Below are 133,690 nucleotides of genomic sequence, written 5' to 3'. Positions count from 1 at the left end.
GCCACAGGAAATCTCGGAGTGGATCCTGTTTCCCTTGAGTTGTTTTTGTAGGAGGGCGTTCTTTCTTAATGACTGGAGTCTGGGTCTGTTCAGGGGAAGAGTGGGATTCTTTCCCCTTCTTAAACAGTTTTTCAAGCAGCTCATGCAGAAGTTTATCAGTTTTCTCATTTTGCCCAGCTATTGTCTTAGTCATTTTCTCCACTGTCTCAGCAATGGTGTTAGTTTGCTCAGACATTTTCTCCACAGCTGCTACATGAAGGGGACGGGAGAGGCTGTCTTTGTACTGTCGCACCTCGTTAGCCACTTCATTTACAGTTGGTGTGTCAGTATCAGATCCTACCCAGACCATTGCTGACAATGTGTGGGAATAATTTGATGGTGCACTCTGCACAAACTTTCTCAACAAAGATCATTTGCATGGCATTTCATCAGGGTCTATAATCGCTTGCCAGTTGCTACAAATCACCTCTTGCACAGCCAGTTCTCTCAGGTACTTAATACCTTTTTCCATGCTGGTCCATTTGGTTGGACGGCATTCGATGTCATCCTTTAAGGGATTACCTGCCCTTTACAGCTGACAGCAGTCGCCTCCAGAGACTGAGGATATCTGCCTTTCTCTTTATCAATCCCTCCATCTTTGGACAGGTTTCCCAACTGCTTAGCTTCTCTGCCATCTAAATCTATGGTATCAGCTCCATTGTCCCAGCATCGGAGCAAACAGGAGACAAGTGTCTCACCTTCATGAGGACTAAGGTCCTTTATGGACTTCGCAAATCCGTCATGGGAAAGGATTTAATAATGATCTCTGCATCTGAGTCCTCATCCTGTGTTAATGCTGGCTGAGAAGGACCCTCTTCTGGATCTGATTTAGCAGGACGTTTTCCTGTATCTGCCTGGGAAGGACCCTCTCCTGGATCTTCCTCAGAGGAACCCTCTCCTACGCTGTCTGGCTTGGGCTGGTCTTTGTCGTCAGACGCAGGGGAACGAGGTAACTTCTTCTGCTTCCTGGTCACCAGGGCAACTTGTGCCGGTTCTGCTGGAGTTTGGGTGGCAGCAGCGCTCACTGTCGGGAGCAGCCGGAGCCGTGACCGTGCTCCTCGTCGGGGCTGGAGCGGCCGGTGCCGCTGCGGGCGGGGAGGGGCTGGCGAGACAGCCCGGGGGAGGGCGGGGGGCAGGCGGCGGGGTGACTTTGACCGCGGGCTGTGGAGTGACCGGTGCCGCCATGGACCGGGCCGGGGCCGGTGCCGGCGTTGGGGCCGGTGCCGTGGCTTTTGCCGGGGCCTTTTGTGGGGGCAGCCGCTGGCGCCGGTGTCAGTACGGCCGGAGCCGCGGCTTTGGCCGGTACGGGCGGTGGCGTGGCTTTCGCCGGAGCCGGCCGGGGAGGCAGCCGATGTGGGCCGGGCCGGGCCGGGGTCTGTGGCGGGGCAGCCGGTGCCGCTGGGGCTGCTGTCGAGGCCGCTGGCGTTGTTTGTGTCTGTGTTGTGGCTTGGGCAGTCATCTGAGTTGTTTTGAGTTACTGCTGTAGCTATCAGTGGGGGGGGTGTCTGAATTCCTACTGCAGCTTTCGGTGGTAAGGTTGTCTGAGTTTCTGCTGCGGCTTTTAGCGGTGGGATTGTCTGAATTTCTGCTATCTTTGACTCTGGCCGTGGGGTTTGAGTAGCAACATCAGAGGTCGCATGAGACTCACTCCTGCACCGATACTTAACAATAAACCACCCCTGACACACATTCAGGAAACCCAACACCAGAATCACGTACGAATGAAAGTAACATTCACTCTCAACACAGCCCAAAGGTTTCTCATCCCCTAATTCTGTTGCCATCACTTTGGCATAATTATCAAAGGGCAAAGTAAACTTTCCCCAGGTGAAACCAAGAGTGTAATTAGTAAAAGATTCTGTCACAAGATGCCCAAGATATGCAGGTAGAACCGTTATCCAAGCAATTATTTTATAAATCTGAGGGCAAATCCACACCAACATAGCACGCTTAGACCATCACATCCAAACACAGGATAAATAAACCATGCAATATATTCGACCGGTTAATGCCCATTGCATCAATTAACTTCATACTAAACTCTCTAAGGACACAATACAAGATTTCATGTAAGAACGACATGATGTGAACTGTCTGTTCTCCCTGAACAAGTTGGAATTCTAACTATTCAGGCAATCTATCAGAGCTCCATTCCTGCCCCACACTGGGCACCAACAAATCTGTTGTGGTTTCGGCCAAATCGGCCAATGGCCAGCGACAGACGCTCCCCCCCCAGCCTCTCATGCACCAAGCGGAGGAGGAGAGACAAAGAGAGGTTTACGAGTTTAGAAGAAACTAAACTGCTTTAGTGAAATATTAATAATAAAATAAAAAAGAAAATAATGAGATAGATACAGTATATACAAAACCGTATTAAACTCCCAGGATGTCACCGGCAGGCACTGGGGAAGTCCCAGGCTGGGCTCAGCGATGGGTGGGAACCGGGTTCCAGAGTTGGAGTCAGGAACACACTGATCAGGATCATAGGCAGATGAACAGGGAGGGTCCTCCCTGGACATCGGCCATTGAAGGAAGAGGATTGACCCTTTGACCCCTCAGCTTTTATACTAAGCATGGGGCAGATGGGATGGAATACCCCTGTTGGTCAATTTTGGGTCACCTGTCCTGTCCGCTCCTCCCTGCAGATGGGACCCCTCTACGCTTTTCCATTTCTGACCCTCCAATGGGGCAAATAATGAAATTAGCTGACCTTGGATGTTATAGCAATAAGTATAATCAAGAGCTTCTCTGCATGCCATCCCTTGTCACAAACTGTCTTATTACTCTGAACGAACCACTTTAGATACAATATGCTGTTAATTTCAGAGGGTTAGAAGAGGCCTAGCTAAGAAGTAAAATTACTGAACAGAAAGTTGGCTCTGTTTTACCTCAAACCAGGACACATGGGTAGTTGCTATAGATTAGTTAAATTCACACCAAGAATTGCTTCACTAACTTGTTCTTGTCAATACACATTAAGATAAACTGAGCTTGCTTACCTTAACTCTTTCTGCTCTTCACTATTTAAGTAATGTCTTGTAAATTTAAGTTTTTCAGTGCAACTTAATTGCAAGCTTTTCCATCTGTGTCTTTTCCCTCTTTCTTCCGATATGTGCCTCTCTGACGCCCGAAGACTGCGACTAGTGAATGCCTGGTTAACTTCTTGCTGCCCAGAGCAGGTGGGACTGCTGCGGTATTTCATTTCACACTAGGAAAGCTGTGAAGGGCCGTAAGCCTTGGGGCCAGCAGTAGCAGTAAGTCATGGAGCCAGCAAGAGGACAGAGGCCGCAAGGCCAGGTTTCAAATTAACTGCATAATAAGAGCATTGTACAGGGAGATGGCGGGGGTGGGGTAGGGGGCAGGTATCCTGCAAAGGCCAGACTACTGCTGACTGGAGGCAGCCCTAATAGCAGAAGACATGGTGGAGGGTGAAACAATAAAGAATATACGTGTTTGAGCAAGCAAATTTGTGCAGTTTGGGTAAAGCTGTTTTTCAGACTTTGTGAAGCGTCTTCTCTTGAGTTGCTCTGTGATGGTAGAGCCCTCCCAGAGAACTTTCTACATCTACAATTCCATGTGGCATCTTCTTGTCCTGGGTTGAGAGACACAGGACTAACTTATCTTCTAACGCTTGGGAAAACTGCACTTTCTGAAGACTTCAGTGTCTGAGTTCATGAAAATATTTACTTTATAGCCATAAAGGCTATGTGGGATTAAAGGTCTTGGTGTTTTCAAAGTTTGCCAGGTGCAGGGACGAGGAGGAGTGAGGCCCAGGCACTTGACCCATGCTGGCCAGCAGGATTATTTCATACCATGAATGCCACATTCAATATAAATTAGAAAGTTTGCTGTGTAGTTGCGCTCTCTCCCTTGATGCTGGCGGTCCAGAGAAATTCTTGCCCTGGTGTCAGACCCCTGAGCCTTCCCTTCCTCCCGAAGCCATGGCGCTCAGTGTCCAACATTTGCTGCCCACTGCTGGGAGTGCACAGTTTCCTGCTGATAGAATTGCCTGAGTATAATTCTTGTATATCTTATATTAGTATCAGGCCAAGTGCAAGGTCCTGCATCTGGGTCATGGCAATCCCAGGCACAAATACGGGTTGGGCGGAGAATGGCTTGAGAGCAGCCCTGAGGAGAAGGACTTGGGGGTGCTGGTGGACAAGAAGCTCAACATGAGCAGGCAATGCGCACTTGCAGCCCAGAAGGCCAACCGCATCCTGGTCTGCATCAAAAGAAGCGTGGCCAGCAAGTTGAGGGAGGTGATTCTGCCCCTCTACTGTGCTCTGGTGAGACCCCACCTGGAATACTGCATCCAGCTCTGGAGTCCTCAAACAAGAAGGACATGGACCTGTTGGAACGGGTCCAGTGGAGGGCCACGAAGATGATCAGAGGGCTGGAGCACCTCTGCTATGAGGACAGACTGAGAGAGTTGGGGTTGTTCAGCCTGGAGAAGAGAAGGCTTCGAGGAGACCTTATAGCAGCCTTCCAGTACCTGAAGGAGGCCTACAGGAAAGATGGGGAGTGACTGTTGATCAGGGAGTGTAATGATAGGACGAGGGGTAACAGTTTAAAACTGAAAGAGGTAGATTTAGATGGGATACCAGGAAGAAATTCTTCACTATGAGGGTGGTGAGGCTCTGGAAAAGGTTGCCCAGGGAAGCTGTGGATGCCCCATCCCTGGAAGTGTTCAAGGCCAGGCTGGATGGGGCTTTGGGCAGCTTGGTCTAGTGGGAGGTGTCCCTGCCCACGGCAGGGGGGTTGGAACTAGATGATCTTTAAGATCGCTTCCAACCTGAACCATTCTGTGATTCTGTGTGATTCTGTGATTAATACTGGTTCTTTAGTATTATTGTTAATTATTTGGTCTTATCCTATTAAATCTTATTTATATTTCAACACGTGTGTTTCCTTATTTTCCCTGATTCCCTTTTCTGGGTGGGGAGGTGTAATCGGGTGATAGAATGATTGTCTAAATGACAACAAATTGTTATGGGTTTTCTCAAACCATAACACTTCTTCAAACAGACTTACAGGTCTCTGCATTACTAATGCCCTTCGCTATGAACAGCAGAGCTGACATGGTTAAGTGCTTGCACACGGTATGCACATTAATATGACTGCCTGTGTGGAAATCACACAGCATGACAATATCAACATGGTGCAAGAGGAGGTCTATGTTGGTGGTTTAAAAAGCAGTTCCACTTGTGCGAGGTCAGAAGATCTCCATATATATTTTATGACTCCTCAAAACAACGTAAAGAGAAATTATCCATTTGATAATTGGATAACCAGTGCTTGTCATTTAGCATAGGATATTCATGACCATGACACTGTAAGAACTTGCTACCTTTCCTTTTACCCCTTCTTTTTTTGAAAAAACTTTAATCTCAAAGTCCACCTAGGCAGGCCGGTAGGAATCTCCCTCACTGCAGATTTAAGAAAAATCAGCTTAGACAAACATCTCCCAGCTTTGGTCTTGCCTCACTGCAAGATGGGCCAGACAATTTGTTGAGGTTTCTTCCAATCTGACATTCCTTGGAAAGTATCAGTTGCTCTAAGGTATCAGAGAGAGAAGATATGAAAGCACAGGGCAAGATGCTGGACCTTCCACTTCCTCATTCTCTCTTCGATACAAAGGTTTTACAAAAGTATTTAGTTGTGGGATGATCTCCTTTTCCTGTACAGCACAATGGCTGTGATGGGGTATAGTGTCTACTATAAAAATTATCATGGCAACGCAAAATGCTGAAGGAGAGCTAAAGGTACCTTGTGGCAGGTGGGATTACGTGTGTGCGTTTATAATCTATTGCATATATATTCAGGGGATCCTCTCAGTTCTATGTAATATACTCTGTAAGATGCCCCACTGTATGTTATCTTCAGGGTGGAGTTTGAGTGACTTCAGTCATACATACTTCTATTATGATTGGTGTAAAATTCTCTCGCTTCACAATTAAAGGTATAGTTTACGAGAAATTCAGGGCACAGACTCAAGAAGGAGTGGTCGCACCTTGGAGGCGGGTAGCCTTCGGGATGGAGGTGTGTTTTGGTATTATAATGACATTATAATGAGCAAAGTTCACACAAAGGACGGCATTTCATCAAAATATGACAAAATGTTGGCTCTGAGTATTGAGCGGGCAGCTAATTGGCAGTTTATCTGTTTCATGGTATCATCCCATTCCCGTATCTGCTCCCGTATCATAAGGTAGAGCCGTGGAATAATTGCATGCCGCCCCATACCTCATGTAGCTTCAGAAGCATCCTTATCAGGGAACCACAGGTCTTGTATTCTTCATGCCAGCTGCAGCTGTTTTCTACCTCAGAAGCCTCTTGATTTTATACTTTTCCTTAATGTGTGAACAATGCAGTACTTTTGTATTTTTAGCCAATTTAGTAATTATTCCACATAATCCACCCCGTGACTACAGTCACTCAAGCTCCACGATACTCAATACTGATAGGGAAGATCACATATTCTTTTGTGGTGAGGGATATCAAGCGCAAATACATCTTGTGGAGTGATCAAATGAGTTAAACTTTTCATCATAATCCAAAGTCTAACATACAAAACAATTGTCAAAGAGAAGCACAATACAGTGAGTATTAGTAAAACAACAACAGGATGGAGCATCTTGTTATAAAGTCCTGTAGCTGTTGGTGACCATCCAAAAAGAGTGTCTTTCATGTCCTCCGTCTCTCTTTACTCTTTCCAGTACTTGGTGTATTTCTTCAACATCATGATGGACGGTAATCAAAGTTCTCTGTCCATTTTCTTGGGCCTCTTTCAACAGTCGCTTCAATTCATCGTGTTGTAGCAGCTTCTTCACCAGTGAGAGATTCATTCCGATAGGGGTAGGCAACAAATCTCGAATCAACGTATAATTAGATTGTAGCAATTGAAAAGACGTAACAGGAGCTGAATAATTGAAGTCACATTCGATAATGTTAGTAAAGTTACAAACACAAATATTTGAGTGATTACTTATATCAACTGCTATATCATCTACGAATACAAGACTACAGGGAGATCTCATGCAAATGCACTCTTTCCCAAAATATACAAGCACAGTTTCTGGGGTTTCATCGGGATGTATCCGGGAAAGTGACAAACATTCTGGTTGGTGTCAAGACAAATATCTTGTGCTTTGAGGGTATTACTCTCACAAATGAATCGTTGTTGGTCTTGTGAAACGCATATGTCAACATCAACAGTTTGCCATTTATCCTCATTTTGTTGTGCCCAGACTCTATGCTCTATTGGATAGAGTATAGCTCCATGGTGATTCAACCCCAGCGCAATGATTGGGTATATGGTGTATACTGAAGCATTGTGTATTGTTAAGACAAAATCTGTGGCCTTGCTCTCAATGGGATCATAGGTGAAATTAACCAGATACCACCAGGTTTGAAATTTTTTCTAAAATTCAATTGTGTTATCCCATATTACTTTTTCGGTGGGCGAGGTGCCTTTTTCACCTTCACTTATGATTGCGGCTATCATAGACTGCATCCACAATTGGGCTTGGATACAACTAAGAGCCAAGGAAACATTGTTTTGGGTTGTACCAAGTGCATCTGTGATCAGCTGATGATCTTTTTCACCCGTTTCTTCCCACTGAGGCAATATATTTGATAAAAGCCATCGGTGGTTTCCCAATGCTGATAGAGAGGACTGTAGAGGATGTCTTAATTTATCTAGATCGCTAGTGGTTGTGAGTAGTTTGTTGGCAAGTATCTCGGCATCTATACTATTTAAGACTCCCAGGCCTGTTCCTAAGATACCAGTCACGTCTCTCTTCAGCCATTGTGAGGTGGTAAGAGTTCGTCTGTCCATGTACAGTTCATCTAAGGTTCCTGTAAGACAAAAGAAAAGGAAATATGCTCAGTCTTATTTGACTGACAGGGTTAGAAAGAGGGCGAGATCCACCAGGTATAGTTGTTAAAAACACTCTTGGTTCCCAAGCCTCCTGCTTCTTCCTCACTCAGCATAATTCTGTCTCCTCCTTCAGAAGAAACTGGCCACACATACTCAAGAGCGGATTCTTCTGGCCACCTCGAATATTTTTCCTGTATTTTCGCTAACTCTGTTGGTGTCCACCGAATAGTACGCACAGTGTTGCGGACTTCATCATCATCCTCATCAACTGTGGTTTCAGTTTTAATCAGAGGTCATAAAGGAAAGACTCGGGATTTCACAGTAAAAGTCCTTCCCTCCTCATCTTCTTCCTCATCCTCACTATTAGACCAAAAATCTCCAGTCTGGGTTCCAGAATTTGGATAACACATTAACTTACGAATTTGTTGGACCTGGGTTGAGGGCTGCTATCTAAGAGCCCAGTTACCCTTTCCAATAACATTTTAAGTTGGAGATTTTCATTCCTGACTCGAGCATTACGATTTCCTAAATGTTCATTCTCACTCACAAGCTTATCAACTTGAGTTCTTAATTTTTCTCCTGTCTCCTTCTGAAAAGCTAGTGATGACTTCAACACCTCATTTTCCGATTTCAGAGTTGCATATTCTACAGCTGAAATCAGATTAGGAGCAGGGGTTTCTCTAGCTTCTTGTTGTGCACTAAGCAGGCACCTAACACCGCACAGATCACACCCTTGCCTTTCGCCGCTCTGAGCTCTACTGAAGCCCGACACTCTTCAATACGTTCCCCCACTTTCTCTTCATCCTTCCAAAATTTTTGGGCCCACTCCTTCCCAGCCTGGGAAGGGGCACAATCATATTTTTTGCAGCAGTTTATCCATGGCAATCCTGCCGACTATGCCAAAATTCTGTTGCGTGAAAGGGACAAAGCGGTTTTGGCAGAAGATAAACCCCCTTGCGTTCTAACACTCCTCACCGAGGTGGGAGGCTAGGTGTGGCTAGGTTTAAATTCTGAGTGATGCCCAATTCAGCACTATCAGTCCAATCACGTTTAATATGTATTAAACTATTACGATTTGGATACACTAATAGTGGACTGCACCTTCAGTCTAGTCGTGCTCCTGAACTGACACGGCCACTCTCGAGTCTTTGGTCGTGTTCAGTGAGAAACTGAAACGACTAGCTACTTAAACAGTGCAGTTTATTTAAACAACAGATATATAGGTTCTTAGGATTGCTGGTGATAAATACACTGTCTGCAAAGCCCGTGCAAATGAAACTATACAAAACGTGCAACACAGTTATAAACGATACAGCCTGGCTATAAATGTAGGAGAGAGATTCTCTAGAGAAATTTCTAAATTTCCCGAGGAAGCACTCGGTATAATCGAAGTCTTACCCAAAGACGTCTCTATTGGGCGGAAGAAAGGCTCAGCCCGTTGACTGATCCTGGAAGTCAGTGATGGAATTCTTCACAATGGTGTCTTCCCAGGGTATCCCCCCTCTCTTGGGCTATTTTTATACTATTTGTTATCTTCAAGGTGGAGTTTGAGTGACTTCAGTCATACATACTTCTATTATGATTGGTGTAAAATTCTCTCGCTTCACAATTAAAGGTATAGTTTACGAGAAATTCAGGGCACAGACTCAAGAAGGAGTGGTCGCACCTTGGAGGCGGGTAGCCTTCGGGATGGAGGTGTGTTTTGGTATTATAATGACATTATAATGAGCAAAGTTCGCACAACGGACAGGATTTCATCAAAATTTGACAAAATGTTGGCTCTGAGTATTGAGCGGGCAGCTAATTGGCAGTTTATCTGTTTCATGGTATCATCCCATTCCCATATCTGCTGTACATCATAAGGTAAAGCCGCGGAATAATTGCATCCCGTCCCGTACCTCATGTAGCTCCAGAAGCATCCTTATCAGGGAACCACAGGTCTTCTTCATGCCAGCTGCAGCTGTTTTCTACCTCAGAAGCCTCTTGATTTTATACTTTTCCTTAATGTGTGAACAATGCTGTACTTTTGTATTTTTAGCCAATGTAGTAATTATTCCACAACATGATATAGGAGAGAAGGACTGGATACACAAACTCACAGTGAGATTAATACAATTACCAGAAAAAGCACCAGCCATGACCAAGCATCTTTTGTCAAGATTTCTGTAAGCCTCACAACTTAAGTTAAAGAGAAAACAGAATGTGCGTATTTATTTTTGGGTTTTGCACAGAGGTTCCTCCAACATAAAAGATAGCATGAAAGAAATAGTAACAATAAAACAAAAGTTAATGAAATGCAAATCTATTCTTAAACAATATTGGAAGTGACCTGTGAAGGCAATAATTTACTGGAGGGTTTCTGTCTGAATTTATTTTTCTGCCTTAAGATCATATCTGTCTTTATACATTTCTTTTCTGAAAAGACTTTATGACCAGGATTTTAATAGCACATCCATATCTTAAGCAACCAAGAAGGGAAATATTTTTGTTAAATTACATTGTGTATGTTAAAGTCTCGTCTCCTTTACAATACCTAGTAAATAACCACGACAAAAAATGGATGAAAAATTTTTCACCAAAAAAGGCCCAAAGGTTCTTGGTCCTTCCATGAAACTGTGAGCAAAAACAAAGATAGAAACGCACAACCAGTTTCTACGTTCGTTCTTTCCTTACTTGTCATGAAAGCAAAAATACGGGAAGTGGGGTTACTAATTTTAAGAATTTCCTGACAGGGTTAAATTCTAATCTTATTCTATGAGCATGTCTTGTTTCCTACTACTGCATATTGCAGAACAATTTTCACTATATAACACTGCGTAAATAAAATTTTCTATCTTTCTTTGAAAAGCAAGTGCAAAATATAATCAGTGTTATTAGGAGAAAAAATGTAAGGTAGCATAAACCTTGGTCCTGCTACACAGAGCTGTATGAGTTGATCTTTGAGCTCACAAGGCTTCTTGATAGAATAAAGCGTGTTTCAGCATGACTTAAAGGATATTCCCATATCAATCCCTTTTTCTGTAACCAACAGACCTTTGTCAAAGCTTGGTCATAAATGGATTTTTAAGGTAATCACTGTATTTAAAAAGTTCTGCTCATGATGTCTCCTAAAGGACCCTCTTGTAGTCTCATAGTTTCATCAAAGTTACATTATTTTGGACACGCACATAATCATTATCAATGCCCTGCACCGCTGACCCCTGCAGTGACAAAACTATTTTTGGCTGACAACACTGAGAAGCCCATGGAATGACTTCTGTCCCCCACATTGGGCACTGACCCCATTTTGTGCCCAGCCTCCTCTGTCCCACTGATACCACCACAGCTGTGCACCTAGTACTTCCCCGGCTTGGAGCAAGGAATCATAGGCTACAAAGCAAGGGTGTGTTGCATAGCCTGAGTCTGGGGGGAGTGCTACTCTCCCACAAGAACCCTTGTTTGATTTTGCTGTTCTTCAGCTCCATGGCACACAGGTTTTCTCAGGGGTGGATGCTCTGCTGGTCATGGCCAGTGGTGGTCAGTGCTGGGGGACAGGGATGGCCGTTTTCCTTTGGAAAACATGCTCCTGCCAGTAATTCAGCTCGGTCGCCCCCCCCACCAAGTTGGTGAGCAGGAGCGGCGGTGAGGTACTGGACAGTGCCAGGGTGTCTGTGTCAGTCGGAGACAGGCAGACACGTCCCCTTACCATCTGGGGACGTGAGGCCACCTTTCTTGCCAAGGGGATATATATTATATATATACATATATATGTCAGGCAGCCTCATGGTGAGCTGCCCAGCGCTAGGAGACTACGTGTGGCCTTGCCCCTTCCTCCCTGCAGGTACCATCAATCTCCAAGGCAGCCCCGGGCTCCCTTCCTGTGCCAGGACCACCGGGCAGGTACCACCACCCCCGCCATGGTGAGGCGTGGGTGCCATCACAAGCCACCGAGGCTGATGACAGGTACCAGGGCTGCCACCACGGTGAGCAATGGCACAGGTACCACCACAGTACCTGCCATGGTGACAGGCGATGGCACAGGTACCGCCACCGTACCCGCCGTGACAGGGGGCCGTAGCGCGGGGGACCCGGCGGCCGCCATGGCGGGCGGCGGCTCCGGGCGTAGCAGCGGGAGTGCGTCAGCGGCGAGGGGCGGGGAGGCCGCCGGGCAGATATTAAGCGCCGGGCGGCACCGGGCGAAGGCAGAGGTGAGCCGGGAAGCGCCGTCAGCGGTCGGTGGACGCGGCCGTCATTCATCCATCTATCTCTGCGCCGCCGCCGCCCTCGTTCATCCCTGCGCCGTCGCGGGAGGCTGCCCGCCCGGCTGAGGTGAAGTACGGCGGGGCGTGAGGGGTAACCTGCCGGGGCGTCCCGCTTCTCCGCGCAGCCCAGCCAGGCCTGCCGGGGAGGATGGGGGAGAGGGAGGGCTCGGCGGGCACCCGCGGAGACCGGGGGAAGGGAGGCCGGCCCGGCCCGCCGCGCCCGTGGGCGCGCTGCCCAGCGGGAGGCAGGTGGGCGGGACAGAGCGGCCGCGGCCCCCCGCCCGCAGGCCCCGGGACGGGTGCACCCCGGTGCCGCCATCCCCGCCGCCACCCGGCGCCGCGCTCCCTGCCTGGGGGCTGCGCCCGGTCCCCGCCGCCCACCGCGGCCGTGGCAGCGCCGAGCCGCACCGAGCCCAGCGCCGCGGGGGGCCGCGGGAGGGCGGAGGCGGCTCTGTCGGGCGGAGGGGCCGGCCCAGCCCCCCCTTCGGCCGGGTCCGCCGCCCCTGGCCTCGCCCGGCCTCCGCGGGCTATGGGCCGGGGCTTGGACGTGCCAAGTTTGGTGTGAGTTTTGGCCCAGGTGACCCCGTGTTAGCTGGGGCCAGACATCTTTTGTGGGGGCATCTGTTGTAGCGTTGCAGTTTGTGCGTTATAGCCACACATGTATGTATATTAGATCTATTATGCATGTGCATACCTTTATATATCTATATGAAAAATAACAATTGCAATGCTACAGTGAATCCCTCCCACAAAAGATGGCTCTGTGCAAATACATGTGGACATGCACAGTCACACACACGCTCTTAGTGTTTTCCTGTATGTGATGTCTGAAGTCTTTTTACATTTTTTTTTTTTTGAGGTAGGGTTGATTCTTCTCCCTTAAAACAAGGGATATTTAAGAGACATTCTTGTCTCTTAAAACATCTTGCCAAAGATACCCATTGACGTAGGATTGCTATCCTGCTTATGGAGTATTAAATACAACCTGAGAAGGTGGGTTACGCTGGGAGCTAGAGCACAAGGTTTTACTAGCAGTAATGGAGAACAAAATGTACTAACTAATGATTTTATATACATATTAGTATCCTATTTAAAAGAAACCATTGAAGAGTGATCTTTAAGCTCTTCTGAGCTGTGGAGTTTTCAGTATTAATAATAAGAAATTTGGTAAAGTAGCCTGTGATGTGGAAACACTATCTGGCTGATACTTGGGGTTTTTTTTGTGTATGTGTGTGAAGGAGAGATGTGGGAGCTTGTTTTTCTTTCTAACTAAGTGCAGATACTCGTTTTGTGTGTTGGGCTGTAGCATTGGTCGTAGTCTGGTATATAAACCACCACTTCTTAAGGGGAGTAAATATTCTGGCAGAGTGATCAGTATAATAAAATCAGCGCTGCCTCACTGGAGAGCCTATAGAAGTTTGCTGCAGATCAGCGTGATCATGGTCTCATTTCTCCTTCAAACACTTCTTGTGGGAACTGAGTGTGTCTTCACTCTGTTTACTTAACCACATGGGCACCTTTATTGTTTAATTGATCTCTGCTTGATTTAGATACTGAAGAACTTCTCGCTTTTTGTCTTAATGGTGGCTAATAAGAAAACTTTTTAGCACCTGTTTCATAGAGGGGAAAACATCAGTTCAGAGAGAGGTTTATACTATAAATGTTTAAATTACAGTTTGTTAACCACAATGATCATCTCAATTTCAACACTGTTTTATGAATGAAAAGCTTCTGAAGACTCTGATATAGTGGAGCAGTGTTTAAGTTGCTTCCCTATTCCCCTTCCTCCAGTCTTATCTTATTTAACATCTGCTCTGTATGGAAGCAAATGTTTTACAGTGGCTTTCTTTACTGTTGTGGAAGATAAGTAATTAAGATGGGATTCTACTGTACTTTTCCAATATACTCTCTCAAGCAATGTGCAATCAAGACACCCAGTACCAAGACTTTCTGAAGTGTTTCATAATGACCTCCTTTACAAAGAGTCATTACTCTGAGAAATGGCTTGGAAGGTACTCTTTATTTCTTCTGTGTGCGTATTAAGGCAAATAATGTCTCTTCACTTTAATAATTAAAAACAGTGGGTTTTTTTGGTGTGGTTTTTTTTAATGCCTATTAGTACTGTAAAGATAACACAACTCAGAATGAACTTAAAATTCTCCTTATCCAAATATCCTATCTGTGCAGGTTGGTTTAGATAGTTGTAATTGTGTACCTATACAGTGCAGAATCTTTGCCAGTGAAAGATGGAGGAAGTTCACTTCAGTGTAAAGGCTGACACTTATTAATGCTTTTGTTTTCATTTTTAAATGTGAAAAATGTAAATGATTGCTGTGAAAATCACTGAAAGAAGAACATGGAATTTGGTGATATTAGAGCAAGTCATCAGAGTAGAAGAGCCCTTTACTTGCTTACATTCTTAGATATAATAAAGTTTAGTGTCAATATCTATCTCGTAGCAACCAATGAATATCAAGTAGTAGTAAGCATTTAAAGGTGTTACCAATTATGTTTCTAAACTTCAAATACAAATAGTAATATTAGAGTGGAAGTAATGTATGTGCTTATTTTCACACAGATATTCCTTAAATATTTTTCCATTCACGTTATGACCACCTCATTTCATCACAGATAAATACCCTCCTCCAGACTCACAGGGCTGTAACCTAGTCATCAAATTCTATCAGCTATTTATTCTAGCTGATGTATAGCTATTCTATATATTCCAGGAAGCCATAGTCTTCCTTTGATCTGTGAAAATACAAAGTTTGGGGCAGCTGTAGTAGAAGTGCATGCTTTTCTTTGGAAGAGCTTTTATCAATGAATGTCTCTTGGGTGATCATTTCGTAAACTGTTTAAAAATGAAAAAAACTTTTTCAAACAATAGAAATGTTTTTCTTCAAAAAACCAATCAAGAAAAATTCAGCCCTCCTCTGAAACTTTTGCTTCCAGCTGTTACAGCATGGATTAAACAATCCTGAGTGGAAAAGCCTGCTTTAATGAGTTTCCGCTACTGCATTGTTTTAAATATGACAGAAACGGCATATTCAGTGTCTTGATAGCTCTTGTCTGGCATTCTTGCAGTTTTGTCTGCTGTTGCTGACTTTTTCTTTTTTTTTTTTTTTAACAATGGGATGTGATAGCATGTATTTATTTAATCATTATAAATTTAGTTGCTGTTCTTCAGTGAGCCTGAGATTTCAAAGAAGCTTTTAAATATCTCCCTAAAATATAGAAAAGAATCCTGTCCCAAAAGAGCGATGAGCTGTCAAATCTTCCCTAAAATCTCACTGAAATCAATGAGACTTATCAGGACTAACGTATCTCTTAGTTTCCAGAGTTAACTGGAAAACCTACTAGTGTTTTAAATAATACATCTATATATACTAAATGATTCCTTGAGTTGAAAATCTAGGAAGATGCATTTGTCTGATTGTGTACTGAACTGTGTGTTGTACAGCTATTCAAAGTAGCATTTTAGATTTTTGATTTGTTTTCCAATCTGAGTTGTTCCTCTCTTGGTCCTGTACTTTGTTTTGTAGTAAAATAACATCTTATGATTTTATTACTGTAGAACAGGGAACCTGTGTGTTCATAGTGCCAGTGACTCCCTTCTGCTTACGGTTAGAAATTGGTTTTGGGACAGGATGAATTGAACTCACTGTTACCCTTTTATCCTAGGCTTCATCAAAACATGTAAAGTAAGGGTAATTAAATAGGTTTCTTTAATTCTCTGGATCACTGAAGAGGGAGAATAATTGGTAAAGGTGCGGTCTGTGTCAAATCAGTAGCCCCTGAGGCAGTGCTTGAAGAAGAATACATCCTGTTCAGAAGTTTGAACACAGCTGTAGTTATGGGCCTGCGGCTGCACTGGTTCTTCCCAGGCACTGGGTATCAATGACCTTGGAATGGTATGGAATGCTGCATTAACCCTAACGGACTTGATACTTCTAATGCACCAGGTGTAAAAATGTGAGATGCGTTTAGGCTAGCAAATGTATTGCTAGAAGACCAATCTCTTCTCTATCCCTTTTGCAGGTGGCAAATCCTGCAAATAGGCTTTCTAGCTTGAATAGCGTTTCTCACAACTGTTGTAGAAGTAGCCAGCAATAATCGTAACTCTGGGGAATTTGCGTGATTTATGAGTTGATAATGATAAAATAGTTGGGGATGTTAACAATAATGATGTAAATGTTATTACAGTGCAGCACAGACAAAAGCATTTTAAAATGTTGGAGTATTTTATTTCTTTTAATACTACAGCATTGAGAGTTTATGTTGTCAACCTTTACTCTGAAGCTGCAGAAAGGAGTTTTCTGAAGAAGCGGGAGGTAACAAACCTTATTCTTGCAACTGTGGCTTAAAGACAAACACTACTTCATGCTCAAGATCATGAGTTAGCAGTGCTAATACTGTTCCGGGTTTTCATACAGTATGGTACGGTGATATATTCAGAGGTATGATTAACTTGCTTATCTCTGTTCTAAACCCACCCCTAACAAGCCACTAATGTCTGTATTTCTAGAGAAGATCAGTTATTGAAGCTTTTAAGGCATTTTTTTCCAAAAATTCAAGTACATCCATAGCAGGATAGCCTAGGTGCTAGGAGGTGTAGCTTAGAAGTTTGAATCTTACAAACATGTATTACAGTGAGAAGCTGGGGAAGTGCGGTATAGTCACAGAAGCGTCTAAGTTCCTGGAAGGATGTCAGGATGGTTGATGATGGAGATAAAGACAGGGTGACACCCAGGAGAAGGTTGTGTGTGCATTCCTTTCTGCTATGAGAGACATTCTTTCTAACTTTCTCAGACATCGAACTTTAGTCCTGTGGTAACATGCTTACTGATAGCTAGTGAATACATGTTAACAAATGAGCTTTTTATAATGCAGCTGTGATAGGCTGAACTAAAACAGCAGTGGCTATATCCATGCAGTTGTGGGAAACAAAAATGAACCATTTGCAATTATGAGACTGCTGGAAACAAAGGCAAATGCAGAGCTGCTCAGGAATGTGCTCTACCTGCTAAAGGGTTTGCTAAATAGTGGTTCTGATGGCAGTAGGTACGGACAGTGGGGAGAAGCGATTAATTTTGGGGAAGATGGTATGCCCTAAGCTGCTGCTAATTTGTATGGTCCTGTTGGAAAGCCTAGAGAAGAGGGATGTCAGTCAATTGATGTCTGAACAGATTCTTGAGAGCTCTGAGCAATTAAATACTCTTTTGATGTTTTAGTCTTCCTTTGTTTTGGGAACAGGACTTCTATGTAAACAAGAAATACCAGACCTTGCTGCTTATTTTTTTTTTCTCCTAGCTGGAGTAGCCTACAAGATGTGTGACTCTTTCCTAACTTATTAGTCACATTGATGCTAGGTTTGAATTTGCATTTCTTGAATATTTATTTTTCAGAGAATCGAGTTTCCTTCTAGCTTTATAGTTTTAGTTCATGTGTGCCTTTTTTCCATCCTTCTAAAGATGGGGTGAGGAAGACAAACATTCATTGCTGAGTCCAGCTGTGAGCTGGAGAGGGGTAGTGTGTCTGTGTGGCCTTTGTAGAGCTAAGGAAGTATTGCTGCTGTTTTACATGGACATATGGAAATGCCTACACCTACCACTGTATTTATGAGAATGGTGTCTGTCACCTGGGATGGTAACTTGAAATGTCTCTTGACAAAACGACTGGGCTCAGACTGACAGTAATGACTTCGTCATCGTGTCTGTGGCCCAAGTGTGCTGTCGGAAAGCCCTGATTACTTCCTTTGAACATTGTTCTTGATGTCTGTGGTATTCTTGTCGTCTGACTTTTACTTTACCTTTCCCTTGAGAAAGGCAAGGTATAGTTCTTTCTAGTTGTCTGTGTCCCTAGCTCTTCTGGTATTCTTTGATCAAGCCTGTTTTGGTAAGTCCACAAACTACATTGCCTGTGAAGTTCATTATTTTGTTGTACATTGTAGAACACTGAGCACAAATAGGGTAAAATTCAGAATTCACTTATATTAAACATCATATTTTTAACCATCTATCAACTTATGAAGGTAATTGTAATAACAGCTGGGAGATAGCTGCCTGTTCCCTCTCTGGAAAAAACGTAATTCTTAGTCTACAGTAAGGTTTAAATTCTTACTGCTCCAAATATGTTGTACTGTAGTGCTGAATTCTGGATTCTGATCCTCAAGCTATTGTAAATGGGCTGTAGGCCATATAGTCAGACTCTGAAACTTCTCAGTTCTGTGTGCTTACTGGTCTGCAAGAAAGTTTTAGGGTTGACTGGCAGTGATTTGTTGTTTATTTGCTTTCCCTGCTTCCCTTCTGTGATTTACCCCTACTCCTGGGAAGACCCCGTGTTGGTTTCTAATCCCCTTTCTGCATTTTCATTTGAATCACCCACAAAACCAAGACAATTGCAGGTTTCTTTGTTATAAGTGTCCTTATAGGTCTCCTGCTGCAAATGACTTCAAAATGAAACCACGAAAACACCTACAGATAATTTAGAAAAGATAAAAAGAGCTTGAATAATATTTAACTCTTGAATTTTCTGCAGCTTCTCTGCTGAAAGCCATGACATCCACAGGCTTCATGTGGCATAGTTGTAGCTCAGACAACTGTTTTAGTAACTCCTTGGGTATGAAAGCTGTAATTGCAAAGCTAAATGACCTGCTGCTCACCATTAGTAACCATAGTCACCATCACATTTGAATTTGCATGTGGAATATTCTCGAAGCAGCCATAAAGAGAGCTGCTGCCATTTGGCTGATGAGCAGTAGCTCATTAGACTGTGCTAACATGTGTCTGCAATTGGCTGACCTGATCTGTGCAGCTTTGAAGTCCGCCCCAGTTGTGGGGATAAGGGAGAGGACAGCACAACCAAGTGTTTTAAAAATAGATGCAAATACGTACGTAGGGTTACTGCAACGTCAGTCTCGCTGCAGTGTTAGGTTAGTCCACCAGCTGTCGGACCAGATTCAGTGGGTTTTTTTCTAAGTGTGGTCAAGACAAGAGCTTGCTTTATTGTTCGTATCTCTGGAATCACTAGATGTGTTTGAGGTGGCCCTTCCAAACGAGAGGGATAATGTTAAGAGGAAGGTACGAAGGTTTGAAAACTGAACACATTGCCAAGAAAAATGTGTGCCAAGTGGGAGTAGGGGATGGTCTTTTGATAGCAAGTGGCATTCAAAGCTGCAGAAAATCAGAGAGGAGGCATATCTTATTGCCTTGTTGAAGAGGTGCCTGGAGAAACAGGAAGCAAACTAAGGGATGCAGAGTTGTGGAAGATGAGCAGGGACAAGAGCAGCATGGCTTGATGGATCCCAGGTGGGTGGCCAGCCACCTGAGGAGGGAGGCTGAGTGTAGGCTACAAGTGCTGGGCTATAGGAAGGCCTTGAAGATCTTTAAGAGCAGATGCTGTGGGGTACAAGATGCAGGAGCAAAATTGGAGGGAGCTGAGGGTTGAGCTGGAGACTGCAAAACAGCAGCTCTGAGCTGCTGAGGCAGGGAAGGGAGAGAGAGGAGTGACCAGAGAGGAAAGGTGGGTCATTAGGGGTACCTGCGTGGGGTTTGGTGTTATTTTTTAAGATGCTAAGCAGGTTATCTATCGGAGATATGGGAAGGTGGGAGATTAGAGAGAAGAGGGAGTGCTGAGCACAGGAGAGATCAGATATGTGTGAGAGAGAGGCTGATCCAGGAAGTAATAATCCCATTTAAGACTATTTTTCTGTCTTTTAGATGTTTGTTATTTTCAAACACAACTGGAATGGATTTTGTTTTGTGTACGGATATACTCACCTCGAATCTGAGAACCTGAAAGGGAAGGCATGAAAGTTTTCCTTAAGAAAAACTCATATTTTAGATTTATTAATTGTGGCTATTTTCAGTTGTCTCGAACACTGAACTTAATGTAGTAAATCTCTGGCATGGTTTCCTTGTAGTAAACACGTGTACACATTAATTTCACAAAACTCTCTACTGAAGAAAGTGCTCTTCAAGACACCAGGAGATGATCTCATTAAAATGTGAGACTGTAGAAAAATACAACTAGCAGGTTAGTAGTTTGTAGACCTAAGAACTTACTCTTCGATTAAATAGGCTACCTAATCAAATACCTAATTTTAATCACTTGAGCAAAATGCCAGTGGTGTTACATAGGTGCTTAATCAGGCATATGCTTAAGAACCTTACCTACATAAGGTGGGTTTGAAAGTGAAGTTGCATAATATATTCTCCCTAATACTGCTCTGTCAACTCAGTTTTGATGACTGGGTAAGTTTGCTGTCCTGCTTTCATTAAAGCCATATCGTTATGTAGTTGTTAGCAGAGTTTATGATTTCTGCAAATCTAACCACCAGTTGATTAAAAATACTCTTATTGTTGCTTATACCTTAACTAAGAGTATCTAGTTTTATGTTAGTACATATTGGTTGCAGTTTAGTCTTTTAGAACTACCAAATAGTAATATTTTTTTTATGATGTGTTAGAACATCCTGCATAATTTAATTGTAGAATGAACATTCAGATACTTTTTTTAAGGTTGTATTTTGATTTAATGAAATTAATATATTTTTCAAACTTTAATTATTTTTTTAATTGAAAAGAAATCATATGGAAATACTTCTTTTTTAATGTGGAGAACCCTTTCTTTTTCCGTCTTTGTTCACGTTTCATTCGAGAAGACACTGCTTGAACCCAGTCACGTAGATATTTTGGCCATAATTCTTGCTGATCTCCACTGCAATTGTGTTTTATAACAGGACTGGGGAGTTGGAGCCTTTATATAGATTTCATAATTCTGTATTACATAAGAAAATTAAGTTGTGGCAGCTAATTAATAAACGGAAAGGATTGATTATTTTTGTTTGTTTATTTGCATTCAAATCAACAGCTTTGATTTGTCTCTGGTAGGAAAAACAGAGCTGCATAAGCTGCTTCAAGCAGATTACATTTAATGTGGTTGGCATATTAATCCAGAGCTCTTGGTGGATGTTGACAGCAATTTCTAGATCACTGTCCTGTGTTTCCTTAAGAACTTTCTATTTGGGATTTTATAGGGTGTATGTTATTTGGGGTCTTGTGTTCCTTTAAAAAAAAAAAATGTTTTTTCCTTTGAGGAAAAAATAAAAGCCTAAACCAGAGCAAATTTATCTGTGTTGGCAAGAGCTTATATTTAAGATTGATGTGTTTATGTCCTCTAAAAATGTGAACAAAAGACACACTGCAGGAAATAATATTTATATGACTTAATACTATGGTGCAGATAGTGGTTTGAAGACTACTTAGGAACATGCAAAACCAACCTTTTTTTAATTGAAAACCTACTTTTAAATATGTTGTTACTTTAGTGGGGAGGGTTTGAGTTGTCTGTTCAATGTGGCAGATCAAATAGTGTATTGTTGTTGCTTCTTCAAGCCTATATGGTTTCCAAGAAATCCTAATATATATTCTAGTGTTTAAAACATATCTTCTGTTTTCTAAAAGGTCTTCCTCTTCCCGCAGTTGACATATACTACATTACAAATTAAAATGAAGAAAGTTTTAAGAGATGGGGAAACTTATAAAGCATAAAAGCTTGTTAATTATGGGACAGGTTTTCTCAATATGCTTCAAGCTAAAAGACTCATAATAAACCAGATAAGTATTCTCTATACATATTTAAATGATTAATTATCTTAGCATGTAAATTTACTTAGCAGTTTAAAATTTACTTACTTTTATATTAGAAAAGGAAAAAAAATTTTTTATTTATTTAAATGTTTCATACTGTATTTGGATAGAAACAAGAAAAAACAACACTTAAAAACAACCCCTCCCAATTTGAAGTATGTGATACTGAATAAAGAAGAAACAAAAGCAATGAAAATGTTTTGTGTATGTTACAGCTGGTATTCTAAGCAAAGAAACATCTATGTAATTTTTCTGTTAATAGAATTAGTGTTAGTAGAACTTAAAAATTTTAGAAGTGGCAGATGTGATGTGGTTTTTTTCTTTTTGTAGTTGAAGCTAGAAGACTAAAAATACTACTTTTTAAAAAAAAAATTATTTTCCTCCCTACTTTTATGTAGATTCACAGCTTTCACCAAACCAGCAATTAGACATTGCAAGGTGGGAAACTAACATGGCAATACAGATTGAGATTCTCTGATTGAGAAGGTGATTGCTGGTTGGTGCATCATCAGGTCTGGTTGTGGATCGTGGCTTGGAACCTCTGCAGTCCTGGCTTGTTTTCCTCTGGAACATCAGCATCTAGTGTATATATGGAGATATATATTTAGTTTGTTATTTATGTCTCTTCTCATGATGCTGCCCCAGGTGTAGCTTATTGCTAGGCTGGGGGATCATGGTAGGATTATATTTTTTAATATAGAATTTAGTTCAAGGTGTGTGATGATTCAAAAGAAATGCATGGCAGTCCTTGAAGAGTTCTGTGATCCAGTGCTTCAGCACTTCTTTAAATAGATTAAAGTTTAGGTCAGGCACTACTGCGCTTTACTTTTTGCCTGGATAGGCCAGTACTTCATTACAGGACTGGACCTCATGTGTGTCCTGTGGGCTGGGGCTCAATTAGTTGTCCTGGTTTAGCAGAAAAGTTCTGGAGGTCATGGCTTGAGCACTCCAGTGTCTGTTCTCAAAAATTCAAATTTTAATGGGACATTAAATTATAATTATTTATCGTTAAACACAGATTTAAATCTGAAGATTGTTTACCTACTGTGTAGCTGTTGATTTAGTTTTGCACATTATTTGTTATACCAGGCATGTTTATCTGTCCAAGTTAGTTTATGTTGAAAAGTCCTTGGTGGTTTGTTTGTGATCTTTTTTTTTTAAAGGAAAATGAGCTGTGCAGTTAAGTTGTGCTGTGTAAGTAACTGTCTACTTCCACTACTTGTCAAATTTTGATACAATTTGTGTTTAAGTATCTCACGATCTGGGTGAAGTATCTCTCATGCTGGTCTCTCTGAGGTAATGATTATTTACATTTTGTAGATGAGGAGTTCAGGGAGATCAAGTAATGTGTCTATGCGAGAGCTGGAAATTCATCCCGATTCCTTTAATCCTTGTCAGGCAGCCTAAGCACTTAGACTTCAGTTCCCCTGAGATAAAGGCACCCAAAACCAGTTTAAAGCTGTATTTAAGCCCTCTGACATGCTGTAAGAAACAACATATCTTTTGGCTTATCTTTCTGCTGTTCAGGGGCACTCTGTTGAGGGCCTGCAAGGGAACAAACAGATCTCTCGATTGCTGCAGAAATCCATGTGTGAGCTGGAGGCTGCATGTACTGTTCATCTCTCCTTTATGCAATTCTAAGATGAAATAGGGGTTGCAGCTATTGTTTATAATTAAATCAATTTGCAACATTGCCCGCTTATTCTACATTCGAATTTTTTTTTTAAACCTTAGTGCTTTAGTAATAAAGATTTTGTGAACTGCGTCAGTTGCACAGGAATGTGTTTGCTCATCCTGTTAAATGTGGTTTTTGTTGGTGTTCCTTGAATTGATCTCTACTACCCTCTGGTGCTGCAGCTGTTCCTGAAAAAGGACGTGCCGTTTCTCGCGTAGTGACTTGCATAATGTTGACAAGGGGGAAAGTGATACAATTCCACATTAAAGCAAATGTTGATAATGTGAGTTTATTACAAACAATCCTTAATACTATTATGTGAAATGATACCATTATGAAGAGTGTAAGCTTTATTTTCTTTCACTAGAATCACGAAAAGCATAATTTGCCTCACTTAAAAAATAAACTAAATTTTATTCCCCTCACCCCCCTCAAATACACACTTCAAATATGCCTTTTGTACAAATGGTAGTGATGAGTTTGGTTGCTTAAGGCTACATCGCATGTGCCTGGTCGGCCTGACTGTTTGCTAACCAGCTGGAGTGGTATCCTGTGAGCAGAACACGGTCCCGCGATATGTGGGGATGGTGACGAGGATTTGACCTGACAGTTTTACAGTTGTGCAGAGCATGGAGGCTTAGATGACAAAAAGGGGCATGAGGGACTGTGTGGCAGAGACCTGTGCTGTTCCTGCTGCCTCTGCAAAGAAAAATGTGTAACGCTCTTTTCAAGGAAAACTGAAAAGCTATTTTATATTTACCTTCTTTCCCTCTTTTGCATTACTTGAGACTGGCTAGATGTGGAGCCATCTGAATTTTTACTTCATGACAGACACTGAAAAACCAGTTGTGTTTTTGCGAGGGAAATTTATTATTTTATTAATATTGGAAACCATTTGGTCTGTCTTTGAAAGGTTATTTTGCCTTTCAAAATGAAGATGCTTGCATTTTGGGCTGTTGAACTACTTGCTTATGTACATTGGCATGGGACACTCTCCTTTCATCACTTTTAATGCTTTTAATGCAATTTGATAACTTTCTGTTTATAGTTACTGATTTCTTCGGGATTCTTGGGAACTTAATGTTGTGAAATATTCCTGATCTCATCAACTGAGACAAATTACATCACACAAGTGTTTGAGAGCTTGTTACCTTACATGTCTACTCTGACGCACGGTACAAATGATAGATGGTAATTTAGCAAGGATGCTGAGTAGGTTTTCTTTGGTTCAATCTTGAAGATTGCTCTGTATTGTTGTCTTTTTTTTTTCTGCATAACCCATTCTCTGTAAATGATACAAGATGAAAAGTCAAAAGTGACTAATATAAGTGAGTTGGGAGTGGATAAAATCAAAGTATGCTCTATGAAAGTGTTAACTAACCTAAACAGTTAAAAAGGAGGCCTTTGAATGATTTTGAGGGTAATTCAATGAATTTATTAATTAGCAGAAAAGAGGTTTTTTTATCTTTTTTTGTTTATAAGCAAAGATATGGTTGTTGCTTTTGTTTACATAGTGGTGTAGTGGTTGGAACTCGGATAATCTGCTGAATTTCTTATTGCATGTTTTGTGTTTTGGTCCTGCACTATTTCATTCTAAAAAAATGCCAGGAATTATTACCTAGAGGCTTTCAGTGGCTTGCTTGTCTCTTTGTCACATAATAATGAAAGCTCAGCTCAAGTTGTCTGTTGTTCTCAGAGTTATCCAAGCACCCTAGGTATTTCTTTAATAGTGGGGGGAGGGGGTTTCCCCTTTCTGCCAGCATCTAGAAAATTAAATTTTGTGTTTTTCATGTGTCTGTATTCCCTTAAAGCAGAATTTACCTGGCCTGTTGCGCTAACCGGGTCCTAAATCCTCATCCTGTTGTAGAAGCAGCGGCATGTAATCTCATACTTCACCTCTCTTCCTGTTCCTCTTGTGACATACTTGTGTCAAGCTAGTGTGTCTACGTGTACTGCAATATCGCAGTGTGTTTCAGAACCGTAATATGGGTGGGTAAAAGATATCTGCTAGAGGTGAGGAGACCAGCAGAGGATGAATTTGTTCCCTGGGCAGCAGCTCCTCTGGCTGTCTTGCCTGTGGCTCTTGAAGTCTCTTTGCCTGTGAACAGGAGGAGCAAGTGGAGTTGGCTGGTGTCAGGCATCTCTTGCCTGCTTTTGCTGTGTTAGCAAGGGCAGCACCTGGAAGGTGGGAAGAAACAGGTGGGGAATTGAGAGATACAGCTAAGCATCTGAAAGGGGCAACAAGCAATAGCAGGAGGAATGTGAGAGGCTGGGTGAAAAGGCAGGAGAAAATACAAATAACACATAAGGAGAAGGAATGAGCTGAATTTGGAAGGAGATTGCTGTGGAGAATGTGTGTGTATATCTAAATGATAGCATTCATGGAAAACCTTAGTGTTTTTATCAGCAAAAGCATTAAAGCTAGCAGTTGTAAATGCCAATGAAGTCATGTCAAAGTTTGTTTTTCAACTTTAACAGGAAAAAAAAATCTTTTTTTGTAGAAGGAGCAGTCTCATTTATTCAAGGAACTTCATAGTTGTATATTATTGCTGTTAAGAAGCTTTTAAAATGCTGTCTTTTTAATCAGTATGAGATAAGTTAAAATAAAAACTTCTTTTGCATTTGGTTTACCTGTGTCAGTAGAACACTGAATAGTGGATTACCAGGAGAAGAGTGGAGATAAAGGGGAAAAAAAATCATCGGGGATTAGAAATTAAAATAAAATAAAAAAAAAAAAAACAACTCCGTAGTGGAGACTAGGAATTGTAAATGCCCTATGAAAAGCTTTGTGTTTTTGAGAGTTGGGTGATGAGTTCCTGAGAGCTGAGTGAGGCAGATCAAGAGATCCCTGTGTTCCTCCAGCACAGGTTTTTGTGAAATTGTGGTGGCTCATCCTTACAACAGTTTGGGCTGTAGCTTGAAAGAAGCTGAGGGGGGTGTTTCTGTGTATAATTTTTATAGACCTGGAAGAGCCTTAGGTGAAGACCACTCAGTGGATTCCAGGAGATCCTCTTACCTTAATTTGATGCTGCTTTGACAAGGAAAATTTGAACCTAAGAGCTTTCAAGGACCTTTAGTTTTGGTCTTTGGTGCTTTAGTTTTTGTCTTGTCACCGTAAAGTGTCTCTTCGGTCTGTTGTGTGCTCTTTGTTTTTAATGAGTGTGTCTCATCTCTTGATCACAGCTGAAATGCTTTTGGAAACAACCAGCTGGTAGGCATGGTAACTGGTCAGTTGCTGAGAGAAGTTCTGAGCAATGCTTTAGTTTCTTCAGAGATGGATTTAAATGCAAAGTCCCTAAATTAAATGAACTTCTTTTTCTTGTTGTTATCTTTTGGGCTGTTTACTTTTTATTTGACCAGCTACTTACTGCTTAATATGAGGCCTCAAAATGTCAGCAGTGGGGGAGGTAACTGAGCCTGCTACCTCAAGGCAGCATGCGGTCTATTGTACCTGTGTGTGTATGTTGGAAATCGGACATGTTTGGGTCTAGGGGGATCTATGGGCTAAACCCATCCTTTTCTGCTTATAAGGCCAGATTGGGTTTACGCGTTGTTTTACAGGCTGGGTGTTATAGGCACCATCCTAATTAAATGCCCGGAGCATTTCTCCTTTCTCTCTTGGATATAGAGGGCTCTAGAGAGCAGCAGAGGGGGGTGCTCGACAATCTTAATTATTTTTAGGAATGTAGTTTAGTAGGAATAAGTTCATAAACTGTGTATTGTATCTCTCAAACTACCTACAGTAATAATGTTCCTTATTTCTCAAAAGGATGACTTTCCCTGTGGATAAGTTGAACAGCTACAGTCATGAGGACTTGCAGAGCTCAGGAGAGGAATACTTGACTGACCTTCGGTATAGGAATCCAAACAATGTTGAATTCTTCACTCTGCCAGACCACAGGAAAGTAAGAACCAGCAAATACTTTAGTCCTGGTTTTCCTGATATACTTGTAGATTTAAAATATCCAGTCCATAACTATTGAATTACATAATTATTTTAGCAAAGCTTTTCCATTTTCCGAGTTCCTATTTGTGTGTTAAGTTCTACTTTTTTTCCTTCTGTAATTGAGTTTAAATCTGGGCATCAGTGACTATTTGCTGCTTCTAGGGAATGGATCTATATGCATTAAGTAATTTCAAAAAAAAATTAAAATCTCAACTGATGAGTGAAACGCTTTCTTAAAAAGCACTAACTTTTACCCTTCTTATGTTGATTCTGAGGGGAAATCAAGCAGACAACTTTGGAATTTTTAAAATGTGTGCAATTTAAGGGGAAAAAAAAAACCCTTTTGAATCCAGCCCTCCCATCTTAGCACATTAGGGCTCGTGTTAACAAACAGCAGTTTAACTGTCCCAGTTTGCTTCTGTGCTTGACTGCTGCCTTGTTCTTCTGTTGGCTTTGACAGCTTTCATAGCTGGGGTGGCTGAAGTGAACATACTTCTGGCTCTTCGTACACCTTATTTCAGTTGTGCACATAAACACAAACTGCTGACAGCAGAGAGCTGTAACAGTATAAATTACTGTAGCTAAATTTGCCAGCGCCTGGGAGTCAGAGCTCTCTCTAATGTAGTCTGTCTTTAGGAAGAAATGTCTAAAGTAAGGGCTAGCTTCTGATGTTTATTCTGTATAGTTAACTGTTAAGCAGTTGTTTTTCAGCATTCATCTTGCTTACCCTGGTAGACATTCTCTGTATATTTTACTAGTATTGTTTTAGCAAGAGCCTATTGGAGCATTGTACACTCTTGTTTCAGATTCCTATTAGGCTGTCAACTGTGGGCTTCGTTCCTCTTTATGGTGAAGAACAGACACACAAAGTTCTTGCTTTGTTTGCACCAAGGGACTTGTTCACAGGTTTTGTTTTAAGACTTTAATCTCTGTGTTGCTGTTTCTTTTGTGTGACAAATACATGTAGCCAGGCCCTTGCTCATTCCATGCTAGTGTACCTCATAACTTTGCCACTTTTGCATCATTTGTTGTTCACTGCATTCTTGTTCCCATATTATTATTTTGTTGTGGATTCCTATACACAAGTGATAGAACTTTGCGTGTTAATTGGAATAGAACTGGACCCACTGAATTCAGAAGATATGTAGCAAACTAACAAGGTGCTTATCTAAATTTTGATCTCTTTATTCCAAAAGGAATTTTTTGAGCATTCTTAGAACCCATTAATTCAGACGCTTTTTACCAGTGATCAATCAGCATCAAGTGTAAATTTCTCTTTAGCTTTAGGTTCTAACATAGCTCTGGCTAAGGTGACATCTCACTGGTTTGGGTTTTTTTCCTCCCATTCTCCCTTCCAGTCCTCTGTGTTTCCTTCTCTTTACATTTAATGCCATGTATAGGATTGCCAAGTTTGCCACAAATGCCTATAGATCAAACTCTTCCTGGTTGCTAATCACATGGCCATCAGTCTTTTTACATTCATCTAACTCCCTAAAACTTGCATAGTTTCAATATCAATGTCCATTAGCAACCCAAAACTAAAATACATGTAAGAGTGAGACTCCTTTCAGCAGGCCCAGTTTTTAGGGGAACAAGGTGCTAAAGCACAGTGATGAAGGGTAGCGCTTATGTCTGAAAAACAGTTTCTGGATGTCATACTGCACAAAAACTGTGTTTGATTTTATTGTTCTCAGTTTTCAAACAAGCGTTGGACTAGGAAGCATTGCATATGGGAAGGCGTGTAACACAACATTTGTTGTGCTAGGGTAGTAAGGGCTGCATTAATGTAGTGCCAACTAGAAGGTACTTAACTTGGTTTCTACAGTGTTATTCCCAATTGTTTAGCAGCTTTAATATGTTTCTCTTGGAATGGTAAGAATCACTAACTTTTTATTTCCCCGTGTTTCTTTCAAGCTGTGGCCCTGTATCTTGATGGCCGGTGGTGGTCAATTGATGACATTGTGAAAACATCTGTCCCTACTAGACAGGGGCTTCATCAGGTAAAGCTCACCAACATTCGCCTTGCAATTATTCTTATCCTTCAAGGTAATGGCAAATAGCTAGTGTGTGAGACGTCACGTTTTTTCATTTCATTCAGAAATTAGTTGGCTGTCTTGTGTCAAAAGCAAGGTCAATGGGAATAGAGGAATAGGTACTGGGGGAGGGAAGGTCAATGGGGAAGGGAACTTGGTTGTGAAGATAGTATCTAGAGCAAGAGTGACTCGAACAGTAGCTTCATATGTAAGCTGCTTAAATGTTAATTATGTTAAGAGTTTTTTTCTTTACTCTTTAAAGAATCATACGTTTGGTTGTATTGAAACATTTTAGAGTGGTGGATTGTACCATAGCAGTACCTATTGGCCTTATCAGGAGACTAGTAAGATAAGAGTATTGTTGGGAACCTGTTTGATAGAGGCAAGGTGGAGCTGGTGTCTTGCAGTGGCAATACATGAGACTTGGGAAAGTAAGTTGCCTGGTATCTGCTTTATTGCTCATCATTGACCTTTGTTACCATTACTTACATGTATTTAACAGGGATTTTTGAGGGCTTTTTCCAAAATTGGAAATTTTTCAAGGAGTGTAATTTGTATCTACTTGCTTGTGGAATCTGGGCACTCATCTTTTTGTGTTTTTTTAATTTACTCTAGAGAATTTGGTGTGTAGCCTTTTTTTTCATGGCCTTCTAAATGGTATGATGGTGACTAAATCAGGAAAGCTAAATCTTTTACAGGTAGAGTAGCTGAGAGCCTAGGCATTGGGAAGAGAGCATTATTCCTCCATTCTTCCTTCACAGTGGGTAGGACAGTGGTGGACTTACATTTCATATGTAAAAGGAATCCTGCAGGACAGAGAAAAGGATATTGAGTTCCTTGTTTCATGCCACAGAAACTGTTGTAACTAGTTCTTCCACTACATCATGTCCTGATGTGTGCCAAGTCCTGATACACTCTGAGGCTCATAATTTCTCCTTTGTAGGACTCCAGTTACCTGCTAGTGTGGGAATTCTAAGGCTGCTGTACTGCTATTGTTTGGTGACTGTTTCTTAAATCCAAAAATAGTTTTGAATTAAAATAAAAAAAAAATTCCACCCACTGCTCCATTCCCAGCACTTCTCTCAGCTTTTACCCATTGCATTAGGAATGACATTGAAGTTGTGAAATATCTATGGTAGTTCTTTATTATTCTTATACAATTCTTAACCTATTGCTGTAGCTTCCAAGCATCACCTTGCCCTTAAATAAACCCCAGAGCTTCATTCTGCTTTAGCACTTACATCTCCTCTTGACTCCATCTGCATCTTTGTTCACTGGCAATTTTGAAAAATAATGTCTCTGATGTGTGAGTATTAACTAATCTGACCACTCTTCTTAAATGTTCTTCTGTATTTCTTTAGGTGAAGTCTCTTGGAGAGAGGATTGTTCTCTATGTTCTGAATCGAATCATCTATCGGACACAAGAAATGGAAAGAAATGACATCCCATTTCTCTGTCATGGTGCCAATGACTATGTTAAGATCATGTGGAAAAAAGGAGAGGCTATTGGATTCTATTCTGTTAAACCTGCAGGTAAAACACTTGAATGTTGTGGGACTTGGGGATAGAGGCGGGGAGGTAGGAAGTTTATTTGAAGAATATTGTGTTTAGTAGACTTTACAAGCCTTGTAGGCCTAATCAGTTAGTGTCTTACTGAAATCATAAGAGGTCAGACTGCTGTCAAAATTTCTATGTTAAATACTTATGTGCTGTAGCAGTCTAAAAGTTCTTCATATTCCACAAAACACTTTTAAAACTGTAGAAATGAGGTTTACCCCAAAGCTTTTTTCTTTTTTTTCTGTAGAAAAATTGTTTACAGTTGGATTGGGCTGTGCTTTGTAGCTTTTTCTTCTGGTTTGGTTTTTTTGGTTTGGTTTTTTTGACCTAGCTCCAGAATGCAGAGATCCTGCTTATCTGAAATGATAGTAGAATTGGATGTCATTGTCACTGTTGTGGTTTAATCCCAGCCGGAAACTCAGACCACACAGCCATTCAGTCACTGCCCTCCATCCCCCCAGCAGGGTAGGGAGAAAAAAAAGAGGGGGGGGGAAATCTCATGGATTGAGATAAAGACAGTTTAGTAGAACAGTAATGGAAGAAAAAATAACAATAATAATAGTAATAATAGTAAAAGAATATGCAAAATAAGTGACCCATAGTAATCATTGCTCTCACTACCGGATGATCAATTGCCCAGCCCATCTTGAGGAATGGATTCCTCCCAACCCCCATTTATGTATTGAACGTGACATCTATGGTATGGAATGCTCCTTTGGCCAGCTTGTCCTGTCTGTGCTCCCTCTCAGCTTATATGAGAAGCTGAAGAAGTCCTTGACTTCATGTGAATTTAGCAGAACTAGAATTACTTAACATATTGCTTTAGCTGTTGCTATCAACAGTATTCTCATACTAAATCCAAAACACAGCAGGTACTAGGATGAAAATTAACTCTATCCCAGATGAAGCCAGGATAATAACTTAAATGTTATGAAGCCTTACGAACCTTACAAAAGTCAACAAGCACAAGCGTAAGGTCTGCCACCTGGGAAAACATAATTCAGGAGTGCAGCACAGGCTGGGATCTATCCATCTGGGGAGCAGCTCTATGGAAAGGGACCTGGGGATCCTGGTGGACAACAAGCTCACTGTGAGTGAACAGTGTGCTGCGGCAGCAAAGAAAGCCACCAGGGTGCTGGGTTGCATCCACAAGGGCATCACCAGCGAGATAAAGGAGTCGTTATCCCACTCTACTCAGCAGTTCTCAGGCCACACCTGGAATGCTGTCTTCAGTTTTGATCCCTGCTATGCAAAAAAGATGTGGGCAGGCTGGAGAGGGCCTAGAGAAGGGCCACAAAGATGCTCAAAGGACTGGGAAGCCTGCCATATGAGGAAAGGCTGAGAAAACTGTCTTTGTTCAGCTTTGAGTAAAGAAGGATTAGGGGAGACCCTATTACTATGCTCTAGTATTTAAAGGGTGGCTACAGAGAACATGAAGACTCCTGTTTTACAAGCAGCCACATGGAAAAGACAAGGGGTAATGGATACAAGTTACTCCTGGGGAGATTCCGACTGGACACAAGAGGAAAATTTTTCACAATGAGAACAATCAGGCATTGGAATAATTTCCTGAGGGAAGTGGTGAATTCCCCAGCATTGGACACTGTTAAGGTTCAGCTGGACAGAGTGCTGGGCCATCTTGTCTAGACTGTGCTTTTGCCAAGAAAGGTTGGACCAGATGATCCTTGAGGTCCCTGCCAACCTCATATTCTATGATTTTTATAGCATAGCATAGAAACTTTGTTCACAGGTGTAAGATTTAGCTACTCCTGGTGATTACAAGAAGAGATTCCCTTTCTTCCACACGTGCATTCTTTCAGAGATTACATTTGAGTTGGCAAGTTTGTTCTTAATGTTCCAGACTTTCTGTTGTTTGGTTTTTTTCTAAAACATTATCATTTCCCTTTAGTTATTTTGGAATTTATTGTGTTTTTCATTTAATACTGAATAAAATTTAGTGTTTGGGTAGGCTGTTTAGCACACTTAGCACTTTGTAGAATATCAGTATTTGGATCAAGGAGAAACAGTCTGGCATTTTTGTTTTGTCTCTAGAAGGGGTTAACTAATTTAGAATTAATGATGGTACTGGAAGCTCGCTGGAGGCTTCTCCCATCTAACATGCCTTTGCAAACTGCTAAAAATAAAATAGTAAACTGTCTGGGTCACTGACCCATTCTGGTCTGGCAATCAAGGTAGGAAAGCAACCAGCTAATTTGTTCTTGTTGTCTTTGTTATCTCTTTGTGGCTTTTTTCTTTCTTTTTTAAAGGAATTATGCACTGCATAATTTGTATAACTCAGTATTATTTTTAATGTCAAAATTGCTGTAGTGTGGTGGTCATGAAGCTGTATGTACATTGCAGTGTTTTTTGTTGAGCTGGAAACTAGAGTATTGGTTCTATTTTTAGTCTGGAATGGGGGACACTTCTGTATGTGACACTGAAGTCTTGCTATACTCATGCAATTGTTAAATTTCTCATGATGCCCTCTAGTTTGCTTCGCCTGAGTTAGCAAACACTGAAGGCTAATCTTTCTAGGCATTATCAGTATTTCACGTGTGTTTGGTTGTATGCTGTATTCTCCAAATGAGTAGTGTACGTGGAGAAAGACAGCTCTGCAAACAGATGGTGAGGAAAGAGTGGTGGAACTTGACTGGTACACTGAAGGGTACCCAAGTAATGTAACATCTCTGCCCACGTTTTCCTGCTTGAAAAATGAAGATGTGCTATCTAATGCCATTATAGGGCATCCCTTTGTCACCACTGAGTCCATAGCTACCCTTTGAATCCTCTGATACTGAAGTACCTGTGTGTTGTGACTGTCTGTTTCATCTTTGTTTAGTTATGGATAACATGTTGTTTATGGAGGAATTACAGTGTAAAGTGTCCTAGGAGGTTTTGCAGTTTCACTTGAAAAAATTTGAATTATTGTTTCAGTCTTTCAACAAGAGCTGAATAATAATCTTCATATTTGTTCTGAGGAGTGATGTAATCTACATGAAAGTGCAATTCGAGAATTTTATCTCCTCTTCCCTCATCCCTCTTTCAGCTTCATTTTTAGTATAGTTTTCCTATGAAATTGTGTAGTGATATTTCAAAGCAAGCCTTTCCTCTCTATCTCTGCTATTCTTTTCTGGTACTGCAAACTCTTTTTAACCTATTAATCTATTGATATATCTTGGCAACTTTATGAAGCTTGCCCAATTTTTTATTGCTAATGAAAGTTATAAATTATTTTTATAATTTTTAATATAATTTTATATGAGTAACAATTAGAGTTTGGTATACTTTTTATAAATTATTGAAGTCTTTATTTGAATATGCTAAAATCCATGCTGCGGCACGTCAATGCTGATGTAGTGATGGATGTTTTTTCCCCTACTGTTGTTTCAGGAAGTGCTTGTAGCTCTTACGGTAGTAAGACTTACAAGATGTCAGTGCTAGACACAATATTTGTGAGAAGAAGGCATCGTGGGAAAGACTATGGGCTAATCATATTGGAAGACTTTGTGAAATGCTTTCCTGAACGTGCTCTTGGCCTGCGATACCCGCTGTCAGCCTTCACGTACACAGGCAATCTCTTTAATTTATTATTCTGTTCTTTGTGCTTTCTTTACGTGTCCAAATGAGTGCTGTCGTTCAAGCCCCATGTTTGTGGCTGCATGCTCAGGTTTTATATTAAATGTTCTGCTCTTCAATGAAGGTTAAAAATTCTGATTTATTTAAGATGGTGAAGTAGTTTTTGATTAGATTTTTTTTTTAATCCTCTATGTGAGATTAGATTATTGGATCTCTGATGGCTTTCTGCTACAGTGAAGTTTACCATGGTAACCCCCCAAGCCTCCAGATAGGCTGATGTGTTTTTGTGTGTGATTTAGTGTTTGTTCTCTCTGTAGCACCTTTTTTGCTCACTCTTAAGCCTCACAAGGTCATTTAATTCATGCTTTCTCAGAACTTCTGGTCAAATGGACATACTAGGCTATGTTTTAACTCGGGTATAAGAAAGCACAGTTCTAGTGTACAAGAAAAATCCTTAAGTCCCTTCCATTAGCAACCCAAGAGGGTTATGTTATCTAGGAAATGACATGCATTCTGGAAACAGTGTTGCTTGGGACTATGTTCAGGCAAGGCTAGACCGGGTTTGTTAGGCTTCAACTAGCAAACTGAGCAGAATTTAATGACTAATCCATTTCCCTGGTCAAGAGATCTTGTCCACTGAGATTATACATCAATCCTGAATCTTGTGAAAAATGGTAGTTTTCTGGGTAACTGCTACAGAATAGCGTCAAAGCTTGCCTCTCCATATGGAGTTTAGTATGTGTATTGGGAGAAAAGAGGTGCAGAGAGAGCAGAGAAGAAAATATTCCAGAAGTGAACAATGAGTGGGTGGTAAACCATGCAATGGTGATGTGTTTGCATTTTCACAGAGTACTTTTGAAGAGTGTGTTATAATAACATGGGGTGGCAAAAATCACTTGACTATATCCTCTGCTTGAGAGCCCTTCCATCCTGGCTTGGGCCTTGTGATTGGCAGGGACAGTGACCAGTGAAGTTTTAAAACTCAAGTGGGTGCTTAGAGAAGAAGAAGAAAGTCCCATCCGTCTTTGTTTGCAGTTTACCATAATAATGGAAAGTGTTTAAACCTGAAGAAAGGTTTTTTTGAGAAGGATGAGTAAAGTAATATTATGTTTGTTTCAGACTTAACTGTTTTGTTGAACAGTTCTTTCTGTGCTGGTTTATGTATATGATGGAAGATGACAAATTAGTTTGATTTCAGATGAACTTTAAAAACTGAGGTACAGCTGAGTATATAGTATATATAATATAGTGTTTTTTTCTTATGTTTGTTCAGCTTGTAAGAGATATCTTGAGAAGTACCCTGAGGATCACAAACTTTTGTGGGAAGTGCAGGGACCAGGTTGTTGGTTCCAGAGAGCAAATATTATGTCTATGATCCAAAAGGAAAATATGCCCAAAATTGCAGGTATGGATGCTTTTTTATTGTTTTCTGATGCTTTGTAAAAGCTGAACACGCTACAAGTTCAGCAGTGACTCCTGTGAACACTGCCCATGGAAACTCGCAGAAAGATTTTGTCTTGAGAACTGTGAGATCATATTTGTAATGGTTAACTATTATATAAAGATACTGTAATTTTCTGATTTCCTGTTTCCTCTTGTAAATCTTAACAGCACAAGCCTCAAAGAAAGAAAATAAGAATGTTCAAGCAGTTGATAATTTTCAGCCGTCTGAAGCAAGTGGACAGAATACTGATCTAGTAACACAGCCAAATGTAGGTACACAAACTGTCATCCATGTATTACTCTGTTCAGTTTTGGGTCCCTCGCTACAAAAGAGACACTGAAGTGCTGGAGCTTGTCCAAAGAGCAACAAAGCCGGTGAAGTGTCTAGAGCACAAGTCTTATGAGGAGCAGCTGAGGGAACGGGGGTTGTTTAGCCTGGAGAAAAGGAGGCTGAGGGGAGACCTTGTTGCTCTCTACAACTACCTGAAAGGAGGTTGTGGAGAGGTGGGGGTCAGTCTCTTCTTCCAAGTAACAAGTGATAGAACAAGCGGAAACAGCCTCAGGTTGCACTAGGGGAGGTTTAGCTTTGATATTAGGAAAAATTTCTTCACGGAAAGAGTTGTCAAGCGTTGGAAGGGGCTGCCCAGGGAAGTGGTTGAGTCACCCCTGGAGGTATTTATAAGGCATTTAGGCGTGTTGCTTATGGACATGGTTTAGTGGTGGACTTGACAGTGCTAGGTTAATGGTTGGACTTGATGATCTTAAAGGTCTTTTCCAACCTAAACAATTCTATGATTAAAAAGGCTTAAGAGCTTGTAAGTTTTCTATACTCATATAATGTGTCTTGCCCTATTCTTCTGACTTTAATTACCTGTTCTTTATGTTCAGTAAATATTTTAAATTTCTACAAAATAATACATTTCTGAACTTAAGAAATTAAGGATTTCAGCACATAAGTTTGATCAACTATGTGTTACACTTACTTGATGTTTCTGTTTCAAGTTCTCAAAGAACAGTCATAGGTTATGCAGAGAGCTTATACTTCCTGTATCTCTTGCAGCCAGTCTGACAGAACCCATGGCTTTTACCAGAAAGTGATACATTTTTTTTTGGTTAGCGTTGTTGCTTAAAAACCCCCTAAAGTACAAGAAATGCTTTTTGTCCATCTTGTTGTAATTGAATTGGCTCAAGTCCACGCTTCATGTATACAAGACACATACTTTTCTTACTTTTTTGTGTGAATGTTATTCTTCCCACTGATGTAACATAGATGACTAAGATGGCGTTAAAAATACCATATTTTTTTTTTGGTGGGGTGTCCACGTGAATATAGAGGATCCGTGGCACAGCTGTCAGGGTCCATAACTTGAGCTGTTCGCTAGCAATTTAGAGAAGGGAGAGTATTTCAACTGGCCCGGAGATTAAACTGTCTAGAAAGACTGTTGAACAGTAGAGTCATTGTAAGAGTAGGGAGAATGAGGAAAAGTGTTTATAGAAACACACATTCACATCAGAGTTCAATACAGTGGAAAGTGTTTAGTTTGCATTCAGAGTTATACATTGTCTGTATAGAAGGACTGCAGCTTTCTTTGCATGTATTTGAAATATCAGCCAGATTTCAGCTACATATTGACATGTAGTTGTGAATATATTTGTGTCTTTGAATATTATGAAGTTCTTCCTCTATCTCATTTGTGTTCTGAGCCCACACAGAATGTGCTTGGGAATAACTTGTAACTCCAAATACAGTGAATGTGTATTTCTGTGCTTCAGGACTGTCTGTGGTATTGGCATGACCATGCTCTCATAGAAGTCAATGCTTTAATTAAAAATAGGAAATAATGGCTGAGTTGATACTCTAATTTTACAGTATCTAAACTTCAGATTTGAAATGTAAATCAAATATCCCTTTTCCCAGTTGAGAAAACTAGCATTTCCTAAAGCAAAATTGACAGCAATGTAGTGATATTTTTAGTCTCTAACTTACCAGAAGCAACAATTCCTCATTGTCTTTCATTTGTAATAGTGTCTTGAGCATCATCACCGAGTTCTAGATTCATATTCCAGTAATGATCATATCATCAAAATGATCAAAAAAATATATGTTTTGGTTGTAGAGCTGTATGGATATACTTGTAGACGATAACAGAGTGATAGTAGTTCTTATGACTTTTGTTGCTTTGCGTTAAGAACTCAAGCCCTGTCTCTTGCCCTGTTCCAGAAGAGGAACATGGTAGATACCGAAGTGCTCCAGCTCCTCATAGCTTGGTAGAATTGCTGGCAGCTCTCTTCTTGGCACCTGCGCTATCTATATGCAGTTCTGCAATGCTTTGAAAACTGTTGGACCACCAAACAAAACACTCCACCTTCCCTCAAACCAGGAAAAAACATTTCCCAACTTTCATTTTTACCTTTCACTTAATGCTCCCTATTTTGTGTGTTTTAGTGCTAGAATAACTTTTCATTAGTCTACAAACTTGTATTGATTTAAGATTCACTTGAAACTATTTCAAGCAGCAGAATCTAGATATGGCCACTTCTTGCTGGCATTCTTGGGTAGTACTGTAAGTGAGGCTGGAAAGGTGGCAGAACACCTGGATGTTGGTTATTGCCAGTTCTAGATTACTTCCAGCAGCTAAGAAAGAGAAATGTGCATAACCTTACTTTAAAGTGTACAGCTTGCACCCACTTCAGAGTATCAAGTGCTTGACCACTGAGTCCTTAGGTAACTTGAAGAAAAAAATGGAAATATTGGGATGGTGGGGAAGAACAAGAGGCAAGAGAGCTCTAGAGAGAGGGAACTCTGACATAAGCAGCCTCTTCTGCTGACTGTGTGTGTAAGCTGCATTACTAATGAGTCACTCAGTTCTGTTTTTCCTTGTCTGATCTCTTTTTTTTTCTTTGCCTGAGCTGCCATATAGTGTTGCATGCCATGATAAAAATAAGACTAAAAAGTAGAATACAAATTTAAAAATAAAATTTTCCTGTTAAGTTTTGTCAGCTACTGTAGTAGAGTCCCTTGGGTTTATACAGAAAGGGGAAACAAAAAACAAAGACTTCTAGCATTTAATTTATGTGGACACCTGTTATAAATAGAATGGTTAGGAAAAGAACTTGGCAGTGGTGTTTATAATGACAGGTTACTTTCAAGTCGTGTCTTCTGGGTTGGAGTCAAGAGTAATATGCAGAAAAAAATATTCATCCTTATAAAAATAATGAAAAAAAAAAAATCCATTGAGAGATAAGATACATGGATGTAAGTATCCGAAATTAAGAATGGTTGTAGCTGCTCTTCCATAGGCTAATTACTGTGAAATAGTGAGTGCAACCACGGATAGAGAGATGAAGGTATTTCAATCAATTCAGAAGTTTTTGGAATAATATTAACTTTGCTTTTGCTTCACAGGCTGACTCTCAAAAAAGTAAAGAATCAATAGATGTCCATGCAAGCACATCTAAAGGTAAAAATAACCTTCATTAACAGTATTGTCATTACTGTGGATTAACAGGTTAGCAGGGTCTTTTACTGCTTTCAGTATTACCATATTCATCTGCAAAGTGTCTAACAACATGCCTCCCTCTGAGGTGCTGAGGCTCAACCCATAAATCTTTTAGAGGACTTTGGTGAAAACTGTTAGGAGTCTTGGTAAAGATATTATGCGTGTGTGTTCAGAAAAATACCACAGTGAAATGTTGTTTTACTTGCACTCAGTTGCTTTGATTAAATATTAGGGGGAAAAATTATATGCAGATAGGTCTTAGACTGCATTTATTTGCTTGCATTTATTTCATTGTTTTGGATTTTTTTTCCTAACGTAGCTCCTGCTTCCTTACTTTGGACACAAGGCACTTACTTAAAACGTCCCAGGATAAGAAAATGTAGCCAGGAATCTCAACCTGAAACTTCCCAAGGAGCTGAGGAGAATGTTCCTCATGTGTCAGAAAGCAGGTAGAAGAGCCCATATTTTACCGATTTCTTGTTTTGTTGCTTGGGCAGTCACAAACTACATCAGTGTGTCACAGTGTGCTGCTGGGTTGTTTCTTCTCCTTTCTTCCTACTTTACTTGCTTGATTTTAAAATTAATAAAAATAAAGCCTGATGTGAAGGGAAAAAAAAAATTGAGACATCACCTGAAGAGTGATTGCACCAAAATTTAGTGTCTCTGAAACCTTGGCAGACACTGGAATTGACAGTAAGAGAACAGTGAAGGCTGAGGGTGTTCTTTCACAACTGAGTCTGCATGAAGGTAAAAACATCTGTATCCATACAGAATAGTTTCTTGCAATAATATAACTGGACATGTATCAACAATGCTACATGTGATCTTTGGAGAATTGTCCCTTCTTGACCTCTTGGTATGGTGGTATATTGCAGTCAAATTCTGACTGTTTGAGAGCTGGTTACTGCTTGTCGTTTAGTAATAATAAGAGAGTTATAGGGAGCCACACTTCTTCAAAGTAAAGTCCTTCGTTTAGACAAATTCTGATTTAAAACCATTGCATCCAGACTTATATCTTGGGGGGTGAAAAAAGTCCTCTTCAGTTTAAAGAATGTTATCCTGTGTAATAATTGTCAAATGGGGAGGTGAAGAATTGTGCCACTTGCACACCGTAGCAATTCATACAAGACAGGGCCTGAAGTACTAATTTGCACTGGCTTCCATCCAGAAAGCAGAACTGTGGCTATTTTAAATAAATGTCTCCTTCCCCCCTGCTTACTGTGTGTGAGTATATATGTGCTTATAGACACAAGCTGCCTGCCTCCCAACCCTGTGTATCTCTCTCCCTCTCTCATTGTCTTCCAAAAAAAAACTTACTGCAACCCCAAAACCCTCTTTTGAAGAACTGAAGATAACCTGATTATTTTTCTAGGAAATCCCTCAAACTTGATTCATTAGGTTTCTTTAAACAAAATCAGTTGATTGTGGGGGGTTTTGTTTTCTGTTTTTAATTTTGTTTTTTTTATGTGAAACTGAGGTCTTCAGCTAGATACAGCCAAATCTTTGTGTTTAAATTGCTCTGTGGACCTACAAAGATACAGCACTGCTGTCCTGCACTGTCAGTGTGTGGCTCTAAGTCGGCTCAGACAGGCCAAATGACGTGGTTTGATGCTGCCACAAGTCAAGAAATTCTTTGCCTGTTACTACTACTAATTGGCTAGTTGGTATGTGAGAGGAGTAGCCTGTTATTAAGTGTCAGTATTTGCACCTTGCAAAATTAAGTCAACAAGGTGCCACTGCTCCTTTGAACAAGATAGGTAATGTGGTGTTTGTGAGCCAAGCTAAGGGGAATCCTGATGGTAGCAGGGCAGGATATCAGCTTGGGTTCTTTCCTTTTATGCGGGTTAGCAAACGCAGCAGGGTCTTCTGTCAAGGACTTTATCCTATGGAGTGCCTTCATCTCAAAACTGGAACCTGGGATAAAACTCTCCAATACTGCCTTTACTATGAGATTGTGAAGCAGTCTCCTGCAAATCTATAGCATGTACTTTTTTTCTATGCTTGTATGTAATACTTGCAGTTCATCTAAGCTTTATCATCTCAAAAATGAGAACTGAATGTTTGAGATGGTGTTACTACCCATCAGGTGCATCAGAGCTTCATCTTTAGCTGTTTGCTAATTTGATCTCTATCTGATTGAATCTTCTTCAGCATGATGTGTTTATTGCCTTGAATTCTTTTCCAATCATGGTCTTTGTAATATATGTATATTCAATGATTATACAACATATTTACTTTTATAACTCCATAATTTTAAGCTGTTTCTACAGTGCGGCTGGGAGAAGTTGCTTCCTTACTCACCTCGTTGTGGCTTCCAAATATGATATGGGTGATAGGGGTTGATGATAGGGACCTCTGGAGATCATCTAGTCCAACCCCCCTGCCAGAGCAGGGTCACCTACAGCAGGCTGCACAGGAACACGTCAGGTGCATTCTGGAGACTCCGTCCAGAGACGGAGACTCCACCACCTCTCTGAGCAGCCTGTTCCAGTGCTCTGCCACCCTCAAAGTAAAGAAGTTCCTTCTCATGTTTAGGTGGAACTTCTATGCTCAAGTGTTTGCCCGTTACCCCTTGTCCTGTCACTGGGGACCACTGAAAAGATCCTGGCCCCATCCTCCTGACACCCACCCTTTAAGTATTTATAAGTGTTGATAAGATCCCCTCTCAGTCGTCTCTTTTCCAGACTGAAAAGACACAAGTCCCTCCAGACCTTCTTCATAAGAGAGGTGTTCCAGACCCCTAATCACCATCATAAGATTACTGTTTTCTACATTTAAAAGAACAAACAATTGTCTAACTTTTATTCCCATAAAATGGAAGTGAGATAGATGTCTTCATTTTGTAACTTCCAAAGCAAATTTCCCTAGTTGATGGATTTTTCCATGATGAGGAGTTAGCCATTTGTTAGATGTATTTTGTTATCTGGATTTGTATTTCCTATGGCAAGCATGTGATACAGCACTTTATAATTGGTCATGAAAGAATTTCCCTGCTGAGATCACAAAAATTAAGTATTAATGTAAAAGATTAAAGGATATATCTTAACACCTGCTACAGGCTGGAACTTCCTGCCCACACATCTGAAAAATCTGAAGACTTAAAAGAAGTACCTGAGGAGAGTACTGCTGAGAAGAATGAGGAAACAATTTTTGAAAATGAGAGCCAGTCTGTATCAGAAGCAGAGCTACATGTATCAACCCCTGAGAAACCGAGTGAGGAGGAGGTGAGCTGGATGTGATAGTGATAGTACCTAAGTTTGGAATACAGCTACAGTTTCTGTGAAATATGGTCCTTGCTGCCTTGGTCCGTGTGACTATCAACTCTTAGGTTTTTGTTTGTGTTTTTTTTTGTACTGATGCTTCATTGAGAAGTATATCTGAGAAGCTAAGGCTAGTATAGAATTAGCTTTACGGAATATTCCATTATACTTATTTTGAACAATAGAGTTCATAGGATCTTCAGTAAGGTGAATTTCTGCCTTGTCTACCAACCTAATCTTCTTACTTGATTTCTCCTACTCGCATATTGTGGAGAATTGGAGTAAGGTCAAGATCTGATCCAGTATCTCCAATTTTTAAGGGAAAAAGTTTGTTTGAAGAAGCCAATAGCTGGTATGCTTCAGTGACTACTGTTGGCTCTTCTTACTTCTCCACTTAAAGCTTACTTGCTTTGATGTTTAAATCCAACTTTTGTCTTAACAGCTTGAATTTAAATTTTTGAGTACCCTTTGCGCCTAGTGATGCCTCCAGGGTTTTATGTTCTTACTGATCAGTGAAAAAGTGGATCTTACACTATGTTGGGTTCAAGGCATGACTGCAGCCTGTATGCTTGTGAGATGCATAAAAACGGCTTGTCTGGGCTCCTAACAGTGTAAGCTATGGTCAGAAATTTAGTGCAGGTGACAACACCAAGCTGTTACGCTGGTTAAGTTACCTACTCTGCACTAAGCTCTGTTCTCTTAGTACGTATTTCTGGGTACTCAAGGCTGGGCATAATCTTGACTTAGAAACGTGATTTTTTTGTGTGGTTTTTTTTTTTAGGAAACTCCATCAGAACCTCTTAATGGTGAGATAACAGATGAAACTGGAAAGACCTCACTTGTGGCTGAAGAGGAAACAACAGATGAAGTTCTAAGTGGTGAATTAACACTGCTTGTTCCATTAATCCTTGAGCCTCCGACAAAACCTTCAGAAGACACTGTGTCAGAGAAGGTGAGAGAATTGAAACAAAATGTGAAGTCATCTTTCCTTCAGAGTGTACATATCTCACTGTTTTTTCTTTTTGTTAAGTAACAGATAGAAAGTAGCCCCTACCATCATACTAAATTCTTGGGAGAAGCAATTATTAGGCCAGATGATGTAAATCCATAAACAATATATACTAATATTTCTGTTTTAATATGCAGAAGTGGCACATATATATATTCAAGTGATACCAAAAAGAAAGATATGTTGCTCCAGTTTGCCTTGGCAGTAATGAAACAGCTCTTTCTCACTAAGATATTAGTTGTATATGACTGAAAAGCCACATCCTCATTTTTGTCTAGTAATTCTGCCCTGATGAAGTGTACAAGCAATTAATTACTGTAAAATACCCTTCTGGAACACACATTTTACTGGTTTTTGTTTATAGTGCAAAACCAGATTGTTATATGCTAGCAAAGTGATAATTGTGTATGTCTAAAATAAAAACCTTTTTTTTTTTCTCCCTGGGATTAACTTCATAATGTTTTTTACTGTACCTGAATAATCCTTTGAATAATTTGAAAATAGGAGAGCAAATCTGGATATCAAATGTGGTCCACGAAATAGTCTCGTGCAAAAAGGAGGAAAGGACTGGTTTGCTGATGGCACATGTAGTATTAAAAACTGCTGAATGCCAAAATAACCTCCACGGTTGCTAGCTAGGGGCAGTAGTTGTTCAGCCTCTTGTATCTTCAGTTTACTGTCCCTTTGGTTGTGTTTTGGCATCCTTCCCTCCCCCAACAGGTTTTAAGTGCAAGTGGTTCAGAAGTGCTGCCTGAAGAAAGTGCATTAGTAGAGGGGACTACTGAAGAAGAGCAAGAATCTGGAAAGACCACCATTGAAAATGCAGCTGCTTCAGCATCAAAGGAAGAGCCCTCTGACAATGGCCTGCCCAACTCTACAGTAAATGAAGCAGCAGAAGAATCTGTTTCCGAGAATGTGCCACCCAAACCAGCTTCCTCACTGGAAGATCAAAATGAGGAAGCAGGGCACAACTCACAGGAGGCCCCTGCTGCCTTGAGTCAGAGCTCTTTGATAGTGGTTGAACTTGAGGGTGTTTCTTTTCAGCAGCCTTCTGGGCAAGAAGGACAGAAGAACCAGTTGGAAGAGCACTCAGAAGAGTCTGAGCAGATAGATCAGTACACGCAGGCAACAGCAGAGCGGGCTGCTGACAGCAGCTCTGAGGAAGCAGAAATTGAGGTACCTATTGTAGACCGGAGAAACTTGCGAAGAAAGGCCAAAGGCTACAAAGGGCCACCAAAGAAAAAAGGAAAGCCAGCTTAAAAATGAAATACTGATTGCTAATTCATCTATTTATAAGAAAGTTATCTTGTGTAAAAACTCTAGGGTGTAACTAAACCATATGGGACACAGGACACAGGTGCTTAAAATTCTGGGTTGGACTTCCTCTGGGGATTCATCATCTTTCCTTAAGTTTTCTTGAATTTTTAACCACTAGACATTGAGCTTTGTCAGAGTATGAAAGTAAACAGCCAGTCTCCTCCTTTTATAAACCATATGTGCTGAATAAATACACTTGTGCTAGCAAAGGGAGCAGTTTGTTTATCTGAGGTGGCAGCTGTGGAAGAAAAATGCAGCATGAAATCCTGGCCCTATCAAGGTCCCTTAAATTCCCATAGACTTGCATAAGGCCAGACATCACTCTAGCACTTTTTTTTAATAACTTTGTGTTCTCTACGGGGGGGGGGGAGAGAAGCAGAACAAGTCCCTGCTCGCTTCTTGTTCCCTCCCCATGGATTTTTCCCAGATGAGATGAAAATAATGTAAGATGCTGTAATTCTAGGTCTCAAAATACACAAGAAGGTATAACTTGGTAGATCAAAACACGAGCAGCATCTGTCTTTCATAGAATCACTTGCAACAGCTGAGTCAGTAGAAGTGCAGTCAGCGCAGTGTCTGCCATGGCACACTGATACTGAAGTTCTTCATGTGAAGATTAAGACATGCCCACACAGTGAACAGTAGCTTCCAAAGTGAGCATCTCAGTAAGCTGAATACTTCAATTGATACAAATGTATCCACTTTCAAAAACTCAAGGATACTTCTGTTTATGAAAAGTGAGACCCAGTTATGTCAATTACTTCTAGGTGAGTTTTTGATACATATGTTTATCGCTTGTATTCCCTGTGAGGTCAGAAAACGGTGTTCTTGAGAAGGTAGTATCACTCATCTGGCTTTTACTTCTCATGGTTAAATTGGAACTGATTTCAATTAGCACCTTTCTTGTAAGACGTTAGCATATTGGATACATAAATTATTAGATTATTGGATACATAAATTATTAGATTATTGGATACATAAATTATTAGATTAGGTCAGTCTTGGTTTCTACTGAGAACAATCAGGTTACTGATCTCATTTCAGTGAGTCAGTCGTAAATACTGAACTTAAATTCAGATCTCTAAGTATACTCTTGAGTAGGTATCTCAGTAAATCTGGGGTGCCTGAGATAGTAGCCGATGGCCAGACTGTTAGGGACAGAATGTTGCTAGTTGGGATCCAAATAGCAATTCTGTTTAGTACAGTCCTGAAAACTGGACATTGTAACTGTGGTTGCAGCAGTACTTTGAACTAAAGGGCGCAGTTTATTTCTGCAACTTCTTTGGCATCAATCATCTTGCAGTAAATAAAGTAGCAAAATCAAAACACCAACTTTAAGCACTAGTTTTATTGCTGTACTGATGTCCCATTGGAGCAGTAGTTTGATGGTCTATACCTTCTGTTACATTAATGCAAGGGAACATATGTGACAATTGTATTGATTGAGGTGTTTTACCTGTGGAAAAACGGCAGTTTATAGGCTTGGATGATAATACGTTGGGGTTTTTTTGGTCTGTTAACTGTCTGTCTTATTACCATCAAACTCTTAAAGAATTTTTAAGATTTTATTGCACCAGCAACCAATGATTAAAACAAACTTTATAGAAGTTTGTACCAAATGCTATTACAACATGCTGTGGAACTACATGCGTACAGTATTATTTTTGAGCTTTATTTAGTCTAGGAATAGAGTTTAAAGAACATTAACTTGTGACTTCAGCCTTGCACTTAAATGGTAAATGGCTTTGTATTTGACTGACATTTGTTCAAAAGTTTCTCTTGTACGGCTTGTTAATTTTTGACAGGATTTGCTTTGCTTCTCCCACAATTCTCTTTTGGTCTGTTTTCATTTCATGCAGAATTCTTGTTTGCTGTTCTCATGTTTCATAGCCCTTTACATGAAAAAGAATACATCTTACTTCAAAAGTGCTTATAACTTAGTTGAAATGATGTCTGACCTTGGTTTGTTGCTTTTTTATACCATTTCATTTGTAGATGTCATTAATCAAATTGATCATTTACATTGTCATCAATACTAAGTTAAACATAGCAACAAATAGGCCTAAGTTTAAGCTTCTCTGCTTTAAGTGACATTCTAAAAAAAAAAAAAAAAATATTACCAAGGGGATACACTTCTAAATTTATTTTCACAAATGTCGTGTTAGATGTTTTCTAAACTAGTGATAACCTGTTTATAGATCTTACAAAATATGTGTTGCTGTTCTAGAGTATTGTACTGAAGTCTTGCTACAGTGTTAGTGTTTCCTTTTTTAGTGCTGTCTTTGCTGCTTTTGAAATGTTTTGAAGTAGTAAATAAAGTTATATTTTGTAATTACTTTTTTCTTGGCTTTCAGTATTTGAGTTCTTTCTGCTATACAGGAGGCATGTTTTAAGGTGGTTCAATTCACTAGAACTAGCATCATTTTACAATCTGTCTGCTACCAAAGAGCTTTAAAAGCTCAAAGATGATTAATTGAAAAATCTTTATTGCTTAAAAAAATTTCAGGTACTTAATTAGCTTATGTATCAGAGCTTTATAAAAAAAAGCTGTAGAATAGGCTGTTCTGAATGTCACAGCATGCATTCTGCTGTTTATACCAACTATGCAAGATGATGTAAACTTAGCAGTTATTAATGTAGTTTGCTATAGACAAGCCAACTAGAAATGCTGTAAAACACACCCTACAGTGTGGTATATTAAAATGTCTTAAGTACAACAGTTGTGTTACTCAGCCAACAAGTATTTATAGCACAAAATGTAGTAATGTTCTTGAGACAGCTGTAGAAAAGGCTTATCTGTTTTGACAAAATGCCTTCTCTCCAAGCAAATTACTTATGGACTTGTGACTCTGAGTTTCACATCACTTGTCACTACACAAAGAAGTAAAAATCGTAGTAACATATTAAATGTGTTAAATGCAATGTGTTACACTAACAAAATAGCTTGTAAGAGGAGAAGACTTTGGTATAGTTCAAATACTGCCTCTTAGTGTAAGAGAAGTTAGAAAGCTGGTACAAAAGCAGCTAGCCTTGACTTCCTCTGGCCATAATTCCAGATCTGAAACATGATCTGGTCACAAAAATCAGTAAAGGATTGGAGTAGCTGTCATACAAGAGGTTCAGAGCTGCAGTTGTTTAGCCTGGAAAAGAGAGAGCTTGAGTGGATCTTAGCTTGTGTACAACTACCTAATAGGGGGGTACAAAGGAATGGATCAAGAATCTTCTCAGTGCTGCCCAGTGATTGGACAAGAGGAGGTGGGCACAAACTGGAATACAGGAAACTCTATTTAAACGTAAAACACTTTAAACTGTAAGAGTGGTCAAACACTGCATCAGGCTCCTCAGAGAGGTGGTGGAGTCTCCATCCTTGGAGATACTCAAAACCTGACTGGATGTGGCCCTCAGACACCTGCTGTGGTTGACTCTGCTTTAAGCAGGGGGTTTGCACTACACAATCTCAAGAGGTCCCTTCCAACCTTAACTACTCTGTAGCTCTATAATCTGCTACTCAACCTGCTTATTGCACATGTGACCACCTCTAGCCTTAAACTTTTGTTAACGCAAAAATCCCCAATGCAAATCTATTCATGTTCTGGCTTCTAAGAGTTTTGTTTGATAGTTTCCTTCTTACAATGTTGAGGGGTAAGGATGCCCTCATTAACTGGAGAAAGCTTGTAATGATTTGACTTGGAATTTATGTTAAAAGCTCCTTGGCTTAAGTGAAGTACTCTTCAAGAGTAGGAATATAAAAGGGTGAGTATGCTTATTTGTAGCGACAGATTGTGCCAAGTTTACCACCAAATCCTTGACCAGAACATTACTGATAGAGTTATATGCATGGCTGAAAGGTTCTTGTTTAGAAGCAATTTTTGTTTCTTGTATTTCAAGGATGCAAACTAAATATAGATTAATCATTTGATGCTTGTGACTCTTATTTTTTCTTGAGTGTTTCTTAAAGCCACTAACATAGCTACAAGTAGTTGTAGTATCAGGGTTGTCATGCCATTTTCAAAATCTGCAACTTAAATCCCCTACAACTTCATAAATTTAAACTTCTGAAACTGTTCTCCTCTTGCCTGGACCTACTGTAGTGGTACAGTCTCCAGCCCTTATTCTTTCCATTAATGCAGGGGTGAAAGACAAAAGGTAGTGGGCGGCATGGGGGGAGACAGCTGTTCTTCTAGTTATCTTCTCCTCCACCCTGCATCCCCATGCCCCCACGCAGCTGTTGTGTTCTCAAGCCCATGCTTCTATAGGGGCAAACTGAGCGAGTGTTTAATTTCTGACATCAGTCTTAAGTAAGATTCTAGCTGGGTTCTTCCAGATCTTCTGCTTTCCCAGAAGCACAATACAACTTAGTATGTTCTTCTGTACCTTTAGCTATTACAGCAGGCCATCATGGGAGACAGTGGCTGTACTTCCCATCACTAGAAATATGAGCTGAATTACGTATTTATATGATATATCTAAGTCAGGAAACTGCTGCTGTAAAAATACAATGAAGGTTTAGATCAAATCCATACCACATTACCAAAACATGAAAATTGAATCACTTTATTTGGACAGTGTTCAGCTGAGCAAACACAAATATAAAAACCCGAGCGGTCATTTCTGGCATGTTTAAGTTCCTTAGCAGCTTGTGGGGTCAATGTTCTTGAATGACTGAATGTTTCAGAGATCTTGCAAACTTGTTGAAACTGCACCAATTTTGCAGGAGCCCATGTCCAATGCTTAGTATCAAGCCCAACTTAAACAAGTAGAATTGCATTAATACAGCCATCATTTTCTGGATTGTTTGTTACTTGTGCATATTTCCCTAAAGAGAAAAGCAAATTAAATGTCTACAAAAGCTTGAAGTAGTTCATATAATAAATTAGATTCTTCTGTTTTCAAGTTCAATCCACAACTCTGAAGCATAGGTAATTCCTGTTCCAAAACTGAAATGCATTTTCAGATTTAAATCTACCTTCTGCTAAGCTGCAAGCTTAAGTTCACAAAATACTTTATTCAAGATGTTTTTTATAAATGGATCATTTAGACTTCTGGGTAGATTTAAAAAAAAAAAACTTTAAACATCGTAGGTTCTGCTATTGTCCAGGTCAACCCCTCTGTTAAAAGAAGTCAGCCTGATCCTATGAAGATACTTCCACACAGGACTTACACTGAAAGCATAATATAATTCTTCATAGTTCACATGGTTAGACTTGTAGCATTGCCTCATGTGAGACACAGGCAAGCAAGTTGAGTCTTTGTTCTGAACTTCATCTAAACTGATCTTGAAAGTGTGAACAGAAAGCCTAAAACTAAAATTTAAGAGTTTCCATTTATAGAGTTGCCTAGTAGTTGCTTCTGCTACAGCCCAAACCTAACATTTAACAATGGATCAATTACGACTATATGACATGGTCTTAACAATACATCAGGCAATGAAGACTTAAAACTTTTAAAAGTAGTTGTGCAATATAGCTAGTTTAACTACTTACCCCAGATAACTTTGCCCCCTTGTGTCACGAGGCCAAGCTCGCTCACGTTCACCTCAATAACGGTACCCTTGGTAATTACACCCAGTTGTGTATACAAAGGAGAAGAAGGATTCTTTTTTACACCAAGGATAGGTAGGCAAAAAGTAGCTTTAAGTTCAGGATGTGTCACATGTGCCTTCTTGAAACGCAGGCCCTGTTGCACAAGGAGTGTTAGAATGAGTTAGTATTTGCTTTAAGCCCTCATGACTAATCTAGATAGACTTTCAGCATTATGTCCTCAGCTTTATATAGAATTTTTATAGAATACAGAATGCTATCTGCCTACTATAAAATGTCAGATTTGTTTTAAAACACAATTAACTACACGATAAAGCTTTCCATGTATATTTTCAGGATGTCAATTTTTGATAGTAGCACAAGAATACTGCTCACTATCTCAGCTGGCTTCTGTTCCATGAAGAAATTAGGTGTTTATGGTAATGCATTTAACAGTGTTACTGGGTTTTAAGTCTAGAATTTTTTCCTTTTTTCTTGTAAAACTGAAAACTTGTTCACATATCGCAGAATATTAAATACCCATCTCCTACAGCGCTTTCTATCTAGTGGTGAAGTACGATTAAGTACCATAAACTTTTCTGTGTCAATAAAAAACTATCCAAAGCTTCTGTGTAAGATGGCCATCAAAATGGTAATGAGGTACGATCCAACAGTCAGCCTGCATAATGACTCTGTTGATGCCTGTGACAGAACGGGTATTTATAGAAAAACTACACTGTCTTAGTGATCTAGTTTTTCCTCCTGCGCACTGCCAGGCTGCTAGAGCCCAGGCTCTTCCTGCAGATGTGTAAGAAAAGGTCAGGCTGGAGGTACAGCATTTCCCTTGCATATGGTCACGTCTGTGCTTCATGCTTACTTAGCAAGCCAGAAGGAGAGAGTTCTGGAATTCTAGAACAGAGCTGGCTTCTGCAGCTGACAGAATCATAGCAGCTTAAAAAAGAAGCCTCCAACTTTAAAAGCTACTCAAAGCGCCTTTGCTAAAGGTCTTACCATGCTAATTTAACAGCTCATAGCTTTAACTTACTGGCATCATCTGAGTTATGGGAGTAAGAACAGAGATATTTTAACACAGACTCTGACTGCAGGGGCATCTTCGCTCCCTCATGCCATTCGAAGTTTAGATTTCTGCAAGGAAACTAACAGGAATCTTCTACATCGGTAGTAAACAAGTGCATCATCACAGAAGAAAGTTTCCTCGTCACAGGAACTCAAAACAGTAAATCAAAAGAATTATTACTTAAATGTTCTTTAAGGCTGAAGAACATTACCATTGGTCGAATGAATCGCTCATATTTAGGAGGCTTCCTAGTAAAGCCATCTCCAACAAAACAAACTTTTGTGACCATTCTCTTCCAGGCCTTCTTCTTTCTCTTGCCTGTACGAATCACTTTTAAGACTTCTGTTTCTCCTTGTGCACGGACCTTTGGCACAGGAACCTCCCATTTCCCCTGGAAGGGAGGGGAAAAAAAAAAAAAAGTCAGTAGTCTTACATGCTACATTTCTAAATGAAAAGGGACAACTGAAGCATAAAATAAAATTTCCCTAAAGTGTAGTGGTAGCCTGTACTTTTTATACAACTCATAACCACTTACTTTAATTAGCATTTAAAGTTATGAAAATCGGTCATTGTCACAAGTAACTGTAAGTATCTGAATTTTAATACAGTTACTTACAGCTTTTTCTTTTCTTTTCTGCTTGATCATGTTTGAAAGAACCTTAGCCCTGGACTGGCCCTCTCTGTCCAGCAGGTATGCTGGTACAGCTCCTTTAGGTGTTTTTTCATCATTCTTTTGCTTTGTATTTCTCTTTTCATGCATTTTAATGCTGCAAGGAGAAAGAAAAAACAGAACAGTATTAACAGTAGAAAAAAGAAAAGGCTCATTTTTAGATACATGCTTTTAACTTAGCTTGTGCCCGCTCAAAATTTTCGTTTTGAAAACAAGTAAACAATTCTTGTAATAATTTTCTGTTTTTGTAAACAAGTACATATTTATATTTGAAAAATATAAATACATACTAAATAATTTTCAGGGTAAACTAATAACCTCACTTAATGTAACAACTGACGGGTTGCACAGTGCACAAAAGCTCATAAATTCCCATCAAGACAGGAAAACAAGATGTGCATCTTATTAAGGAATTTCTGAACAACTTAGAACAAGCAGCCAAGCACTTTGAGAGATATCAGCCTTTCTCTCTGACGAAAAATAACACACTACTACTCTTCTGCAATTTGATGGCAATGCTTATAAATCTGAGGAACGTGTGCGTGTAAAAGGCGTTGTGTTTTGTTAATTTTTGAGGCTATTTAGAGGGGGGGGAAAGACGCACAAGCCAGTTAATAAACCCAATACTTTTACAAGTCGCAGAAGAAAATAATTGTCTGCACTTGGAAAACAACAAAAATAACATGGTGGATAGACGTTACACTCATGAGCAATAAAGAATATTGTTAACAGCTTTGATTTCAATTTCTGAATAACAGAGAACATTTTCCAAAACATGGTGTTGTTTATCTACACTTGAAATTTTAATTTATCCTGGAAGACGAGTATCACATTCTGCTCAAACACTCTGTACGTTACCGTACTTTTTCTACTAACACTGTTTAAAAAATGCTGGCTGCTTCTTGCTACACCGATACGGCAGTTGGTGTAAAAGCCCTGAGCAAATGCGTTCAAATTTTTGTCTTAATTATGTTAGTCACTGCTATTGCTAATTAAGACTTATCTTAAGGAATGCTTTTAGGAGTTTTTGTTAACATCCCTTGAGAAGAGAGTAACTCGGAAATGTCTTCACTGTGGCAAAACCCACTTTCTCCTACCACCTGAGCACTACTTAAAAGTACGACACAAGCAAAGAGTAGCTCTTTGCAACGGCATTAACATCTCGCCTCATCCTTCAAACGTGGGGATGGCCGGGACGGCGCCAGAGAGGCGGCGGGTACTCACGTCTTCTTCATCTGTATCTTCTCGGCGTGCCGCTGCTTGTGGTACAGCTTGGCCTTCAGCCCGATCATCTTCTTGGCCTTCCGCGACCGCTCGTGGGCCTCCCGGCCCTCCTTCTTCCTCCTCTTCTCGTGGTAATCCAGGCGGTAGCCATACCGCTTGCGGTGCAGCTCGATGTACTCGTTCTGCGGCTGTGACAGGGGAAGAAGGCCCCGCGGTCAGCGGGTGTCGCCGCCTGAGGAACGGCTGGGCCGGGCTCAGCGCCGCTGGAACACGCGGCAGGGACCCGGGCAGGCCGCGTCGCGGCGGCGCCCTCAACGCGGGGCGGCGGGACCTGCTCGGCTGCCGTCACCGCTCCCTCCCTTCCTCCGCCCCTTCCCCATCCCGTCCTGTCCCACCGCCCCGACTCCCACCATGTCGGCGGCCCCACGGCGTCTCCCCGCACTGCGCCGAGCCCTGCGCCCCGCTGCCTCCCCAGCGGCGAAAAGACAGGGAGTGACTAGAAACGGCCCCGGCTGGAAACGCTGCCCCACGGCACTTTGGTTCCTGCTGGTGGAGAGGCGGCCCTCCACCTCCCCCGAGGGCTACGCGCCCGGCTTGGCGGAGCCGGGAAGAGGGAAAAGACGGAGGGGGAGAAGGCGGAGAGGCGCTTTTTTCCGACTGGGTCTGTGAGGTCGGGACGGCGGGGCGGAACGGCGGGAGGGAGGTTTAGGCAGCGGGGAGAGGAAGAAGGAGCACGCTTTCCGGCGGCATGGCGGCTCTCCCGGCAGGGCCCGGGGCGCAGGCCAAGCTTTGGCCCTGTTAAAGCTCTTCGTCCGGCGGTTCGTAACGCGGGTTGGGGGGTGGGGTGGTGGCGTTGGCTTGTGGAGCGGCTGCCTGGGCCGGGCCGTGTGAGGGGAGCGCTGCCGCCCCGCTGCCGTGGGCGGCGAAGGGCGGTAGGGGCCGGGCGGGTGTGCGTGCGTGCGTGTGTGTGGGGTGGAAGCGGGCCTGCGTGCAGGCTGCTTTCCTTTATTGTGAAACTCCCCCACGAAGCATAAAATAACTGGAGCCGGGTGTCGGTGTCTCCTTCAGTCACGCAGCGGCCAGCTAGGAACGCTCGTGAAGCTTCTGCGCTTGGGCTTTGCGTCCTGCTGGGTTTGGCGATGCTTAAAATCTCGTCGTATCTAGTATTTTCTGTTATTTTTGCCCCAAACGCGCTTTTTCCCAGCTCCCCCTTCCTCCGTCAAGACCAGAAGAGCTATTTATGCTTCACTGGTCGTCAGTCGGTGCTCTAGAGTTTACCTGAGCATGAGTGTAAACGCTGGTGTTAGTGTTTCTGCTTTACTGTTGGCAGATTTCTTTGAGAAATACACTTAGTGTTTGTGAGCTTGCCTTTATGCTGCATTTTTAACGCTTAATAACATTATTTTTACAGATCTGACACCGATTTAACCTGAAGAGCAGTAACCTGAAGAATAGCAACCTGATCTAAGTTGAAAAACAGTTAAGTTTTTTGATTGATTTGTGTGAAAGTAATGTGGTTACCTACTTCCCATCATAAATGTGTTATGCGATGTTTACTTACCTTGGCAGGGAACAGTTTTAGAAACGGGACCCAGAATGTTGAGATGTATGAGGAAATTTCCAATGAACGCATTGAAGTCATCCAGTTTGTGCAGTAAGGTAAACTTTTTCACAAATTTTGAGACTTCTCTGTGGGCAAAAGAAACACTCGAGTTAGTCTGAGGAAACGTTTAAATTTTTTTGTTTGTTTTTCTTTTAAAAATTGATATATAAACAATGCATAATTTCATGTTGAAATTGGACTTAATATAGGTCAGAATGTGGAAGTTCAATTTGTAATTTTTTCTGTAAACTTTTTTAGTTATCTCTGATTTTGATTACCTAACAGTTGTCATTGTTAGATTTATGTTATTTACACAAATAATTAGACTTATTTAAAATATTTTGGCTACTGACAACATGTTTTCGTGCTGTCATAGATTTTTACTGGATTTCCCAAATAATAGTGGGATTGGATTTGATTTAAACCTCGGTGCTACCATCTTCATGCTTCAGCTTCCAAATAGCCGGTATTTTGAGCTTATTTAAATACCTAACAACAGTATCAGTTCTTGTAGATATTTCTTTTCGGTTTAGCTCTCTACAACTGGTAAAAAGGTAGCTACAAAATAATTACTTATAGTGATAAGTGTTCTATATGATTTTTTTTTTCTTTTTAAGCATCTGTATTTCAGAAAGTCAAAATTCAGAGTCATAAGTGTGACACAGCAAAATGGCAATCTACGAAATTACAGTTCTCCGCCAGGTATAAATTTGAATTATATTCTTAATCATAAGGATTAGTCTAAAAATAAGTAAGAATGCTTTCTATCTTGTGTATTATTGTATTCTTTTGGTCATTATTTATAGGATTTGTATGTATGTGAAGGTGTATGAAGCTCAGAGCAGTTAAAAGGTTCAAGGACTGAAAAGAAGTGTTTTGTATTGCTGCTCTTTTCTTAGTGGATGTATAGTATAAAGCCATTAGAAAACAATAAAAAGAAAAGATACAGCTGCACAGGAAATCAGGTCAGTTGTGAAATGCGCTGGAACACCCGTCTAGTTGCCTGACCTACTTATTGGTTATCAAGTAATTGATGATAGCCAGCATGTTGGACAAGGGGAGAAAGACAGGACTCTGATGAAATAGGAGGTTTAATTTATCATTAGTGTATTTTCTTTCCAGACTCAGGATAAGAGCTAGTAAAAAGAATAAGATCCTTCAAAAACAAAATTTAAATTAGAAGGAATTTTTGCTGGTTTTTGAGTATCGACGCAGATTGAATGGAAATCAGTTGATACAAGGTAGTGTTGGGAGTCAGGGCTGCTTTTTCTACATCAAGATGGAGACGGGAGGAAATTGGTAACTGGTTGGTAGCCAACTTCTTTTTTTAAAAAAAAAAATTGTTAATATTTTCAGCACTGTGTGTCTTAGCAAAAGTCTGTAAGCTGCAGTCATGTACCTCAGAGGACGACTTACTCTTTGTTGCTAATGTCAATGCGGTCTCTGTTGCTACGTGTCACTGTTTCTGTGTAGTTGCCTCTGCAATGTCCTTGCTGTCTGCTGTATTTATGTCCGGTTTTGCTGCGCGGAATACCTCAGTGTGTCACATGGAGGCAAATGTCACATTCATTCCATACACCAGAAGACAAGCAAGAAATCTCAAACATACTAATGTGTTGTTTTGTGGGTTATTTTAGAAACTGAAGGGAAAAAGACAGTGTTAGTTGGAGTTTTTATTTAGGGGGGCGGGGTGGTGTTGAATTTCCAGCCTGCTGCCTTGCTTCAGTCTTTCTCCTTATTGAGACATTAACCTATAGGATGCCTCTTTAATGTCTCTTTGGTAAGGGGGATTATCTGTAGGCGGTTAAGGAATGTTAGTTCAAATATTGTTGAATTGTTTGGTCTGTCAAAGATAAACTAGAGTAGTGAGTTCCTGAAGCACAACTTAAATGGCTTGAGTATATGAATTATGGATTGGTTTCATGAACTTTTAACTTGGCAGCTTATTTTTCAACTAAAGAGGATGTGAGAGAGGAAATCTCTTTCAAGAAAATACGCGTTTAAAACTCCTCAGTCACGTGTTTTCTTAACCTAGGTCACTTTGCATTTTCTCCCTGAGAATTATGCTGTCTAGCTTCAGTGTTTAAAGGAGAAATTACTTTTGAAATTTGTTATCTAATAGCCAGTTTAGATGAATGTCAGTGTTATAGTTGTATTGAACTGCCACATATTTTGCTATTAATTCTGCGGAGTGAGATTTTACTGTGCTGATGATACTTTTATGTGTTGGCTTTTTCCTATTTTTTTTTTAAATTACAGCTGTTTTGAAGATTTTCTCTTCTTTTTTAAGAGAGAGATATTTATTGAAAATTAAGTACATATCTTTAGAAATTTGAGGTGGTAGAGATTACAGATTGTTGTGAGTTGTGGCTCTGAATCTTTTTTTTTTTTTAAATAATTTTGTTGGGAGTTTTCTTAAATATATTTCATTCTGTTAAAATCTATCCTTTCTACATCGGGATCAGTCTTACAAATTGTTGTATTGTTTGTTTGTCTCCAGGAGATGTTAAGTCTCTGCGTTCTGTCATTAATCCTCATATATCCAGGTATGTTATGCTAGCTTATTTTTTGGATGTAACTGTCAGTCAGAGCAATTGATGCGATAGAAAGTCACAGGTTATTGCTATGCCCGTCACATCCATAGTTCATACGCATATTCTAAATTAAAGTTAGAACTTCCTTAGTTTTACCCTTCTGACATTTCAATATAGAATGGATATTGGTGTCAGAGAGGCCTTGGACTGTCTCTTGGGCTTTGGTTCTGCATCATCAGAACCAAAACCGGGCTTTTGGGGAAGCTCCAAATCCATGGGGCCTGCTGGGAGCTGAATGAGGGGAAGGGGATGCCTTGGCAGCTGGACCATTGCTGTGGGCAGGGCTGTGTGCTTTGTGTTCATGGGAGCATGCAGCTGTGCTAGATAAGGACATCAGTAGCAAGGACAAAGTAATTAGGGGCTGAGCTGCTGAAGAAATAGCTTGTGGCTGAAGTTCCCTTGGAAGACTGCTTCTGTCCTGAGGGCAGCTTCATCTGGCATTAACGGTGAATGTAGGGGCTGAGCGCAAGCCTGTGATGTGCAGTTAGTAAAGCCATTTTGGAAGCTACTGGCGAGGTCCTTCAGAAAGGAAGGCTTGGCTGAACAGAATCAAGGACAACTTCATGGGAATTTGGATGCTGTATTTGCGGCATAAAGGCTATATATGCAATGGATTGTTTTGGGCACCGGGGGTTAGGGATTGTCATGGATGAGAGGGTGGGGGGGCTGCTTATGTCTGTGGGGAGGGCAGATGGGGGAGGATGAGGCCAAGAAGTGTCCTTACCATGAAGTGAAGCGTGGAAACCTGTTCCAAAACTCTTGAGTACTACTGATATGAAGAAAATCCACCATTTCAATACTAACATATTTCAGTGTCAGAATGCACACTGTTTCAGATATGCAACAGAGGAAAAATGTTATTCATCTGTTATGCTGTTCTCAGTGAATATTAAGTGTTTATGCCACTAACAGCATGACTGAATAAAAAAATTACCTCAGTAAAAGCAATGTCTTTGCTTCACGCAGAATCCGAAACATTGGCATTATGGCCCACATCGATGCAGGGAAAACTACGACAACAGAGAGAATGCTGTATTATTCTGGATACATAAGAACACTTGGAGGTTAGAAATACTTTTTGTATTTCAGGAGGTTTGAGAGATTTAATAGTGTACAATAACATGCCATGCAGTTAGAGGTCGCTGGTGGAATACTTAGCGTAGAAGCCAGTTGTTCCAAAGTTGTGCTGCGATATAATGAAATCTTAATGCACATTCCATTACGTTCTAAGGCAGTTGTACTTTGAAAAATCATTGGTTCATATCTTTCTTTTAGTGCGTTGATTTGTTTAGTATTTAATTAGAGGTTCTTCTTGTTTTACTTGTTGGCCGTTCTGGTAAAGCTGTTTCTTCAGTTCTCTTTTGACCTGTAAAGAAACCAGATTTACAAAGCGTAACCATTTATTTTGGAAGCCATAACATGGGAATAATTCCTTGCTTCAACAATTCTCACAGAATTCTTCAAGATTGAAAAGGTCACAACAGCCTCCATTTGTGCTGCCTTTTGACCTTTTAAATTTAATTCCCTATTTCCTACTGTGTGTGAGAATGGTAGATGATGTTAGGCTTGTGGAGTGGTTGAACTTGGTGGCCTTCTTTAAAAATGTGGAACTACGTCTCTTTTTATTAAAATTAAAAAAAAAAAACAAAAAACAAAAACCGAAGCAAAACCCAACCTCTTACTTGTTTGGTTTGGTTTTTTGATTATTTTTTTTTAAAAAAAACTTTCTCAATTACCTTTTCGTTACTAAATTTTAAAATGTCAGCCAAATTCCACACAGTGAATGCAGCCAGTTTTTTTTAAACTAGTTTATTCGTGATTTTGGACTTTGCTTTAGTTTTCAAGTTCTCATGGTGTTACTAGGATTAAGATCAACAAAAAGGTTGTTGGAATTGCTTGTCTTTGACTTACAGGGTATTTGTTCGCTGGAAAGGGGGCCTGGGTAAGTTAGCTGACATTATCATTTTCTGAAAAAGACTAGTTTTCATAGCTTATACATATATAAAAGGAACAATATTTCCAAATGTCTCTCAGCATCTGTATTCCAACACAATTTCAGCTTTTGAGTTATTTACCTACACAACTGTTACCCTTCTCCCTTGTCGCAGATGTTGATGATGGGGACACAGTGACAGATTTTATGGTACAGGAGCGAGAACGTGGTATTACCATTCAGTCCGCTGCTGTTACCTTTGACTGGAAGGACTACAGAATCAATCTGATTGACACCCCAGGTACTAGACTTCAGCAGTACTCACGAGGTGGGGTGTTGTGGAACATAAGTCTTGGTTTTAGATATGGTACAATATTTAATTGGTTTAATTGCGTCAGTAAAAAGGCCTGTACGGAGCTCTGTTCAGCTTTGACTAATTATTGTTCGCTGGTGCCTAATCTGTCTTGTTTACAGTGAGCTCAGACATTTCCACACTAAATTGCTCTTAGTGCTGGGATTGCAGTGTAACAATTTTTTGAGTTTCAAGGACTGATGGGTGTATTTCTCTGCAAGTAAAGACAGTGTTGTTTTGACATGATTTAAAAAAAAATGAAAAAAATTGTAATGACCTGTTTGAATTATGATGGTATAAAAGGAGGATTGTTTTTTAGGTCACGTGGACTTTACAGTGGAAGTTGAGCGTTGTTTGAGAGTCCTGGATGGAGCTGTAGCAGTGTTTGACGCTTCAGCTGGTGTTGAGGTAAAAATAACTAGTGGATTTATTTATTTATTCTAATGACTGAAATCAGATTGAAATAATAATAATCGTACAGAGATGTCAGTCTGTATTATCTCTTTTAATGCTTTGGTCAAAATTCACCTTCAGGAAGATGAGCATTTAATTTCGAGTCCTGTAGTGTACGTGAATTTCCATGGTAATAAGGGGCAAATAATTGGGATTCCCATTAAATGCTGAGGGTTTTTTGTTGTTTTGTTGCTGTCCTTTACAAACGTTGACTGCGGTGAATACTTCTGGCTTCCCCCACCAGTGGAAAGAAATTAATATCTGTTCATTTCTCATTCTCAGCTTTTATGTAGAAAATGAGTAATTTTCAGCCAGAATTTCTCCCTCCCCAATGTCCCATTTAACATGCCCTTTGGAGCATAGTGCAGAAAATGTGGAGGCAGGCTGGAATTTGACTTTATAGCATAAGTTTTAGTTCAATCCTGTAGAAAAGTTACATGTTGTGAAATCACTGTGTTCCATGGGACATACCTTTTTCCTACATGAGGGATGAGAGAACTCTTGATCAGTGTGAGTCACATTATTTAACGTACTATTGGAAAGCATTTAAGTACTCTCATATATGAACCTGAACTGAGTAACAGCCCCCACCCCCAACAACAAAAAAATTAGATCTGCTTGTTTGGTTTTTTTCTAAAACTGTGTAGGAAATTCTTGCGTTATTTCCATGTATTGGTAAGAGACTACTTCTGAATCTGAACTGATTTTCATATATACCTGTTTTAACTTTCAAGTAAAAATGCAATCATAAATGGCTCAGCAGTACACAATTATTAGCAAAACCACAGTAGTTTTTAGTTTTGTATGTGTAGCCACAGAAATTCTTGCCTGTGTGTGCTCAAGTATCTTGGCAATAAAGTCTTAAGTCTCTACTGAGTTTTTTTCCATATATATCCCCTGTAATGTTTAGTTTCTCTCCACGTTCCCTTGCCCATATGCCTGTGTGCCCTTAATGAAGGATGGGGAATGACTGCAGCTGAGAGAAGAGATGCGACAAAGCTGCTTGTGTTCATCTGTGCTGCTAGATGCAGGATTGTTGCAACGCATTCAGCACAGTTCCCTTCTGTACTCTGAACTTGGTCCCTCAGTGGTGTTGGGGAGTGTATAGTTTGTCTATCGGCACTAATATTTCCATTTTGTCTTTTGCTGTAGGCCCAAACTCTGACAGTGTGGAGACAAGCAGACAAACATCAGATACCACGAATTTGCTTTTTGAACAAGATGGACAAAACCAGGGCAAGGTATTTAGATAGTTGTTTTGATCATTGCTAAAAGCTTTGTAAGAGAATGTATCTAATCAAGTTAAAGTTTTTCTATTAAGCATAGACTAAGCCAATTATGTTAATACCTACTATATACATCTTTGATTATGCACATCATATTTTTCTGTAACTTTAGGAGGAATTTTTGCTGTAAAGAGGGAACAGTAAACCTATTTTACTATATCGTTATGATTTGTGTAACTGAATATCTGTTGTTTTAATATAGTTTTACATATGCTGTTGAGAGTATCAAACAAAAGTTGAAGGCGAAACCTTTGCTTTTACAGGTAAGCTTAGAAATTAAATGTTCATTTGCTTTCTTTCAAGTGGTACTCCTTTCTTAATTTTTGCAACTGTCTAAAATCTCCTCTCTATTTGCAGTTGCCCATTGGGGAAGCCAAGACCTTCAGAGGACTGGTTGATATCGTAACTAAGGAAAAAATAATTTGGAAACCTACTTCTGATTTGGATGATGGAAAAAATTTTGAGCAAAAGCTGCTTCTGGAGGCTGATGATCCCAGCCTGTTCCAAGAAGTCCAGGATGCCAGAAATGCCTTAATAGAACAAGTAAAGTTCTAAAGTAAATACATAATATATTTAAAACCGTTATTTAGAACAGTAGAAAAAATAGTCTGAAAGGGACTGCTGGAGGTGTCTGGTGCAGTGACCTGCTAATTTACATCAGGTTGCTCCTGCCGTGTTCAGTTCAGTTTTCAAGTCTCTAAGGATGGTGATTACAGTCTGTCCAGGCAGCCTGTCCCAGTGCTTGATCATCCTTGTAGTCAAACGTTATTTCTTTTTGTTCAACGGGAATTTACTGTGTTGCAACCTGCGACAATGTGGCTTGTTCTTTCCTTGTTGTACCTCTGAGAAGAATCTGTCCATGTTTTCCCTGAAGCAGACCCACCACCACCACCATTTCAAGTACCAAGAGGCAGCATTTGCATCCTGCCTCAGCCTCTCCAAGTGAAACCCATCTCTCTGTGCCTCCGGCTGCACTCCAACCCACCTCAGTGGTTTTCCACTGGACTTTGCACCGTTTGTCAGTCTCTTTTGTGCTGGGGAACTTAAAAGCAGACAGTGTTTTAGATGCAGCTTCACAAGGGCAGGGTAGAGGATACTAACCACTTGCCCTGATCCACTGGCTATGCTCTTGCTGGTGCTGCCTGGTATGCTGTTAGCCTTTGTCACTGGAAGGAGACACTGCTGACTCATGCTCGCTTGTCCAGCAGGACCCTCTGGTTGACTTCTGCAGAGCCATTTCCTAGCTAGTTGATACCCGCTCTGTATCAGAGGGGAATTTCAGATTTTCTTCACTTCCTTCCCATCTGTCAAAGATGCTTAATGCACATTGGAAATGTTAATATGTGATGGCAAAACATGATAAATATAGAGTTGGGCTCCCTGGCTGTGCAATGTAAGTGTAAAATGAAAAATACTCCCTGCTTTAAAATAGAGAAGTGAAGAAAGCAGACACTAAATTTAGTATTCAGTTGGCTAACATGGCATCTTGTACTGTCGTAGGTGCCAAAAGATACTTGGTATATTCACGTGAGGCCTGGCATATGTGACCCAGAACCTGCAGGATGTCCATACCCTTCTGGAGTGTCAGCTAGAAGCAGGATGGGATGTTGCAGGCTGGTCAAGATGGTGTTAAATATTATGTTAGAGGCAGCTGAATCCCACCATAAATCCTTTTCCCGATCCATCCAAAAAGTCCATGGGAGAGATGAGAAAAGAACAGTGTAACTATTTCTTTAACGTAGATTGTCATACTGTGAAGCTAAGAAAGCTAATAGAAACTTGATCTACTTGATACCCCATTTTGCACAGCTGGCAGTTTAGAAGGGGTGAAGAATGGAAGAATTAATGGAAGTAAAAGAAAAAATTGACTAGAGCAGTGCGGAACATTTGAAATAATTTGTCCAGGGTGTTTTTCTTCTCCCTCAGCTGGCATTTTAAGGTCTCACATTGTTTTGTGTAATTTAGGTAATGATATTGGAATATTTGCTTGTACTTGAGACACTCTAAGCAAGTCTTCTCTCCAAGTAAAAAGGGTTGGGTTTTTTTATTACATTTGATTTGTTTATATACAACTTTAAATTGTAGTACTGATTATATTTGAATGCATACTTTTATAAGCAAAATTTGGGAGGTTAACAACTATGTTTATCTTAGATATTGATCCGTTTTGCAGAAGAGCTGCCCTCCACACAACTTTGAATAACACTGTGCAAGTGCATAAAAAGATGGTGCTAGGCTTTCAGTTTCCTTTGAAACATCAGAATCGGAGAGATATATTTTATATTGCTCTGAGTTAAGTAAAACACATACACAATCTGGTTTTCAAAATTTCCAGGTTTTAAATGGGGGTGTTATCATTCAGCCTCTTATCTTAAGTAATGTATTGTGAGATAGAAGGCTTTGTAAGAACAATGTTGGTTTTTTTCCTTTGGTTTCTGGGCCCCTCCTTAACCAGGAAGGGGTGGACCAGTAGTGCGATAATTGAGATAACTTTGTGTTCATAAAATACTTTAATGTGCTTTGTATCCTGTTGACACTCCTTATCAGAAACAGTGTAAAATTTAGTAGTTCGAATACCAGTCATCTTGCACACTTGCTTTCACTTAATTAAATGAACACTTTCCTTTATGTCTTATGTTTCAACTATCAGCTTGATTAGACTTGTAATTGCTTATCAATGATTCATTTCAGTATTTGTTCAATTGCTGTCCTAGCCACTAGAGGGGGCAAAGTGCCTTCCTGCACGTTGGGTGTCCTGGATCTATGACAGTGCAAGCAGGTTTAAAGAGTGCTTAATTTATTTGTCAAGCTAAGTGGTACAGTTTGAAAACACAGATGAGCTCTTGGACCTACAAGCATTTGACATGCAGAAGGTCAAAATGCCCTGAAGGCTTGTCTGGTTTTTTTCCAGCTGTATATATATTGGTTCGAAAAGGTTACTTGCTGCTTACTTCAGACTTTACCTTGTTTGCAGATCTGAAGTGCATTCAGTTATACCCTTTATGGCTGTCACTGTATGGCTGCAGGTTTTTTGAGTTTGAGAGAAGTGCAAGCATTCTCACTCCAACTGATGTTTTGCTTGACAGCAGCTTTATAAGTTGATTTTTAATTTTTTTCCCTTCTTCTTTCTTGAGACCTTCATTTCCGTAATTTTCTGTGGTTTGATTTTGTGATCTCTGATATCTAAGGCTTTGTTCCTGCTCTGTTTAGCTGTATATCCTAAATAACTAAGATTTGTGATTTGTCTGTGAAACTGCCATATGCCAAGTAATAACGAACTATTCTGTTGAAGGTTGCAGATCTGGATGATGAATTTGCTGAACTGGTTCTAGGAGAATATAGTGAAAACTTTGACTCCATACCAGCTGACAAGGTAATTTTTACATTTCATTATTTATAAACAATTTTTTACCAGACGTTATTCTGAAGGGCTGGGTTTTTCTTCCTTGGGCAGATGTGCATTTTTTATCAACAACAACAAAAATATCACACCAGCTTTTGTGGTGAATTTAGAGTACTGTGTATTTAGAACAAAGCATATTCAAGCTTAGTATGAACTGTATACAATAATGCATTAACTATTATTCTGAGACATGCTAGGCACAGTTTTAAAAGTAGGGTGCCTTTGTTCCAGAAGGTATGGTTGGTGGTTTTTTTGAATGTTAGGATGCTGCAAAAAATTTTAGGGAAAGGTGAATGGAATTTCCAGGTAGACTCAGCAGTTTGTGTCTGAGCTGCTGATTCTTACCAACAAAAGTAACAACTGTTGTGAATTGGTTGGATTTTCAGACCCTGCGTGTTGAAAGTGGCGGGGTACGACATTCTGGATTAAAAGGACTGTTAGAACAAGAATGGCTGCAGATCTGCATGAAATGTTTAGGTATTTTAAAAGCAGTGTCTTCTGTTTTAGCATCTAAACATTTGAGTTTGGAGTTCATTAGAAGCAGTGAAAAGAATTTGGATGAGTGATGTTATATTTACAAGCATATTTTTTAACTTTGTGGGATTTGTTAGCAACACCTGATAGCTGGAATACAATTTAGGCTAAAATGTAGTTCACATGTTAACAGAAAATAATTATTTTTTGCAGTTACAGTCTGCTATCCGCAGAGTCACACTAGCTCAGAAAGCTGTACCTGTACTGTGTGGCAGCGCACTGAAGAACAAAGGAGTGCAGCCATTACTGGATGCTATTATTATGTACTTGCCTGCACCTAATGAGCGTTCATATGAGTTTCTGTAAGTACAGGGAGGAAAGGAGGGTCCGGAAAAAAAGAAAAATTAAGTAGGAAAGCATAAAAGGAAAAATATTAACAAAACATTCCTGTCTTTAAAAATGTTTACTGTTTTTAGGTATTAAATAACAGTAAAGCTGTGTGGATGTAAAAATACGCTTGAGTGCTGAACCTGCTTTGGTCAGTGCTACTGGAATTGTATGTATTTATCTTCAGTTGTCAAACTTGCACTTTAGAGTTCTAAAGTCTATTTTTAATCTGAGGATATTGCCATTTTACAAAATTAAGGTCTAGGGATCATCTTTAGTATTGGCTGAGTCACATGACATGTATCCTGCTGGAGCTAGAACTACTTATACTTTATACATATATATACTACTATATATATATACATATACTACTTATACGTTACTATACTTTTCGGTATAAATTAAGACTTCTAAAAAATCTACTTCTATTAATATTACAATAGGAAAAATACTGCTTCTTAAGTGAGTGGAAATTTAGGTAAACGTGAGTTTGAGTGGATTAATCCTACAAGTATGCTTTTTGTTGTGCTTTTTATTTTGCAGACAATGGTACAAGGATGACCTGTGTGCCCTAGCGTTTAAAGTTCTCCATGATAAATGTCGTGGACCACTAGTTTTCATTCGCGTTTACTCAGGTTCACTGAAACCTCAATCAGCTGTATATAATATTAACAAAAGTTGCACGTGAGTAAGATGGAGGTGTGGTTTAGTGGAGCATTGGAGTATCTGCTAAAGTCCTGAGTAATAAAAGAACTTCATTTTCAGGGAGAGAATGAGCCGGCTGCTCCTGCCTTTTGCTGATCAGCAAATTGAAATACCATCGCTAATGCCTGGCAACATTGCCCTTACCGTTGGGTTAAAACAGGTAATGGAAAATACTGGTCCTGTAAAGGAGCTTGTTTCACTAGTGTGCTTTCCACTTTTATAGTATTGTATCTCAGATACATTCTTGATTATTGTGACATATGTAAACTTGCTTTATTTGAAGTACATGTACAGGTACTTCCTTCTAAAATGAAGTATTACAATGTACATATGTCAGTAATTGACCTGGGAGATGCAATGCTGATTACATGGAAAGGACTGAAGACTGAAGGTGTATTTTAGAAGGGTTCTGAGCTTGTATTTATATTGTAACTCTTAAAATACAATGTAATGCCATGGAGAGACCTCCTGTGGGGAAGGAGAGTGATGTTCCAAGTAAGTTACCTAAAAGCAAAAGTGTACCTTAAGTTCAAATAAGTTTGTTTCATGCTTGCTTCTGTTAGTCTATGAATTCAGTGTTTTATTGTCTGAACTGGCTGCATAGATCTCATTTGCACAGATTTTCTAAAATGTAACCAACTTTGTCATGCATAAGCGAATTTTCATTTACCAGTACTGTTCTTTGTGCCTTTGTATCTTGACTGGTAAACTAGATTTAAAATGCAGGGAACTGGACAAAGAAATGCTAGTCTAAATTTGAGCAGAGTTTTTCCTCTTCCAGATCATTTTAGTTATATGAAGAGAGAGTAATTGTTTATAAATAAGTAAATAAATGGAGTTTAGCACAAGTGGTTTTGAGGAAGAGAGATGGTCAGGGTTTGTGGGTTTGGGGTTTTTTCAGTTTTTTGGTGTGTGTTTTTTTTTGTTTCATATCCCCTTCTCTCACTCGTCTGTGTCTTGTGGGTCACTGGGTGTTGATCTCTAGAGTGCCACTGGAGATACCATAGTATCGTCAAAGGCTTCAGCAGTAGCTGCAGCACGCCGAGCTGGAAGGGATGCTGCGGGAGAGAAGAGGTCTACCAGCAACGTAGAGAGCCTTCTGCTGGCAGGCGTTGAGATCCCTGACCCTGTCTTCTTCTGTACAATTGAACCTCCTTCAATGGCCAAACAACAAGGTACAATGTAGCTACCTAGCAATATCACAAGATATTCTACAAATGAGATATTTAAGCATAACCATATTCTCATATGTCGGGAGCAGAGCTCATCACCAATACATGCACACCTGGTTGATATGAGTGAGTTGCACAAATTTATCAATTAGTGCTCTAATAAAGAGCTTTGGTGTTCCGCACAAAAGTTGTATTTTAGAGTGTGCTTGTCAGTATCCTTTGCTATTACTACATCAAGCAGTACTAGTAGTAATACTTTTCTAGTTTTTGTGTCTAGAATAGTAGTAGTTCTTAATTTTGAAAAAAGAGATGGAGGCACTTCCATTTCCTACTGTCAGGCTTAGTTTTGCTGCAGTCGCGCTGGTATGCTCTACATAATATCCTGAGTACAAATAACCTTGAAATGTCATTTTCTTTCAGTCGGCACTCACAGTTTTACTCTATGGTGTGAAGTCTTCACTTACCAAGATTTCTGTGTGTCTAGTTAGGGTTCACCCATGCAGTGTGAACTGTAATCTTACTGCCTATCCCAAGAATCTGTACCAGAGGACTTGGTTCCATTTGACTCTATTTGACTTTATTGGATGCAGGAGGAAACATAGCGAAAAAGGATGAGGGAGAGGCTGAGGTAGTTAATGCCTTCTTTGTCTCGGCCTTTAATAGTTCAGTTGTTCTCAGGGTACCCAGCCCTCTGAGCTGGAAGACAGGGACAGAGAGCAGAATGAAGCTGCCCCCATGATGCAAGAGAAGTAGCGACCTGCTACACCACTTAGACACACACACAAGTCTATGGGGCTGGATGGGATCCACGCAAGGATACTGAGGAAGCTGGTGGAAGTGCTCACCAAGCCACTTTCCGTCATTTATCAGCAGTCCTGGCTAACTAGGGAGGTCTCAGTTGACTAGAGGTTAGCAAATATAACTCCCATCTACAAGAAGAGCTGGAAGGAGGATCCGGGGAACAACAGGCCTGTCAGTCTGTCGTGAGAGCCAGGGAAGGTTATGGAGCAGATTTAGATCTTCAGTGCTATCATGAGGTGGACAACTGGATGATTGGGCCCAGTCAGCATGGGTTTATGAAAGGCAGGTCCTGCTTGACTGACCTGATCTGCTATGACAAGGTGACCCGTCTAGTGGATGAGGGAAAGGCTGTGGATGTTGGCTACCTGGACTTTAGTAAAGCCTTTGACACTGTTTCCCACAGCATTTTCCTGGAGAACTGGCTGCTCATGGCTTGGACAGGTGTCCCTGAGGAAAAAGCTGGGCCCAAAGAGTTGTGGTGAATGGAGTTAAATCCAGTTGATGGCCAGACAAAAGTGGTGTTCCCCAGCACTTGGTATTGAGGCCAGTTCTGTTTAATGTCTTTATCAATGATCTGGTTGAGGGGATTCAGTAAGTTTGCAGATGATGCCAAGTTGGGTGGGAGTGTTGATCTGCTTGAGGGTAGGATCCCTCTACAGAGGGATCTGGACAGGCCGAGGCCAGCTGTGTGAGGCTCAACAAGGCTAAGTGCAGGGTCTCGCACTTGGGTCACAACAACCCCATGCAGTGCTACAGGCTTGGGGAAGAGTGGCTGGAAAGATGCCCAGAGGAAAAGGACCTGGGGGTGTTGGCCAACAGACAGCTGAATTTGATCCAGCAGTGTGCCCGCGTGGCCAACAAGGCCAACAGCATCCTGGCTTGTATCAGAAATAGTGTGGCCAGCAGGACTAGGGAAGTGATTTTCCCCCTGTACTTTGCACTAATGAGGCCCCACCTTGAATACTGTGTTCAGTTTTGGGCCCCTCACTACGAGAAAGACATTGAGGTGTTGGTCCAAAGAAGAGCAACGAAGCTGGTGAAGTGTCTAGAGCACGAGTTTTTTGAGGGAACTGGGGTTGTTTAGCCTGGAGAAAAGGAGGCTGAGGGGAGACGTTATCACTCTCTACAACTACCTGAAAGGAGGTTGTAGCGAGGTGGGGGTCGGTCTCTTCTCCCAAGTAACAAGCGATAGGACATGAGGAAATGGCCTCAAGTTGCACCAGGGGAGGTTTAGATTGGATATTAGGAAAAATTTCATCATGGAAAGGGTTGTCAAGCATTGGAAGGGGCTGCCCAGGGAAGTGGTTGAGTCACCATCCCTGGAGGTATTTAAAAGACTATGTGGCGCTTAGGGACGTGGTTTAGTGGTGGTCTTGACAGTATTAGGTTAATGGTTTGACTGGGTGATATTAAAGGTCTTTTCCAACCAAAATGATTCCATGATCCTATGACTCTTTTTGGAAATAGATACTTTTCAACTCTGTATCTTCATTACAACAAAGCTGAGCTTGGTTAGGGGTGAAGGGGAGGACGGACAAGTACCAGTGTAGTATGATGGAATGGAGCAAGGTAGAATGCAGATTTGGAGCAATATATCTGTGGGCTGAGACACTGGGTTGTAAGGTGTGCCTGTTTTTGGGGGGTCTGGATGTTTTGTTTTGTTTTGTGGGTGTTTGTGCTGGGTTTTTTTCAAAGACTAAGGCAGATAAATACAGTCTCAGCTGTGAGTTTATCATTCTGTAGCTGCTTTCCTCAGCAGTTAAGATACTGGGGAATCAGAAATTTGAACCTTTTCATGTCAAACTCACCTTGAAATAGTTAGGCAAATCATATACAAGTTAGTTGACAATTTTTCTTATCTGTAAAAAGGGATCAATACTTTTTATTGACTTGATGAAACACTTATAGGTCCATTCTGTCTTCATACAAGTTCAAAATATCACTCTGAAAATAGTATTTTTAATAATTAAATTAAAGCACTCTATAGTGTGTAGTTAATTTGTTGGAGAGAATCGGAAGCTGCAAGTTGCTTGTAATTTGAGTTGACTGTTTGCCAAAATCTGTGCTTCCCTAGGATCCTTTCGATTCCTTCTGAGAATAAGATTTGACCTTATGAGGAACGTGATGTTTAGATATTCATTATGATTCTCAAATTACTGAAGTCTCTTTAGATACAATGTTTGATATTTATGTACAGACTTAGATAACGCATTGAGCTGCCTTCAGCGTGAAGATCCAAGTTTAAAAGTGAAGCTAGATCCTGACACAGGACAAGTAAGATGAATCTTCTGTTACTCACCTTATAATCAAGCTTTATTTAAGAACTGCCAAGACCACCCTTCATTTAGTTCATTTGCATATTGAGATTTGCTTGAAAAAAAGGACTCTCTAAATGTACATATCATAAATGTACAAAGTTCTGTGCATCACACTGAAGTGGAGCCTTGTGCACTTGTGCTTTACAGAGTAGAGGAAGTCATCCTGTGCTTTGCATGTTTTTGACAGTTCTGTATTTAAAAAAGTTTGAATTGCACAGTCTTTAAGATAATGTAAGATGACCTTTTTTTATAGTGGTCACAGTAGTGATAATTACCCTCTCACTTATATGGTGTTTATGTCAGATGACCTGATCTGTCAGAAAAAACAGGCAGTCCTGTTTTTTCTCTAGGCTCCTTAGAATTTGAAATATTTCTAAGAGACTATTAACAGCATTAAACTGCTTAAACAGTTTATATTAAAACCTGAGTTTTGCATGTTTAATATCTTCTCTCTTCACTTTCTCTTAATAGACTATTCTTTGTGGCATGGGTGAACTACACATAGAAATCATTCATGACCGAATCAAACGTGAATATGGAATTGAGACTTACTTGGGACCTCTTCAAATAGCATACAGAGAAACCATCCTAAATGCTGCCCAAGCTACAGGTAAAATGAGTGAATGGAAGGAACATCTTGTTTCTGGTTTTGTAACTTGATGTACTTTAAATGATCTTACGAGTGGTTTCAGATGAATTTTATTAGTTTTTTTTCCAAACGGTTGCTTTGCTTTTCCCCCCCCCCGCCCCCTACAGATACATTGGACAAAACAGTAGGAGATAAACGACACTTTGTCACTGCAGAGTTAGAGGTGAGGCCCAGGTCAGGAGAGAGAGCAGCGACAAAACCCATCATTGACTATGCCGCGAGTGTCATTGAAGGGCTGCCCAAAGAACTCCAAGGAGCTATAGAAAACGGAATCACAAATTCATGCATTCAAGGTAACTGCTCTAACGTTTCTGTAAGAAGCCTTGTAATATGTTTCTAGGAGGAAAAACTCCTTCATAGCTTGAAAACTAAAAGCTAATACATACTAACATTAGATGCAAAAGAAAATTCTGAAATTTCCTTAACTACAAAAATTGCCAAGCAGTCCTTTCCCTACACCAGGAACGGAAGTCAGCATGCCTTTGGTTTTAAGGTTGACTTCTTCTCAGTCACTCAACAGTGAGCCTCGGGTTCTTTTGGTTTGTCTTTTAATCTGGTATAAGAGATGAGGCATTTACTTGCTGACATCATGTCACAGTGATGTGACAGAAGCGGGTTCGGAGGCCAACATGTACATACCACACTTCTATTAGAATTACAAATTTATTTTTTTATTTTAAAATTTATGTTAAATCCACAGAAGTATAAAATAAAAAGCCTTACCTAATTGCAAAGTATAGGACTTCGCAATTTCTGAAGGACTAAAAGTGTCTTTTACATTTGATTAAGAAGAGGAAGTATTTAATAACTTGTGTCCAAAGTCTTCCTTACAGTAAAATTAACAGGGAGTGGACTGATCAATGAGAATTACTCTAGAAGCAACAGCATGAGGTGTTTTTTCCATGTTGGTTTGTTGAGTTGGAAAGCATTTCTCATCACTGGCTGTGGAATGATTCTTGACTGCGTGCTTTCTTCGTGTTCCTTGAAGGCACTTGAGAACTCTGCTGTCTCCAGCCTAAAATTCATGCCATTAAGTAGTTTAAAAAAAAAAAATGGATCTCGGCATGTTCTCTGTATGAAAAAAGCTGTGTCTTTCCTCACGTGAGGTTCAGACCTCCCATCCAGTGTAGTATAGTTTTTGGTCTGGTTGAGCGTCCTGGGTTGGATAGAGATAATGTAGCTAGGACTCTGCATGGTTCATCGCTCATGGAATTGAGTTAATCCTGAAGTTTTGGTAGTGGGTTAGTATCAGGCTTTGATGGGATCACATTGTGTTGAAAAGGAAAAATACAGAAGATCATCTGGCTCCTGGTTAAACAAAAGGTTTCACTGCTTTTTCCAATGAGGTCTTGTTTCAATAGACAAGCTTTAGCTATTACAATGTCTTAAAAAAAACTTAAATTTTTGGGAATGGCTGTGTGGATGAGCCCACTCGGAAACTTCTGGTTCTGAAAATTATCTGTGCTTTTGGTAAAGAGAGTAAGAAAGTATGACTGCCAGAAGAGACAAAGGAATGCAAAGCTAGGTAATGACAAAATCACAAAATGAGGAACAAAATGAGTCATGCCCTTGAGGGGGGTGAAGGGGAAGGAGAAGGGGAAGAGGAAAGCGAGAAGCTCTGAATTAATCCTGAAACTCTTCTGCGTACGTCTTAATGTTCTGAAAAACAAATATGCTTTTTTCTTTTTCTCTTTTTTTTTTATTTTTTTTTTCTAGGACCCTTGCTTGGATTCCCAGTTCAGGATATAGATGTGACACTGCAATCACTGACGGTGCATCCTGACACCTCCCACACAATGATATCAGCCTGTGTCTCCCGTTGCATGCAAAAGGTACAGTGAAGCTGTAAGCTGCTGTAGAACACAGCAGCACAGTATACTACTGGGAAAATACATGTGTATCAATATCAGGCAATTGTTCTTCTCTGACAATGTAATGCCCTTGCTAGGGACCTGATAGCTTTTGGAAGTAAAGAGTTTGAGAGGCAGTGTTAGCTTGAGTTATGTAAGTATTTATGTCAATGTTTGGGGGAAAAAAAAAAGTTAACTCTTCTTCCCTTCCACGTAGGCTTTGAAAAAAGCTGGTATACAAATACTGGAGCCCCTGATGAACCTAGAGATCACAGTAAGTGAAGATCATCTCAGTGCAGCACTCGCTGATCTTGCACAGCGGAGAGGTAGCATTCAGGAAATACAGAGTCGTCAAGATAACAGAGTTGTGGTTGCTGCTGTTCCACTAGCAGAAATGATGGTATGCAATTATCTTAAATAGTAAAAAATAAATCTAGTTTTTTATATGTTGAAAAATAATAAGGCTTCAGTTCACTTTTCTTATTGTTATGGATGAATAAACTTGGAATGGATGTTTTTTATTGTTTTAATTACTGAAAATCTGAAGCAAGTGCCCAGAAATCTAGTGGTGTTTTTGTGCCCGATTCAGATTGTTACACCAGCAAGTTTTCAACTGTAAGTTCGAGAAGTAGTAAATACTGTAAAACTTGTTTTAGTAGAGAATAGTTTTTTAAAAATTAGGTTGACTCATGCATGTATTGCACTTTTAACACAGTAATATTAAAAAAATAACTTATTAGTATGTTGCAGTATACTTCTGACACTCTCTCTTTTGTGACTTAAGCAGCTTATCTTCCCTTTATCCTAAATTGCGTGACCTGTGTTCTTCATTTTGTCCAGGGCTACTCAACAGTTTTGCGTTCTCTAACGTCGGGCTCAGCAACCTTCACTTTGGAGCTTGCCAGTTACCAAGCCCTGAACAGTCAAGAGCAAAGTGCACTTCTTCAGAGGAGGACGGGGTTGGTGTGATTGTGTGCTTGCTTTACTCTGCAGAACAATGAAGATATTTTCCATCATCCCTGTAAGATATTTTCAGGAGCCTGTTCCTGTACACCAGTATGTTCTTGTGGGACCAACTGGTTGTGGTAAATGATGAATTAGCAGCTGTATGAGTAGACGGTGCTTTTAACTGTCCAAGGGAAGGTTCAAGAGACTGTGTTCTTCTGGCACAGCCTTGTAATTGCAAAGCAGCTGAACCAGACATGCAACCATAATTAGCTGCTTGTGAAAATCTTCTCTTGCAGATATCTGCAGTGAGAACTGACGCAAATCCTCTTCATAGAAATAGGCGCTAAGGGCACCTCAACATGTGATTAGGACTGTTTCTTACTTCAGTAAGCAAAGTTTGTGAAGTTTATGTCTATAAATGAAATAACTTTACGATTCTGGCGGTCTGTATCTTGATTTGTTTTCAGGTGAATAAAAAAACATGGTTAATAAATATTTTAAACAGTACAACTGTAGGCATTACTTCTGGTATTGTTAGAAACCAGTTTGAACCAGAGTTCAGGACTGGCTGTAATTTATACCCAAGTTTGCTTGGATGCTTCTGCAATTTGAGTAAGACCTGTGCAAAAAATACAAGGAAGGCAGAGTTCTCCCATGACAGTGATCCCTGCCCCACCACCTTGGAGTACGTTGGGGGAGGAATTTTTTTTTTTTTTGACCTTTAGGAATGAGTGATTTAAGTTGTAGTGGTTTGGTTGCATAGAAAAGTGTCAAATTATAAGATACTCCAAAATAAAAGACAGTTTGCTCTTTACTTGAATAGTGTCTTTATTTTCCCTTTAGAATGTAAAGAAACTGAAATGGGTAACTCTGGTATTGGCTTTCAGGATTTCACAGTGAAGAATCCCTATTTCTAATGAAAGCTAAACCCCATCATTTTTACTCCAACACGAATGTCAAATAACTTTATTTTAAAGGTGTAAATTTTAAGTCTTGGTTCAGATTTCAAACTGCATGTACGTACATTCACACCCCAGAGGCACTTCAGGTTGTCAACTAGAAATGCTGCAGCAGTTACTGCCCTCTTGCTTCATGGGGGCAGTATCCAACAAACACAGGTTCTGCTGCTATGCCACGGCTGTTAAAAGAAAGTGGAATGTGTGGGATTATAATCAAACACTGGGCTAGTTCTGTAGGCAGGAAGAGAGATACTAACACTCTCTTTTAATCTTTGTGTAAACAAAATTACTTCCAAGAAATAACAGATTAGGGAGTGAAAAAGGGCCCTATTCTACAGTTCATTGTAGTTCAGTTAAGTACAGTTCTCTGTTTCAATAAGATGTACCAGGATATTACAAAACACATTGAAAAGCTTAAATTCAGGGTCTAATTGTCCTGATGTTCTGCAAAATCTATTGTTTTTATTGAAAAGGGCTCATAAGAATGTGAAAATATGAATCAGCTGACATTTGCCCAATGTTTCCTTCACATGCAGCTCTAACTATGTCTTTTTCATTCATTTTTCTGGGGAGCCAGTTTTAGTAAACAGGACTTTTTCCATGTACACTAACATAAATTATGCTCATGGCTTTAAAAACAAACAAACCCTTTAGCTTATAAAGGTGTAGTAAGATAGCATAAAAAGATGTTTCAGAGTTAAAGTAGTTGTCAGAATTCTGCTTCTTGGATATTTAAGAGCTAGATAGCATAGCACTGCTACAGGGATTTGTAGGATAATATACACCGGTGTTTAAATTGAACTTAAGAGCTGCAATGGAAGAAGCTGAATGATGAAATACCTCAGCTGAACTACTGCTTGCCCCTAAGCAAGACCTACTCTTAGGAAAAGACAGGGTTGTTGTCTAGGTCTCTGGAAGATGTGCCAACCTTTTTGTTTCCCTTCTCCCATCACCGTTTTGCTGCAATTAGGGCTGCTGTATCCTACAGGAAGCTGAGTCTAGATCTGAATAGCAGCTACTGCTTTCATGGTACTATTTCAACAGCAGTGGCCTTGGCCTGGATAGGTGGAGCTACTGTTATTCCAGTGACCCTGATCTAGCTGTTACCTACCCATTCCCTCACATCACCCATGCCTGATACCCAGATGCAGAGCAAGCCAGAGCTGTTTGTTCTACTTGCTCCTTGGCCTGCTACAACTGCCATGGTCTGTATATATACTATATATAAAAATGTTAGTAGGGACATAGACCTTTGCCCACTCCCTGACTGATTAAATCAGCTCTTTGACCTCACACAATGCTAAATAAGTGCCCTATGCATGAAAGGCAACAGAACTGCAGCTCCAAGGAATGCTCATTTCATCGGTGGAAAGGGAATGGTTTCTCTTGTTTTTCTGGTTCAAAGCCTATATAAAAGGAATCATTTTCAGGAGGATGTGCCCTTTTATTAAGGTAGTCTGTTTGTAACAGGAATTGTTCACCATAAGTTTTTATGCCAGCAAAGCAGTTTTAGCACCAGAAAGTATCTGAAAGAAAAAGCGTGCAGCACATACAGGGAGGAGTCCTTAGTCTGCCCCTGCATTCTGCATCTCTCATGCTAGCACTACTAGAGCAGCTGCAGTTATCTGGATCAGCTTTTATCATTGTTTTATCAGTTATCTGTATCCCTGCACAGCAATACAAGTACCAGCATTAAGGAAGAAGATGGAGATAAGGAATAGTTAACCAGGTCCAGGAATAGCATGGCTTAGTTCATTATAAAACGCTAATCCTAGAGGTACAAGCACTGTACACTTTACTGTTCAGTTGTATCTGTTTTCTCTGAACCCCATCAAAAGATGCACCATCCTGTTAAGTGACAGGACATAACTTTTTAAAGCCTTTTATAATGATGTTTTTAAGATGTATTTATTAATTCTCTTAATGTATCTATTTTTTCATGACTGAGGGAAATAACACAATTCACATATAACTATTTTCCTATAGCATTATTGTAAGCCAGCTTGAAATAAACCCAACAAGTCAAAATTCATGAGTCTTTCAGTCACTCATAACTTGATTAATTAAAGAGCTACTTTACACTATAAGCTGAAAGTCAGTGATTCCAACAGATAATCATGCTAAGACATCTACAGGAACATGAGCAGAGTGTTTAAGTGCTGACTCTAACTGCCATTGTAGGTTGTTCTCTAAAAATCTGATTTGTATCTATCTATCTACTTCAAAATACTTCTTCATACTGTTGGGATTTTCAATGACTTGTCATAAACTTTTGTAGAGAAATTAAATGGCACGTTGCACTCCTGCTGCAGTCCAACTCTGCAGCAGCATTTGGGAAAACCTAAAAGGCTCTCTTGACTGTTTACTTTTAATAGTAGAGTCAAACTTTGACTTAAGACCTAGAAATCACTCATTTCTACAACCACAAAGATACAAAGACAGCACTAGCAATAATTAAGCAGCAATTTGTCTAGATACTTTTCAGGAAAGAACTACAGAGAAGAATATGTTATGAACTGACTTTGTTTACAGTAGTCATAAATTAAAATTTATCAGGAACTCCTTACCCACCCCTTTCAGTTCCTACACTAAGGCAATACCTGAAAGAATAGCTCGCTCAAGTTCACCGCTAAGGCAAACAGCTCCACTTGATTGCCCGCAAGTCTTTAATTATTATTTATAACAAATAATTAACATGCTTTTTTAAAAAGTCTACTTTTTCTGTCTGCATATTCCTCGCACATACCCTTTAATATCCTTTTTGTCTGAAATAATTCAATCATGGTGTTGTTTTTTCCTTTAGATAAAAGAAAGGGCATAGATGAGTTCTAGTATTTCACTGAAGAAAGTTAAATGAGTTCTGAAAATGTTAATTGCAAAACTGTCTAGAGCTCCTGTCTTAATGTATCTGTTCTTCCTCTTCTGCGGATGTAAAACCACATGGGATGACATTTACATAGTCAGATTAGACTGCTAGCTCTCCTCCCTGTATTTCCAGACCAGCAGTTCAGGCCTGCACTCAAGCTCCATTGGTTATAGGGCATGAGAACCAAGCTTTTCTATAGCTATTAACCTTACCGGAGCATGCGGCATCGGTGATTAGTCAGTCTTTCATAGGCATCCTGCAAGTTGGTCACATTCCTGCTGCTCCAGAGTCTTTCCCCTACAGCACTTGCCCGAGGCCTGTAAAGATATACTGAGTTTTAGAGCAGGTACAGTCTATAACCGGAATGGATTAAAGCTTTTAATACCAGGTTTTATATACCCAGAAGCATCAATTTTTATAGCACCTCAGGTTCAGCACAGAGCACTGTCACCACTAACATACAGTCCTGTTGGATTAATTAATGGTCCCAGTAGCTGGCTTTCTAAAATCTAAAGATCAAGCAGTTCGTACCATAATCTTGGTGTGAGGTTAGTTGCATCCACAAATTCCCCCCACAGGCAGGCTTCTCCACCTATTAAAAGCTTTTTCTGTTTTTCAGATCCTGAAGTCAAAGCAGAAAGTTAGAATTTCTATTTGCCCAGAAGATGGGCATTTATCAACAATTTCGTCTTCCAATACTGAGAGAGGACTCATGTTCAGTTGTTTGTTTTATCATATAAAACATCTATCCCAAGCACTAACTTAATGTTTTGGTAGTCTTGTTACTGCATGTGAGAACCACCAGACCATTTGCACAGAAAACCCATTTCCCTTTTCTGTCAGAAAGGATTTTGCCTTTTATCCTCTAAAAGACATTCCTCAGCTTTCTGATAATTCTCCAGAGATTTCAGTCATGATTGAAACTGTTCATTCTATCACAGACAGAACATTCCTTGAAAAAGCTATGAAGTCAGGTGTTCTCCCTGATCAGCTCTGAGAGCTACCTTGCATAAAATGAAAGCCCCAGGAAAAGAATCATAGAATGGTTTGGGTTAGAAGCGACCATAAAGATCCTCTAGTTCCAATCCCCCCTGCCACGGGCAGGGACACCTCCCACTAGACCAGGTTGCTCAAAGCCCCATCCAGCCTGGCCTTGAACACTTCCAGGGATGGGGCATCCACAGCTTCCCTGATCAACTTGTTCCAGTGCATCACCACCCTCACATTAAAGAATTTCTTCCTCATATCTAACCTAAATCTCCCCTCTTTCAGTTTGAAACCGTTATCCCTCGTCCTATTGATCCACTCCCTGATAAAGAGTGTTTCCTGTAGGCCCCCTTTAGGTACTGGAAGGCTGCTGTAAGGTCTCCCCAGAGCCTTCTCTTCTCCAGAAGGAGATGATGTTTTTATCAGCTTTAGAGGGAGAGAACACGTCCTTTTCTAGAACAGTCTAACACTAGAAGCTTGCTAACATATGAATTCAACGTCTACCAACAGCCATTTTGCACAACTCTGCCCCTAATGCATGATGCATCTGCCCACCTAGTCTAGCATCCTGTCTCACACAAGCACCAGTGCCAGATGCTTCAGGAAGGTATCCCTTTCCCTGCGAGAAGTGGAAAGTTGTGGGTTTTTTTTATTTGAGAATTTTCCAGAGTTCTAGCTAACATTAAAGTCCTTTGATTACAGCCTATCTGATCATAGTGACTGCATGACCACTCTAAATAGCCGTATTTTTCCCATATACACCTTACTATGAACCAAAGACTTTCATGCACAGAACATGCATATAAAAAAAGTAACAAACCAGGGAAGTTAAGTGGTTCAACGCTGTAGTATTTCTTCCAGTCTTGACCATAACTAATGTAGTCTAAGTACCAGGGAGCTGCCAGGATAGCAGTGAACCCAGCTCCTGTGACGCTGCTCAGTTCATGAGCATAGTTGTTTCCCATCCACACTTGAACTACAGTGTCTGGTTTCAGCTAAAAGGGGGAAAACCAAAACAAAACCCAAAACCATTAAAGACAATCTTAACTGCTGTTATCAGGAAAAAGGATGATGGATTTCAAAACTAAGTACTGTGTTTTGAAAAGGAAAATTTTGGAAAAATTGTCATTCCCAGCCCCCCCAGTCTAAAGCTGATTAGCTCTTCGCCAATTTTAAGCAAAGTTCACGCTAGAGTGAAGCCTAGGTTATACCACAGACAGTTCATGCACTAAGAGGGTTCCTACATGCACCAGTTATCTGACCAGCTCTGAAAAGCTGAGCAGCACCTCGTGTTACTAGACCAGACGCACAGTTATGTCAGAAAAAAAAAAAAACACCACATGGAAGCTCATAGAAACTTTCCCACCCTGTACTCTGATGCTCTAAAGCATATTATATTATCTATGTTCACCTTTCGAAAGCAATTCAATGCTGGTGTTCCTGTTCCACCTATTTTACGTGTTCAATAAATGATAATTTCAAGGCAAGCCCCGCATCTGGGCAGACTTGCTGGGGACACCAGCAGACTTGCTTTAAGAGACACAACCATAACTACTCAATAGTCTACTATACCCTCCCACAGTATTGTGCTGTTACGCAAAACTATCTTATTTATTTTTCCATCGTACCTCTGCTTTGTTATCAAACACTTCTTGCCAGACCACGTATCCTTTGTTATAGGAGGAAACAATGTCCAAAATCCTAGAATTTAGAAATAAGATCATGTTTGTGAACTTGAATGAGATCAGTACAGGCACACTGTTTTCCACCCTAAGGCACATCAGACCTTTCCGAGCACTGCACAGGGGACCAAGAAAAAACATTTTTTTCTGGTTTTGGCCTTCAGTGCTCTAACTCAAAGAGGATGTTCTCCCATGTATGAGGATACGCATGTGCAGTAACACAAACTGATGTTCAGAACTACCAGCAACTCATACAGGTGTCTAAGTCCATGTTTTTTTAAGAATGAGAGAAATAAACAGCTGCAAAAACCTTAAGACTTTTCTTCCCCACTCTGTGTGCTGAAATTACAGCAGATACTTATTTTAAGATAACCAGTACATTCAGACTGTGCACAGAACTAGCCTATATGTCCTCGTTGTGTCCCATATTTTAAAACTGTGACCTTTACATTCAGTGTATTAAAAGAAAGTGGGCAGTCCCCAATACATGACACTTTTTGAAAACAATATAGCCTAACCTAAATCAGCTTCAGTATCTGCCCTCAGCACCCCCTCAGACAGTGGCTGTAAGAAGCTGAGCAAAAATTAAAACACCAACATACTTCTGAATATAATACGATTCCAGTTTCGCGTAGTCAATGCCAAATCCTTGCTTCCTCATGAACTCTCTCACTTCAGGGTTAGATTTCCTTAAATAATAACAACGAAATAAGTCAGAAAAAAAAAAAAAAAGAATAATTTTGTTTTGTTTTAAACCAGGTTTCTCAACCATTTCCACCTATGCACGGCAGACTAGCTGACGCCTTAGGCACACCATAGCCTGGAATGCACAACAGAGTAAAAGCAGAAGGCTAAGATGATTTAGGTATTTTGAAACAGTTTCATCCTGATTTGAAATAAAGCCAATAGTCCTTCTTCTCTGGTAGAACTACTGGAGTCCCTGTTCTTAAGCAGTCTCTGGCAGGCTGCCTCAAGCTCCTAAAAGCTCTGGGGTTCTGGCTTCTCTGTGACTTGGTGGGAAGGTTGCCAGAAGGTCTGGAAACTAAGCAGCCATAGTAACATGGGATCTGCAGGAGTGACATCAAGAATTTGGGAAAATACCCAAAAAGCAAACCAACACTTTTGTGATAAAGCTTTTGTCAGAAATTTTCTTTCTTCCTAAAAATTAAAGAAAGATCTGAGCGTTCAGATTTTATGTTTCAAGAGAATGCACAAATACTAACATCAATGTGAATACTCATGCAATTAAATGTTCTCGAAATTCTGTATTATTAGTTACTCCAGCAGAGAGACTACAAAGTATTCAAAATCCACAACCAATTGAAAACCTCTATTAATACATGCCATACTTTTAATACAAGCAGACAGGAGTCAGTACTGTAATACTTAATGTTATCAGGTTTTCTGGAAGGCAGAACTCAATGAAAAGAACAGATTTTCCTTTAACACAAAGCATTTAAATGTTAGTTATCTTATACAGTACTTTTCTACCATACTAGTTCTCCTTCCTGCCAGGTTAATTTTCATGAAGAAATCCTTTAGAGTACCTGAACATTTCTGAAACTACTAGTCAAAGTAAAATTATGCACAACATCACTTGCTTGTTGAGCATCACAAAAGCTCTGCCTGTAAATAGTTACAAAAGTAGGAGTGGAGATCTTTGGGTTAAGGAATGAAAACTGTCTCACGCAGTTCCATAACTGATGGATTTAGGCAAGTTTAAGAGGCACCAGATATTTACTCTTTGAACTGTCACCGTACCAACAATCGAAGTTTACTTCATCTCCTCCCAAATGAATGTAAGCATCTGGAAATACACTGCTGATCTCTCTGTAGAATTTAGTCATGAAGTCATAAGTTGTATTCAAAATGGGATTTACAGGTCCAAAGGACCCAGTTGGACGTTCTCCACTGTAACAAGGGGTGAGAAGATCTCTTTGACCTAATAGAAACAATTAATAGAGGATATTCAATTCCATGTTGGAATGCTAACTTTACTAGCAGGAACAGGCAGTTACCCATATTAAAAATGTTAATACTCATGTCTTAAGTGTTCATCTATCTAAGTATAATCAAATAGAGGCAGGATGAAATAAAACAACTTGCCCAAAGTTGAAGAACCCTCTAAATGGAAATCAGCACTCTGACTTGTCGATTTGTGATTTAACACACAGTAATTTATGGAACATGTCACTGTACCTGCAAAACAGCTTCTGGATGACTACTTGAATAAAAAAGCTTTAATGGATTTAGGGAGGAAGCCAATTAGAAGGAAGCCAAATATAATGAGTGTGCTCCAGAGGCCTCTTTCCTCTTTTTATTATTCTGCTTTGTTAACACCTAAGTAGGTGGGAGATACATGGCTCAAGGTACATGTCCTACCTTAGTCTGCTAGGAATTTACCCCTACACAAGAAAGGAAGGCCAGACAGACATCAAAACTAAGCACTTGTTCTTGAGTCAAGATCTCTGAAGCAACATCAGCCAGTATAATAAAATAGGAAAAAGTTACTACATATAGGTTGGAGATTCATAAATGCAGTTTACTTGGTAAACCGTGGTTACAGCAGCAGCAGCACCTTCTTCCTGGCTGTGTGTTTCCTACACAGAGCACATTTACCCTAAACAGGGCCCTAGTGGCAGATTGTTTCAGCTACCTTCCTTGCATGCCGTAAGACTTCTCCCCAGTGTCTTGAACCTGAATGCAATCAAAGCATAGCCACCCAGATTTATAGGCAAAGCCAGAACTGGCTCCTGTGCATCACATTAAGAAAAGCTATTACACAAGAAGCTATCAGGAACAGTTGATTTTAGGCAAGGGAGCTGAACCTTGGTCTTAATATGAATATAGACCACCCCACGTGTCACCAGGCAAGCCACTGGCTTTTATTAGTGCTCTGTGACAGCAAAGACCACCTGAGATGAAGGATTCAGAAAGACTGTTTAGAAAATTTAGTTTTTGCCTTGTTCCTTTCCTCCTCATTCTAGATTAGTGAGAAAGAGCCTGAGGCATCTTCCAACATTATGGCTGCATCCCCACAGGATGAGCACAAGACTTGCCCCATGGCTAAAGCTAAAGCTATGAAGCGCTAGAAAAACCTTTACTATTTCCAGTTTGGCCAAACCCATCATATGTTTATTGCAGTGAAATCACAGTCACTGCGCCTTGAATTAAGGCACAAGGTTCTGTGGTCCTTGAGTACGTGTAAACACTACCACCCTCAGGATTCAAGCATTCTCTATCAAGAGAAGTATTTTTCTGAAACCCAGAAGAGAGTGAAAAAGCATCCAACTTTGCTGTGTTTTGTACACTGTCAGATTACCGCTTTACTAATAGAATCATTAATCACTTTGAAAGAACCTTTCCAAAGCAGAAACCTCTAGAGACAGCAACTCACTATTTCTAGCCACTGCTTCTAAACTCAAGAGCACTAACAACAATGTGAAGTCTAAGGCACACAGAATGTATCTGTGCCTTTGCACACACATCCAGCACAGCAAGTATCAGCTTTCTCCATTCATTCTACTTCCTCTAACACATAAAGATCATGGCTATCACTTAGGCTGCCCCTTGCTTACCTCTTATTAAGGGGCTTTCAAACCACTTTAAGGGCTGCTTTTTAACAAGTTAATTTGCTTGCACTCTATTTACCACAATTTTCTAACCATTAATACTTTCTTGGACATACCTTTTCCCCAAGACTGCGTGTGTCCTGGGGTATCAAACTCTGGGATAACTCTAATGCCTCTTAACCGGGCATACTCAATCACCAGACTGATGTCAGTAGGAGTATAGATGTGGTTATAGGAGTACGCTCCCTGTAAAGTATTCACATTTAGAAACAGTTTACAAAACATTGTATCAGCAGCTCAAAAAATCGTGACTAAAGTGCTATAATTTAGACTGGAGAGCATTTTTAGAAGTTAGCCTTTTGTGGTTTTTCACATATGCAACTGCACTGATGGTACTTCTAGGTTGACTAGTGGGGGGGGGGGGAACAAAACAAAACAAAACCCACAGACATGAACCCCTTTTTCCACACTAAGACAAATCTGAGGAGACCATCCTTTCCTCCTTAGCTCACAGTTAATGAGGAAAACAGAAAAGGTAGTATCTATTCCATCAGATTTTTGAAAGATACGGTTTTCAATTCTTCTGTACAAAGGCTAGTTACTTTTGCCCTCCACCTCTGCATCATTAGTCCTAAAACATGGGGCCCTTGTTATATGACATGCAAGACTAATGGAAAAAATCTGCCAAGTCAGAAAGAACGGTGTCTTTTTCCAACACCTCTGCTTGTCAGTTTGAATACAATATCCAATTTAGCGTCAGGGCACGTTTGTTTTGTGACACTGAATTTGAGTGTTATTCCACTCCCACACAGAAAACAAATGTGACAAGTGACCCAGACTGCTACAGTTAGAAAAGCGTCATGACTCCTCATGATTAATAGCACCTTAAGCTTCTATTTACCCAGAAACAGTTTCCACAGTGAGTTACTAAAAAAAGATAATGATAAACAAGAAGCGTTTCATAAAGAAGGCTACTGAGACAGAGTCCATCTCCTTCTCTCCAGCTGTCAGTGGGGAATGGAACAGAACTCCACAGCCATTACTAGGAAAAATAATCTGACTGTACCATCCAACATCTACAATTTTTTAATTAAGAAATTCTTCACAGCATCTGATACATAATTTTCATGAGGGTCAGCTTAGATTATTTTTAAATTATTATAATATAGATATTAGGCTCTACTTAACTATTCATGATTGATTTGGCTATTACTGCACTGCGATTGAGCAAGAACCTCATGATGGCTTTTATTAATTAGCAAAATCTGCTGTGAATTGGGAACTAAAGAGATACATTGCAGTGTATTCATTTCAGAAAACAACCTCTCACTTTTGGACCTCTAGACATGTTGTGTTTTGTCAAGTTAACTAGATCTCAGAAAGGGCAAAAGTACTACTGCCATGGTTCCAAACCTAGAGCTGACAGGAAACTCTCTTACATCCGTTTGAGTGACAGTTAAGTCTACCAGTAAAACAAACAAACCAACAGAAATACAAGCACTGTTCACCGCAACAGATTATTTGAACCATTAGTGCTTGAAGGCCTGCAAACACTAAGCGGATCACTGTCAGCAGCAAGTTTGCACAGAAGAGTTAGGAAGGTCATTTACCATGCATCCACCAAGGAAGACTCAAATATGGTTCACAGAGACCATGTTGGTTGTTGGTCCTCTGGTACTGTTTCACAATCAGCCAAGGCAAATGTATTCAACCATTGGTAGGCTCTGCATTCTATTTTCATGAAAGATGTGCCAGATTTCTGCCCTCCCACCCTGCTCCAGTAATGTTTACTCACCTTGTCACTTAACTCAGGGAAATAAATACTCTGGTAAGGGAATGACTGATCATCTACTATATGCCAGTGGAAAACATTGAACTTGTTAAAAGCCATGGCATCCTGTAACAAAGAATGCAATACAGTCTAGTTAAGCACTTCACTCTCACAGAAAACCTATGCAAAAAAAGTTGGTCTTGTCCCTGTATATCCCGCCTGCCTAAAGGAGCAACTTAAAAAAAAAAAAACCACAAAGAAAATGCATACTGTGTTTCAACGAATGCTAGAAGCATACACCAAAACACACCATCCTGTTTATACTACTGCTCCATTTCCTTTGCTATCTATTTGCACCACTCCTGCCAACGAGCTCTTGATCTGATCATGCTACACTGCCCGGTAGAAGGGGAACTGCTATAAATGCTTATGAGTTTCTTCCCTTTCAGAACACATCTGGGTAATTCTCTATGCACCAGGAGCTATTTCAGCTTACAGAAAAGCCTATGCTTTTCTACCTAAATACTTTGGACTCAAAAACCAAACAGCATGAGAGTTTCTAACTATTTAGTACATCTCTACTTGCTAGTGACTTCTGCAGAATCCATTTCAAATGCATGCAGAATAAACGCGTGCATTTTCCACAAAGAAGTGTGGCTTATGTTTTTAGTCATTACAGTGTCAGTACTTCCCTTTTAACACACTTATTTTAGAATTATGACTCCAGATGGACAGTTAAGCACATACCCGAGTTATGCAAGTTTGTCAGAGTCACTAGAAGTGTTGTGTGCTGCGAGCAGACGGAAAAAGCATTCTCTACATTGTTTGGGACTAAGTAATTGCAACACAGTTGCTTCCAATCCCTTCCCACAATACAATTATTTCCACACCTTCCCCTTTCGTTTTTTCACCAAGCTGTGTTTAAAGAAGTGACAAAAATCTCTTCAGGAACTCCCACCAAATCCAAAGGAAGATTTACACCTTGTCCACTCCCCAAAATTATCTCATCTGTTTCATTAGAAGAAGTTTCAATTACCGCATGTCTTCACATATTTCTATCAAATACCATCTTTCCACACAAAAAATGCTATCTCCTGACCTTTACCTCAGCCACGCCTTCCTCAAGGACAATGCACTTCCCGGAAATACAGTAAAGCAGCCGAACACAAACAAGAAATGTACTTAAACTGCTGCCTTAAGCATCTAATTACCGCATGTCAGTGAAGAGATTACTGCTGCTTTTTATTAGGTTAGCCTGGACTCAAGCAGGCACAAAGGTGGGAGGAAAAGCACACTTGTTCTTTAACCAGCAAAATGTCATAAGTGTCCCATAGCTCTGGGAAATTATTAAAGCCACAAGCATAACTTAAGGAAAGAAAACATGATAGCAACAGTTACAGAAACACAAAATTGGTTAGAAATGCAAGTCTCAAAAGTCAAGTTACTCTTTGGACATTGTTGTCTCTTTTAGAAAAGACAACAAATAATGATGCAATTAACTACTTGAGTCTTTGAAGCACCCTCAATTGTAAATGAAACACTACACAAACACTACTTGCTAAACAGGGACTGATCTTAAAGGTAAATACAAGTGGTAAATACCCATGGAGGGGCAAGTTCTGAGCACAGTTCAACGATGACCTCAGAAATGAAGACTGGTTTTACCTGCACTCTCTTCCTCCCCATCCTAAGCCTGTTCTGCAAAGTTCTGCAACATGGAAAGGAAATTTCTAACACTATTTCATCTTGGAAAAGCAAGACAGAGACAAGACAGGAAAACTGCTTGTTCCTCCACTCCAAGGTGCCTCCCATTTCAACCCACCAAATAAACGCTGCTACAAGGATTTCAAGAGGAGAGAGGAGTACAAAACAGAAAAAACCCCACAGCTTTAGCTGCTATGACTACACCATTGTTATATATTTACATTATACATATACATAGTATACAATTATTAGTGTGCTTACACAAGCTTTTCAGATAAAGTTTTGTTGGTGCTTGTGTGGGTTTTTTGCGTTTTGAAGGGATGTAGTGAAAGAAATCAGTAGCTTCCAATTAACATTTCCAATTTCTCCCCTTACTCTATACTACTTAATTACTGGCTTGCTCTTAGCAGCATAAGAAAGAATAACCAAAGCCTGGTTATTCAAAAGACTGGAATTTTCCTGCATCCACTGGCACTGAAGCCAGGACTTGCAAGGTCTCCCCTGTAGTGCTTGGTGACAGTCCGATGTCTCAAAACACGGTTCCAAGAAATATATGAGCTGGTTTAGGCAACAGAAAACACAGAAAGCCCAATGTACCACAAATCCCAGCCTCCTTTACAGGTTCACTGTGTCTGCCCACTCAGTTCCTCTATGGTGTATGTTCTGACCTTCACTTAGCAAAGTTCACTCTGTCCTTTTAGAAGTCAGACAGCGGAGATGGGTTCTCCTTTCATACCAGTTGCTACCTACTCCAGGGGCCAAAACACAAAAGCAAAAAGCCTTCACTATTAATAATACAAAACTGCCCACTTACCAGGTTTGTAAGAATAGATTTCAATGGTAAATAATGCCTTGAAGTGTCTAGTAAGATTCCTCTATGAGCAAATCTTGGGAAGTCATCGATTTCAGATTCATTGACAAGAAACTATGAGAATGAAATTTAAAAATTAGAATTTTCATTTTTTATTCACCATTTCAAACAGGAAATACTTAGTTTTCAGTTTTTTAACAGCCTTCCAAGGATAATTTTCTGAAAAAGTACTAGTAGATGTGCTGCTTCTTGAAGAGCACACAATAAAGAATGTGGCTATACTTACACTTCCATAGTCATCTTCATGAACCAACTGACTGAAGGTTTCCAAACCTGTGAAAAAAATCCAAGAAAGGGATCTGGAGTACAAGCCAGTACTTGTCCTTAAAGTTTTAGTTAAAAACAGGACCATAACTATTTACAAGTATTCACATAGCTAGAAAGAATGCTTTGTAGCTGAGTTTCTTTCTCTTCAGCACAGTTTTCCTTAATTGCTCAAGCACCCCAGTTAATGAAGTTCTGATGAGAGAACCATCCAAGCTCTCCATTATACACAAGTGCTGAATATTAGCAGTAACAGCTCAGCTGTACCAAACTAATCCTTCAATAGTATGGAAGTCACTGATAGCAAGGTAGGAATTTCTGGTATTGTCATGCATCTATTCCTGTCATTTCTGGTACTGGTGAAGTTTCTAATTTAGCATGAAAAATCTGCTAATTTAGACTAACATTCCAGTAAGAACAGCAGACTGAAACTTCAGCATTATGGTCTTCTTGGTGATGTGTCCAGCATGTTCAGCTACTAGGTGCAGTCAGAGAATAATTTGTTATTCACACTGTAGATCAGTGAGCTAAAAAGCACCCAGGATTTTGTTGGCTTGGCTGATTTCCAGCATAGCAAGGGTGCACTTCTGGTGTGCCACTGGATCTGAGATGCTGAGCACCCGAACTGAGGGTCTGACCAACACACCTCTGGGTACCCTTCTGGTCTGTATGCCCAAGCTTATTTCTCGGGAAGGACGAATGAGGGCAAGGCTCAGTGGTCAGCTGGTTCTTAGTCTGGCATGGATTTTGAATTAAGTCCAGACCAAATAGCTCAATAGGAAAAGTATCAGCTTACCTCTTAAAGCACCCCATACCTCATCTGCTTTCAGTATAGCCACAGGCTCAGTTACAGTTAAATGATCTAAAGAATGGGAAAAAAACCAAAACATGTTATTCCTTAAGAAAGTAGGGAATGACAGGACAACGCTAACAGGCATTAAAAAGAATCTTCTAACCAAAAGAATTCTAACCAATGCTGCTTTTAACAGTGATACCGCATCACTATTTTTTGTTTATGTGCTCCCGAAATAATGCAATCTACTAGTCAGAGCATCAGCAGTTAATCACTAAAGATGATGAAAGAAATACAGTGTTTAATAATGGCAATGTTAAATATTGTACATGTGCCAGAATTCCAGCCAACTTTAACACAACTGATTTAAAACTATCAGATGATATTTTTTCATTTAAGACGTAGGTGATAAGGGTTGGTGATAAGCCGTAGGTGATAAGCCAAATGTAACCGCAGAAGTTTACTTCTCCTTTTACCTCTCCTTTACCTTCCTTATGCTTACATACTCTTTTGGAGATACAGCTTACAGAGATATAGCAAGTAATATCATTAGATCCTTACTATAAAGGTATTGTTACAAAGGATAATTAAAAAACCAGACCCCACCACCTAATGAGCACATGTACCAGGGCAGTGAGACGAAGTAAGGTAAAAAGAATGGTATCTGAAGGTATCCATAACAATCCTACCTTACATTTGAGTACTGGAAGTACTCAAGTACAAAGTACTGAAAAAGAGAGACTAAAATGATTTTGTTTTTCCATTTAAGGTGATTTAGTAAATTTTAGTGAAAAAACAAATATGTTTTAAATATGTTAATTAAAAAAAAATCACACATATATGTCTAAAAATACACTATGCCTATAAAGCTATAAATTTATATTATTATTTAAACATCAAAGCAATAATAAACTGACCAGAGTCACACATTTGAAACAGCAGAGAAAAAATCAGAGGGGTAAATTGCTGTATAATGATTTATCAGATCTGCCTCAGCATGAAAGAATGGCTGGTTACAAGGTATACCATTCAAACATTTGTTCAAACTACCAGAGAAAAGTCATTCAGGGACATGAAGAAAGTACCTCAAGATTGCATTTTAACTTAAACACAGATTGCACATACTGGAAGTTCTGGGCAAGAAACAGAACTTCGAAGACCACTGCAACCTCCTGCATGGATGGAAAGAAATGGATCTTTCTGTGATAAACTGTAGTTCAGTCAGGGATTTACTTCAAAGACAGGGGACTACAGGGAACTACTGGAGAAAGTCCAGCGTAGGGCAACAAAGATAATTGAGGGATTGGAGCATCTCCCTTATGAGGAAAGGCTGAGAGAGCTGGGACTCTTTAGCCTGGAGAAGAGAAGGCTGAGGGGAGACCTTATTAACGTTTACAAGTATCTAAAGGGTGGGTTTAAGGAGGATGGAGCCAGACTCTTTTCAGTGATTCCCAGTAACAGGACGAGGGGTAACGGGCACAAGCTGGAACACAGGAAGTTCCGATCAAATATGAGAAAAAAACTTCTTTACGGTGAGGGTGACAGAGCACTGGAACAGGCTGCCCAGGGAGGTTGTGGAGTCCCCTTCTCTGGAGACTTTCAAGACCCGCCTGGATGCAGTCCTGAGTAATGTGCTCTAGGCAATCCTGCTTCAGCAGGGGAGTTGGACTAGATGATCGCTAGAGGTCCCTTCCAACTCTGAAAAATTCCATGATTCCGTGACAGCAAGCTTTTTTTCTGAACATATAGCATACCTTAGATGAACGCAGAACAAGTTTTGTACGGCTATCTGGAACCTTTTGCACAAGCAGGCAAGAAGCCAGCAGGGAGAGGGGCAGAGAACTTGTACTTTGATTACATATCCAATACTCTTTCTACAGGAGAGTCATTGACTATCCATGCTACCTCTATTAAGAAAAGGAGCCAAACTGCCCAATCCAGCAAGTGACTAGTTGCATATTGAAATGCATATTTCAGCATTTGTTCCCTGGACAAGCTATCCCATTAGAAGTAGAAAATTAAAATCTTGCTAAAGTCTGGAGAGCTCCACTTACTACATGAGGACAATTCCACGTTATTTCCAACAGGAAACTCCTTTTCTACAGCTGAGGGAAAAGCTCTGACGGTTCTGAAGAGTGCAACCTAAAAATCACATGATCTGACAGATCCCCTGATAGAAAAGAACCGGCTTCGGTTAACATTTGAAGCTCACAAATCAATTCAAAGTTCAACTAGTAGTAAAGCAGTATAATAACCTGACTGTGAAAGAAGAATTCTAAAGCATTAGCAATTTTGCTGCTATACCTCATTTGCATTGAAATGAATGATAAACTTGCACACAAAAATTGCACTGCTTGGCTAAATATACCAAGAAGACTCAGTAAGCTTAAAATGAGTACATTTTGTCACAAGTCAGGTAGAATTAATCCCGCTGCAGGTGTATGACTTAAGATTTAAAGGATCTTTTTCTAACGATCTGTATCCTGCATACCAAACAACTAAGACAGCATCTGTCATTTGTTTTAGTGGCCAGCCCAGCCCAAACCACGACACTAGTACAGAAGATTATCTCAAGACAGTACTAGATTAATTGAGCATGTTTAATTCTGTGCTTACCTGCCCAGACAAAAAAGCAATACTATCAACTCATCCTTATTTCTGTTAAGAAACTTATCTGATGATCAGGACTTGATTATAGAGTACTTCTCCACCCTGGACTTCAGTCACAGAAGTAAAGAAGCATATCAGAAAAAATCCAATATAACCACCATGGTTTTAAAGCCTTTTTTGGATCTACTGATAGAAAAAAGTGGATTTATAATACTGGAAGATGAATAACAAGAAGTTCAATGAACACTTTCCATTCTTTCAGGAAAAACAGAAATACCACATACCTAAGCCACTGTAGGTAGCTTCAATTCAAATGTTATTTCTAAGAAGAGCAGACAAATAGGCAAAGCCAGCCCTCATGCAATACCCTGCACTGAAAGAAAGGATGATCTCTTGACTGTGCATAGATGTCACCACGCATAATTGGGCGGAGCGTAGCATAGTACCTCCAGTCCTTAACGACAGTTACTAGAAAGGACAGCAGCAGGTAAATTAGCTGAATGCTAGCTGAACTGCAGAAATTATCGGTTACACTTCTAACCAGCTCCGTGACTCACTGCGGGCTGAGACTTCCCACAGCACTGACAGCAAGAATTATCTTCTTGCTTGCCGCTGTTGCGCAACGTCCTTGAGCGTCTCGGTGCGCCTACGATTTCCAGCTCCTCAAAAGAGAAAATCTGCTGAGTTTTAACCCTGGGCACACGACTGGAAAACGAGGGCTGAGGATGGCGCGGAAGGCGGCGGCCGGCCGTGCGCGGTACTCACAGGCCTCGCTGGAGGCGAGGTGGGGGTAACTGTGACAGCCGGGGTCCGGGGCCTCGATCACCACCTGCAGCTGCGACAGCTCGGGCTCCCCTCGGCCGCCCGGCGGCCCGCGGCTCCGCGTCCACCGGGGGGACTGCCCGAACATGTACTCGTAGTACCTGCCGGGGAAGCACAGACGCCGGCGGAGCCTTGAGGTAACCGCTCCCGCCACCGGGCCGCCGTCCGCAGCCCCCCGCCTCCCCGCCGCCCCTCACCTGCGGAAGGCGTCCTGCAGCAGACCGCAGTCCGGCCCCGCCGAGGAGCCGGCGCCGTGCACCAGCTGGAAGCGGCCGGGGGCCAGCTGCAACTGGCGGGGGGACGTGCGGAGCCACTGCGGCAGGGGCCACAGCGAGCCCTCACGGAAGGAGCCCGAGACCGGCTCCCACTCGGCCGGCTCCGGCGCGGCCTCGGTCGGCGGGACGCCATGGCGAAAGCCGGTGCTTACAAGCACGGCGGGCACCAGGAACAGCCCCAGCAGCAGCCCGGCCAGCCCCATGGCTCTGCCCATGGTGCGGTGGCTACCTCAGCCCGCGGCGACACGCTCGAAGGGCGGGCCGGGTCCGCCTCCGCCATCACGGGACCGGCGGGGGCGGGCCTCGGCAGCGCGCCCGCGGCGCCCGCCCGGTACCGCCTCCACAAAGGCTGCTGAGCGGCCGCCGGGGAGAAGGGATGGCCAGGGCGGTCCTCACACCACCGGGTCCGGGGAGAGGGCATCGCCAGGGCGGGAGGACGGTCCTCACACCTCCGGGTCCGGGGAGAGGGCATCGCCAGGGCGGGAGGACGCCTCTAGGGGGCCGGGGAGGTGTCCCCACCAGGCCGGGAGGCCGCTCCTCCGGCGGGTTTTCCTCCTTCAGCGGTCCCCACCTGTTCGTGGTCGAGAAACCGCTCGAAGGAGTAACGAGAAGTTACCCACCGTTGCTGGATGGGAAATTTTAAGCCGTTTAATTTCTGTATGGAAAAATCTTGATTTGGGTTGCATTTTTATAACAGGAAAACTTAACGCGTCTCTTGTACTGCTGCAAAACAGTCTCGGCAGAAATTACATTCTAGCAGATTTTTCTGCAGATTGTGCTGGAAGCTCTGTTGTGAATAAGCAGAAGTCTGAGTTGCAGTGAAGTTTTTCAAGCTTTAACCAAACAAACTAGGTGTTTTGACAGATCCCAGTATGAATTTTGGAAAGTTGTTGGGAAGTGATCAGAAGGCAAATCAAGCGTTTTGAAGTTACAGCGGGGAAGAATTCACATTTTAAGCCACCTCTAATTCAATGGTTAGTACGAACACTGATGTGTTGTCACTGTTGCTTCGGCTGATCACAGAATCACAGAATGGCAGGGGTTGGAAGGGACCTCTGGAGATCACCTAGTCCAATCCCCTGCCAGAGCAAGGTCACCTAGAGCAGGTTGAACAGGATCACATCCAGGTGGGTTTTGAATGTCCCCAGAGAAGGAGACTCCACACACAGCCTCTCTGGGCAGCCTGTTGATGCACCAGTTAAACCCACAGTGACGGGGGAGCTGACGCCTGCATGCTATTACTGAAGTGTAACTTCAGGAACTGGTCAGCCCTCACTTCCTCGGCGGCCTTCCTTGTGTGGTTGGTTAACCCTTAGTCATGTGCTCAGTGTTACAAAATCAGTTAAAAAAAGAACAGTGTGTCCATAATGAAGGTTACATCTGTTCGAAAAGAACACCCATGTCTTGCTGTAGAATTACTAAGAAGGAAAAACCCTCTTCTTCAGTAGGGTTTGTCCTCTTTCAGCCTATGTTTCTTTTCAAGTTTGGAGGAGAAGCTCTTCCTACTGCCAGGAAGGTTCCCTGGGAGACGCTGGTGTCTCACCCACGCAGTCAATCACCGCAGGGCTGGGCTGCACAGCAGCTTACAAGGAGGTGAGTCCCAGCTTCCAGGTGTCCCCAGTGCTGCTCCCGGTCACACAGATTTATGTGATTGTACACTCAGCATAGCTGGGGAGCTGATCTAATCTCTAAAGAAGTGATGGCACGCTGAAAAGAAGGGGAATAAACATCAAGATGAGGGGAAGGTTGGGACTATGCCAGACTGTGAACTGCACCTGAAGGGAATGAATCACAAAACATCCCGGTTTTGTCCTTTGCTATGCCCATCCATACAATTGGAAGCGTGCAGGCCTGATGGAAGCTGTTCAATGCAGGCTGTCCATAGCAGAATGTTACTTAATCTTGCCATGCTATAAGTACAAAAGCAAATCTTTATTATGTGACACCGAACAGGCACATAACACCAGCCCATCTCCTGTCCCGCCCCCCAGCATGCTGTGAGATATGCGGCAATGTCAGTGCAGTCTTTTCTGTCCCTCGCAGAGGCAATTGTTACACTTTGCTGTTCAAGTGGTGGCAAAGATTTTGGGTTCCCTGTTACATACACCCTTCCAGTTGCCTGGTGTGACTGTCTCCTCAACTGTGCTGACTCAACTGTTTGGGTTGCCTACCACTGTTCATCTTTTTAGGCATATTTAGAAAATCTGGATTATTTCATGGGTTTCTTTGGCACAACTGAGAGATCAGTAAATTCTGTTGAGAAAGCAGAGGGCAAGGATGAGTAGCCAAAGTTGTTGGGGGGGCTGGAAGATACTAAACTAAGTCTGTTGTTTTCAGGTTAATCAGCCTGGCCGTCCCAAAGGGCTGGTGGCTACAGACACACTGAGCATTTTTGCTTTCAGTTCTGTTTTCAGTAGTTGTGGCTTCCATAGAGCAAGGCTGTTCTATACCAATTAAGTACTCCTATTTATTTATCATTGCCACTCTTTATTTAAAGTATTCTGTGCACAGAAAACTAATTAAATAAATTTTGCATTTTTTTTTTCTCCTCTGGATAGATTTTCTGATGATCAATAAAGAGAGCAGGTAGTCTAATCTTTCCTTGTGTAAGTCCGTGAATATATTTTCTTTCTTTTACTCATTTGTGTACTGGACAAACTTGGGGGAACTTAGTATCACTGAGATATCTACCACTCTTCCCATTTTGCTTGAAATTGGCCACTGGGATTTAAAAGTTGCTGGGTGGAAGGTTGGAGTAGAGAGATGTGAATGCGCTTCCCTCATTTTCTGAGGAAACCTGACTGTAGTGCCTTTAATAACCACAAGCAATCTGCATTGGTATTTTTAGACACTATTATGTTTGAAATGCTGTAATGTAACCCAGTTTTATATTGCATCTGGGGACTGGTTCTAAGCTCACAGGGAAGAAGCAGAGGATAAACAGGGAGCTGTAGAATTGAAGAGTATTTGACTGCAGGCTGCAGTCTTCCAGTACGTCGGCGTCTTCAGAGGCTTGCTGATTTCAGTGGGGTTTCCACTAAGCATAGCTGACTGATGAGACCACAGAGCTGGGACTGTAATTGTTTCCAGCATGTGCACAGGGAGAGCAGACATCAGTGTGATTCATGCTCTTAAAAAAAAAAAAAAGCCATACTCAATTCAAGGAGCATATTAAGGGGAAATTTAAAAACAATATAAGAGACTGGGCTAGTATGGCAGAGATGTGGAATGGAGTCTGAAGTTAGACAGCAACAGGCTGATGAGTGTCTGTGCTTTTCCTCTGTGCTTCCTTGGTGGGAATGAAGACAAGATCTGGAAGATTGAATGGATCAATGGATCCCAGGCACACACAGTTGATGCTTTCAGTTCCTTAAAGACAGCTAACAAGGCAGAAAGAAAATATTCTGTGCATGGCATACATCTGTTGTCAATATGAAGCAATGTCCTTTGGATTAATTAATCCTGCAAACAAAATCTTTATTCAGAAGGGTATAAGGAAAATAGCCACACTTAAATTATTATTAAAGCCAAGGAAATGACAGGCTCCCTGACCAGACAGCAGATGTGGAAATCTATCATGCATTATCGTTAGCCTGTTCCATAAGTTTAGTGTTGTGCTCCTGGGAGGAATGGATTTTGCTCTTCTTTTATTGTAGACTTTTTCCTTATATTGTAAACTGCGTAGAATGTGAATGTACTCTTAACTGTAAAGCCTGTTAATCCTGTAAAGACTTACACAACTTTATAGCTTATACATACCTAGTGAATAAGTACTAGAAGTACTATTTTGGATTTTTGTGGAAATTTTTAAAAGCTCAAAACTGAAAACACAAATCCGTGTTCAGATAAGGAACTTACCCCCCCTGGTTCTATCCAAGACAGCTTTTCCATTCTTTAAGGTAAAAGTTAAGTGTCAGTTAGTTATAGTCTAACCCTTTCTTCTGCAGAGGTCTCCAGAAGGGGAAAAAATGCCATAGTGAAAAGTAAAACATGATATGAACATAGCTGAGCTTGACTTCTACAACAGAATTGTACAGGTTCCTTCACACACACATCCCTGTGTTAAATAGGAGAAAAAAAAAAACAAAAGAAGTTTTGGACATTAGGGAATCTCAAAGGTTGATCTTGCTAACCAAAATGGTGGAATAATTCTGGACAATGATATCTTTTATAGGAGGAAGTGGTAAAGGTGGTTCTCAGTTCTGCCAATTCTGCTGTGCCTGCAGCAGTCACTTCGAAGTGACTGGAGATCTCTCAGCAGTGTTTCGAGGTGTGCAAAATATTTACCATATAGTCTCTGCAGTTGACTCCCCTTCTTACTTGAGAAATAACAAAGCAGCAGAGAGGAAATAGTGACTTATTATCACCAAATAATATTCTGTGGCCACTGTAGTCTGGTCAACATATGGGGATGCTAATGCCTGGTAAACAAGGGTGTGAATTGACACCAGACTGGGAATTCCACATTGGTGTCTCTTGAAGACATTTTTAGAGTATGTTAAAGGCCTGTCCATTATTGTTTTAAGGAAATTTATCACCATTAGCAAGAAGTGTGACTTTCCCATTATTGGGAAACTAGGTGATATTTTACTTGCTGCATTTCCGCGCTAAGCAAAATTCCCAATTTAACTGAAACTGACTTAAATTAAAAGTAAAAGTTTTCAGCATGGTTGTAAGCAGTTCAGCTGTTTCACTACATGAGTAGCGGAACATATCCTTTAGGTATGAGTAGTACATATACTTGCAGATGAGCCTGAATCTTTACATGCAGTAGTTTACTGTCTAGGTAAGTGGCACAGGGCACCTCAGCTGAAGGGCTTGCCTACAAGGAGGGGTTGTGACTGAGTAAGGTAGGATGATGATGTCATACTGCAAGTTGCTGCTCACATTAATTTCCTATAGGGAAAGGTGGTGACGATTCTGCAGTTTGGAAATGGAATAAACTTCTAGCAGGGAGTAACTTGCTGCATTGTAAATTCCTAACCTAGCTTATACACTGTCTTCTGTATGATGATTGTACACTCAGATTTGGCCACACCTATCGTCTCTTTTATCCTGGCCACTTTGTACAGATTTATTTTTAAGGACATCCTTTATATATCAGGGGTATCCAGGCACCTATTAGAACTAGAAGGTTGGAAATTCCTGACAGCCTAGAAATCCTGTGTGCAACCGCAGAGTGCTTGAATTATGGACTTAGGACTGACTGACTTCAAGTATGTTTGTTGGCTGAGGAGAATTTCAAAATGGAAGAAGATTATACAGGAGCTGTGTGTGAGGTACACACTGAGAATGCTGGTACTGATGTTGACATACATAAGTAATTAGGGATGAGAACTAACCAAAACAGGATGTTTAACTGATGTAATTTGAAGAAAACTCACAGGCCAAAACTGCTTCAAACAATAGCAAGGACAGTTTGTGAATGGATGCACATGCCAGGCGCATGGTTAGTTTTAAGTATGTGAACCAGCTACAAAGCAAACTTTGGGCACAGCATATATAATGCATGTGTATTGTTTTGTAAAGGGAATCGTGGTTTAGCCTGCCAGCCTCACTCTTTGTTACTGTCTGATTAGCGTTTCAGTGTTTGTGATGTTGTTTGAATACAAGAAAATCTGAATGATTCTGGTATTGAGTCAAGCTTGTGGCTTCAGTATTTAAGGCCCTAGAAGGTGTGAAAAACATGTTAGGAAAAAACGCCAGCATATGCCAGATGCAGAAATGTTCTAGTCTACTGGCTGGCTATAAAACTCCTCATGGTGTTTTGTTGATTTGTCTTTTTGCTTCACAGATGTCTGGGAATTCTGAGGTCTGGAGCAGCACTGACTCTGGGTTTGGGGACTTCAGACTGATGGAGTCTCCTATTCCAGTGGAGAACTGCTGCTCTCAAATAGATTGCTCCATGGTCTTCAGTTTCATCAGCCCTCGTTCTTTGGTCTGCAATGATTTCAATGGGATATCAGAGGGGGAAAAAGGCTGAAGCGAGTAACTGCTCTTGTACAGTCTGTTTTGAGTAATGATTTGTGCCTGATCGTTACCTGCTGGTTTCTCAGACCACTGTCCACCACTGACACACAGTTTGGCAGGTTAGGACATGGTAGAGCTGTCCTGGATTAGAAGCGAGGTAGTCAGCAAATGAGTCACTATTTTGAGCACTGAGGAATAAGGACCATTCAAGCAGCAGAAGAATTCCTTATGCTTTTAGAATCACTTCCCTGAAGATCTTCACAAAGATCTTTTTCCGCTACAACCCAAACACTCAAGTAATTCTGGCCTTCTGCTAAACAAAGTTGTCCTTAAAAATAGCCCCAGTTGTTCTTCTTGACATTCTTCTGGGCAGGCTTCCTCACGATTATGCGCTATAGTCTCCAGCCCCTTATCTGTCTGGTTTCCTGCAACTGCATTCCCTCAGTCATGGGACTACGTGCTATTAAAAGGTCTTTTAGTGCAAAACTTAGAGCTTCTTTGTACATATAGAAAGAGGGTGCAACTCAGATGGGGCAAGGGGACTCGGACAGGACCACTAGTTTGTCTGTGCAAGATAGTTATGATAGAAGTGCAAGGCGGTAATTTCCTCAGACCTTTTTTGATGTTAAGCATTGACAGCATCCTGCCTCTTTGCTGCTTTCTGGGGGGAATAAAATCCGGGATCCCAGCATAGCTCCAGCTGATAACACAACAAGGCAGCATAGCACATAGACCAGGTACCGAGTTTGCTATTTAGATGCTCTGTGTCCTGGAAGTGGACCAAGCCTGGCTGCACCGCAGCATTTTTTCAGAGAGGTGACATCAGGCTTCTAAGATCTTAGGAGAGCAGAGCACATCCACATGAACAGGTTGGTGAATCAGGAAGAGGTGTGGTACAGGAAGGCACCTGCTAATGTATTATGAGCCAAAGGCAGACCCACATAAATTTAACTACTGTACATTTCTTTGAGGTTCAATTACTGTCAGAGCATCTTAGTCACCTATCTGTTGCATCATTGTAATAAATTACACATTGAAGACACAGATCCTTCTGCATCCCTTGCTTTGTACTAGACTAAACTGCCTGTCTGTACAAGGTCTAAAAGGGATGTTTTCTAGAGAAGCACCTTGTCAGCACTGAATATCAATGTGACAGAACAAATGAAATGGCCCAGAAACGCCTCATAGGAGTCTCCACACATCCGAGGTGCAGAACCCTTGCAAGTTTTGTATGTTGGAGACTTCTTTAATAATCGAAGATGATGAGGTCTATACAGAGAGGTATTTATTTATTTATTTAAATTAAGCCTAGCAATATTACAGGGGAAAGGGGGCAAAAACTTCCTCCCTTCTGAAGCCTTGTCTTCGGCAGCAGGTGGTGCTGTGCTCTCACTGAATCAGCGTTTGGCTCTCATTCCTGGGGACGTCACCCTGAAAGTGGAACTACAGGCATTAATGGGAACAGCAATTAGACTTGTTTGCACCTTTTGTTAGCTGATTAGAAACCGCCCCGGGATTCCACACGCAGAAATTTTTGCCGAGTTCCTCCATGCTGTGCATATATGGCAAAATAAATATTATTGCATTTTGTCACTGAAGAAATCCATGCAAATCAGATGCCTGCTTCATGATTACTTGTATTCTGAGTAGTTATATTCAAATTTTCTGATTACAGATTTCAGGATAATAATTTAATTGTGTAATTGTTGCAGCTTCTGAGACAGGGCAAAATACAATGCATGGGGTAAGCCCATGCTCCTTAAGGACACTAAAATAATATTCTAATAGCAAAAAGGCTAAGCCAGCTTTTAGGCAGTTCATGCTAGAGAGGCAAGAAACAAAATTATTATTTCTCAGGACCTGAGTGTATCCTGTTTTGTTCCTGCTTCCTTCCTTGCTGTCACTGAAAATGTTAATTTTAGGATTAATTCCATTGCTGGGGCCTTGGAAAAGTTTTGATCTCTTTCTCCTACTGATTTTACTCTGTACTAAGTTCTCACTAAAAAAACACACACAGTGGTTTCAAGTGGAGTTCCAGTTCTCTAGGGAGGGTTAAGCTGAGTCTGTTCTGATGAGATGTCCAATTTGTGGACAGTACCTTTTATTAGGAGAGGATGACAGGCCTACAGATAGAACTTCAGTTCAGAGACGCTTTAAGAAACTTAAGGATTGGACTAACAGAAAACTCGTGAACTTCAATGACAAGAAGTGTGCAGGGGTAGAATAGCCCTGTGCATCAGTACAGGCTGGTAACTTAACTGGTGTAGCACTGGAACAAGCTATCTGGAGAGGCCGTAGTGTTTCATCCAGAGGGGCTTTAGAGCTTGGCCAGGTAAAGCTGTGGCTGACCTCATCTGGTGTTGGTGTTAGTCCACTCTGTGCAGAAGGAGTCCTTTCCTGCCAATACTCTGTGATCAATGCTGCTGTGGCTTAGTGCCAGCTGCAGCAAATCTATATTATACACTACACTTAGATTAAGTATATGCACTGATTAATGAGGTAAATGTGTGTGACGCTAAAGTTATTAGGCACAGTACCCTAATGATATTGTCTTCTTGGATACCCTTAACTAGGTTCAGCTGCTGTACACCACCTGGCCATGCTGTGCCTCTCCCTGCTGCAGCTGGAGAGAGAGAAAGACTCTGCAGCTTCATTGCGACTGTGCCTTGGTGCACTGGGGTATGTAGCGTGTGGGAAAAGCTGGCCTGGACATGGAGCAGAGTTACCACTGCATTTATGTGGTTCTGGAAGGGCAGTAAGTCTTGTAGGGAGATCAGAAGGGAAGAAAAAGGGTTTGTGTGTGTCACTCAATGCTCCAGGTTTTCCATGGAGGTAAAGTCCCATAAGTCAAGTTCTGGCTCAAGAGCAGTCAGATCACCTAGCAAGAAAGGGGTTAGCAAAAGGTGAAAGGCAGAGATACTCCAAAAATGTTTGGGATGCTTGGGTTACGGTATCTGTTTGGTATCTGTATGCCAAAAAGCTCAGGTACTGTTGCCCACCACTTATGTGTTCTCATGCGTTGCCAAACTAGATCTTGCTCGCTGCTGGCAAATTGTTATTGTGATCCTGAAAAGCAGCAAGCTGCATGCAGGGTAGTCTGTTAAGAAACAAATAATCTAAACCCTTTTTTTTGCAATGTCAAATACAGAGTGCATGGGGGATATGGAGGAAGGAGGTATGAATTAGCCACCTTAGGCTCATTTCATTTTTATCACAAACTTTGATTACAGAAGAGGCATGCTTTATGGAGCAGTAAAGAAGTCAGTGGATAGAAATTCTTCCACTGGTCCTTATAAAATGAAACAAGAACATGTGTTAGGATTACAGCATGTATGCAAACAGGACCCAGAGTACATCCAATGCGGACGCATTTTCTAATTTAGAAAATCAAAGATAGATGGATATCCTTTTTTCCTTGGATTTCATGAGAACTGCAAAAGGAATACCCTACGTTTCAGATAATAATATTGGTAACAGTATATTGAAAAATCTCCAGAGGGGCAAACTTTGAGGATACTGTTTTGGTTTTAACAACACTTGCCTTTCTCTTGGACAATACAGTGTTGTAGTGAGAGCTTGCAGATGCTTTCAATAAAAATTGATAGTGGGACACAGGTGAATGCATTGCTCTAAAGACTGAGGATGAGGCCAATTCTACCTGCGATATAATTTGCATCTGTTCTGATTTAGCTTGGGATTGTTCTGTGACTTGGTTAGCATGTTATACTTGGAGAGCTGTGTCTCCTTTGCAAAGTATTTGGAGACCTCCTAACATAAACACTGCTATCAGTATTTATAGTTCTTATGTTCTTAGCTTTGGAAAAAAAATCCATTTTGAGCATAAAGGTGTAAGTCTTGTGATGTTTGTAACAAGGTGCTTGTTTTGAATTCTCTTACTATTATGTGTTTATATTACTGTAGTCAGTCAAATTCAATTTCATTCTGTTAGATATGCTATAGATATATATTCTAAGTGATGGATTTGATCCCTAGAGGTGTCAGGGTATTTACCAGTGCAGAGAAGCTGAGATTTTTTTTCTTTCAATAGCAGGAGTCAGGCAGAGTCTCAAGATTAATTTAACCAGTCCTTCTTTGTGGAATCCAAAAAGGAACAATTCACTTAACATTTCCAACACAGAAACATTGCAGAGAATGTACAGGATATTTTTCTTCTGCACAAGTGTATTGTCTCTCTCTTGGCAGTGTTTGTATGCAGGATATTTCTGTGTACTCTGTACAAGCAGAATCAGATATGCTCTCTGTCCAGATCACTTTCCATTTCTCTATAAGAGAACAAAGAGTTTGAAAGAGAAAGGGGAGCAAATGCATTTGTGTTTAGGCTGGTACATACAGTGAGAAATATTAATTACCTCCTTAGTCTTATCACAGCTATCTCAATCATTATGCATAACCTTTTGAGAGGGGACATGAGAACTCTCCTGGCGTTGGCCTCAGACCACATTGAGAAGTGATTCAGCTGGCTATTCACTGCCACCAAGGGGTCTTGTGTTTACCAAGGATAATCTCCTCTACTGTGTTTCTCACTCTGTTATTCCAGATGTCCTGGTCTTGTAGCTAGTAGTACACTAAATCACAAGTTTTCTGACTAATTTAAGAGGCCTGCTGAATTGCTAATCAATAAGGCAGTCGCTGGAACTGTCTTTAGAGAAAAGGGCTAATGGCTGCAGCAGCACAAGCCTTAGCCTGAGAAGTAGGGTATGTTATTGATGATCATCCTAATTTAATTTCTGAGGAACTATCAGTGGTAGTGCAGTAACCATCACATTTTTCATGGACAGTGTGTGAGCCGATGCAGGCAGGACACAGGAACAACTACAAAATCATGGATGAAAGACAAAGAACAAATTTAATCTTGATATGTCATGGATCGGGGAATCTCCAAAGCAGCACCCAGGCAGAGGCATGCAAGCAGGGGATGCAGGCACCACGGAGCAAGAGAAAGTCCTTATTAGCAAGAGAGGCCTTGTTAGCAAGAAAGTGAGAGAGCGAGAGCGCACAGACTCCCTGTTCTAGCCAGTATTTCAAAGGTTCAAGCAGGCCTAGTTTTCCACTGTGTTTTGATATTCTTCAACAACAAGGCAGGATTCTCAAGTGGCTAGATAAGGTGTCCCTAAGTCCATAGCAGACTTATGTTGTCTAAGTGCAGATGTTCTACTTGCAAGGACATAAGACTGAACAACAATTAGTGTGATATATGTGTTTCCCAGCACACCAGGTGCGAGTCACTTGAGCGTATTTACAACCCTCCTCGCTGATCTTCTGTTACTTTCCCACGGAGGGGATGATGAATATTTTCCCATTTTTTGAGTCCTGTCTAAGTCTCGAGTTATGTTTATGGTCTACGCTGGGTTTCAGGTAAATACAAGTTGTAAGGTTGTGGTATTCACAGGACTGAAATTAATTTTACCCTCCCAGACATTATATATCTCAAGCAATTTGGAAACGTTTTCTAGGTATTTAGTGCATATAGTGTAAACCTGTTTTAAATGTTGCTGTTTAGTAAATATGAAAAGAGGTAGTCAAATTAACCATTTAACTGGGAAATCGACCTTAGAATCATAGATTGTAGCCTCCAGGTTTCTCTGAGACATGATTAGGACTGCTTCCCTTTACCTGGTCATTGAAACGTTTGGGTGTTTTTTTAAATGTCTGTGCTCCTGCTCAGGATTTACTAAAAAAGAAGATAAGGTGTGAGAAGTAGTACGTAATTTGAAACAGGATCTACAATGAATTGAATAGAACTTTTAGGTTTTCAGTGCCAGTATAGGAAATGTTACAGGACAGTAAAGCCTGGAGTTCATAGAATCACAGAATCATAGAATGCGTTGGGTTGGAAGGGACCTTTAGAGGTCACCTAGTCCAACCCCCCTGCAGTAAGCAGGGACACCTTCAACTAGATCAGGTTGCTCAGAGCCTCATCAAGCCTGGCCTTGAATGTCTCCAGGGATGGGGCCTCCACCACCTCTCTGGGCAACCTGTTCCAGTGTCTCACCACCCTCACAGTAAAGAATTTCTTCCTAATGTCTAATCTAAACCTACCCTGCTCTAGTTTAAAACCATTGCCCCTTGTCCTATTGCTACATGCCCTTGCAAACAGCCCCTCCCCACCTTCCCTGTAGGCCCCCTTTTAGGTACTGGAAGGTCACTATAAGGTCTCCCTGGAGCCTTCTCTTCTCCAGGCTGAACAGCCCCAACTCTCTCAGCCTATCTTCATAGGAGAGGTGCTCCAGTCCTTTGGTCATCTTCGTGGCCCTCCTCTGGACCTGCTCCAACAGGTCCATGTCCTTCTTGTGCTGAGGGTTCTGGAGCCACACACAGTACTCCAGGTGGGGTCTCACGAGAGCAGAGTAGAGGGGGAGAATCACTTCTCTGGATCTGCATGCCACGGTTCTTTTGATGCAGACCAGGATGCGATTGGCTTTCTGGGCTGCAAGCGCTCATTGTTGGCTCATGTCCAGCTTTTCATCCACGAGCAACCCCAAGTTCTTTTCTGCAGGGCTGCTCTCTATCACATCATCCCCCAGCCTGTATTGACAATGAGAATTGTCCTGACCTAAGTGTAAGACCTTGCACTTGGCCTTGTTGAACTTCATAAGGTTTGCTCGGGCCCACCTCTCTAGCTCATCCAGGTCCCTCTGGATGGCATCCCATCCCTCTGGCCTGTCAGCCACACCACTCAGCTTGGTGTCATCAGCTAACTTCTGAGGGTGCACTTGATCCCACTGTCTAAGTCATTGATGAAGATGTTGAACAGCACCGGTCCCAGTACGGATCCCTGAGGGACACCACTTGTCACCCCTCTCCATCTGGACATCGAGCCATTGACCACCACCCTCTGGATGCGACTCTCCAGCCAGTTCCTTATCCACTGAACAGTCCACCCATCAAATCCCTATCTCTCCAGCTTAGAGAAAAGGATGTTGTGGGGGACCATGTCAAAGGCCTTGCAGAAATCTGGGTAGGTGATATCCATAGCTCTCCCCTTGTCCACTGATGCAGTCACTCCATTGTAGAAAGCCACCAGGTTGGTCAGGCAGGACTTGCCCCTGGTGAAGCCATGCTGGTTGTCTCAAATCATGTCCCTGTCTTCCATGTGCCTTAGCATAGCTTCTAGGAGGATCTATTCCATGATCTTCCCAGGCACAGAGGTGGGGCTGACAGGGCGGTAGTTCCCAGGGTCCTCCTTTCTGCCCTTTTTAAAAATGGGTGCGATGTCTCCCTTGTTCCAGTCACCAGGGACTTCACCTGACTGCCATGCCTTTTCAAATATCATGGAGAGTGGCTTGGCAACTACATCAGCCAATTCCCTCAGGCCTCTGGGGTGCATCTCATCAGGTCCCATAGACTTGTGTATGTTCAGGTTCCTCAGGTGGTCATGAACTTTGTCTTCACTTACAGTGGGAGGGACTTTGTCCCGCAGGTCCCTGTCTTGCGGTCCTTCAACCCGGGAGGTGTGAGGAGAGAGGCTGGCAGTAAAGACGGAGGCAAAAAAGTTGTTGAGAACCTCAGCCTTCTCCTCTTCTGTTGTTACCAGTTTGCCATTCTCAGTCATCAGGGAAGGTACGCTTTCTTTGACCTTCCTTTTCTGGTTGACGTACCTGTAAAAGCCCTTCTTGTTATTCTTAGCATCCCTTGCCAAATGCAGCTCCAGTCGTGCCTTGGCCTTCCTGACCTCATCCCTACGTACCCGGGCAGCATCCCTGTACTCTTCCCAGGACACCCGATGCTGCTTGAACTGCCTGTGCAGTTCCTTCTTGCCTTTTTGTTTGACCAGCAGGTCCCAACTCATCTGTGCTGGTCTCTTCCCTTTCTTGCTTGATTTCTTACACCTGGGGATCGAAAGCTCTTGTGCTCTATGGAAAGCGTCCTTGAAGATCTGCCAGCTCTGTTCTGCCCCCTTGTCCCTGAGGACCATTTCCCAGGGGGTCCTATTGACTAACTCCTTGAAGAGCCGAAGGTTTGCTTTCCTAAAATTCAGGGTCCTGACTAGGCTCCTTGTCTGTCACGTATCCCTCAGGACTGTGAACTCCACCAGTGCATGGCAACTGCAGCCCAGGCTGCCTCCAAACTTGACATCCCCGATGAGTTCACTCGCATTGGTGACTATGAGGTCCAGTATGGCATCCCCTCAGGTAGGGCTGTCTATTTCCTGTCTTAGGAAGTTATTGTCAAGGCACTCCGGGAACCTCCTGGATTGCTTACAGCTCACAGTGTTACTTTTCCAGCAGATGTCAGGGTGGCTGAAATCCCCCAGCAGGACAAAAGCCTTCCAGCGCAATGCCTCCTGTAGCTGGAGGAAGATGTCTTCATCAGTAGGTTCCCCTTGATCAGGTGTCCTATACTAGACACCAACCACAAGGTTCCCCCCCTTGATCAGGTGGCCTATACTAGACACCAACCACAAGGTTCCCCTTGTTGCCTCGGTCTCTAATTCCTACACATAAGCTTTCGACTTCCTCTTGGCTGTTCTTTAGGGAGATCTCTTCACACTCTACCATAGAGGGCAACACCTCCGCCCCTCCTTCCTCGCCTGTCCCTTCTGAACAGCCTGTAGCCATCGATAGCCACGTTCCAGTCATAGGATTCGTCCCACCAGGTTTCAGTAATGGCCACTATGTCATAGCTTTCCAGCAGCATTAATGTCACTTCTTAGAAACAGAAGTTAAGAGATCACATTAAGATGCCATTTTGAATGGGATTGCAAAGTAAATTTACTATAGTCATTCTAAGGTTTTTTTCAGGGATAAAATCAGAAATGTCACACTGACACACCAAATATTCTAAAAATCAGTGTGTTTTTATTTGGTAATCTTCACATCTCTGTATAGCTTGTACTTCACTAAACCAAATGTTGCATTTAATGAAATGTACTTTCATTACAAGGAAAACTAGTGGCTACTATCCAACCCTTATGTTAGTGCCTACTTTCTAATAGCATTCTTACAATTGCTTCATTTCTACCTTGTTGTGTTCAAACTAAAGCAAGCCCCGTCTCTTCTGACGTCTTGGTGAAACACCATTTTTATGACATAGTGTCTGCTGCTTTTCCTTTCCATTATGTGCTCACCTACATGCCTTTTCATCCCTTCCTCTACCTCATACTTTTACTATAGCACTAGAAACCTTGCTTTTGTGGGGGACCTAAACAAGCTTTTCAGATGTCATATGGCTCCTTGAGAACTGTCACTTTCATTTCAAATGATGTTTGAAAACACATTTCTGTTCCTTACAGAGAAAAAAACCACAGCCTGATTCCAAATTGGAGGAATTAAAGGATATTAGTTTTCAATGTCTCCAGAATTTTTAGCTAACTGCTTGATGTGTTTTTGGATATGGATATAATTACCAGCAACTTTTGTACTAATGGTTTCCATTTAATTTCCATTAGTTGCTTGCTCTGTTTTTTGTAAATATTACCTGCAATTATGTGCCATTTACTGCTGGAAGAATAAGTAAGTGCATATTCAAAATGCAGTCAACTGAAATTTTAGTCTGAAATTGAAATTTTAAGTGCATCCCTTTAAACATGATAGCACTGATGATTCAGTCACATGACTTGCCATTAACTGTATCACAAACATTTCCTGTAGCTTAACTCGCTATCCCTGTCCCTTGCCCTCTTGAAATAAATGGACTTCCAGCAACAGTTTTGACAATACTCTTGTCTACAAGTAATAAAACATGTGGAAATTAGGCTAGATGGATAAAACAGTTCCATGTAATAATACGTATCTGGCATTCATACAACCTCTGCATAATGCATGTTTTTTATGGACCAGATGTGGTATTTATGTGTTATGAGGAACAGAGGCATGTTCAGTCATGCTTTTTATTGCATTTAAATGCAAGGTATATTTTAATAACTCTCAAAGGGAATTGTCTCCTATTGATTAGAAACTGTCAGTGTGTTAGACATAAACCTGAAAAAGCAAATGAATCTGTCAGAAAACTGCAGATGTAATTTAAGTTGACATTAAGCTGTATACTTATTGTGAGCTGGCTTAAAAAAAAAAAAGAAAAATAAAAAAGCAACTAATAAATTTCTCCTTATTCCTCCAGTGAAGGTGATCTATGAATCCTTTGATCTAAGAGTTGTTTATTTCTTCTCTAGAACTGTGTTCTGTTATATTTACAGGTCCATGAAATAATTATTCTTTTACGTTTATTCTTCAGTCTTTCACATTTTCTCATTAAGACAACAGCTTTGCACAAAAGCCAGCTGCACAGTCTCCATTTTTACAGTCTTGCATGGAATTTTCAGGTAAGGTGAATTAAACATCTATTAGATGGAAAAGGGATTCCACTGAACCCTGTCCACCTTGCTTTTGTCATCGTTACTTTCCAAACAGCCCTGAAAACCACATAACCGAGCTGCTCTCTCCTCTACACCTTTTCTTTGTCTAAGGTTTTTAGTATTTTAAGCCTGAATCATCACAGCTTTTTTAAGAATGGCACCTACAACTTTCTTTTATTTACTGTTCCCTTTTCTGTTGAGTCCACTGAGCTCTGCCTACATAAGATGATCCTGCAATATTCTGCATTTGCTAAAATCCTTCTGTTTCGTGTCCTTTTCCATTATTATTACCTGTAGAAGAGCTGTCAATGTCAAATCTCTTACAGCTTCTTTAGTTATTTTTTTACTCTGCAATATCTCCTCAAACAAATAAATCCTCTACATGTGTATTTCCAAATATATGCTATAGGTTGTTTTAAAGGAAGAGCACTGAGGCCAGCCTTGACATGCGTCAGTACCAGAATACCACTGTAATTCTTCTAGTGCATCCCTCCTTCCCTTAACTTTTATTGAACGGGAGGAAAAGTCTGCAGGGATGCTGACTTGGTAGCTATGAAATCTTTTTTTTTAACTTTGTAAGAGGACTTCAACTAATGCAATAATTTGCTTAATTATCTCCTACAGTAGTGAAAGACAAATCTTTAAGCCATCCTTGAGTCTGAACTGATTTTTAAGCCTGCTACCCTCTTTACAGTTTGCTTGTGTGTCACTGACCTCTCACAATCTCTACAGCACTGCCAGGCTTCTTCCTTGCTTCCGCTCTGGCTCTGCTGAAATTCTTATTATTCTTGAATCATTTCCTGTCTCAACTATTTCAGCTCTTTCTTTTATAGTTCTTCTAAATCACTGTACTCTTAAGCTTTAGGAGACACAGAACACTATGCTTAGATTACTTTTTCATGTATATTCTCCACCCATCCCTCCAGGAAGGCATCTGAATTCAGGCAGGCATCTCTGAATTCAGGTTCAACATCAAGCTCCTGCTTTTCAGAACTCTCACCGGATTTGTATCTCCTTTTCCGATTTTGAGTCTGTAATGAGCAGAGTAGGTACACGTGCTTTGTTCAGTAACAAGACTGAGGAAGGCAAAAGGAAACCATGGCTTAGAGAAAAAGGCCTGACATTCATGTCCAAGATTCAAACAGTGTTTCTGTCAACCCCTTGACTGCAGTGATAACTACACTGTCACATATGGATTTACTCATAATCTATAGCCCCGACAGACAGGGACTAAGGCACTAGTATGTCTCAGCCTTAATGTGTAATTTAGATGTGAGAGACAACATGAAATGGTCCCATTAGGAAGAAAAAAAAGTAATTCTAAGCCAAAATATTCAATCAAATGCTCTCAAAGCCCAAATTGGAACATTTTTTTTGAAATTTGTGTCCCTCTGCCCCGTTTTCAAGTAGACTCAACCTGCTTGTGCCTGACATCTTTATTGGCCAGTGGGGTTATCCCAATATGCAAGAAATACAGCAGGCATCACAGGTAACCGGCATAGTCAGAGACCATCTGACTGAGCTCAAACACAAGAAGGAATTGTATGGGAAGTGGAAGACAGGATATACCACCAAGGAGGGGTAGAGAAGCATCACTTGGGCATGCAGGGATGGAATTCGCAAGACCAAAGTTTAGGTAGTATTGAAGAGCTACTGAAGGTATGCTGACAGTAAAAGGAAGACCAGGGAAAATATGGACCTGCTGCTCAATCAGGCAGGTGATCTACTAATGAAGGGTATGGAAGAGGCTGAGGTACCCAATGTTTTATTTATTTCAGTCTTTTCTAGCAGAAACTCCTGCTAAGCCTTCCAGGTTCTGCCAGTTCTGTTCAATCTTTTTACCAGTGATATGGATCCAGGAGCTGAATGCACCATTAGCAAGTTTGCTGATGATACTAAACTGGGAGGTGCTGTTGACTGTCTTGAGGGACGAGAGGCCTTGCAGAGGGATCTAGATAGACTGGAGCATTAGGTGATCATTAATGGCATGTAATTTAACAAGAACAAATGCTGCATTCTGCACCTGGGACATGTAATGCCGGGCACAAGTACAAATCTGGAGAGGAGTGGCTGGAGAGCACCAGCTGGGTGCTGGTTGACAGCAGGCTCAAAAGGAGCCAGTCGTGTGTCCTGGCAGCCAAGAGAGCAAACCGCATCCTGTGGTGCATCAAACACAGCATCACCAGGTGGTCAAAAGAGGTAATCATCCCACTGCATTCAGCGTTGGTGCAACCTCACCTGGAGTACTCAGTGCAGTTCTGGGCCCCCACCACTTAAGAAGGATGTGAAGGTACTTAGAATTGCCTAGGTTGGAAGGGACCTTTCAGATCATCTAGTCCAACCATCAACCTAACTCTGACAAAAACCATCACTAAACCAGATCTCTAAACACTATGTCTACCCGTCTTTAAAATACCTCCAGTGATGGTGACTCAGCCACTTCCCTGGGCAGCCTGTTCCAATGCTTAATAACCCTTTCAGTGTAAACATTTTTCCTAATATCCAATCTAAACCTCCCCTGGCACAACTTGACGCCATAAATGAGGCCATACTTGAATATGTCCAGAGGAGGGCAATAAAGCTGGTGAAAGGGCTGGAAGGCATGTCCTGTGAGGAGCGGCTGAAGAATCTGGGTCTTTCTAGTTTGGAGAAAAGGAGGTTGAGGGGCGACCTTGTTGCTCTCTACAGCTTCCTGAAGAGGGGAAGTGGAGATGGAGCTGCTGAGCTCTTCTCCCTGGGATCGAGTGATAAGACATGTAGAAATGGTTGAAAGCTGCAGCAAGGGAGGTTCAGACTTGACATTTGGAAACATTTCTTTACCAAGAGGGTGGTCAAACAGTAGAAAAGGCTTCCTAGAGAGGTGGTCAATGCCCCAAACCTGTCAGTGTTTAAGAGGCGTTTGGACAGTGCCCTAGTTGTAGGTCCCTTCCAACTGAAATATTCTATTCTATTCTGTTATGTTTTATTCTAATAAGGTTTCTCTGACAAGTTGTGAAGTTTGGAGGACAGAGATGCTACCCACAGTAGAGAAGGATCAAATTAGGAAATACTTAAATAAGCTGGATTTATACAAACCCATGGAATCTTGCAGCCATGGAACAAGCAGGAGCAAGTTCAACAAGTGTGAAGTCCTGCACTTGAGGCAGAAAAAAACCATGCATTGGTACAAGCTGGGCACTGGCTGGTGAGAAACCAACTTTGCAGAAAAGGACTGGGTCTCTTAATGGACAGCAGGCTGAACCTGAGTCAGCAGTGTGACCCTGCAGCAATGAAGGCAAACAATATCCTGGGTGGTACAAGCAAGATCATCATCAGTGGGTTAAGGAAACTTAATATCCTCCTTTCTTGGACATTTTTCATAATTTGCCTGGAGAGTTTCAAAAGGGCCACAAGCAACCAAAGTAACTCTCCTTTGAGCAAGAAGTTGGACTACCAACCTCCAAAGACCCTTTCCAGCCAATATTCTATGATTTTGACACAACAAAGAAGATAATCTGATACACTTTAGTCAGCTAAGGAATCTCAGCTCTCAAAATTAATTTAATCACTTAATGGGGAAATGCAGAGTAAATTCTATGTAATTTATGGAGTCTATATTTTAAAGTACTGTGTATATATGAAAGACTTTAGATTTGAAATATTTTTAACTTTCTGTGTATTCATGAATGAATGATCCTTTAATACATAATCAATGTAGTTATTGATACACACTTCTCCCCAAGCTGACAATCTCTACCGTGAATATTTAATTTACTGCGATAATTTCATTTAGAAGAACAGTGTGGAGCCTGGCAGCTGTGATCTGAAAGTTATGACTATGGAGAGTCTCAAATAAAGATATGACTAAACACTGATTCACGATCCAAAGAGGTACTGTACCACAATATAACTAAAAGGCATTTGTAAGTGGTATTACTGAGTATACTGAGTAAGACCTGTTGAAAAGAATTTCAAGATTTATTGTGAAATGTTTTGGAGAAAAGGTTTTTTTAAGTGATAAAGAAAACCTTACAAAATATCACATTTCAAAAAAACCCCACAATACATTTAAAGTGAACTGTGGATTTTAAAAGCTGCAGAATGGTTTTGATTGCAGTTAAACAGTAATATTTTCTTTGTATAGACCCCAGTAACAGATGTTGCCTTCTTTTTGGCAGTCTGTAAGTAATCTCTTTTGTTCAATGAGCTCTAAGGCTGGCGTATTGTATTTGCAGTTTAATTTGTCAGGAGAAGTGGTCAGATCATGTTATTTAACTCCTGCTTCTTGTGGTCATTAGTTACTCGTATTACCTAGGATGCTTTGTGTAAATGTTCTTCACAGTATGGCTATGAATAAATTCTGATTTCTATTACTAGAAGTAAACTATACTAATCCATAGTGCATTTTATTATTATCATTTTCAACACTATGTTTGGTCAGCTGAAGAGTGCTTAGAGTGCCAGCTTCGTTCAAGTCCATTGTGTGGACAGGAGCAATGTGCAGTCAAATAGCACCACGTGCTTAGATCTGCCTCTACCGACAGTGATGGTGCAAAACGGCTTTAAAGCAAACCCCCGGATGGAGGAGACTTGTGCTACTCACATTCCATGTTCCTGAAGTAGCACACATGTACTGCCATTTTTCTGCTTTCCTTCCCCGAGGGATACTGAATGTAAACACTGTGAAAAGAAGCTTGGAGGTGGCTTTTTGCCTTGGCTGTATCTGGAACTGGAGAAAGAGAAACAAAGAGAGGAAGACAGTTTAAAGCCCTATCTGTCTACTGCTTTCAGTTCTGCCAAAAGCTGCTGTGCCAAGGTGCCAATATTTTAAGAAGATTGCTTAATAGCATTAGCCATATGTTTTGTCATAGGTAGATTTATTGTTTTTTTAAAATAATAAGACAAAAAGACAGCTCAGTCAAAAATACATACCTCTAGGCAAAGAGTCTGCAGTAATAACTACACAGTTTTATAAAGCTCAAGTTGATTTTCTCATGAAAAATGAGATTTGGATTTTTTTATTATCTTACATTTTCTGGACACTTCGTGTTAGTTGTGCAGAACAATATAACATAGAATCTACCAATGTCTACAGGCTTTGCTATTCAGAAGGAAATGGTAAAATACTTAGGTCCTGAAAGAGAGGAAAAAAGTCAGAAAATAGGCTTGCAGACAGGAGTTTGATACTACATGTACGTGATGGTATAATGTTTATCAGTTCAGGAGTCGGAATGGTTTGAAGTCATTTAGAGTTTTGTCTTCCAACGAAAGAAACATGTAGAGAATTTGGTGGTTTGCTGAAGGCGTCTGGTTCTGTTGCCGGCAAAGGCAAAGGATAACTTGTCTCTACTTCTCTGAAAGCGTGATTAGATGCCTAACAAAATTACTGTGTAATACAGCATGATTGGCAGTTCCTGCTTAGGAAGCCAAAGAATAAAATAGCAGAGGCGTTGATGTTCACTGGCAAAACTCCCATTGACTTCAGAGGAGCTGGGTTTTAGTCTTAAATGAGTAACGTTGAGAAAATGTGCTTCAGAAACTTTCGAGTTAACTGTTGGTTCAGATCAGGGTAGAGTGGACAACCATGCCCGCAGGCATTGACAGGTCAGACCTATCTTTGCATGGTTGTGGGATTTACTGAAATAAGTGGATCAGATAGGGGGTGTGGTACCAAAACCTATCGGGGTAGAATCTGTGCAATCCTTCCAAAATCTGTCCATTACCAGGGTGTGACTGAGTGTATTTTGGCTGTGCAATTGGCAGGCTCCCCTCTCTGCAGCTCCTTTTACCTTTACGGACAAATACTGCTAAGCTAGGAGGGCAGCTAGGAGAAATGTATGTTGTTAACAGTTGTTAACAGTTAGCACACAGCCTGAATGTGCTGTACCAAGACAGAGCAAGAGAGGAATGTGCAAAGAGAAATAAATATATGCAGAACACAAGAAAGGAAAAAGTACCGCTGTTCCTTAAGAATGTGTTTATCTATAAAGAATAAGTAATTGTACCATACGTAATAATAAAAGACGGAGGAGGGATATATTTAAGGAGGGAAGGGTGGAGTTAGTTTTACATTTGTGAGCCTATGTAATATAAATGCATGTCAGTTTCACTAAACATAATTGCCTAGCTCTGTAATAATTAGTGAGACAAAACCACATCTCCGATCATCTGCCTACTGTCTTCAACAAAGCCAGGATTCACCCGATCCCTTTTCAGATGTTTGTTTCAGGGTAAGGGACTGCCCAAACAGTGAGTTTAACATAATTTCTCCTGAGCTTTGGGCAGTTTTTTGCCTTGCCTGGAGCCATCTGCTTGTCTCCCGGCCAGGGATGGAGAAGGTGTTGGTGTCCTGCCTGCAGAGGCGCTGACTTGCGGCCAGCGTCTGCCACCTCGCTGCGAGGGACGAGAGATGGCTGCAGAACTCAGCCCAGACTTGATGACTCTCACGGTTTAAAGAGAGGTGTCTAAAGCATTAGACCTTGCAACTAGAACGGCTGAACGTGATGGTGATTCCACGTCAGTGGTTGCGGTGCTGTAGTGTTATAGAACACTAGAAGAAGAATGAACATGTGAAGAGATTTCCTCTTCCCACAAACCTTGTTGTAGTGATAAATTGTTAGACGATCTTTTTCTTTTGGTCCCTTAAAACAACGGACTGTATTTTTTTGAGCTTGCCTCTCATCCAGGAGTATGTCGGGGTACACTGAAATACTCAGAATATTTAGGATATCCTGAAAGGGAAAAATGGACAAGTTACAGAGTCTAAAGATTAGTCCTCATTTAAATTTACTCTGAAGATCACGGACAAAATTTTATGATTTATATTTGGATGGGCTGTGAACCTTGTGTTTTAAATGTATTTTCATTTCTACAGTCTGTTTATTGAGATGCATTAGCATGAAAAAGCTAAACCACATCACATTACTTAATGCATGTTTAGAAGTTCACATGTTAATGTTATTTGGTAGGAAATGAGGCACAGGAACTCTAGAAAATTTAAGACTCTCTTGCTCTCAGACAACACAGCTCTCTTGCAGAAACATGACTTCACTTGCCCAGAGAACCAACATAAAATAATTGTATTTATTGATTTTATAAAAACTGTATGGAATCTGCTGTATCAATTGGAAAGGAGACTTGTAAGTTGCTTCTTGTTTTTTTTTTTTAATTTTTTTTTCTTTTGATCTGACTGTGATCTGGGAAAATCAATGGCATCTGATGAAACCACTTATGATTTTTGTCAGATATTTTGTGCCTCAAAACTTTCTCGCCATTTAACACACTGGAATCTCAAAGACCCCAAGCAGAAGGAAAGCTTCTTGAAATGTACTTGAGCAGAAGAGAACAGAAGGTCTTTCCAAAATATCTTAGTCATAGGAGCTCAGGTAATCCTCTAGGCAAATTTTATGATTCTGTTTTACATATGCACGCAGCTTTCATTTGCATGAAAATCTGGCAGTTGTATTAACACTTATTGAGGTTTTTAGGTATTTTCAATCTTCATACGAACAATGAAAATGTAAAACTTGCATGAGAAATTTTCGAAGCCAGATTTCCAAATCTGATGAATTTTCTTATAATTGGTTGTCCATAAATTTTTTGTTTCTAGCTGAGAAAATGAGACTACACATGTACAAACACAAGTTCTGGCTGGGCTTATGCATACCATAAACTGGGCTTTGTGTGTCTGTGTGTGTGTGTGTGTGTGCGCCATAAGTGTGCTGGCATTTCACACAAGCTACGGAGCACTTAGAGATATCTGCTTGGAAATTTTGGTGAACTATTACTTTTGAACTGCAAAATCCATTTACGCGTGCTTGACAACTGCTACGTGAGGACCATCATTTTAAGGCTGCCAGCCCCTGACCCATCTGTTTATTGTGATATGACAAAACTTGCAAGTATTTTTCTATCCAGGATGCTCGTGATATGTGCAGTTTATCGCAATAAGCTATGAATTTCAAATGTATCTAGAGAATGTGCTAGCGGGAATCTTCTGATCTTTTAGCCAGCATAGGATATGATTGCTTCCACAGCTGAATTACTCCTGTAAGGAAAACTGGATGTTTCTTCCAATCAATTATTTGGATGTGGTGAGTCATGGGGTTTTGTTACTCTATTTGAGCAAAATTCTAAGTTTACGTACAGATGAAAGTAGATTCTGAAAAGGAAATTGCCTGTTAACTAAAACCTTAAATACATTTCTTTAAGAAAGCCCAAGTGATCAGTTAGCTATCTTCCAACTATGCACTTCAAATTCTTTCTAATTTAAGGTATTACCTCTTTTACATCTTAACACGCCACCTGTTACAAAAGACAGAAGCTGTCTTTTGTATTTCCAAACTACTGTCTTTTCTTTAAGCCAAAATATACATATGTTGACATGCCAAGTGGCTCCTTCTTCAAGTAGGAAAGTAAAAACCTGTTCAGACATGTCCTGGAAGTTGGGAAAATCGCCAGAAAATGTTTAGCTCAAATAAAGCATCGACAGTTTCATTTTTACTACTTTCAGCAGCAATCAGATCTCTAATTAAACTCCATTAGCCTAAAATAAAGCAGAGCTTTGAAGATGCAAATCAATAACCAGAGTAAATGCCACATTGACTGTATTAAGAAAGTTTTGAAGCTTTGCCCAAGCTCCACATTCTTCCAAGTTTAAGCCCTTCTACTTAACCTGGGCTTAACTAAATCATCCAAATTAACATTTAGAGCAGAGAGGTAATAGGCCTTTTTGGAATACATTTCACCTAAGAAATCTGTTTTCCCCTCACTGTTGAATGTGAAACTTGCAAGGTTTTGCATATTATGGTGTGACATTTCTTCACCCATGGACTGTTTTTTTAATGTTAAAAAAAGGTTTTGCTGCAGTGCACCAACACTTCACCAACAGTGAATTCATCTTCTACAAGGGCTTGCCTATAAAAAAAGATTTAAAAAAAATCAAACCAACACCATGAAGGATTTAAACCTTTATATAATGCATGCGCTCTTTGTCAGGATCCAATTCACTAGTTTCCTTTGTTCACAAGAACAATAAAGTTTCAAATAAAGGCTTTGAGAGAGTACATAAACAAGTCTTTTAAAACAAGCAAATGTGTCCTTTTAAGTCCTTCTCATTAAAGAGACATAGGCTGATGAGGATACTGAGGCTACTTGTGCATATAAGAACGCCTGGGAAACAACCCCTGCTGTAGGCAACGTGTTCAAAAGTTAGATCTAAACCACAGAAATACCAACTCCATGGGACACAATTCATTCTGTTAAAATGTCTGGAATCAGATTACTTAGTCCTCACAATCATCAAGCTTCACAGAGTAAGACTAGGTATTTGAGACTCTATTTTAACCTTCTCATGTTCTGCCAAGAGCCTTCAAAAGTGTTCCTTTCTTAAGTGTTCTTAAGTATCTGTAAAAATGCTATTTAAGAACATCCAGAATTAATGTGGCCTCAAAACTACTAATAATGCTGTTCCAGATGTTTGTGGTGAATTGTTCAGCAGGAAAATTAATAAAGCCATACTTACACAAACAAGTTTGCTTTAAAATACTTGTCTGGATTTGTCCTAAACCCATAAAAATCAGGAAATTCTGTACTCTCTGTCTCTGTAAAGCAGTGGTCCCCAACAAACCATGTTAAGCTTCCGAATTTCTCATGCATTCTTATCATAAAACTTTTTGAATATAAACTTTACAGTTTACTTTGGTTCTGTGGACCACTTCCCATGACCTCATGGCCTGTAGTTTGGAAACTAGTCCTCTAAGAGGTATGTATATGATGATGGAAAGTATGACTAGAAGACGTCTGTTGGCTGTCACTTTAATTTGGTGCAGTGGATGACAGTAGCATTGAGACATAGACTTTTGGCAGGTCAGCAACTTGGATTTACACCCCAGGTCCTGATCTACCCATATATCCACAAGGGCAGATTAGCTCAATATCCCCTGGGCACTGAAAAACAGATGGAGCAAAAAAAAGTTTTTCTCTCAGGTTTGTTCTTACCCACCTGAAGAAATCCAAAGCTCTCTCCTAAGTATATGATGCAGTCAGGGCATTTCGGCTCCTACACATTGCCTTCTTTGTTCTGGCATCTGTCAGTGTATGGCCTGACACTTCAGCAGGCCTGAAGAGGTGAAGAGCTAGTTTCCTTCTGACTTGAGGGCAAAATAGCATCTAAGTGAGGGGAACAGTGTAACAAGTCCCCAAGCTAAAATGTAGATTTTTTTGGAGACATACATGTCTGTGTTTTCAGACTTGAGTGATGCAAAGTTGCACCACCAAAAAAGTATGTGTATTCCCACCTCATGTCAAAAATCCTTGCCTTTAAATACATTGAATAAAAGTCCTTAAATAGTCCTTAAGTATTAAAACCCTTATACTTAAATGTGTAGTGCTACTCATTAATGTAAGAATAGCTACTTGGACGTGTATTCCTGTCCTTACAAATCCAAAGCTGTATGTTTGCATGAATGCATTTTTGTCTGCCTGCTTTCTATACTAACACAAAAGATGAAAACAAGAAAAAAAACTCCATCATTTAGGAGTCTCCCTAGATGACACACTGTCCTCTGTTTAAATTACCTAGTTCCTTCTTAAAGACTAAACAGCCGTGTTCTCAGAGGCTCATCGGCGTTGGTAGGCTCCGAGCTTAGGTTTGTAGGGGCTTGAAGGGTTGAGGAGGAACTGGACCATGATCCCTGCAAAACTGGAAGATGTGGGGAGCTCACAAGTCCTTAGGCCAAGTTTCTGTTACAGTATGGAGGCTTTTCATTAGGGAGTGGGATAACTTGAAATGAGATGCCAGCTTAGCTGTCACCACTGGGGGACACTGCTACTTAGCAAGAGAGAAGAAAATAGAAGTTCCTGCAAGGCCTGGAGTCTGCACTGACAGGAGATAGCTGCTGGAGAGAAACAAGGAGGTGTCCCTGTGTGGAGTCCCTGTTCAGAGATGGGAACAGCCAGCAAAGATATGCGCAGGGAACTGAAATCTCCTGAGAAAGACTTCTGCTCCATGTCACCATGAGTGATGGCAGAAGTTGGACCAACCACTCTTTGCAGTGGTACTCCCAGTCCTGTGCTGGTCCTGTGGGAAGTGGCTTGCATACCAGTAATAATTGGGACCCCTTGCTAATCAAACCCAGTCAAAAGTGGGTCATCATCACTGTTGTTTTCGTTGACCAGGAATGACTTTTCCTGCTAAGATGGAGAACAGGCAATGTGGAATAGACAAAAACTGAAGTCAGGTAGCAGAGACTTTTGGGGAAGTCACCAGAGAGCAAGACAAACTGGAAAATGATAGGATGGACCGAGGAATTATGTACAAAAGAGAAGTGGACAGCTTCTCCTTGTAGTCTGAGATGTTGTTTTTTTTCTCAATACTACTTTTCTGTATAAGCACACACTGATGGAATAATGCAGCATTGTGAATTCTGGACTAGACGCAATAATCAGCCTTTTCCAAGGGTTTCCCCTGAGGATTAAGAAACCTCAGGTGCAAATCTTTCTCACTCCAGACATTATCCACATCTATAACGTTATTTTACAGACAAATAGGTCCTTCTGAAAATCTTTTCTACAAAATATATTCAGCCTTAAATAGAAACCAAGGCCTGACTTTTCCTGTCTCTTACATGTAAGATGATGGCATAACTCGCTGATTTCAAGTGGGCCAGTGTTCATACACTTTACAATTGACAAGGGACGTACACCTCACCACCCCCTGTCACGCTGATGCAATGTAAATGTTTTGGAGAGGAGCAGTCACATGTCACATACACCAACATTTGTCCCTTAGTGCTGCTAGTTTTCAGACAGCAGCAGGTATTTTCTTTTCAGTTTGAGTGCCATGCAGGAATGACATCTGAAGGGCCAGCCTGATGGAGCATAATCCTTTCAAAAAATAAACATACATAGAGGTGAAAAAGGAGAACATGGCAAAGAGGGATTTCACCCCTCAGAACTAGTGGGCAAGCTGGCATAATTGTTTCTGAGAACTGCTGAATGTTGACCTCCCACCAAACACTTCAAATGCGTCTCTGATACTAAAGGAGCGTGGTACCACATTGGGCTGGATCAACCCAAACCTCTGTTTGCAGCCCATCAAAGGCAAAGGATAAGGAAAGCAGGTGTGGGTCACTGGAGGGGGGGTGTGTGTGTGTTCCTGGCCCCATCCTCCTGGGAGATCTCTGGCACTGGTACTGCTATTGTACAGTGTTAATTAGATCATTCTAATTAATTCATTCGAAGTGTAAATTAGGAAGGAATGAAGATAAATTACACTAATACATTTAACCCCATGCTGTTTATTTAGCAGTTGAACAAAATAATGTGGTTAAAAAGAGTCTAACAAGGCAAAAGCCCAAGACACAGCTGTTTAATAGCATTAAAAATGAGATCTCAGCCTGTGCTGCGGGCACATACTGCTTGTTTGCATTTAAAAGGGTTGCCAAGATAGCTGTACTGGCAAACCCTGCTTCTGTAGATGCAGCTGATACTAACAAAACAAAACAAAAAATGTATTTCCATCTCCTGAATGAAATAACCTGCACTGGTAAATGGATTATAGTGCTGGTACATCTCTGCCAGCACTAGAACTCTTGCTGGTGTTGCTAGAGTAGTCTGGAAGATGTTTTAGCTACGTAGGTATGCCTGCAAAATGTTTAAGTGTCAATAAAGCCATATTATAAAGTTTGCTATACATTCAAGGATTCAAGAACTTGTCTCAACACAGAAGTCAAATGAATTTAAATAAAGTGCAAGGTGAAACTCATTTAGTTAAAACAGCAGTGCTTCTCTGCATAGCAAGCTGGATTTGAGTTCAACAAAGCAGCTTTTGCTACCCCAATAGTTTAGGAGTCAAGTGTGGCACTTATAACTCGAGAGATGAAAACTGAAAATATTTGGGGATTTACATGCTTTCTGTTTTTGAAGGCCACACTTTGATTTCATGTAGTCATTTTTCCAGATTTCTTATTAAAAGAAACAAACAACAAAACCAACCCTAAGAGATTATCAATTTCACATGACTCTAGAAGCTGGGGCTTTGAGAAAAGGGCCAATTATCTTGTGATTTGTGATAAAATCATAATATTTAGCAACACTTCAAAGATCCTATCTATCCTGGCATATGAATACTAGGAGAAACATGTTTAAACTAGTTCAGTGGGCATGTTAAACTATGTCCTGGGATAGGCTAGGCCAGCTTTGTTTTCCGCAGTGTCAAAATACAGATTGGCCCATCTACAAAACTGGCTTAACCGGAACTGTGTTTAAATGTGACCTGACTTAGTTCTTAGACCAACATAAACCAGGCCAAAGATTCGCTTTGGACCAGGTTCATTTCTTGAGATTTTTTTCCATGCTAGCCAGGCAAGCATTCTTATTCTAAATGTGTTTTAAGCTGTATTCAGCCAGAGCTACCTAGTTTTAACTCCTGTGCAGAAAGGACCAGAGGCGCTTTGGAAGCTCTTTGTCACCCAGGCATAAACAGGAGCTCCTGTGAGCACGTTCAAGAGAACCGCTGTTGTGGTTTGTAAGCGTTCCAGGTGTGGAATCACAGGCAGAGAACTGTGGAGTTACTTTTTCTTTTTGTTCTCCCTCTGCTCCCACCAGTAGCACTACCTTACGCAGCGTGTATGTGCTGAGTTACGTGCACACAGAAGGGGCTGTCTGGCCGTGTAGTTGTTTCCCCACAACAGATGATGTACAGCTTCATCCAATCATTCTGCCCTGATTAACTTCAACAGGTTCGTTGTTTTATGGAGGGCAAGGAAGATCAGTACTTCATCTGGTCACTCTCCTAACAGGATTATTGCCTCACTCTGCTCATGCGGACTGCTGCCCAGATCTGTGTGCTGCGGGCAGCTGGGTCAGCCTTGTAAGTTATCCTCTCTACAGACCTCATTTTTCACTGACTAGTCCTCACAGCCATACTCAAAATCAGTTTTACAGGTCAGATGTTGCTGAGCGATAGACTAGGTAACATTATTCTACCATTTCTGTTTTCCACTCATGGTGCTAATTCTGCCTGTTTGGCCTGACACTGTATGAGATGATGTGTCCCTGTGTTTTTCATTGCATAGGATGACACAATTTGACTTTCTGACACCAGACTGTGGAAGATTCACCGTAATGGAATTAGCTCTAAGCAGACAGGATTTGGGTGGAATGTCTGCAGGTTTTGTTGGGGGAAAATGGGAGAAAAAAGGATCAAGGCATTTTATGGGAAACGTTATGATGGAAGGAAAAACCTGGACTCATAACATGAACAATGCAATGTGCACCAAAGGTCGAATACACACAGTCTAAACCAAAATCCTCTAGAGCTACATGACTCAAGTGAGCACTGGATTAGACACATGGTGTCCGTGAATACCCCTTGCGTAAGGTCGTTTACCATTTCCAACAGCTTCTCACACCTAAACAGCTTTCAAACACACTTTATTACATACAGATGTGCAGCATTTTTAGACCTTGCAATCTGCAATACTTCATGTCATAATCAAACAATAATGTAAAAAGAAATAATCTATGAGACAAATTACTCTTTCATCTGCTCCCTGTTCAGCCATGCTCTCCAGGCTTGCACATGCCCCCAGGCTCTCTGGAATTTCAGATGCGTCCTGCTGCACGCTGGCTGCGTGCTTATCTGCAGACTGTGGAGTCCAGCAGCAGGAGTACAAGTAACCCTCTGCATGTTAGTGAGTCGCTTGCAGGGCTTTGTTTAACAGGAGAAAATTGGCTGACATTTCATTACAAGGAATGAACAAATTCTCCAAACTATTACATGCAGCTCGGAGTTTCCCGCTGGTGGGAGTAAAATAATTGTTCTCTTTCTTGAAGCCTCTTCAGAGCGATACCATTGCTTTAAATGGTATTAGCAAATCGTACATTACCGATACATACAATGTTTAGTATGGTAACCTGTATTTTTCTGGTAAAGAGCTGCACAATACCACTATGTAAACACTGCTGTTACGTCTAGAATATGTTTACGTTTCAAATCGGCCTTTTGCACAAGTGCGTTTTTCTCATACTTTATTAATTAGTAAATAATTAAAGGCAGGCTCGGCTTCGCGCTGCCGCAGCGCTCCGGTGCGCAGCTATGAAGCGGTAGCTCTGTGAAAGCCTCAGGAGAGCGCAACGAACGCGCGGTGGCTCCAGCTCCGCGCCCGGGAGCGCTGCTCGCCCCCTCGCCGTGTCCAGGCTCCCCCGGACTCTCCCTGGGGCGCTGCGGCGGGGCTCCCCGACGGCTGCTCTGCTCGCCTCCTCCCCGGACTCGGCCGCCGCGGCTTCTGTTAGCCACGCCACGGGGGCCGGGGGCAGCGCAGCCCCCGCCGCGTTCTGGCCCCTCTGCCCGGCTTCCCCCCCCGCCCCAACCCCGTGCAGTCATTTCGGTGCTTGTCAAGCGGAGCGCTCGCCCTCGTTCACCCCGGGCGCTGGCAGCCTCATTCCCCGCGGAACATCCGCCTGGCCCCGCGGAGCGCTCGTCCGGCGGCGGGGGCTGCGGACGCCGGGAGCGCGCAGCCCGGCGTTAGCGCGCAGGGCGGGGGCGCTGCCCGGCTAACCCCGCGGAGCGGCGGGGAGCGGGACGCCAGCTGCGCGGCAGGCGGGCAGGGGAGACCGTCCTGCAGCCCCGGTCGGGGCGGCGCGGGGCCACCTCCGCCTCTTCCCCGCCGCCGGGCGGGACTGCACCCCCTGCGAGAGCACCGCCCGGTCCTTCCCCTCCCTCATTCCCTCCCTCCTTCCCCCAGCTGTCACTCACCCGCTTTGCATAAAGCCTCCCCCCGCCTCCCCCCCCAGCCCATATACCCCCTCTCCGCGCCGCCGGCAGGGCAGAGCTGCGGCCGGCGGTGCCAGCAGCAGCAGCGGCCGCCACCACCCTCTTTTTCCCTTCCTTCCGTCCCTCTTTCCTACCTCCCGCCCGCCCTCCATCCCTCCCTCGGCGGCCCGCCTCCCGCCAGCGGCACCACCTCCGCCCGGCGCAGCACAGCGCAGCCTGCCCGGCCGCCTCTCCGCGGGGACCGCCGCGCCGAGCCGCGCCGAACCGCGCCGGCAGCTGCGCTGCCCTCTCATGCGCGGCGCTGCGCCGCCCGGGGAGGCAGAGGGACCGTCCGCGCTCGCCCGGCAGCCGCCGCTGTAAGTCGGTGCCCGCCGACCTGTTGCAGCCCCGGCGGCGGTGGTGGGGAGGCGGGCGGGCGGTGAGGGGTGGCCCCGCTTTGCCGTGCGGGGGGTGCCGCATGCTCGGGGCAGCGCGGCCAAGGTCCGCGTCCACGAAGCGCTGCGCGGCCGCTCTGCCTGGAGCCGGGCTCCGCCGGAGAGCCGGGGACCATCGCACTTTCTGCGGGCTGGACGGCCGGTGGGTGGGTATCGTCGGTAGCTGTGGGGTGTCTCCGATACGCGGCCGTCCTCAGGAAGTGCCGGCCCCTGTGAGGAAGGCTACTAGCTGCGCCGGTGGGCTTCACCTTCCCCCTCGGGGCCGCGGGAGGGTCGGAGCATCCCTGGGCCGGCGTGGGGCAGCCCTGGCAGCTCCCGGAGCTGCTCTCCCTGCGCCAGCACAGAAAGTTTTTGCACGTGGTTATCGCTCTACAGAGGAAAACCAAACGCATTTTATCTTGTCGTGCTGTTTCTTTACCAGGTTGGGAAGCAACCCAGCAAGTTTCTTTTCAGAGACGGAGTTGTTTAGGCGTTATGATGGCATGAACTTGTGTGTGTATGGGGGGGATTTAGAGTTGGGTTTCTTTGTCTGCATGTGGTGAGCGGTAATGCATTCCTAGCAGGAGCAGCCTGTCCTGCTTTCCATCTCGCAGCGGGTCCTGGGAAGCCACTGAGTTTGTGCTAGAGGACTTTAGGTAGAGTAAGGATTTGGCTCTGCGAAACTGATAGTATCGCTGCAGATTTAGCGATTGAAAGCGGTGTTGGTTAAATCGATGGGATGTTTAGTTGATTTCCTCTCCTTCAGATGTCTTGCTGATTCTGAACAAAAACGCAACCACCACCATGTAATTACGGAGTCGTATTAAAATGAGCCTACATCAGGGATGTGTCACTAATTTGAAAATACTTAATTTTTCATTTGACTTATGCTGAGACCAGCGTCCTGCAGAGCTGTTAAGAAGTAGGGCAGGGAGTCTGTTGTTTAGTCTTAAAGTAGTGTTTACTGCTGGGCTGCTGTGACAAGTAGCCTGTTGAAGTGTAATTATAAATCAAAGTCTTGGTTCAACCTCTGTTCCTAGATAAAATCTATATCTGTAATTTACTGACCACTTCTTGTCTTTTACATACAAATATTGTTATTTCTAAGGAAAAAATGCCTGAAGGTAGTTGACTCATTATTCAAGATGAACATTTGCTCACTGACTGTAAATTACCTCTGCTGAAGTATTTGAGGCTTGCATAATTTCCAACACCAAATAGAGAAATCAGAGATGTCATTTATACATTTTAATGTTCTTGTAAGTTTCTGGACTGAGGTAATTGTCAGAAACTGCAAAAGGACATGTTTACAGAAACACTGCCTGTTAGTAAATTATGATGATTGCTTGTAAGGGTGTTTGAGTAGTCCATGTGTGAACTCATCTCAGCAACCACAGTGGAGGAAAAAGAGATGCATAGATATGTATCTTTGTTCTGTTTGGGGAAATATGTTAGCTTATCTTAAATGTGAATTGGCATACTTTGAATTCTTCTCAATAGATGACATTGTGGTGATAAAAGCAATGTTACTGGAACAGTTAAAGACCAGCATATGTGAAATCTGCAAGTGCTTTGTAAGAAATGGCACTGCTTACTGAAAGACCAAGTCTGCTGTTTTACTGGGGTGAAACGCTGAGTGCCTTACTCAGTAGCTGTTTGAGAATGGCTCTTATAATTTTTTTTTTTTTTTTTTACAGTGGTGTTCATTACTATGGATGTGGGTGGGCTCGAGTAACACATAATGATCTGTTCCTCCCCTCTGCATATGTTCTGTAGCTCACTAGCCTCCAACATGCTCATAATAGCAGGGTGGGTTTTTTATGTTTGTCTGTATTTTGTTGTGGTTATGGACTCGTTCTGGATGATGCTGAGCAAGTGGCGCTCGCAGGGGTACAGAGCCTGCTAAAAGATCTGAATGCCTGCGTTTGCAGCCTCTGACGTGAACTTTACCTGCCCTATTTCTGAACTCTGTGTGCATGGTAAAAGAAAGTTTTCAGTATACTCCCCTCACCCTATATATAGGGGGAAAGGAAAGGCATTGTGTTTCTGTGGAGTTCCTGGAATGCCTAGACTGTGGTGTCTACACATTCACTTAGTTGGGATGGAGAGCAGGGAGGGCAATGAGCATCTTTATATCCTGGTGACTCTGTTGTCTCTGATGAGTGGGTGTTTAGCTTCTGTCCTTCTCCCTGGCAAGGAAACCTTGCAGGAGTGGGTCCTCAATGTGAGGAAGGCCAATCTGTAGAGATCCAGTGAATGCTTTGCACTGCATCACAATAGTATATTATGATGGTGCTTTGCCAGTAAAGGGTTCACCTTCCCATCTGTGTCTCCAAACTGTTTATGTACTAGTATTTCAAGTCATGACCCTTTTTGTAATCCTTGAGTTCCAGCAGGTTTCAACCTGTATATGGTCAGCATAATCTTTTTGGCAATAGATTAAAAGGGTAATTTTATTCTGAGATTAGTGCTCAGGACCCTTGAATGCCGTCTGAGTCTTTATTTGCTAGGCAATGCAATTGCATTAAAGGTAACTTAATTTTCTCTGTAAAAGGATTTGTGTTGTGAAGATGTACCAGCCTCCTTATGTTCTTCTGTTCTTAGTGCATTTAATAGGTTGGTCTAATAACTTTCCTAATTAATAACTAATAACAGTCTAATAACTGGTAAAATAACTTTCCAAACTTTTCTGTAGTAGAGTGAGACAGCTACCCAGCCCTGTGGCTCTGAGGGGAAGGATTCCTCTCTCTTTTGGAGGATTTTGGATTGAGCATTGTGTATTGAGCTGTAGTGTTTTTTTTCTTTTCAATCCCAGTTAAGTTTCATCAGGAAGTCATGTTCCAGATTAAAGGAAATGGTCTCTGGTACTTTTGCAGTAAAGCGTCTCTTTGTTCCTTAATTGATGTTTGTTTAAGGGGCTTTTTTGCTTTGACTGAAGGGAAAGGTGTATCACAGGCTTGCTGTTTGATGTGACGAATCAATTATCCTGTACGCTAGCTAGCACAGGTAGCAAGGAGGATGGTATTTGCTGTGCTGTAGTTAATCTGCAGGTGTTGTATATTGCATGTAGACAAATTGGTTGTTCTGAAATTGAGTCCGCTGCCCAGGTTAATCATACAGGGTTTTGATTTTGTTGAAGGTTCTGGTCATAGGAATCTAGAAATAGATATATATTTATTTTAAAATGCCTTTTTTTATTTTTTTCTGTCTTGTAAAGCTCTTGTGTCATGGTGAAGCATGAAATGTGGGAATAGAGTTTTACAGTTCTGTACTGCTTAAACATGCTTAGTAATATGAAAATGTTTGAGTCTGTGAGAGAGGGAAGTATATCCACATTAAAAACCTACACAAGTGGCCCCAGGTCATGCTCTGACTTTGAGCTCTGGGTGCTTCCCAGGTAGGCTTTTGCCCTGTTCCGTATTTAAAGGAGAAGCAAAAGGGACTCTGTGCATGTGAATATCACGCTAATTAGGGAAGCTTGGTTCTCTTCTTTCTCCAAGCTTCCTCTGCAGTTTGGGGAGAGAGAAGTGAGATTATTACAGCAGCGGTCACAGCCACAGCTTGCACTGGGCTCTGTATGCTTCAGCTCCTATTACTTGCACTGTGGCTTTTTAGCCATTAACTTTATATGGCTGCCAATATTCCTCTCTTTCCCTGTACTCCATACAGGTTTGGCTTGACTCTTGAATTAAATCTGGAAACTTGCTGCTGTAGTCGAACATAGACTTGTGTATCATGGCAGATAACATAACATTCACCACCACAAACAGGGACTGAATCGCATCGTGTTTGTTAGGATAGGACCTGTCTTGTGTTTTATGTCTCCTCCAAACCTCAAAATGAGCCAATGGCTTGTGCTCCGAGTACCTGACTCTTGAGGTAGCTTCAGAGGCGATGCCTCGGTGACTTCAGTTGATAGTCAAAACATGCTTTTTTGCTGACTCTGCCTGTGTCTATGCTCTATCACTGCAACAGGCAGCCGCTGGCAGAGTTCAAGATGTAATCTCTAAAATTCACACGTCACATTTTTTTAAAGGTTTCACAAGTGTAATTTTATGACTGTTGCTAGGTTTTTGTTTTAAAGTTCCCTTTTTTCATTCTCTGCTGTTGCATATGGAATCATTATACCAAAGGGAAGCTTCCTAATGGGATTAGTAGGGTTTTGTTCCCTGTGCAGCTTTTGACATTCCTTAGGTATTCTGTCTGGTAGCTCTTCCTGCTATGATTCAGTACAGGAGAATGTTTCAAGCATGTGCATGTGTACATATGTAATGAATCAGCTGGTCTGGGTTGGGGAAGGGTGAGAAAATCAGTCCCGGTTCCTTTTCTTTCTCCTCCGACTTACTTGCTTACTGTACTGCTATGAAAGTTGGAGATCAGGTTTCCCAAGATAAACCTGCTCTTGGGCAACGAATTTGGAGTATGTCATTTGTGAAACTCATATTACAAAAAAATAAACACATGCCAAAGGTAGATGCAATTCTCTGTCCACTCATCTATAAATTAAGGCTTTTTTTTCCATCTTATAGTGAATAATAGATACACTTTTTGGTATGTAAAAAATAATAATGAATTTAACTGTCTCATTAATCTTTTTTTTTTATAGGTGTGAAAGAAAATGTCAGTCAGCATGCATGAAAATCGCAAATCTAGGGCCAGCACTGGCTCCATAAACATATACTTGTTCCACAAGTCATCCTATGCTGATAGTGTCCTTACTCACCTGAACCTTCTGCGTCAGCAGCGTCTCTTCACAGATGTACTTCTCCATGCTGGGAACAGGTCGTTCCCCTGCCACAGAGCCGTTCTAGCTGCTTGTAGCCGCTATTTCGAAGCAATGTTCAGCGGAGGACTGAAGGAGAGCCAGGACAGTGAAGTCAACTTTCATAACTCGATTCACCCAGAAGTCTTGGAGCTTCTTCTGGACTATGCGTATTCCTCCAGGGTTATCATCAACGAGGAGAATGCGGAGTCGCTGCTGGAGGCTGGTGACATGCTGGAGTTTCAGGACATTCGGGATGCTTGTGCAGAATTTCTGGAGAAAAACCTTCATCCCACCAACTGTCTTGGCATGCTGCTGCTGTCAGATGCTCACCAATGCACCAAGCTGTATGAACTCTCTTGGAGGATGTGCCTTAGCAACTTCCAGAGTATCAGTAAAAGCGAAGACTTCCTCCAGCTGCCAAAAGACATGGTAGTGCAGCTCCTTTCCAGTGAAGAATTAGAAACTGAAGATGAAAGGCTGGTGTATGAATCAGCTATCAACTGGGTCAACTATGACCTGACTAAGCGTCACTGCTACCTGCCCGAGCTATTGCAGACGGTGAGACTGGCCCTCTTGCCAGCTATATACCTTATGGAGAACGTGGCCATGGAAGAACTTATCACCAAGCAAAGGAAAAGCAAAGAGATTGTAGAAGAATCGATAAGATGCAAGTTAAAGATCTTGCAGAATGATGGAGTGGTCACTAGTTTGTGTGCCAGACCCCGTAAAACTGGCCATTCACTTTTTCTTTTGGGTGGCCAGACCTTTATGTGTGACAAGCTGTACCTGGTGGACCAAAAGGCAAAGGAGATCATTCCAAAGGCCGACATACCGAGTCCACGGAAAGAGTTCAGCGCTTGTGCCATAGGCTGCAAAGTGTATATCACCGGGGGACGAGGGTCAGAAAATGGAGTCTCCAAAGATGTGTGGGTGTATGACACCCTTCACGAGGAGTGGTCAAAGGCTGCTCCCATGCTGGTAGCTAGGTTTGGGCATGGCTCTGCCGAACTTAAGCACTGTTTGTATGTAGTAGGGGGACACACCGCCGCAACTGGTTGCCTTCCAGCATCCCCTTCAGTATCGTTAAAGCAAGTAGAACAATATGACCCCGTGACCAACAAATGGACCATGGTTGCCCCGCTGCGAGAGGGAGTAAGCAATGCAGCTGTAGTCAGCGCAAAGCTTAAGCTGTTTGCTTTTGGAGGTACCAGCGTTAGCCATGACAAGCTGCCCAAAGTTCAGTGCTACGATCAGTGTGAAAACAGATGGACAGTCCCAGCCACCTGCCCCCAGCCCTGGCGCTACACAGCGGCAGCTGTTCTGGGTAACCAGATTTTTATTATGGGCGGAGATACCGAATTCTCTGCGTGCTCTGCTTATAAATTCAACAGTGAGACATACCAGTGGACTAAGGTGGGAGATGTGACAGCGAAGCGAATGAGCTGCCACGCAGTGGCATCTGGAAACAAATTGTACGTGGTTGGAGGCTATTTTGGCATTCAGAGGTGCAAAACGTTGGACTGCTACGATCCCACGTTAGATGTGTGGAACAGCATAACGACTGTGCCCTATTCGTTAATTCCCACGGCGTTTGTCAGCACATGGAAACACCTTCCCTCATAATTCTGGTGTATGTTGCAATTACAAATTATCAGGTAAGAAACAGCACCTTTGAATTCCACTGTAATAATGCTTTTCACAAAGCTTTTCAGCAGCAGCTCTGAGGAGGGTGAGTACATTCAATCCAATTTTACAGGTGGAGCAACTGAGACACATATATTCATGGGCTGTTGTAAGCCAGGCACCATGTCTGTGACAAAGCCAAGATGCTGGAGGTCATTTGCCACATATCTTGCAGCCACAGGGCCTTTTCCTGCGTGATTTAGGTGTTGGAAGTGTTATTTTTGCTCAGTTCTTTACTTGTGTGGAAGTGCAGAAAATTTGGAAATTGAATCCTACTCTGCATTTAGATACTAAATACATGATAAACAAGGGTTCGGTGCCTGATGACAGAGGCCAAGTTACCCTGTATATGCAATAACAGGGCCCCCAAAAGCTACTGTAAATTCCGATCTGAAGCCTGATAGTGAATTCACTTGAATTTCCAGGCAGACAGCATGCTTTCTCTATGCTGACAGCCTTTGGGGAAACCTGCTATCTTATGAAGGGTGTTTTACAGGCACTTCAGGCCTAATTTTCCATCTCATCTAGGCAGCATGGTTGCACCTGCATGGACAAAGGTTGTGTTTGTTCCATTGATATACTTTAAAATACAGACTTTTTCAAAATAGTTATGGTCATATATATTGGACTAGATACAGTGTTGGGGAGACATATAATTAATATTGCTGGCTAAAATAATTACCAGTCTATAGCACACACTGTTCCAAAACAATTTAATTATACATAATGGGCGAAGCTCTTACTGGGTGCAACTTCAGCATTGTATCTTCTTGCAAGCAAGTCTGAATTTGGCCTTTCTTGTTTTGGTTGTTGTGAATTTCTTATTTTTTTTAGGAGGAGGGGAGAAAAAAAAACCACTAACAAATCTGGGTACTTACACATGCTATTTTTCAAATTTGTTTTTTTCATGCTAACTACTAACTGTTACTTCAACTATTACTATTTTTTCCTTATTTTTATCTTTTCTAGAATTACATCACTTAAAATCAGTCACAGACATTTTCCAGAACTATTAATCTGTGTATTTTGCAACAAATCTGGCAGACTCCCCTTAGTGTTCTGTTGCT

The 133,690-nt window shown here is 41.3% G+C and overlaps 5 protein-coding genes across 11 annotated transcripts in view; 3 read left to right on the top strand and 2 right to left on the bottom strand.

Moving 5' to 3' along the window:
• Positions 1–12,183: 12,183 nt before the first annotated feature.
• Positions 12,184–47,499, top strand: FAM169A (family with sequence similarity 169 member A). Its single transcript, XM_054184933.1, has 13 exons — positions 12,184–12,226; positions 27,254–27,389; positions 28,237–28,336; positions 29,345–29,430; positions 30,825–30,996; positions 34,411–34,590; positions 35,870–36,001; positions 36,208–36,308; positions 39,446–39,500; positions 39,859–39,988; positions 42,598–42,763; positions 43,581–43,751; positions 44,529–47,499. Exons 2-13 carry the CDS (start codon positions 27,255–27,257, stop codon positions 45,066–45,068), a joined length of 1,968 nt encoding a protein of 655 aa, XP_054040908.1. The 5' UTR covers positions 12,184–12,226; position 27,254; the 3' UTR covers positions 45,069–47,499.
• A 2,164-nt stretch (positions 47,500–49,663) lies between these two features.
• NSA2 (NSA2 ribosome biogenesis factor) lies at positions 49,664–54,131 on the bottom strand. The gene is made up of 6 exons (XM_054184935.1): positions 54,027–54,131; positions 53,617–53,804; positions 52,339–52,489; positions 51,934–52,113; positions 50,609–50,801; positions 49,664–49,941 (listed from the first exon to the last, which is right to left on the bottom strand). Exons 1-6 carry the CDS (start codon positions 54,027–54,029, stop codon positions 49,874–49,876), a joined length of 783 nt encoding a protein of 260 aa, XP_054040910.1. The 5' UTR covers positions 54,030–54,131; the 3' UTR covers positions 49,664–49,873.
• Positions 54,132–54,162: 31 nt separating this feature from the next.
• Positions 54,163–75,358, top strand: GFM2 (GTP dependent ribosome recycling factor mitochondrial 2). 5 transcript variants are annotated; one of them, XM_054184931.1, is made up of 22 exons: positions 54,163–54,277; positions 55,028–55,095; positions 55,193–55,275; positions 55,837–55,921; positions 57,720–57,765; positions 58,780–58,877; positions 59,922–60,047; positions 60,418–60,506; positions 61,704–61,792; positions 62,040–62,100; positions 62,195–62,380; positions 65,130–65,210; positions 65,928–66,076; positions 66,645–66,785; positions 66,867–66,966; positions 67,792–67,981; positions 70,977–71,053; positions 71,569–71,707; positions 71,854–72,039; positions 73,463–73,578; positions 73,814–73,996; positions 74,437–75,358. In XM_054184931.1, exons 3-22 carry the CDS (start codon positions 55,213–55,215, stop codon positions 74,563–74,565), a joined length of 2,334 nt encoding a protein of 777 aa, XP_054040906.1. In that variant the 5' UTR covers positions 54,163–54,277; positions 55,028–55,095; positions 55,193–55,212; the 3' UTR covers positions 74,566–75,358. The 5 variants fall into 5 exon arrangements, with proteins under 5 accessions (XP_054040906.1, XP_054040903.1, XP_054040905.1 ...); XM_054184928.1 differs by having other exon boundaries at positions 55,186–55,275; XM_054184930.1 differs by lacking the exon at positions 54,163–54,277 and adding an exon at positions 54,318–54,434.
• A 132-nt stretch (positions 75,359–75,490) lies between these two features.
• HEXB (hexosaminidase subunit beta) lies at positions 75,491–93,992 on the bottom strand. 2 transcript variants are annotated; one of them, XM_054184934.1, is made up of 14 exons: positions 93,643–93,991; positions 93,389–93,546; positions 90,017–90,082; positions 89,183–89,229; positions 88,900–89,010; positions 86,406–86,507; positions 84,727–84,856; positions 82,800–82,980; positions 81,641–81,727; positions 80,985–81,057; positions 80,177–80,351; positions 78,901–78,991; positions 78,582–78,686; positions 75,491–75,682 (listed from the first exon to the last, which is right to left on the bottom strand). In XM_054184934.1, exons 1-14 carry the CDS (start codon positions 93,933–93,935, stop codon positions 75,619–75,621), a joined length of 1,683 nt encoding a protein of 560 aa, XP_054040909.1. In that variant the 5' UTR covers positions 93,936–93,991; the 3' UTR covers positions 75,491–75,618. The 2 variants fall into 2 exon arrangements, 1 of the variants encoding a protein (XP_054040909.1); XR_008463721.1 differs by lacking the exon at positions 78,901–78,991 and having other exon boundaries at positions 93,643–93,992.
• Positions 93,993–125,837: 31,845 nt separating this feature from the next.
• ENC1 (ectodermal-neural cortex 1) overlaps positions 125,838–133,690 on the top strand; it is a 13,608-nt gene continuing 5,755 nt past the window's right edge. Inside the window, exons 1-2 of one of the 2 annotated variants that reach the window (XM_054186754.1) lie at positions 125,838–126,118; positions 130,782–132,595. In XM_054186754.1, coding sequence (XP_054042729.1) covers positions 130,794–132,563 — 1,770 coding nt within the window. In that variant the 5' untranslated portion in view covers positions 125,838–126,118; positions 130,782–130,793 and the 3' untranslated portion in view covers positions 132,564–132,595. Of the gene's footprint in view, positions 126,119–126,391; positions 126,618–130,781; positions 132,596–133,690 lie in introns of those variants that run through there. The other variant, XM_054186755.1, reaches the window with a different exon arrangement.

The sequence above is a fragment of the Rissa tridactyla genome, chromosome Z (genome assembly GCF_028500815.1).
Source record: "Rissa tridactyla isolate bRisTri1 chromosome Z, bRisTri1.patW.cur.20221130, whole genome shotgun sequence".
NCBI lineage: Eukaryota > Metazoa > Chordata > Aves > Charadriiformes > Laridae > Rissa > Rissa tridactyla.
The sequence above is the reverse complement of the archived record's forward strand: the minus strand, read 5'-3'. Positions and strand labels throughout refer to the sequence as shown.

What these genes read in the sequence shown, in the direction of transcription:
- FAM169A (XM_054184933.1), top strand. Translation starts at nt 27,255, where the DNA reads ATGACTTTCCCTGTGGATAAGTTGAACAGCTACAGTCATGAGGACTTG. An exon ending in CCATGCAAGCACATCTAAAG is followed by an intron (nt 39,501 to 39,858) that starts GTAAAAATAACC and finishes TTCCTAACGTAG; the next exon opens with CTCCTGCTTCCTTACTTTGG. An exon ending in AGAAACCGAGTGAGGAGGAG is followed by an intron (nt 42,764 to 43,580) that starts GTGAGCTGGATG and finishes TTTTTTTTTTAG; the next exon opens with GAAACTCCATCAGAACCTCT.
- GFM2 (XM_054184931.1), top strand. Translation starts at nt 55,213, where the DNA reads ATGTTGAGATGTATGAGGAAATTTCCAATGAACGCATTGAAGTCATCC. An exon ending in ATACATAAGAACACTTGGAG is followed by an intron (nt 58,878 to 59,921) that starts GTTAGAAATACT and finishes CCCTTGTCGCAG; the next exon opens with ATGTTGATGATGGGGACACA. An exon ending in CGAAACCTTTGCTTTTACAG is followed by an intron (nt 62,101 to 62,194) that starts GTAAGCTTAGAA and finishes CTCTATTTGCAG; the next exon opens with TTGCCCATTGGGGAAGCCAA.
- NSA2 (XM_054184935.1), bottom strand. An exon ending in AGAAAAGAAAAGAAAAAGCT is followed by an intron (nt 52,114 to 52,338) that starts GTAAGTAACTGT and finishes CCTCCCTTCCAG; the next exon opens with GGGAAATGGGAGGTTCCTGT. An exon ending in AGGGGGCAAAGTTATCTGGG is followed by an intron (nt 49,942 to 50,608) that starts GTAAGTAGTTAA and finishes TTTTCTCTTTAG; the next exon opens with GGAAATATGCACAAGTAACA.
- HEXB (XM_054184934.1), bottom strand. Translation starts at nt 93,935, where the DNA reads ATGGGCAGAGCCATGGGGCTGGCCGGGCTGCTGCTGGGGCTGTTCCTG. An exon ending in TCCCTGAGTTAAGTGACAAG is followed by an intron (nt 84,857 to 86,405) that starts GTGAGTAAACAT and finishes AATACTTTACAG; the next exon opens with GGAGCGTACTCCTATAACCA. An exon ending in AACCTCACACCAAGATTATG is followed by an intron (nt 78,687 to 78,900) that starts GTACGAACTGCT and finishes ATATCTTTACAG; the next exon opens with GCCTCGGGCAAGTGCTGTAG.